At 36.7% G+C, this 110913-nt stretch overlaps 8 protein-coding genes and 1 long non-coding RNA gene across 15 annotated transcripts; 4 read left to right on the top strand and 5 right to left on the bottom strand.

The window, feature by feature from the left end:
* Positions 1-35552: 35552 nt before the first annotated feature.
* Positions 35553-37327, top strand: LOC139770192 (zinc finger protein 830). The gene is made up of 4 exons (XM_071701967.1): positions 35553-35736; positions 36089-36572; positions 36824-36993; positions 37096-37327. Exons 1-4 carry the CDS (start codon positions 35633-35635, stop codon positions 37235-37237), a joined length of 900 nt encoding a protein of 299 aa, XP_071558068.1. The 5' UTR covers positions 35553-35632; the 3' UTR covers positions 37238-37327.
* Positions 37328-37625: 298 nt separating this feature from the next.
* On the bottom strand, positions 37626-70719 carry Jus (julius seizure). 3 transcript variants are annotated; one of them, XM_071701964.1, is made up of 6 exons: positions 69954-70719; positions 50467-50619; positions 49496-49636; positions 48741-48855; positions 47676-47899; positions 37626-44721 (listed from the first exon to the last, which is right to left on the bottom strand). In XM_071701964.1, exons 1-6 carry the CDS (start codon positions 70126-70128, stop codon positions 44561-44563), a joined length of 969 nt encoding a protein of 322 aa, XP_071558065.1. In that variant the 5' UTR covers positions 70129-70719; the 3' UTR covers positions 37626-44560. The 3 variants fall into 3 exon arrangements, with proteins under 3 accessions (XP_071558065.1, XP_071558066.1, XP_071558067.1); XM_071701965.1 differs by having other exon boundaries at positions 47715-47899; positions 69954-70715; XM_071701966.1 differs by having other exon boundaries at positions 44664-44818; positions 47715-47899; positions 69954-70714.
* A 3502-nt stretch (positions 70720-74221) lies between these two features.
* Positions 74222-81844, bottom strand: LOC139770187 (putative defense protein 3). Its single transcript, XM_071701962.1, has 4 exons — positions 80331-81844; positions 79563-79791; positions 76439-76646; positions 74222-74532 (listed from the first exon to the last, which is right to left on the bottom strand). The coding sequence occupies exons 2-4, from the start codon at positions 79777-79779 to the stop codon at positions 74469-74471; spliced, it is 489 nt and encodes a 162-aa protein (XP_071558063.1). The 5' UTR covers positions 79780-79791; positions 80331-81844; the 3' UTR covers positions 74222-74468.
* Positions 81845-81999: 155 nt separating this feature from the next.
* LOC139770185 (palmitoyltransferase ZDHHC6) lies at positions 82000-85632 on the bottom strand. The gene is made up of 7 exons (XM_071701959.1): positions 85340-85632; positions 84404-84585; positions 84069-84153; positions 83508-83782; positions 83229-83441; positions 82890-83077; positions 82000-82799 (listed from the first exon to the last, which is right to left on the bottom strand). The coding sequence occupies exons 1-7, from the start codon at positions 85392-85394 to the stop codon at positions 82676-82678; spliced, it is 1122 nt and encodes a 373-aa protein (XP_071558060.1). The 5' UTR covers positions 85395-85632; the 3' UTR covers positions 82000-82675.
* Positions 85633-85825: 193 nt separating this feature from the next.
* Positions 85826-89332, top strand: Torip (Torsin interacting protein). Its single transcript, XM_071701958.1, has 3 exons — positions 85826-85976; positions 86648-87493; positions 87567-89332. Exons 1-3 carry the CDS (start codon positions 85968-85970, stop codon positions 87843-87845), a joined length of 1134 nt encoding a protein of 377 aa, XP_071558059.1. The 5' UTR covers positions 85826-85967; the 3' UTR covers positions 87846-89332.
* Kap-alpha1 (karyopherin alpha1) lies at positions 88928-95522 on the bottom strand. Of its 4 annotated transcripts, none has more exons than XM_071701955.1 (8): positions 95362-95522; positions 93562-93771; positions 93257-93454; positions 92955-93175; positions 92557-92820; positions 92265-92469; positions 91846-92149; positions 88928-91739 (listed from the first exon to the last, which is right to left on the bottom strand). In XM_071701955.1, the coding sequence occupies exons 2-8, from the start codon at positions 93769-93771 to the stop codon at positions 91543-91545; spliced, it is 1599 nt and encodes a 532-aa protein (XP_071558056.1). In that variant the 5' UTR covers positions 95362-95522; the 3' UTR covers positions 88928-91542. The 4 variants fall into 4 exon arrangements, with proteins under 4 accessions (XP_071558056.1, XP_071558057.1, XP_071558054.1 ...); XM_071701956.1 differs by lacking the exon at positions 95362-95522 and adding an exon at positions 94818-95221; XM_071701953.1 differs by lacking the exon at positions 95362-95522 and adding an exon at positions 94716-94734.
* Positions 95523-98775: 3253 nt separating this feature from the next.
* On the top strand, positions 98776-100512 carry LOC139770189 (uncharacterized). Its single transcript, XR_011717679.1, has 3 exons — positions 98776-99526; positions 99644-100032; positions 100088-100512. It is a non-coding gene; the product is annotated as an uncharacterized lncRNA (long non-coding RNA).
* Positions 100513-101609: 1097 nt separating this feature from the next.
* Positions 101610-103656, bottom strand: Prx5 (Peroxiredoxin 5). Its single transcript, XM_071701963.1, has 4 exons — positions 103449-103656; positions 102694-102831; positions 102209-102340; positions 101610-102079 (listed from the first exon to the last, which is right to left on the bottom strand). Exons 1-4 carry the CDS (start codon positions 103551-103553, stop codon positions 101888-101890), a joined length of 567 nt encoding a protein of 188 aa, XP_071558064.1. The 5' UTR covers positions 103554-103656; the 3' UTR covers positions 101610-101887.
* Positions 103657-105146: 1490 nt separating this feature from the next.
* Positions 105147-109569, top strand: Nurf-38 (Inorganic pyrophosphatase Nurf-38). Of its 2 annotated transcripts, none has more exons than XM_071701960.1 (8): positions 105147-105363; positions 106089-106327; positions 107746-107832; positions 107923-107986; positions 108122-108184; positions 108348-108561; positions 108635-108744; positions 108871-109031. In XM_071701960.1, exons 1-8 carry the CDS (start codon positions 105150-105152, stop codon positions 108903-108905), a joined length of 1026 nt encoding a protein of 341 aa, XP_071558061.1. In that variant the 5' UTR covers positions 105147-105149; the 3' UTR covers positions 108906-109031. The 2 variants fall into 2 exon arrangements, with proteins under 2 accessions (XP_071558061.1, XP_071558062.1); XM_071701961.1 differs by lacking the exon at positions 108871-109031 and adding an exon at positions 109041-109569 and having other exon boundaries at positions 105150-105363.
* Positions 109570-110913: the final 1344 nt, after the last annotated feature.

Raw genomic sequence — 110913 nt, 5'->3', positions numbered from 1 at the left:
ATCAATGATACGTCGCGGCAATTAACTTTGTGGAATAATCAATGCAATTTAACTTTAACTCGCGCTGCATTCGATCCGCTTGACCGTTCAACTGTCCGCGATTCGGTCATTATCAATTCATTGCGCGATAAAAATTTCCACCAGGCGGGGCTAGCATTTCGAGAACCATTGAATCTTCCATGCACTTGCGCTCACTAATATTTAACTGCACATCCTGGTAGAAATTTGACTGGGCGCTTGCATGGCACTGACCAGCGTGCACACTGCCACTTCAGGAGCTGGCATGGCACGCTGGTAAGCGCCATCCTCGAAACGTCACGTTTTGCCCGCTAGCGCCACAGATCTAATGTGATGCTGGCATGGCGCTAACATGGCGGCAGTCAAAAGGTACTATCATAATGCAGACATGGGACTAGCGAGTTTTTAACGTGGCACGTGTATGGCGCTAACATGGCGCAATAAGGTACAATTTCTAAAATCATATAATGCATTTATTTAAAGATTATCATTAATTAGTTATTTTTAACAGACTGTCATTTGAACTAATATTATTACTACTCCTAAATTAACTACTATCTCATAAATTAGGAACATGAAATAAATATGTATACAATGACAAACGTGCTCTATATCAACGAGATAAAGGAGTGGTATTAAGTTCAATAGGGTGATAAAATGACACCATTATAATTAAAAATAAAATACCTTATATTGGCAAATAATCGCAGTCTTATTACTCGACAGTTTTACAATTATTAATTTTCTGTTCCGATAAAAAACAAATACTTTGTACTTCTTTTCACTTAACACTATAACTATAAGGCCTTTATTCGCGAGTACACCTAAATACATTCTAGCTCATCCTATCTTATTGTAAAAGTCATGATAGATTTCAGTGGTATCCCCAGTACAGAAATCGATAAAATTAAAATTTTAATAAAAAATTAAAAATGGAGCAATTTATGAAATTGGAGAAAAACGCAATTGAGCGCATCTCGCGTCTCCCTTTGTCTATCAATTGAAAAAAGGTAGTCGAGTGTATGTGTCCGTCGAACTATTAATTACTGATTGCAGTAAGTACGCAGAAGCAGCGAGAAGACTGTACTTTAAACTAAACGAAAATAGAACGCAGAAATAGTCTCTAAGGTGCGACTCTCCGTAGGTCCTTACCCCGCAGATTTACTACAGTTCGTTTTATAAATATCATTTTGTCGAAGTCAAGTTAAGCTTGCTTGCGATATGTGCTCAGCTCATTAGCTGAGTCATATAATACTCATGAAAATAATATCAAATAATGTTCCCGATACCATTTTTAATAATTTTTAAATATATAGAACAAAATAAAGAACAAAACTCACTATTTGATAGTTCTGATTCTGGTTCTGGTTCAGATGTTTTTGCAGTTTGTACAATAATACTTTTTTCCGTACATTATTCTCCAATAATTTTGACCTTACGCCGTAAACTTCTTCTCCGACAATTTGATGACTTCATAGCAATTTTTATTTTTATCTACAATTAATATATATAATATTAAACCTGATTGTGTTTAGTTGGAGTAAGTTAAATAATATTATTCTACATTTTAAAATGCATCAAACCTGACGACTGCAACATTTTTTTGTGAACAGGAATTTCAACAAAAGATTTTAATTTCATCTACATTTTTTTTGACTATTTGTTGTCGGTAAACTGCACTCTGCTTTTTTTATTTTTCTGTTCGTCGAGCCTCTTCGAATCTTTGCGAAAAAGCAGTCGTATTTCGACCAAGAAGTATCAAACGATCCATAGAAACTGTGAATGTCTCTGAATAATTATTTTCGACGAAATTTATTGCGATTAATTAATAGAAACCTATAAGTTTTAATTTACCATTTTAAATTAAAATAAAATTTTTAACTACATAAGGCATTTACAGATCGACGAATTTAATATATAAGATTTAGAATTCCAGTTTTAATGGCACGTGTGCATCACCATTATGTGGTTAGCTGTGATCTGTTGGATCGAGCTCGCTGTGAACACATTGTCAGTTCGGATATAATGTTCATGAGGTTCTTTTAGACGAAAAAAAAAAGGAATATGCGAAAAACGTACTGGTACATACGGCTTGCCCAACAATGTCAAATATTGTAGAATGGCCATGAGTCTGGTACTTCTCCTTGTGTCTCACCATCCCGTGGAGGTTCATTGATGCGATTTTTTGTATCCGGAGGAGGAGGCCGAACTTTTATCTTTTTGTTTTCTCGTCTCAGTCAATCCAGGCTGAGGGAAATATCAATTTCTTTCGTGAGACCTTTTCTCCCACGTTTGACCGACAAATCTCACGGTCCAGAAATCGATAAATCATTTTTCGCCGTCGTCGCTTTCAGACATCTGTATAAATATTATAAATTATCCCTTACATGACACGATGAATGTTGGTCACACTTAATAGCAACAAGAAAAATTTGGAAAAATTAGATGCAAAGCAAAATCTAAATTATATCGCACCGGTATAAGGCTGCGTTCGGAAACATCACCCGAAGCACACGAGCAATACTCCGCTCTCTTTCTATCTCAGCGAGTTAGAAGGAGAAACAGTATACCCGTGGGTACCCGGGTGACGTTTCCGAAGCTTAACACGCGCGACCTCTGCAATCAAACCTAGTACACGGCAACACTAATTACGACGCAAAATAATACACGAAATGGTACACGCGGTTGCAAGCACGAAAAACGCGAGAAATTAAGAGACTTCGCGTCTCGAAATCAGGTCGCTGCCACGTAGTCGCCTGCGTCCCTTCCACGGTCGCGATCGCTCCAGGAGCCTGCAATCTCAATCCGCGATCCCCGAAGCCAACGAGACTATCCGGGGCCTCTCGCTCTACCATACCGACCACCAACACCAAAGTAAGCCTTCTCGGCAGTTAACGCGATTATGTACGAGTCGGTACGAGCAAGAACGCGACCCGGAGGGCGGTGTCCGTGGCTTTATTCAAAAAAAATGTTCAGCAACCTTCACCGAAAATGTTTCTTCTTTCACAATCGGCTCGTATATATCCGGGCTATATCTCGGGTCTCGGCAGATTAAGGACAGATAACGTTACGATAATGATGAAAATTTTTAATCCAACGCCGAGAACGACCGCGAAAATGCGCTCGATAGAGGAATCGATGACGTGCGACGCGCCCCTCCCAGGCGCGCGGCCCTTCGGCGCGATAGCGCGGGCCAATTAGGGACGGGCTCGCAGGCCCGCGATTATATCCCCGCACAGTGCTGTCAGCAGCGTTACGATAGATTATTTGTAAAAAATCATTCTTCTAAAAACTGATTAGCGCCCCAATTTAATTATTATTATTTATTGCCGAACCAATTATTTATTTACCATTTATTATTATTATTTTATTATTTATTTTTATTACAATTATATTATTATCATTTATATTTATTTTATTATTATCATTTATCTCCATATAAATTAGTAGAGCCCTCCAGCCGAAGAACCCCGGCCGCGGCAGGGTAAGGATAAAAGAATCTGTCTCATTTTTAACATACGTATACATATGTTAATATTTCTAAAACATTAAGAAGTCGATCTAGAAGCAAGAGAATTACTCGACAGCACCTAATGTGGCGCAAGTGTGGATCGCATTAGAAACTCAGTCAAATCCAGACCTGCGCCCGTTCAATTTTATGTAAATGCCATATTAGGCGCGGACATGGCCCTGATATGGCTCTTTCCAGTTTTTTAGGATAAGGCTGTGGCCGTGGCAAACTTGCATGGCGCTGACAAGTGTCGTGGCGCTGGCCAAGGCAATTTCTACCAGGGATACGATCACATTAATACGATTAAAACTTTTGCGTGGTATGATTTTTCACCGTAATTTTAATTATAGATTATAATAATATCATCTCGCCAAAAATTTTAACTGACTAAAATTCAAATACATTGAAGAAAAAGCTCTGAAATAATAAATTGATATTTTGATATGACAGTAAATTGAGAATATTATGATAATATTATTCGGTAATTACCCAGTTCAAAAACTTTATTCAATCCCAGATACAAATGCGGCAAAGATGAAAAAAACGGTAAAAATAAATTATAAATCATTAAGCCGTACACTTGAGAGCTTTCTGAGAACATGCGAGAAATATTTCCGACGCCCGTGCCGAAACAGTTTTCGAGTTTCACCGCACGTGCGGCTACCGGGAGACATTTTTTACCCTCGAGGTACGTCAAAATTGCGAAGTTTCGAGTCGGCGAAGGTACTCAGACCTTTTTCATACGATCCGAGGATCGTTTTTCATCGCTCGGATGAGCCCTGCCACCGAGGTCGAAATGATTATGTTTGGCAAACGTGTTCGGCAGAGAGGTTTCGTCAGTGATCGGGTAATATTCGGGTAATATTCCTTGTTACCTTACGACTCACAAAGAATTATAAAGTTCGAATCAGTTAAAGACAGTGCGTGATTGCACATACCTACTTATTCGCAACCTACATAGAAAACTTATACGAGGATTTATCGATAGACTTTTCCATTTCTTTCGCAAATGCACACACAGTGTGTACACAATCTTCTTATCCTAATAAAATATTTTAAAAATATGTTTCAGAGACTTTTCTCTCGGAAATCTTCTGCAGGAAGTTAAATGTAAGCCAGGATGATAAACCTGGAGCGAGCTGGAAAATTCGGACTAAATTTTTTTAATATGCATTGTCACGTGCGCGGCGACGTGCACTCGCAATCGCAGCTGCAATACGTACGTGCTCAATGTGTGTGTGTGTACATATACAAGATGACGATCGGCAAGTTGCTGAAATAGCTATTCTTTTGCAATAAGAATGAATAAAGAAGAATAAATTAAATATTATATTGTAAAAGAAACTCGTCATTTTATTAACTAATGCAGAAAGAATATACATACATATATAAACTTGTAAAAATAAACGTTGTAAAAAAGAACTAACAATTTAGTTGCGTAATTCAATAATATGTTTTCGAAATTATGATTATTGAACATGTGCAATAATAAAGGCGCTTTTAAAAATTATTAATACACTTTCAATATTAATACTGCAATTGTGTGTCGTAAAATTCGTAAAATTTTAGGTAAATATCCCTTTTATGGAAATGGCTGCTCATATCGAGATTTTCTGAACATATACTCATTAAATCATGCAACTAATTTTTCGGCTTTTTTATAATAAATATTATTACAAGCTTATAAATGTAATTTCTTTTATATTATGTGCAAATAAAAATAATGAGTCTCCTTCGTGTTTCCGTACACACACGTACATTTCATTTTATACATTCATTACAAAATAACAGTTATTTAGTTTCAGCAACTTTCTAATTGTCACACTATGTATTGCATGAACGATGCGACTCGTCGAAAATCATTCGATAATAGAAATCAACGGTTGGAAATTATTCACGTTAAATTGCTCCGTTGAATAATAATTTCCAGATTTATACGCGCTACACAAAATACAGAATTTAACCAGATGGAATTACATGGTAATTGATACATGATACGTGTATCAATACATACAATTGATAGACAAAATCAATGTAAGTCCTACGCTTTGCCGAGCAATCGTACGATGAAAATATGACTCACCATAACGTTACGAACCGACTATCGAGTACTGCTGAGATTGCAGTTACATCGACTCTAAGCGATTGTCACATCGTAAATTGACTTCCGATTTTTCACATCTTTTCTTTTTTTGCGCGACTTTGAGCTTCCAGCACTTCTCCGTGTTTTCGATCTTTCCAAACACCGTTTGTTCTAATTTTTCCTCGAAAACAGGAAACACTCCGAGCAAATATCCGTTTTTTCAATGTACTTCCACCTCATCTTCTGATTAGTTTCCTTATCTTCTACGCTTCTACTTTTCCCGCTTGTTAAGACTTAATCTGACATTTCGCTGCGTAAGCATTCGCTAATCTCTGGTTAACATTCTAACATCCGTACATGGTCTGTACATCTAAGACATTTTCAAGATTCAAACGCGTTAAGAATTCTCGTCAAAGGCACGCGCGACGTACATCTTAACTCGAAAAGATCTCTGGGAAGCAACAAGAAATTCATGCCACCATTGCCGCGGGGTTCCACGCTGCCACCGTGTCATCACATATTTTTTTTGGCGTACCGAGTGCAACGATCCGTCTATCTATCTATATTCTCTCTCTCTCTCTCTTCTCCACAACCCTCCACAATTCCTTCATCCTTCGACATCTCTATAGCGATTCGCCGGTGTACCTTCCAGCCAGATCTTCATTTCCTGCTCCTCCCTTGCCGTTTTCTTCGGGCCACCATCGGCCCAATAAATATCTTTTTCCCTCGGAGAGACACGAGAATTCGCCTTCCTCATTCCTCCCAGGTCGTCGCCCTCGAATCCCACGAGCTGCGCTACCTCTTCGTTACCGCGTCGTCGTCGTCGTCGTCGTCGCGGGCGCGGCGTCTGGCGGCCTAGAACCTTCGCGTCGACTCCTCGGAAATCCTTCAGTGAAATCCTCGAGAGCCGAAGTCCGAAGCCCTCCGCCGCTGTAAAGCCGGGTCCTATCGGATCGATTTCTCGCCCTCGAGACGAACATCCGTGCCGGCAGGAAAAAGAAGGTAAACGCGAGAGAGGAATGAGCGCAGGTGTGAGTGGATACGTCGCTAGGTGAATCGCTCGAAACGAAATAGTCGAAAGCGACCCTGAAGGATCGCGCTGGAGCTAGAGAAGTTGGATTGGGTGGAATAGTCGACTCTTGTAAATCCTTGATAGTGTACCACCGAAATATATCACGTTGGTAAAGGTAACGGATACATGATACGTGCTTCATGCACATTCGTCCTATTTGTCAGAAATCGAATATCGCGTCGTTCCGTTATACTCTCTGAATCGCAATACAAAATATATCATCGGAGACGATATACTTCGAGCGAGATTCGAATAACGTAAACCGACAGTCGTAATGCATTTTTATCGCCAAAGTGAAGGCAGTTCGCAAAATAGTTCAGCAGTGGCGGACGTTTTTCAACGCTTGGCAACGCGCGAACAAAATCAGTCGCTCAGTTGATCACGGATTGTTCGCGGAAAATATTTACGGTTAGTTGGCGATTGCCAAAAGCAGTCGTGAATTACCGAGCGATGAATACTTTTTCGCTATCTTTTCTTTGACGATCTCGGCGCGGAACTCGATTGTTCGACTTTCATTCTTTCGTACTCTAACCGAGTTCAGGATTTAATAAAATTTCGATGGAACACATTGGAGCTCTTTGTTCCCGCGAGTCAGTAGGTCACGAGTATTAAGCACACATGTAACTCTTAACTTGATTGGCATGCCACCAATTTTGGAAAAATGTGCCTTTTCAGTTTCAAGAAGAATCTCGTGGAAAGCTCATATCTATTGAAATTTTTACGGTGTTTTAACAGTCTTAAAATGTAACTAAATAAAAGGGTGATTTTTGTATCATTATCATCATGTCCATAGATTCGCAACCGCGATAATTTTGTATTCGCAAAACTATAAAAGTAAGACAATATTAGCAGCAGGGATACAATCTTCGAAGAACTATATATAAATATGTTCTTCTATTTCTCCTAAAAGTATATATCTTTTTGCGATTATTTCTAAATTAGTATTATAGGATTTTCAAATATTTGTCATTAGCGTTTAATTATCATCGATTTTATAAAGACTAATATCAATTACTCTCAATAAGAAAGTAACCTCTAAATCTTTTATTATTAATACTTTGTAAGTTAGCCTCTCAATTTCTTCATCTACTAATCTACTTTACAACGCGCGGGCATAAAAAAAATAATAAGAAATTCTGTTATCACACCGTCGGATCGTTATAAACCGATCGGAGGCGATAAAAAAGATATTGTCTCCTCCAAATACCTAGATGAATATGCATCAAGAAAGCGTGATCTGTCTCCGCGAGTATTGATTTCCTCGGCGTCTTGGAATAATTGAGCGGGAGCGCGTGAGAACGACGATACGATCGGATGCAGGTGCAAGATGCACGTAGCAGACTAAGGTAATGGTGATGGTGAGAGAGATACAGGCAGAGAGAGCGGAGGGTGCCTTCACTGGACGTGGAGGCCTCCGAGGTATTCAGTAGAAAGGAAGGAGAGAGGTAGGCACGTATATAGGGCCCCCGTATCTGTACGATATACCGACACCCCATTCCTGCCGAATTTATGACCGAAGTATCTGCCAGATAGGCGGGCTAGCCGTACATCTCGACTGCGGCGTCAGAATTTGCGCTACACGGCCTTCTATAGGCCCCACTGCCTTACCTACCTACACCTGCATCGCGACAGTATAATATCACGGCGCAGCATACATTTGAAATAACCTCGCGACCAATTCGGCCGAACACTTTAGAACACCACACTATTCTAGCAAATAGTATGAAATCTTTGCTCGAAGATCAATTTCACGACCATTACTGTTTAACCAATAGATATATATCAGCATTTCATCAAATTTAAATTATTCTAACAATCAGTTATTTTTATTTAAATTATTATACATATAAACGCGTAGCTGTCTAGACTCGAATGAATAACTTCTACGTAATACATATTTTATATAGATTTTATAGATTACAATGAAATTCCACGAATTATTTTCAGATTATGTTTATCTCGCTACGACTCTTGTCGATGCTCACAGAGTAGACACAATGCGAAAGCTGATTTATCTCTTCGATTGTTCCCCTCCGCGAAGTGCCACAGACACGAACATGAAACTGAAGGTCGACCTCAGTGTCGGCTGATTTCCTTTGTAAAAGATACAAAGGCCAGATAAAATGTCTGATACACTTCGCTCGCACGCAATACAAACAAAGCCCAGAAGAGTAACAAAAATTATCGCGTATTTGTCTCGCAAGTAGATAAATCGTTCTCGAATTTTTCCTCGTTTTCCTGAAATTTTATCGAATCTGAAAATCGTTAAATTTGACAGCAAAAAAGAGAAAGATATTCTCTGGAATATTTATTTTCTGATGATTTCCATTTTACTCTCCTAAAAAAAGACTCTATCTAAATATCGATGCAATCAATGTCACATCTTCTCGCGAAAATGATATATATTCCTAACAGATATTCCTTTTTTCCAGATGTATGTTGAACAGACTCAGGGTACTGAACGCGCAAATCAAGTTCCTAAACGGAAGCCTCAAGTCTCTCATTCGAGGAAAGATTCACGGCGACCATTATTCACAAACGATTTAGCGCCGGAATAATAAACGCAACGATCTATATGCGCCGAAGAAGCAGACGATGCGCGAGAGCGTGGAAGATGACGCGAAACTCGAGAGCATCTTTCAAGTCTTTTCTATACGCTACTGAATGCCCTTGCCATAAAATCTTGAAGAAGTGTCGCGAAGTTCTCTCAACCGTCCAACGTGTCGCTGGATTGGGGAACCGTGACATTATTATTGATATTCATTCTACCGCGAATAAACTTGTTGTTCGAAGCGTCTGACAGTCTAGCGCACAACCCGGGCACTCCCTCCCTTGGGTATCTCTGGGGAGGCCTGTGGCACTTTTCTCTCGTTTTTAACCATAAACTTTTCTTAAACAAGATCCATTGTTGCGCTAGCGGACAACGACATCGGTGTCGCTTAGGATATTTAAATGACTGTCGTTTGGAGCACCTGCGAATAAACGAGGCGTCGCGTCAGTAAAAAGCGGCAAACGTTGAAAAAATTCGTCAAGCGAAACATTTTTTATTTAACCGGAAACTACAACTATTTCCAATACGCGTGATCAATATACTCCACCGAATGTACTCGGAGCTCTTGCTCCCGCGACACTGCGTATCATTGATGGACGCCAAAAACATTGCCGATAAATCCGACTCTAGCGAAACACGTGCTGCGAATTAACGACCCGTTAAAGCTCAACGACGAAAAATGATCGACTTCGGTATCCCATCTGACAGCCGCACGCGCAACTCTCGATTTTTTAGTATCTCAATCAAAACGTTCCCGAAAGCCCGGCCATCGAAACGAAGAAACACACGCACTTTAATTAATAGCGACCAATGGTGAGCACGGTGAATTTTTAATTGATAGAAATTTTTAATCGATAAATCATGGAAAACGTTATTCGCATTGCCCTTGAACTTCTTCTTGCCCTTTTCTTGAAACCTTCTCTACATCCGTAACTATATATACCTGATAAAAGTTCTTTTTTTATTGCTAACATAAATCCGCATCGTTCGTGTTATGGGAATGCAACAGGAAAATATGATTTGCGGCTACTTTCGCAAGAAGAAGCCTTATCTCGATGCAACTTTTATACTGTCTCGTTTCGTCTGCTCTCGAAGATTTTCGCCCAAGCGGACCTCCGCGGCCTCCGCCGCACTAACGGAAGCGGAACGAAATGATATTTAAGATTCCCCTGAAGAAATCGATTTCCTGGCTGTTGCGGGTCCAGACGTCTCCTCGAGCGCCTTGCACCTTCATAAATGAATCAACCCGCGCGCCGAGCCGTAAGTCACGAATAAAAAGCATGAGATCGTAAAGCCTGAGGAACGCGCCTCGCGAAATGTCGCACTCGCGAAGATCACGACGTTAAACTCGCCTTTCGGGAGAGAAGATTTATTTTGCGCCGTAACAACGTGCAATCTACGAGGGGTGGAGTCAGAATTTACGTCAGAACGCCGTAAACTTTATAAAAATTATGACTGCCGCTTCGAGATCGATATTCCCTTACGTTTGCATATTCGACTTGACGTTAAAAATAGTTTTCGCTGGAAGATGAAGTCTCGTGAGAATAATTTTCTCGTTGGGACGAGATGAATGATTCTATATATAGCTGATTCGTAATTATGCAAAATTTCATGTACCGTGAATGATGATATTACTCGAGAGTGATTCAATGACTCATCGTCTAGCATTTCGTAAAATACAAAACCGCGTAACATTTCAAATGCCATTAATTAAATTTAGTCGGGTTTCGAAAACGACACGCTGGCATTTCATAATGGAATCCAGTTAATCAATCTGCAATTGATTTAAAATTTGATGTCGTATATATAGAAACCATTATACACAATTTCTAATCAACGTTCGAGAGAGAGAGAGAGCCATATTTATTATTTTCCTCTCCAAATTAATAGTTTAATTTGGTTTATATTATTTTAGTATCATTAATAATTGGTATAATTTTATCGCGCATTTGTTTGCGGTACCACGTTTTTCTTACATCCTGACAAATGTAAAAGAAATTTATATCTACGCGTTACGGACTTGCCGCGAATTTCCATAGCCGCGAGCCGCATTTCTTTGCGGCTTTAGTATTTTTACGGTGTGGATTCTCACAGATACGTGTTTTCGATGCCCGCGCAATTCTTCGTTCTGGCTTTTTCGCAGTTGCTAAATAAGGAACGCGAGCTGCGAAAATAAAAAGGAAAAAACGACACGCCAGGAAAGTGCTGGCGGAAGCAAAGCGGATTTCTCGGTGCTGTAGGTCGGTGTCGGATCGTGCCTTCCTGACGCTGACGTATACGACACCGGCGTGGCATTGCATCTAAGACCTGAACTGTTTCGAAGTAAATGACCCGTCGGAAGCTTAGCTGCGAGCGAATTGCGTCCGTGCGATCTATGGGCGAGCTTAAATTTCCCTTCTCTTTCTCTCATTAATGTCTTCGGCAGCACATAATCATTGCTGCACTTTCCAGATTGCGAGCATTCGCGATGGGATAAATTTTACGCAGGCAAGGAAACGCCGAGATTAATCTAATGAAATTCCCCGGCCAGAAGAGAGCCGGTTGCATCAACGTTAGCTTAGCGCCAACTTTGGTTAAGTAAATTTTCTTTCTTCGTCTGTATCATGGGCTAGACTATAATCTACGAAGGAAACAGTAGCGGGAGAGACTCGCTAATCCCGGCTTACTCGACCCTAACTGTTGGTAGAGCAAAGGACTTAGCCTACCTGATAAATCGTAAGCGGTGTAGTGCGAATATGTTCTCGCGAGGATGATGCTCAAAGATGCATCAATGGCGGATGAGAGAGAAAATAACGCGTATGTCAAACAACATTGATACAACCGGATAGATCGCGAGTGGAAAATAGTATATCCTCATGTGCATTCCACGTGGAAATGCGATCGAGAACGAGACAGTTGTGCCTGCGTGGCGCGCGCGTCACGTTGTAAGGAATGAGGAAAATACGGAGCGACTTCGTTCAACGTTATACAACTCGCGAACGTGTCTCGGAAATGCGAAGAGGGACGCCGCGCCCGTATTTTCAATTCTCGCCCAGTGCATCGTCCGATGCACTTTGTGGAAAAACGGAGCGCACGTTCGAGGGTTCACGACTTCTATGATTTAAGCGCGATAGCGATGACCGGTGCCATTTACACCCCGCTGATGGGTAATCCGGTCCAGGAAACCACGGTGCAGCTGCATCGTCTCGCTGTAATGCAATGGATAACGGCTCTAAAGCTGGACATGCTGCCCGCATATTTCGCCAGCAGTCCCATCATAAAACCGTAAGAAGTGTGCGTTCTTGGAAATGTATATAACCAGGAGTACCGTGACAAAGGAGTACTGCTTTCACGTGAATTCACGTCGCGAACGGCAGATTTATTTTTTGTTTAACTTTTGTTTGCAAACCATCAAGCCCGCCAATCGATGTACTACGACGCTATGCGCCGGGAACGCGTAATAGAAATTTAAAAAATGCAGCTACGGAAAAAGCGCGGTTATAATGGTGAGTCAACATCCCATGAGTGTTATTGCGAACCGAATTGAGATCAATAAATGTAGCAATTTTTCGACGAGAGATGTAGAATAAATTGATTACGAGATGACTGCATTTGGAATAGTATTCTTGACGGCAAACGAGGTCAACGAGCGAGGGCGAGGGAAGCATTATTATCAGACGATTCGGTGCATCACGGAATACCAATCAAGAGACGCGCACTGATACGACGTTTGGAACGACCGAGAGACGCTTGGAATTATTGGATATTAGAAGGGGACACTAACTTCTCTGCTAATTTGCCTTTAACCCATTAATATTTATTGTTAACAAGTTTCGAGTAAAAAAGTTTCGAGTTCACTTCAAAAGTTTCCTTTCCATCTATTCGCATTTAATTAAATAAGTGACGATGGGTAAGTTCGATTTATTGCGTAATTAATAGCAACTAAATTAGATATTTCTTAAGTGTAATAAACTTCGCGAAAAGTGTTCCATCTTGCTGGAGACAGTTGAATTTCGTTAATTAAAGAAACGCGTAACCGCGGAAATAAACGTATAGATTCGCGTTTCGGAGGAGCAAGCTAAGCGTGTTTACGATGCTCATAAGAGGATGCGGAAATGAATATTCATGAAAATCGTTCGTCGGAGAAGCAGCAATTGTGGCTCGCTACGAACGCTTCCCTTCTATTTCACTTAACGATCCTGCCTTCCTGCACGGCTTCTCCATCCAGCAGTTTAACTCCTTAAGAATTAACTACGTCAATCAGGAACGTTCGACCGTGAGTTTAAGTAATAAATAATAAAATCGTGCAATGAAAGGCAACAAAAGGAAACGCGTACGTTCGAGTGGTGCCCAGCACATAGGTACGAAAATTTCGTACCTATAATAGGTATGAAGTTATCAAACAAGAGAAAATTGGAATAAAAAGTAATTAATTTTTTTTGTAAATTTTTTTTAGCTATACAAAATTCTGTGTGACATATGTAAGTAAATATTCATTGCACAAATGCCAAAAAAAAAATATATATAATATAATCAAAATCAAAAAGATTTAAGTATAAACAGACTTCTCACAATACAAATTCTTATTGTCAGATTCATGTTTCAAGGAGATCCGACAAAGAATCAAAACATGAGAAATGCTTCACGTGACAGTCTGCAATTTTCTTTCAGCGACCTTATTTCCTTCAATAACCATTCGAGTTTCCCTTCGTGCCTCTGTCCCATCACGGAAAAGACGTTGCCGTTGTTCTCTGACGAAGCGAAATCTCAACGGATGTCTCGGTTGCAGCTGTCGTACAATATGTATCTACTCCGCGAGAGTACATCGAAAAATAACGAGAGACATGCCAATACTTCTTGTTTCGGCCTAACGTAAAATGGGATCAGCAGGTATTTGAGCAACAGTAATAGTACAAAAATGAACCTAACACTTTGCTAATTACACTTCGTCAGATGAGTAGACACGGTAGAAACAATCTCTACAGATAACTGACAAGTCAATTTGCTTGTAACAACAGATTTACAAAAATAAACACAGTAAGATCTCAGGAAAGACATAAAATTCTAAAGACGTCTTCTTATTAAATTATTTACATCAGGTATGAAGAAACATGCAAGTTTTCTAAAGGAAGCAAACAGTCTAGAGAACTAGTAAAATTTTTCCACACGGATGTATCAAGAATACAGGCCGAAGCGATACGGCAGGAAACGCAAGAGTCGTACGATGTAGCTGTAGTCAAATTTAATGGCGCTATTTCCCGTACGACGGCGCATCCTTTCCGGTTGCACAGGCGAATGGTTGTAGTTTCATTGTAACGAAAAGGAATGTAGCTTGACCGGTTCACGGGCATTACAAATGTGCGTTTCTACAGTCATAAAGCTGAATCGAGGGGCAAAAAATGCGAACACTGTACTTTAGCTTTTACTATCTTGAAGATTCATGATTCGATTCTTATGTAAGCAATTCCGCCGCGATATTTTAAATACGGCGAAACATGTTTGACGAACTTCAACGTGTGTTACGTTAGTCATTTCAACTAAATAGTATGTACGTGGTTCATGAAGATTGTAACCATTAGACTACATGTAACCTATATTAAAATTATACAAGTGTGTGCCTAAATAAAAAAAGCGATTCTTAACATGCACTGCCTTGCTTACTCCTTTACTTAACTTTTAAGAATAACTTTTGTTCATCACGGATATCTTTATTTTTAAAGCAAATATTTTCTCTTTAAAAATGGATAAAAACCATGAAACTAATGGAAGAAATACTACATAGGTTTTTTTACGAGTATATGATTATTACTGACCATTGGGTGAATTTACGCATTTTTAAAGCATAAAATAGGCTAAAAGACTCAGTTACTCAGTTACGCAGATCTTAGCAGCGATAGACATAAATTTTATACAAGATAAAAAATATTTTTTAAGGAAGACATGAAGTCATACCTGCATTCTTTCGGGCTGGACGATGCGTGAAGCCCATAGTTACAGGAACTTCTTGACCGTCGATAAAGTGATTAGACTCACCTGGAACAAAAATCACAAATAAAATGATTTCTTTTTAGAAACGTGTCTCGCAATTAAATATCGTAATTTCAAAAATGTATAAAACATTTTTATACCGTATAACATCGGGACATTACTGAAATAACTATCTTTTTTAATAGAATGAAACAAATTGAATTCTGAATTGTAGAAAAAAACATTTATTTTTATTATTACACAATTTAAAAAGTATGTATAAATCTATAAAATTAAATAATATAAAAAAGAGCCAACAATTCAGTTGGTTGCATGACTCAGTGATAACTCAGTGAAAACCTTTTGTTAAAGTTTTGCTACTATTGCTAAATTATACCTCTCGCTGCAAAAAATGTTAGTTATATAGCTAATCCTTTTTTTCCGTGTTGTAATGCGTGTTTTGCATGTTAATATTCATGACCATTGATTATTTGTTAATAATATAATAATATAATTAAACCGTTTATAATAATATAATAAAATATAATATATTACTGTAATATTATTATAATATTATAGTAATTTGTATTAAATTATTAAAAATTAATAACTGCAATTGTGTGATTTTCGAAAAATTCTAGGTAAACTCTTTTCATATATAGAAATGGCCACTTATGTCGAGATCTTTTGAACATAATTATCCTGAGCTATGCAAGTAGTTAAAGTTTTTAGGCTTTTTACGTTTATTTTTATAAGTTTATAAATATATATATTCCTTTTGCACTAATAAAAATGACGGTTTTTTACAGAGTAGTATTTAATTCATTTTTTTTATTTATTTGTTATAAAATAATATCTATATAGATATCTATATTTAATCTTAGCAGTTTCCCGATTGTGTATAATGATTCTTCTGAAATATCAACTAAACGGCAAATAATATAATTATTGTTAGATGTAAGACTTTATATATTAAGAAAAGAAGTTGAAGAGATACAGAAACTTTCATCTTTCAAGTCTTAAAAGTCGCCATGAAACAAGAACGAAGGAATAAACAATGACGGTGCAATTGCAGACTGCATTGACTTGACACCCCGTGATCTCCCTGACCCACTTTTACACTCTCTCTGAGGTTATGCAGGTTATCCTATTGAACGATGACGTCACAGAGGAACGTTATCCGAGTGGTAGGTAATCGACTTCCCTTTTCTCGACTTCTTTACGATAACGGAGGAAGAAAAGAAAAAAAACGATGATCGATTTTACAGATTTAAAAAGCTGTTTTTAATTTAACTTTCGTATCTTTACTTCTTCGAAAGGCTCTATAATTTTTCCCGACACACGTTGTATGACATAGATATTTTCATAACATAGAAAAGCTTTTATGAAGTAATTATAAAGCCAAAGGCCGAAAGAGATAAAATATGCGAACAATCTGTTACATAATAAACGTAGGTATATATTTTTAAAATGTTGTGAAAATCACGTAGAGCAATCTTTGTGCATACAAAGTGCCTAATAAAAAATTTTATGCATATGCAATATTAAAAGAGATGATTACAATCACTCATAAAGATCATAAAAAAAAAATTAATGCCACATTAGATTTATTTCAGCCTTGACCCATATCCAGCATTAATGTAAAACGCAGATCTATAGTATATCTATATATAGATCGATAGATTATCTGCACATTCCATGACAAACTAATTAGTTTCCAAAACTATATAATTCCATAACTATACATGTAATAAAAGGCTAAATGACTTCATTACTTATCATCATTACTTATTTATTATTGCTACACTTGTGAGGCTTTTTTGTATTGTTCGTATAATCTCTGTATCGTTTTTCTTTAATCGAAATTTGTTGTCAATTTCTCCATTCAAGCAATCCATCAAGTATTCGAAATCCTAACAAATATTCGTCAAGTGACATAAATTGTATCATGAAAGATCAAACATAGAAAGAGGGTTCGAGAAACTTTCCACTAGTTTATTTTTATGGTTTTAAAAGTCTATCTAAACTATCTCTACTAAAATACCTAGACAACACAAGATTCTTCACACAACCATTGAAAGACACTTGAGAAATAAAAAGTCGAAGTGAGAAATGCTTTAAAAAATCTCTAAAACTGTACGCAATTTTTTGATTCCATTTGCAAAATAGATTATATTGAAAACAAAAGGAATACGTGACTGCATATATCTGATTGAAAACTTCGTTTGTATGCCCTATTCTGTATGCCAATAAAAAGAGGAACAAAATAAAAAGCGTCATATTTGAAGCAGAGGGTATGATATTCAAAAATAATAAAAAAATATGTTGTTTGGTCGAAAAAAAAGAAAGAAATTCAACAAATAAAAAATTATGCGTACAATATCGATCATTATTTTCGAGATATAATTCTATATTATGTATAATCAGGCTTGTACTCTGACCAAGAACTTACAAAAACTTTTATAAGAAAGTTTAGTCATTTACATCTTATTAAGAAAGAAGATGATAAATGTGAAAAGTAGAAGAATAAAATGTTGAACAATAAAAAAAAAGATTAATTAAGATATAAGTGATAAAAAAAACTTCATACTTGATTGAATTAGAAAAAGATATAATAAAAAATACACATTTCTTATATGAAATAAGTTCTAAAAATTTATTGCAGCTATTATTCACCACAAGAGATATTTATGTGCAAAACATTCAATCTCAAAGTAAGAGGGATCAAACTGAACGCTCTTTACAAGCTGATTACGACCGCGTAAGCTGCGCAATCCATGATGATGAGATGCCATCAAAAGCGTCCTGCTACCATCAAATAAATCGTTCTAAATCGTTATTATTTCAGCCGTTATTTTACGAACAACTTCTTTTAGAACTGTTCCAGAAAATATGATATTATTTCAACAGAAAATATTGTCCAAAAATTGATCAACAATTTGATTAGTTGATTATAAAGTTCGCATTTTCTTCTTGTTATTTTAAAAGACAAAAAATAACAAACAAATATCTAATTAATCTAATACATTCCACAAAAATACATTCAATAATATTGTATGCAAATTTTCGTTTTACCTGTTATTTTACATCAATAAAAAAATGATAACATTGAAACTCATAATATTTGAATATTCGATCGAATCATTTTTGAGCTAAATATTTTCGATACACGATTTACGCGTAATTCTCCCGCATTATAAAATTGGAAAGAAAATAAGTTTATGTTAAATTCGCTCATGACTACGATTTTCAGTTTCGGAGTGACGGTCATTAATAATGCATATGATTATTGCAAACATATAATATGTGAAAGATTACATTTCATTTTTTCGACGAGAAGTTCGAGTCTATGAAGAATAAGCGCGCGGAGTGCAGGTCGCAAAGTTTAAAGGCACCGTTTGCCGTGCGCGGAAATATATTTATGTCTGGTACCAGAGAGATAAGAGAGAACGTAAAACGCGATAAAGAGAGAGACGGAGAACAGGGACAGGAGAGGGCGGGACCATAGCGAAAGAAAGGCAAAGAGGAGAGAAAAAAGGAGCCGGTTTGATGCAGCCAGCCGCGAAAAAGCGTCCATCGTTCGCCGGAGCGAGATCCGCTTTGAGGGAAAAGGAAAATAAAGCAAAATCGTAGCGTGTACCAACGGCCACCGTTCTTCTACCATTTTCCGGTTCTACCCGTGCCGTTCTTCCAGCGCCCGCAAGTGGCCAGCTGGCCGTCTGCGTTGCTTCATTATCCGAGAGAAGAGAAGAGCACCCCGCGCGGAATAGCAGTGAGCTAATTAAATTTTTCTTATTTGCACCCGCAACCGTAACATCCTTCAGATTCAACACTTTGAATCAAACAGTCGCCCGAAGGAAACTTTTTGCCTCGCGTATCTCTAATACTTTTAGCGACGTTAGAGGTATCGAAAATTACTTTAATCTACTTTTTAATCTAATTTTCCTGCTGTGGATATTGTTGGATCGCATTATTATCTTACGCTAAACAGAATCAAACGATCAAAGATCTACCATCTCAAAGTTACAAAAAAAAAAGAACAAGGAATTTTTATCGTGATAAATAAAACGAAAGGGAGAGTGAGAACGCTCGATTGGATCTCGAACTACTAACCGCGAAACTATGAGAAAAACGACTACGAGAGTATCTGGGAGAAAATAGACGACCAAGATTTATCGCGCTACAGCGAACTTTTTCCCCCTTTTTCTCAATCGGGTAAATCGATCGGTAACGCCCGTCCGCTATTGGGGAGCATAATGCGATTTTACGACAGCGGGAATAAAAGACCTTGAAAACGTCGTGAAGCAAGATCCGGAGAAATCTTTCTAGTGGCGGTCGAAATTATTACAAAATCTACGTTCCCCCACGATCCCCTATTGATCAATCCGAAAGGAATTTTCGCGAGGCGAGTGTGCATCAATGAACCTTGCTGCTCGGAAAAGATGTAATTTTGAAAAAGTAAAGAACTGTAAGCTTTCGATCTAATTTTGATGATTTTCCGTAAGCGCCTTTCGAAACTTTTTACGGTTACATCATTAACGTAAAATCGGAATTTTCCTCAGATTGTCGACGTGCTTGCCCGTCCCACAATAATCACATCTCTCTCTCTCTTTCCCACTTCTCTCTCCTCTCTCATTCGAGATAAGAGAAAAGACAGAAGATAGGTAGCTGAAACACAGAAAGACTGAGAAGTCAGCAGCTCGCCACTCGGGTTTATTTCTGGATGTCCCGAGGACGACGTCACGAGCCGACCAGAATAGCGTGCATCTACGTCATGCCTGGGTAACCCCCACGGCGAATTTCGGAGACAGACGACAAGGTAGCCGACGAGACGGACAGCACACGAAGGCGTCAGCTGTTCGGCCTGTCTTTCGTGGACTTGCAAGCGCACGAAACGTTGAGCGTCGTCTGACCCGGCACATACTGATGCCAAACTTGTAGCGAAATTCTATCGCCTAAAATCGCGTGGCTAACGAACCTCTCATTCTCCCACGATAACTTGCGCTAAGCAAAAATTGATAATAATGCCGCTCAGTTATGCAAATTCGAAGACATATATCTAGGATAATATACGGGACGTGGATAAACACGATTCGCCGCTCTTAATTAACGTTCTGCCATATTTCGCCAGTCCATATTCAAACCGCAAATCGACTTGATGCCGGGATATGAAGATTATACCCTCGACAGTCGAGCTCATTCGTATTCCGTTAACCAGACGTACCGGGTGGCGGTTCGTCGTCTCGTTACGTTACGAACGTAAGACGAAGGAAACGGAAGAGAAGCGCGCAGAACGAGGATGGGAAATGGGAAGGCAATGAAGATGAGCAAGGGGATAAGAGAGAGAACGGTAGAGGTGGCATGTCTAGGGTACTTTTCTAGGTGCGCGAGCGCAGCGTTATTCAATTAACGAAGGTTACGTCGCTCGTAGCTTCCACCTTCATTACCTAAACTTCATCTGCTTCTGGTTTTCCTGATTTCCATTCCGAGGATGGTAAGTCTTTTGAAATATCCGAGCAACTTGTATAAAACTTGAAAAATTATGTAATTTGTTGCAAGTAATTAATACAAGTAATTAATGCAAATTAATGCAAGTCTTAATACCGAGCAATAAGCGATTAAAAAAATATTCTAACGTGACATAATTAATTCATAATTTCTTAAACTAGAAAAATGTCTGCATTGTCGAATTCCATTCTCGCTACGTTAATGTAAAATATATATATCGCAGATAAAAAGTATTTTATCAATGAGATTCTTTTATCGCTGTAAAATTGCTTTGAAAAATTGTATTACAATATAGAAGAAATTAAATAAAATGTTAATAATGTCCAATCGTTTTTATGGAAACTTGAACACAAAACTATTAAAACTTTAAAACTAAGAAACGAGAAATAAATTTAGAAACGAGAATTCCGCTTAGTTCTAAAACTGTTGAATCTATTGTACGGAAATTTCTCGACCTTCGACGAAAACGTGCACCAGGCTAACTGGTCTGAAGTACTGCCAAATGTTAATTTACGTAACACTGACTTAGATTCGTTCCGACCAACGAGTAAAATAACAGAAAATTAAACTCGAAGGGCGGTAACTGCGAAATATTAACAAGTTTCAGACAATAGTTACACACATAATTTCCTTTCCGAAAAATCTGATCATTTGCCTCAATATTTCTGAGTAAAAGAGCCGCTAATAAAAGGGAAATTTCCAACATGCAATACCGTATCGAAGGTACGAAACAATAAACGCATTCCTACGGTCAGCTGTTCTCCAATTAATCCGCTAATTCGACATTCGGAATGGCACGTCCCGTATCGTAACGAATTCCACCAAGCCTAACGTGACCTTGCATCTAAATCACGTAGATTGTATTCAGGCATAGAAATCGAGACAGAAGTCGCGTAACGACGTCCGCATGCTAGCACTGCAGCCGAATTCTGCGTATTGTGGAATCTCGTAAATCTCCGTTGCGAAACGGTCAATGAGTTCCACACAAGACACATGACTATTTCATTATCACCACAGAAGAGGCGTTTCGACTTCGCTGACCAAGCACGTACGATTTTACAATTATTTGCTTGGTCACGATTGATTATCAATCAGACCGTCGTCGGCACACATTAAACAGTATTGCGCAATAATAAGTCAATCCATGAAAATGATAAATTCAGAAATATTAAATTAAATTTATACAAAAAATTTTTTTGCATCATCGAATCAGCTGTGTGATTTTTCCCTTTATTTTATTTCGCATAATATCATTTAATTGCAATTAATGGAATTTTCTTATATCTCTATTTGTGTTATGATCGAGAAGGAAGCGCAAATCGATTGAAGAACCAAATTCAAAACAATAGAACATACAACTTAGAATAATTTACCCTTCAAATTCCTCGATGTCTCCTGGCCTAGATTTTCCGACATTATTTTTCGTTGCATCATATACATGATGGCCCACACGACAGATATCACCGGCGCCCACATATCGCAAATATCACACACTGACTTATATATAATACGCGTTTTTATATCTCGTATAATAGCGAATCAGTTCATAGTTTATTATCAAAAAATTTTACGTTACATCGCCTAAAATCAAGATATAGAGTGCTGTTTTAACTACCTAAACTTTTAAACTGTTAAAAAATTTACAATTGTGCGAAAAAGTTACTCTATAAAGCTCAAGCTTGACAGAAATGATCGAAGTCATCGACCGTGACGAATAAACAGTTGGCTTGACAGATCACTCTGAAAAGAATATCAGCACAAGATACCATTATATGTGTATGTAAAGTTATATACACGTGTGTATAAAAGCGTCATTGTCAATGAGCGTCACGTTGTTAGCTAATAAATAGCACCTTCTTCAATAAATTCAAGAAAAATTCACCAACTACTCTGTGATTGAGACGGAGTCGATTAAAAGATTCTCCTCTTTAAAAAAACCAGCAAAAATATTTAATATTATGTTGTCACAACAATCACTAAATTTGCACAATCAATCGCGTCGCAATTTCCATGATTTTCCGCGCAGCTGTGGCAAATCATCATTTTCCGCCGCCATTTTTAATTCAAAATTCACGCAATATTGCCGCGGCATATATACATGTATGGAGTGTATATATACATTTTCAAAATTAACAATAATCCTGGCGATCCGCCCAGCCGACTCGTATTTATTTGTCGTGCTTATAACACGTGGCGTTTGACGACACGTGACACGCGGAGATTACGTGAATGCAAATCCCGCCGATTCTCCGCGTCGCGGATGTTGACAAAGATGAGTCGCTCCTCTCTTCGCGCTCGTCGAAGCGAATCTCTGCAGGCAGATCAAAGGGTTTTCGCGACTGAGGATGAGGTATATTCGTGAAACGAAAAAAATCGCTTCGACGGTCCCGCTAGCGACAAGCGTGGGCACGCTTCGAGATTCGACTGCTGCATCTTATCCTAAATTTAGCCTTGCCGGCTGCGTCCTACATTAGAAGGATCTGCTTGTGTGTGTGTATAGACTTGTATGTATATGTGCTTGTATGTGACTTTAATGACGTCCCGCGATGTCGGGCCGATGTGTGCGATGGGTGAAACGGAAATCGACGTCTGCACTAGGATTGTATAACTTTACTAACACGTGTAGATGAGAAAGTTTTCATGTACTCCTATCAATATTAGAATTGCAAACGCATCTATTCCATTAAAAAAGTTAAATTAAAGTGCATCTCTTTATTAATAACAATATTTCTAAAATATCAAATATATATTACTTAAATACGTTAATAATCCAAACTTTATTAAAACGTTGCTCCATTTAATCATAATATATTTACAAGAAGATTACTGAGAAAATAATATTTCTCTTACAAGAATATGTAATAAACTAAGAGACGACTTAAGGAAAAAAATGCAAATCTTAATATGTAGGACATATCTTATATGTATATGTGTATATTCTGAATCTTCAAATGCTTTTTATATTGGCATATAAGATTATAAATGAAATTCTATTTTGAATTCTGACGCGAATAGATTGTCGACAGCTTACGAAAGTGAAACGTCGCGGCGTCGCCTCGGTCTTGTGTGAGATTTAGTATAGCAACATTGTGATATGTGTAACGAATGTAACAAATGAGTGGTGCGATCGATACGCGAATGTACACCACGTGGCGTACGTAGCACCGCTCAGTGGACTACGGTCCCGAGACGTGGACTATCGATACTAATTGGCAGCCACGACTAGTGTTCAGTGCCAAATGTATCGAAACCATTATAACCCGGTAGCGGTAGTGGAAGCCAATAACGGAGCGATATGCGACTGACCGAATGAACAGCGCGACGTGGTAGGAAGGTCCACTGTAACAAGTGTAATAGAACCGAACTGGTATTCCTATTGATCAAATTAATAATACACAAATGATGTGTGACGTAAACAAGCATAATTCATGAGGCGAAACAAAATAATTTGCAGCACGTTTAGAATGTCCACGTGCTTTAATTATAAGCGCGTATTGTGGTAATACGTACGAGCAAATAATGAGGCTAATAGCAATATGTACCGATATCGAAGCAAAATGGAGAATTATCCTTCCGTTGCGTGCTATGCCGTTGCTAATCGTTCGCCACGAAAACCGTACGAGTTCGCGCGCACGTACAGGCGTGCATTATTCCCCCCACGTGCATAATTAGATTCGCCATCGGGACATATCACGAGTAATGCTTGTGACACGAATAATTCTATTGATTTTGCCGTACCCTTCGCCTTGATATTAATCGATATGAATCCCCTCCGCAAATGCACCATCCATTAACGATCGAATTCTCGCACAACGCTCCATCCATAATACACATTCGCCATTCAGAATTTGCCTCAAGGAAATGTTCAGAATGCGTTTCCAACAGCGATCTCGATAAGCCTCGAATGCATTACGACCAGCTTAAAATAAAAGACACTTATTCTTGGCGCGTTTTGTGTAAGAGACAATATAAAGCTATTATTTTCCTAAATATGTTCCATATGAGGTTCCATATATATTTAAAAATAAATAAATATAACTTATCCAAAAAATGCAAATCGAATAAGAGAAGATTCCAGGCTTATTTGTGACTCCGCCTAATAACCACTTAACGATCGTTCTCACATTCTAGTGCTGCTGTTAATCCACTTCCGGGATGCACCAGAATACGCAAGAGCATCGACCCACTTGCTCGCAAAACCTCAGAGAGGCCGCATTTTCGATCACCCGACCTTTTTCTTCAGTCATTTTGCAGTTCGATCAAGGGGAGTTTTGCCAAGCTCCATCCGATAATGTCGGGACACGAAAAACCCTTCCGCCCAACACTCAGTGGACTACGACGGTGCCTTTCAACTTCGCATCTAGTTTGTCGACCTTTTCACATGCGTCGACTTTGTAAGCACTTTTCTTTCAGGGTACAGTCTACTGCTTTATCAAATTCCGCACGACAGTATATATAATTCGTCATCGCGTACGCGAGTACACAAGTCATTACTATTCGATTTAACTTTTGTTCACAGAGTAAAATGCCAATCTGATCGATAAATCAAAATTCTATTCGTTAAAAGTTTTCCTTCAGTCTCACTACAAAACAGCAAATCTCGTTTGTAGCGTACAACTGCGTGTTTTACAGCTCATTATAACTATTATAATAATAGATATAGATAATAGAGAAATACCCGATTGCAATCCTATACATATTCATGCTTTCGATATCGCGCTATACTTTTCGATTTTCTCATATATCTATTCTTCAAGTCAGTAAGGTAAATGTACCAATGCAAATGCCTGGACACGTACCTATATCTGGACATTTTTTTCATTTTAGTCCTTAAATAAATTATAACGCGAATTAAAATCAAAGAATCAAAGATAAAAATATTTTTCTTGTATTATATTTTTATCTTTGATTTTAATTCGCGTTATACTTATTTAAAAACTAAAATGATAAAGGTGTCCTGCAGATATAGGTCTTAAATGTCCCAGCATTGGTATATTTACCTTATATCATACTAAATTATCGAGTTAATTGTTACATACTAAACTCGATTTACGGCACAAATCTGAAGTCGGAACAAAATCGCAGCTACGCACACTTAATCGCGTCGCATCCGCCGGAGATTAATACCGCGAGCGAACCAAACGCGCAGAAAGCAAACTGGAAAGGGATAGGAAATTATGAAAGGCGGAACAACGCATACTTGCTGGCTTGAACGAACATTAACGAGGTCGCGGTTAACCCCGATGCACGATGGCCTGACGGTAGAAACCAATGCGATGAAATATCTACGAACTTCGCGCGCAGGAAGCACCGGCGAGAATTGTTTCGGCGAAACTTGCACAAGCAAGCGCCGATATACAAGTGCACCTGCAAATAGGTGTATTCCTAAAGCTGTTCAGAATCGAGGTATCTAGAATGAAATCCGATCCCAATATACTTCTTGCCTGACGTACGTAGCGTTCGCGTTTATTTCAACGCCGCAAATTATCCCGAGGCCCATGAGATCGATGCATCACCCATTACGAAAACTTCTTAATTGGATTTTAATTGAGAACGATCGAAATTCGTTCCAACGCAGCGAACCGCGACAACTTCAGCCTCGATGGATTCGTATCCGAGAATTAGAGCCATCGACTATCGGTCGGTTTGGATTTCAAGAAGATTTGAGTTTAACGTCGTATTATAAATTTGGCAAAAACGAAAAATTACAAAATGATCGCGAACATTCACAAAATTCGTTTCAATCGCAAAATTTCGCGCGACTCCTTTAGTGACAGTGATTTATGGATGGATGAAGTATCAGATGTTAACGAGGGTATAACGAGACACGTGTTTAATTTATCGCCTGCTAGAAATCTTACTGAAATGTCTATTTTCTTTGACGGGTTAAGAATAGAGCCAACATGCCACTCCCGATCGACGATGTCGCTGAGAACAATAGTGACGGGTGTCGTCGGGCTGAATATAACGAGTGTGCCAACCTATAGACGGTATAAGCAGCTGTTGTTTGCGACAACAGGGCTTTGCAGTAGTGCTTTATTATGAAGCTCGCCGAATTATGCTACCGTCGTATGATGAAAATACAGAAACCCGAGCATCATTGTTGGAAGTTGGAAGCATTGCAGGAAAATCCGCAAACTCCTACAAATATTAATGATTCACATACACAGTTAATAAGATCTCTCCCGTTGCCATCCAGCGAGTCTGCGTCTTATTGTTATTCAGTAGCGTCAAGAATAAATTTATTCTACTCTGCCGCTGACAATTTTCTTACTTCCGAAACAATGTTTTCAGAATGTTAATCCTCGGACAGTTAATCTCGCCATGTATGTACCTGATTGCTTTTTCGAAAAATATCTCAAAATATCAAATGCCTGATCCGTGAAATTTAATTCACGTGCAATCGATGACTAACAATTAATCGCAAATATAAATCCTTTTCGGGATAACAGTGACGAAATTTATAATCATCAGAAGTTTTTAGAGTACATACATTTTAAAACAGATTCACCATTAAATGTAAAATGATATGTGTATCATTTTACTGTGCAATAATATTTATTACGCTTCGCGGGAACATTATCGTAGCAAACAGCTGCATCGAAAGCAGCTCGACTAAGCATCGCGCAGTCTGACGAAGACTCCGCACGGAAATGTTCAAGCCGAAAGTAATAAACTTTTTCCCGGACACGAGATCGTGCCGTAAAGTACGACGGGCAATAACTAGACGAACCGGGCCGTCGAAACACCCACACGCCATCCACCTATACGTAGAATGTACATAGGTAAATATCTAAGCTACTGTAAAACACGGCGAACACAATAACACATCTCTGCTTTGGGAAGAGCAACACATACATACGCTCTCGCCCCACTTCCCATTCATTGCTCTCATTATCAGGCACGTCATCTCCTCTTTCGTCCTTCATTGCCGCGTCTTCTATCATAACGCGAGAGTGTGTATCTGCCGTTGCGCATATATATATATACGAAGGTAAAGTAATACATTGTGTAAGAACAAAGGGTCGCGCATATAGAACGCCCACGGTCTCCGCGATATTTCCCGATATTTCAGACATCAATCGAATTCGAATTTGATTCGCTCCAAGTCGCTCTCCGACCTCATTTCGCAAATTTATCGAACGCGATATTTATATTTTATCACGAGAAGAGTATATACACTTTTTATACAGTAATATTATAATTTTCTTCAATATTTAGATTCTAAAAGTTCTATAGACAGTATATATACATCAAGCTTTCAATTTCAAATAATAATCTTGGTTTTTCATTAAATCTCACTGACTCCGTGTCTATCGATTTTATTCCAAAGCAAACGGCGATTTTAACGTAACTAATTAATTAATAACACGATGATTCATGTACAACTGAATTTTACAATTCGATAATATGACTTTTTTATTTTTATATGTAGATATATGTATGGTGAGATGAAATATTGTATAACAGCTGGCTTGAAACAACATACGATATCCAATTAGTCGATAAGGGGGTGAAAGATCACGTGCAGTCATGTACTATACGTGAATGCTTGCACAGTGCGGTATGTACGAGTAAATATATAAAGCCCACAGGTTGTCAGGCTAAGCGAGCTACCGAGTCATAAACCATCCACGACTCCCCGTGCTTCTATCTCTCTACGTCTTCGTCTGCAAAAACGCATACACCGCAGAAATTGAAAACCATCGTCGCTACGACCTTGCTGGTGTGTCTCGTCTTACAAATTAGAAGCGCGCCACGACGCAACGTTTGACCCAGCAAGTAACCGAACGTACAAAATAGAAATTCTCATAAAACGACTCGCCGACCGTGACTAATGAAAGTAAGAACGATATATAATTTCAGACGAGATGCTTTTGCGCGCGAGAACAATACGTATTCTCAAAACAACGGTTTGCGTAGATAAATATTAAAAAAAATTACTTCACGGATTATAAATATTTTACTTGAAAGTCATTAGAGAGAGGCGACGCGACGCCACACGATGACGCTATGAGAGTCCCTCTGCGCTTTCTTTGCTCCGGTAAAAGTCTTTTATAAAAAAAAAAGATGAAAAAAGAAAAAATATCTGCGACTTGAAGTTACATGATCGCTCCGACAATAAATGTGTCTATTTTAGCGTTAACGCTGTTTACGCCCGAATGCCCTTCTGGATACATCCGCCGCCGCCGTTGGCCTACATACAGACTACGTTCATAGCTGAAAAGAGAATCAATACGTTACCTTTACCTCTACCTCGTTTTCTCGCAGCACGTGCTGCCATACAATCGCTATTCCTCTATACACGAGATGTACTCTCGAAATGCGATCGCGTCGCGCGAGCAACGTTTCGCGGAAATTTGTAAACTCGAGTGCGACACGATCCACACACGCTCGTAGAGAGACGCCGTGAAAAACGGCGAGAGACCCACCCCCTCTCTCCCAGTATACCGGAGCCCCATGAAATATCGATTTTTCGCGCGAGACGATTTGACGCGCGCTGCTGCACCACGCTCGCGAAACACGTGGCGTCCAGGGATTAACCTCAGAACCGCACAACTCCACGCGACGTCATAAACCACACGCTATCCAAGGAACCCCGGGCGCTTTAGTTATTTACGCCTTTCTTATCCGTCAACGAAGACAACCTACGCAATACGCTCCCCGCAGCTCGGCGAACGCTCTTCGAAATACGAAATACCGCACATTCGTCTTGCTAATTGGTTTAACGGCGGGAAAATTACCGCAGGATTTGGCAAGGACAAATCTTAAAGTTATTAAAAGCGATCTCTTCATTTTCGGCGCGGCGGGCTTCACGCGAAGTCTCAAGTTTCGCTTCCGACTTCTCCCCGAGAGAGAGATCTATAACTTCTATCTAAAGAAACCCGTCCCATTCTAGTACGATCAATGATCCCTCTTTTCTTCCCACCCCGACGATAATTAAACATTGAATCAACGTTAAATATATTCCGGCGACTTTCATGGCCCCGCGATCGTCGTCGCTCACGCAATTTAAGCGAGAAGTTAAATTTAAACCAAACGACAGATTTAAATTCCACTTAAACTTCACACGCGAAACGCGCTTTTAAGTAAACACCCATACATCGTCGAGTACGCGATTCTAATTAAATGGCCAAAGTGAATTACGTCTGGACATTAAGCTTGAAATTCTGCAAAAATAGGATGGCCTCCTTTCGACTCGAACAAAACAACGCTTTAGTAGCAGCGCTTTAGTAATTTTGCAAGAAACGAAAGGGGGAAATCTAATAAGTATCGCCGCCTTCTCGCCGTAGCTCACAAAGTCCTTCAACTTAATTTCCGCTAAGAATAAGCGAAATAAATACATTTTAAGCGTGTTTATATATCGTTTCGGTGTGTCGGCAACGAATCGTTTCATTAAAATGTCAAGATCGCATAAAATTACACCTAATCGTATATTCTCGTGAATATCGAGCGCACAAAATAAGGATCTGTACGTATAACGAGACGCCGTAATCAGTGTTATCTCACGGCTAGTCGCGCGTAATAAAGCGAGCGCTCTAATGTCGACGAGAACTCTGAAAATCTCTCGCGATTATGGAGCAAGGTTGGCGTTCTAAAGATCGCCCGCTAAAATACGCCGTCGTCGCCGTCGTCGCCGTCGTCGCAAAAGCGAGGAGGCGACCGAGAGAGCGCGATGTAGCGCGATGCAATTTTGAGAACAGAATTGTCGGTACCGCCTGGTGATGACCGAGCCCATGGCCGTGAGAGTTACACGTCGGCATTACCGCGGGCGAGAGAGCCTCGCCTAGAGCCGAAATTATTGCGTTTTCTTGGCCCCCGTTCAAGCAACGAAACGACGCGCGACGGCTTATATCTTATATCCCGCTGACGATGACGGCGCGATTATTGCAACACGCCGCCAGCCAACTGGCCGACATCGATGAGAATCGTGATCTCGTCGAAGAGACGAGTTCGCAATATCGAGGCTTCCCGATATCACCCCTATGATTCATGCACGAGAATCGAACGGCGTGAGAATAATGCGATTAGCTTTCCGTATACAGCTCGCCTAAGAAAATTGAGCTAAGTCCAAGATTGACAGGCTTATATTTAGCGTGAAATGCGATTGTGTGCAACTATTGACAAATTTTCACTTTCTCACAGAATCTCTTCAATAAAGAAAAGACGATAAGACAGAAATAAATTTTTAATCCGAATATTTGCCGCAAAACCACACAATGCAACTAACTTTTATAAAAGTCGCGTAATCTCGAAGATAAAAATTAAGTTGAATCTAAGATCGATTGAAGTGCGATTGCACTTATTAAGAGATTTTTTTCTATTTTGATTGCTTGCCTTTTTTACCATCGCGTAATATTCTCGTAATAAGTAATTAAGATAAATTAAGAATATTGTCAACATAATACATTGAATTATTGCATATCAATATTTATATACTTACATTATTGTAAACGTTAATATCAATAAATATATTGTAATTTTGTATTTTTATTTCCTTACAAAATAAAAGAAGCTACCAAGATTAAATAACATAATAAATCCGAGTATCTTTGCACAATACACTGTTAAATATTAAAGGCTAAAATTTAAACTAATACCTTGAATTAAATAACATTTTGTTATTTTTAACTACCATGTGTGTCGAAATTTATTATTTTAACTCCATTAATTTAATTAAATTAACATTGTTCCAGTTTCAAATTAACGACATATTGAGAGTAGGAGCAGTGGTGACTTATAAGTACGATTAAAAATGACTCAAATTGAGTATGTATAATTTGACGCTACGAATTTAACAGTGCATCGGTATATTTCTATATTATTAAATACGCTATGTAAATTACAACAATATTAATTAGACATGTTTGACAAGAACTTTTCTGCAAGAAACGCTTTCAAAAAAACTACCAACATCCTTTTCACTCGAATCACGCGAGATGCAACAGCAAATTCCGCGCGGTTGCGTGACGCGTAGTTCGCGATTCGATTTCGCACAATTTCCGTAAAAATTTCGCAGACTCGAAAAACGCGTTTATACTTTTCGCGCATGCGATGCGGAAACGGGAAATGTGCGAAACGGCACGTCGTTTCGCAGTAAAATTTTCCACATCGTTGGAATTTATACGCAGCACGCGGGAGGGGATAAACGAGGCAGGATTGCAGGAGATCGCGCGAGCGAGCTATCCTCTTTAAAAGCCCTCGTTCCGCGCCGAAAAAGGGTCGCGAGTTACACGTGGCCAATGCCCCCGTGTAATGCGAGTCTCGCGCGACCATCGGGACCGGTCGAGCGAAGGGCACGCTCGTCAAAACACGTCACTTCCCGAACCGTCGATCGGCGCGATGCGCGAATTCAAGGTCGCGAGGGGTGGCGCGCAGCTCCTGAGCGATGATCGGCGACCTGAACACCTGACCGTTCCCCCCCCCCTTTCCCTTCCGTTAACACACGTTACTCCTTTCTCTCACTCGCAAGGTAAACGCGAATTCGACGTAAAAACACCGTGGTCGCGAGGAGGGAGGAAGCGGCGGAGAAGCGGGGGATGCACGCGATCCGTCAACCCGAATGACAGTTGACCGAGTGACCCGCGCGAGCCGCAGCCGCCCCTCCCACGCCGCGACTCCGGCAATTTCGCTACGAATCGACGAGCTGACAATTGATGTTCGTAAGACATGTACGAGCTTACCACCTTGTTTACGCACTGGCATCCTTCCCAGGTGGTGGTCCTCGCAGGGGGTTGACGAGACGAGACGAGACGAGACGAGCGGCGAGAAACACAGGCGACTCCAGGCGCGGAGCTGTCGGTGCTCCGGAACGGTCCAATACGGAGCGACGGGAGTAAGAGAGAGACGGAGAGACTGAAAAACGCGAGGCGGAAAACGGGCGAGAGAGCGGCACGGACGACAACGACAACACGACTGCCCGCCGCGGTCTGACGGGTCTGTCACTTCCCTTCGCACGGCCGGGGAACGCCGCACGAAAATCCGCGAATTACCGCCGCGTATAGAGGATCCGCGAAACACGACCGGACGCCGCCGCGCACTGTTTTGTTGTCGAATGCGAATTTAACCGGAACGGGCCACTCCGTTTCGCGCACGGCGCGTAACGCGCGGACGCGCGCACCCGGCACACGGTAAACGTCACGCCAGCGACGGGAATCCGCGGCGGGCGTCGACGGACCACGGTGCGAAAACGTGCGGAAACCGCGTAAGCGACGCGATATAAACACACACAGGCGGCCGCCGCCACCACTCGGCCACGGGTAATATGGCGTCCGCCTGGTCTAGCAGCCGGAAAACCGACTGGCTGGCAGGAGTGGAACGCCCGCCCCGGATTGGTCCGCCGGCCGCCTCGTGACGTCACCCGCTCGTAAGCTCTCGCGGCTCTCTCGCTCTCGCACCCGTCTCCCGTCGCCCGCTGCGCCTCGCTACCGCGCAAACAACCCCCTCGTGCACCTGCCGACGCCGACGCCGACGTTCCGACGACGTTCGATTGTTCCCGGCTCTCTACCCGATAATCGCTCTCTTCACCACCTTTATGCGGACACTCTTTCCGTCACTCAGTTATGTTAGCACGCACCCCGTTCGAACGAGCGTTATGATCGAGAAATGATTATTTACGTTCGTCGAATTATTTGTACACTTCAGAAAACGTATCTTGAATTATACGCGCGAAAAGAACGTTTGAATTATACGCACATCCGCGATGCGTTAATTCGATCGTGCGGGAAATGTTACACTGTTAAATATTAAAGGATTAAATTTAAACTAATATCTTGAGTTAAATATAGCGTTCTGTTATTTTTAACCACCATTATTATTTTAACACAAAACAGTATTACTTTAACTCCATTGGTTTAGTTAAATTAATATTATTGTAGCTTAAATTAACGATATACATTTGAGTAGGAGCACTGGCGATAGGAATGGTTAAAAATAACTCAAATTGAATATAATTTGACATTACGAATTTAACAGTGTAATTGGCAATGATAATTCAACTCGAAAATTATTAAGTATCGATGACATTCACGATATGTGAAGAATTAATATAAAAATTTATACCCGCAGGCTGTCGCAATGCGCAAGCCAAGCGGCATAAAGAGATACAAGACAGAGATGTATAAATGTTCGAATGCGCCTAGATTTGAATATCTACAGTACCGAAACTGTTCCCAACAACTTCAGTTCTCGCTTCCTCCGCACGAAATATCGAGTGACGCGTAATATGTATATATAAATGTCGCTAAGCGACGCTTGTTCGATATTCAAGCACGCTTTCTCTCTTCGCGGCCACGACTAAAATACGAAAGATTCGTTTTAAGGCTCTCAGGCTACATAAATTTTAATCACACGGGATCGATGGCCAGATCGAACTATGACAGCGATAATTCACGTAATTCTTCTTACATGCACGCAAGCTTTCGATTGTGGCCGAACTAAACGCGGTCAGTCCTAACTGTCCTAAGGTCCGAAACCTATATCGTGCCAGAATACAGTTTGTTCGTTGTTTCGATTCAAATTTCGAATATACGTGCATTGCGATTCAAATGTTTGCAACTGCAGTGCGTGACAGCTAATTAAATTCCGTAGAATTTCAATTTACAATTAAGGGTGACGTGGACACCACGGAGACCTCTCTGGGAGTAGACGTGAACGATGGATTTGTAATTTTCACCTGAAATCCAGAATCACGTTATGGTAGCTTCTCCCTCTCTATAGTCAATTCTGAATATCCTTCTATTATGAAGATGAAGTAACTGTCTTTCTAAAAACTGGTGATCTCTTCTTATATTACCGTTACAAATTCTACGCACGTGCCACTGCAATATCCCAGTAAGCAAAGTGTTAGTATGTGTATGCTAGCAGTTTGCTATCCGATTCGAGCAGAATGTTGCGGCATAATATTGGCACCAATTGCACGTCTGCATTAATCTCGTATTCTGCCAGCAGGATCTGCTGACATAATCTAACAATGGAATGTATTATTTAAATGTTTATGACATGACAGATTCTGCTCGGTTCCTGCAGTCAATTTGTTTTCTGCTGACAAGATTTGTAGCCAGACACTTTGCAAAACATATTTTCGATAAATTTGACTATCTAGAGTATTCTAGAGAATAAGAGGAGATTCAATAGAGAGAGAGAGAGAGAGAGAGAGAGAGAGAGAGAGAGAGAGAGAGAGAGAGAGAGAGAGGGGTAGCTCTCTCAATCCCAATGATTGTATAATTATAAATATTGATATTTGAGTTAGCTGTACTCAATGCGTTATTAAAACAATTTTTTGAAAAAAGATTAATATACAAATTTTATTAATTGGCAAACAAAGTGAAACTGGTCACATTAAGTTCATATTTTTATTTATTATAATTTTTCAGAAAGATAAAAAAAGTCAAATTGTAAAATTCGACTCTACAACATAATTTCGAAATGCATAAGAAATAAAGAAAATAAATTTCATGAACAAATATTATTTTTCTGCCACGAGAATATAAGCATATATAATCACGGTGCAAGTTCTAAAATAATTCATGTGTTAGCATAGCGCATTATTGTTGCATTGACTATTGATTTATACAATACAAAAATTTACAAATCAACTTCGATGGAAAATTGTTGAAAATTTTGCTACATTCCATTTATTCATGCAATCTTAATTTTATTAATAATTTTGAAAAAATGTTATCCGTTTAGTCACTCTTTGTTTACTTATTGTTGGTTGATGAACATCGATCGTTTAAAGTTAATTTATTAATATTCGCGAATAAAGAAAACTATGTAAGAATAATTGAATATATCAGATTGAATATTTGTAATACTTTTTAGTTAAGGCCAAGGGACTACAGTAGCTTCTATAGTGACGATACTGACACGAAACGGAATCAAAACATAACCTATAAGTTATTCGTTGTGTCTCGTTGTGTGTGGTGATTTAATAGAGTGAAAATGTCCTTAAAAAGGAAACTGACGCAGGACGATCTGCGTAAGGCGATGAGTGAACACAAGAAGAAACTCGGTAATGTTAAGAAGATCGACTCGCCGTTGGCAAAATATCCTTTTTATAATCCTGTAGCGCAATTTGAGGTTAACATACGTTTCTTACACTTCAAACTGATCATATTAACATATTATATTAAAAAATTGACAAAAATGCATTGTTAGAAGTTCCTATTGTACAATGCTCTTGTAAAAGATTTTATTTTAGATTTTATTTACTGAATTTTCGAAACCTGACTGTAGCGCATCATAGCACTTCGACATGTATGAACATATATGATCAATAGAATTAAAGTAATACAATTATAAAGCAAAACGCATTGACATATGTTACTTATTTTATTGTTATAAATTGTATTGTTTATTACTGGTTATTGCTTGAAGGCATCCTTAACTGATAAACACGTATACAGATTCAGGACAGCTTATGTGCATTTTATGCAAGACAGTTGTACGGAATGAAACAGTTTGGCCTGTTCACTTGAATTCCAAGGTGCACAAGGATAATGTCGCGTTAGCAAAAAAGACTAAACTAGAAACAGAAAGCACTGTAAAGACGCCTAATATTCAAACGTTTAAAAGACCTCATTCTCCATCTCAAGATACTTCCGCAAGTAAAAAGATAAAAGGAATATTGAAAAACTCTAGCCAGCCAGTAGTACAGGCCAAGTCAAGTTTACCAGCAGATTTTTTTGATGATAATTCAAAGCAAGTTAACGGTGCACCTGTTCCAACGCAAAAGTTGGAGAGCAAAGATAGAGATTCCGCAGTTAATACTATGGATGTGCAACATACAGAAGAGGAAGAAAAAGATAAAGATAAAGTAAAGGATACGAATCCAGCTACTCTTCCAGAAGGATTTTTTGATGATCCAGTGATGGACGCTAAGGTAAGATTGCCATAGCGTAGCAATAGATGTCGAAATTTACATTAATATGAAAGACAAAAATGTATACGACAAATTTTAAATACAAAATTTAAATATAACACTAACGAAAATAAAAAAGGTACTAAAGTACAATTTAGAAAAATTATCACACCAAGCATTGTACTTATTAAAGTACAGCAACCTTATTTGAATTTATCTCAAAATTAAAATGTTCGTGCTTTATTTCTCCATATTTAATTTTCCTTTTTCAGGTTCGTAACGTTGAATACAAAGATCCCATTGAAGAGGAATGGGAGAAATTTCAAAAAGAAATTAAGGAAGAGACTGCGCAATCTGCACAAATTATAGCTGACGATCAGGAAGAAGCAACAACAGAAAGACAGTTGGACGAAATTGAGGAACAAATTAGACATTGGTCTAGGTAAGTATATTTTCAATATAATTTATATTTGAAAAATATTTTAAATATATGTGTAAAGTATCAGAAAATGTAAATTAATTTGTAAATTAATTTCTATAAAAGGGTAATGGATCTCGCAAAACGTATGGAACAAGTGCAAGGTACTGATAGAAAGCAAGAAAATATCGATGATGATGCATCAAGCGGTGACGAAGCTGAGTTCGACGAGTTTCTCGACTGGCGAGCAAAGAATTCGTATAAATAAAAGGTTTGATGTATCTAACAATTTTGTAAATATTACTCTATCTTTTTTAACAAAATAATTATTTGTATAAAGTGATAAGTTTTTTATTAATCAATTTACATTTAATGCATTCCTTCCCTCGTTCATTGTAAATGAATTCTGCTATAAACTAAAGAGACGTGGGTGCGTTACACAAAGTCGATTCAAAGAATATTGAAACTCGTAATTAAATATATATCTTTTTATTTGAAAAAAGCAAATTAAACCGTTTTATTATTTATTATAATTAGTGTTATCCTTCTGATTAAATTTCACAGCTAGATTTTCTATTTTTTACATCTCATGATTTCTTGTCACTTTTGCTGGGCGACTAATAAAACGGTAAAGAGGAAGATTAAATCAATATGACTTGTATAGTGTATTAAGATTTTATTAAAACGAATTTGAAGAGTCAGAATATAATTGAGTTTTAGATACATTTTTGGTATATTAGATTATACTTATTGATCGTCGTAAGCTATATAATATGAAAAGTATGATATAAAGATTACGAAGTACGCTAAGCCGCTATAATAAAGTTAGTACAGGTAATTACGACGTAGATCACGTAATTTGACGATATCCATCTTCATTTTTGCACATACCGGACTTTATAAAATACTGAAAATTGGAGAAAGAGGGACTCGCGTATATTTCACCCGCACCCAATCTCATAGCGTGTCTTCTAAACATGCTATTGACGCTATCGCGCTTGACGCGCTTTCAAATTATCTCTGGTACCAATTTTTCGAGGATACCTACAATGCGATTTCAACTGAGAGTTCCTTGGAATTTCAGTTGCTGTCTAAAAACCGTCACTACGTAGATATCCTTAGATTATTAATGTAATTAGTTATAGTATAGAACTTATTCATAGACTTACTCGTCACATAAATCAGCATTTACGCTTAGATCAAAGATCTACGCATCTCATCGATGCAATTAAATATATATTAAATATATATAATATATATTTAATTGCATATATGTATGCAAAAACAATATATATGTATATATATTTTTTCTTTTTTTTTTTGTCATTTTAAACGCGTATTATTGAAAATTTATACTCTATGATCAGATCACAATGTGTCGTGAGTACCGTTGACGATCTGCTACTCGAGCAACGGTAAGACAGACAGAAATGGTTCTATCTATCTCGTGGATAATAATAGATGCAAGCATAAAGTTTACGATATATATAATATGATGAACTTTAGCAATCCGCAAAAGCTTAATTAATAATAGAGTATTAATACCACATACCGCATAGTCTCTTGAAAGCAAGCAGTTTTAGCGCTTAGATTAAATCTTATCGCTGGTTACATATAAGAAGAAACAACTTACTTCGTCGTCTTACAAGATATAATATATATCGCGCGACAATTAACGTTTACTGTGTAAAGTAGAAGTACGGTTTTGGGTGACAATATTCGTGCTGAGTTCGAAGATACTAAAAAATCCGTTAGGTAAATTATAATTACAATTACTCGCATTGTACTCGAGGGTTGTCGTTAAAAAATACGATCGCGCTCGCATATTCATATTCATCGTTGAAATAATCGTCATTTGTACCAAATGCATTGATTATCCATCGCCGTTTCCTCGTAGAACGGGAATCATTGACGGTAATCGTCTGTAATTTTGGGACATCGTGATCTCTAACGCATATTCGTGAGATACTAGATCGAAACTAATCAATATCAAATAGGGAGATGTTATTCTGAAATTCTGCAAATTTTGCATGCCCTATATAGTAAGAAGCTAATTCTTTATCTTTTCTATGATAGTCGATAGCCTTTCCCTAATTGCGACTATGTATTGGTCAATTAGCAATAGTAGGTTATTTGCATATAGTTTGAAATTTTTTTCGCATTCGACCCTTTTTGTGAAATATTTTTTTTTTAGGGAACGGGCGATGATCCAAACACTTCCCCATATTTGGATCACGGCATCGTTCCTCTTTGTATTATTCACACCCATCATTTATTCCTCGTTACGATATCAAAAAAATCTCGACCGTTCTAATCTACAGTCATCATTGCGATTAATTTGGTCGTTGAAAAGATCGCGTGACTGCCTCAGCAGTTACGAATCCGTCGATTAATGTTAGCGCAGTGAATCGGTTTGGCACGCGATAATGCGCGATGCAAAAAAACTTTTTAGATGCATGCTACAAACTCGCTAGAGCCTATTCTCCCGTCTACAAATTGTTCAGCGAATAATAATGCTTGGGAGCCGATGACTAAAATCGAAACTACCTGATTATATGTGAGATACACTGTGTATAAAACGAAATTAGTTCTGACAAAAGAACGTCGTAATTACATATTATTCGTTTATCATCGAACAAATCGATCCGTCAAACAATAAGGAAAATCTTAAACTTACGACGTTACAAAGTATCTAACACTAGAAAGTGTTTTACTTTTACCACCGAGCTGGCTTCTATCGAAAAAGGAGTAGAGTAAAGTGTGCAAAAAGTGTTACTTAATCCCTTACTTGTTAGAATTAGAGACTTACAAAAGTGAGCGAGCGTCTTCGAGTGATAAAGAATAGGCACTCTGCTTGTTCCATTTTGCTCCCTCTCTTTTTTCATCCTTTTCTTCGTTTCTTTCTTTTGTTTAAGGGCGGAGAAAAAGATCTGTGCGCGAACTTGCTCGCGAATATACTCTTGATAAGTGATATCGGATAGTATACTTAGAATATCATATAATATATCCGCATCGTCGAAGCGTCTCTCAACTACCCTATATAGATAATTATCCTGAAGCTCGAAAAATCCACCCAGATTTCGTGCAGATCATTTTGCGCGATCGATGGATCGTGTGTATATAAGTGTGCTCATTAACTCTCGCGTTTTAAACTTTACTATATAAATACTGTAGAGTCTAGAAAAAGAATGTCGTGTCCCGAAATCGCGCGATCCTGGAACGGAAACCTTCCCCGAATTTCGTTTCTGGATCGTTCCGATTTCTCGACGGTGACTTCAATGGTTCGATCGGCTAAAATCACCCAATCTTACGCGCTAGATTTCTTATCTGCAAATACGATTATATTCTGGCCATCTCACGTACACATACACCCGCACGCACGCATTATCCCTTATATTGAGTCCCGCGGCGACGGTGCCTCGGCCTCATCGCTGCGTGAAAAGTACTATCGGTAATATCGGTGATAATAATGCTTGTTCTTCGATCCGCGCGCGGATGCGAATCCACCGGATGGTCGTAGGATGCATGCCACGATAGTGACGAATTTAAACCCGGACGATGTCAGGTGCGGGGCGGGTAATATCCTAAGCGAGTCGTTTTGCTCGACGCTCCTCGTACGAGTGACAATTACAGGGACAGCAACTATAATGATGATATAATAATAATAATAACAGTAATAATAATAGTGACAGTAATAGTGACGATAACAATGTAATCACGATAATGCTCGCGAGGATAATCGCAGCTACGCTATTGCACACGGATCACAGAGTGGAGACAATCGCTAGGCGTTACAGAAGTAATCTACAGATAGTGCAGATAGTGCCAAGCTTTCATAAATAATCGTGTATTTACGCATTTATCAATATATTTTATAGAGTCTTTCTCGCACGATACGTATGTATGCATGTAAATGTATATATATATATTTTTTTTTTAAATTTATATATATATATATGTGTTTATGTTTTATATATTCTGTATTCGTAATAAATGGTCGATAAATTTAGATCTATCTTTAGGAACGCGACAGCGCAGGCACTAAATTGTTGAGATACAATCGTACTGGGCTACGATTGCTCGTCTGCCCTCACAATTCTATCGCATACGGACATTGCAAGCTTTCGAGATACCGAGATGTACTCTTGTGCGATTAACAATAAGATATTCGTATAAAGTCGCGTGTTTTGTGTGTCGAAACTTGTATATAATATCGCGCTTTTTTTGGTCACTCTACGCAAAGAGATTCTTTTCCACCTAACATCGGACATAAGAGTTTAACGAATTTCCATTAAACTCTTGACAAGTGCACACGCAACATTCACCAATGATACAATATTGTTATGTTTTTTTTTCCAACGAAGCAAGCTAAAAGCATTTTTCTAGCGATCGAGATATGTCGCGTGAGCAAAATCTGACAAGATTTGAGACGTATATCGCAGAGAAGAGAGGAGTTGTAGGAGGAAAAAAGCGATAATGAACGACAAAGCTTATAATTAGCAACGTTCCCATACGATCCTAAAATACTTACTCTAAATCTTACAACTTCTTGTGGATTATATGCGTACTCTTTGGACCGCTACAAACTAGATTTATTTTTTAATGCTTCTTTCTTTAAAGAATTATATTTTTTAATAGATATATATTCTTTATCACTTCAACCCCTCTTTCTCTTGCTTCTTGTCACCAATGAGGAGAAAGCCGTAAATTTCCGAGCACTAGTCGTTGCCGATGTTGCGTCGAGCTCGATGTACATTTTCATCTGCGTGTTCAATGAATCAAATTTATTATCAATACGAATGTCGGACTTCGAATTCCGGTCGTATTTAATTTCTGTCGAGCTCGGCGTTAGCGATAAATTTTTGGCTGCGAGAAGAGACGATTCTGTCGCGTGAATATTGATTCTAGACGTCAAACGTCATCGCAATACATACATGAAACAAACTAGAAATATATGTGTCTATTGGTCATTCTACGATTTTCCTTCGCCGTTTAACTCGATATAGAAATGCGCGTAGTGCCTTATACGGATTTCTACCGGGCGCCGTAAAACGGCAACCTACAGGTTTTCAAAAGAGGTGGAAAATTTGAATAACGTTCCTCAAATAAAGTTTCTCTAAAAATTCTTTGAGCTTTCTGAATCTTGCAATTTCTTTGATTTTTCTAATAATACATAGTATACGCACGGAGAGAATTTTTTGTTATATTTTACCCTTAAATTCATTACAAACTTGGGACAAGTTGGCAACCAAGGAATTTTTAAAATATACAAAAGATATTTTACAAACAATGTGATAAAAATTACCAAGCAGATTGGTAAATTTTGAAAAATTATTGAAATTTCCTAGATATATTTTAATAAAATTAATCAAACATATTTTATATTTTAATGTAATAGATATTAATATTTTGTATTATGGTGGATATTAATCAGAATAGCTCGCATAAAATTCTTGGTGGTACATGTTGTCCCACAACTACCATGATTTCAGGGTAAATTTTAAGAGAAAATTCTCTCCGTGTATATCTTGCAAAAAATAAAATATACGCTTCTTTAAAAGAAATTCCTTTTTTTTCCTAATGTATCTCAGTTTTATCTGTCATTTAATGTAGATATTACAATAAACTATCTAAAATAGAAAGAGACAGAAAAGTAAGAAAAACTTTTGAATTTTAAGACGTTTCTCTAATTGTAAGGGAAAATTCTTATTCGCAAACATTCTCTTTCTTCTCGGTCTATGAGAAATTTGTGCGCATCTCGAGGAAATGTCTACTCGTGCTCTGATTAATTCTATTTAATTGATACAATTATTATTCAGTGCTACGCTTTTGATTGTATGTGGCTTAATATTCGTCAGATACATTCTTAATCACCGCCGCGTGGCACCGTCTTAGCGAATTCGGCAACGCACCTCGCTCCTCAATTTCGCACCTCCAAAAACGTGCGTCGCGCTCTCCTCTCTGGTCCCTTTCGCGTTGGCTTGTCGCGAGCCAGTCGAGCCGCAGCATCGCTCTCTCGATGTAAAGGGTTAATCATTGATCCCGCGATCGTCGCCCTGCCGCGTCTCGACGCCGCCGCGTCACACACCGAAAAAAAACTTTCAGGGAAAAGGCATGCGCATCTGATCGTACCGATCATCGCATCGACACTGTGAATGACTTGTCCTCGCTTCAATCCCTAATGTGATCTATACTGTGAGAATCCGACCGGTCGACATTAGTCGAAGAAAACTATCATTGCTTCATCTTTTAATAATAATGAGAACTGGCTGCTATATGTGACCCGACAATTTAGTCAATTGCAATCGCTATTCATCATAACTTCCTTAACGGACTGTGTTGTATTACCATATATATGTTTCATCTTGATGTATCCCTCGAGGAATATTTTATGAGAGCGTGTATCGCGTACAATGGTACCAATTGCGTGTTACATACGTTATATGCATTCCCGTTAAACGATCGAATGCGGTGCTAAAACCGCTTGGTCCGAAAGGCGTTCGCGTTACAGGTGTTTCAATAATTGTCCATCGCCGCAATAATTGTGCATTGTCACGTTACGGTATCGGCGCGCTTTGATTCCACAAACGATTGAAACAACTACCACGAAGTGAACGGGCGAGAAACCGCATCGATAGTCAGACGAGCAACAGAATTATGTTGTCACAGTATCAAGAGATATGATAATTTCCATCTCTTTCAGCATCAAGTACTATCGCACCGTTTATTTTTTCTCCTTTTTAGTAACGTTCTTCGAATAGAGTCTCTCCCGAAATATCTTCTACGATATTTCGCAACTTAAGTGTATTGAATCATGTGTACCGAATCGCTTTTTTACTAAACAATTCTCTGTTCTCAAAACGGCTCGTTAACATCTTGTCGAGCTAATACGAAAAATTAATTCACTACTTGATGTAGTCATACGATCACTAGTCGTTCAGTTTTAGTCGCAGCTGCTATTGCTAAAAACAGCATAATAGGCATTCCATTACTGAGAGTTTATACTTGTCTACCTTGTAATAAGCTATGTTTATGTTTCTTTTCTATTTCTGAGATGGCTTTCTGATTTAGCATCCTATCGGCAAAATAAGAGAATTAAACAAAAATCAATATTCTGATGAACATCATTCAATTATATTCTATTAGATACGTAGAGGACTATCGAATTATATCAAAAGAGAGACGCGCTGAAAAGACTCCTCGCAATTAATCTAACCGGGTGTGGTTCTCCTGCTACTGTTAAAGCAGCGGCAATAGGTCCTTAGGCGATCCCAATTACCGATAATTTATACCTCGACCTCGTCGAGATCTCGACGTCAGGCTCGAGTCGTCGGTATTTCGTCGCGATTTATCTATAGGCGAAGTATTTACCAATGATATTTGCATTATCGAACGTGAAATTTTCGTTCCTCAGCCGCTGAACGGAAACTTGGAGACCGAAGCGGGCCAATTTATATACGCGGGTTGAAGATTTATTTACGGACGGCGATCTATGCGATGTAGTGCCGCGCGTTAATCTACGCGGGACTAAGTAAGTGACAAACGGGAATGTGTTGTCGATCGGATCGTTTGTGCTAAGACGGTCCTAGCCTTATGCCTTCGCGTCGAGAATTTCGACGGTGACGTTCTCCAGGACCGGATCGGTGACGTTGTTCGTATGATTCGGAGATTTGTTAGTCGGAGATTTCACCGAGGCGGCCGAACCGTTCCCGCTGCTGTTGTGGCTCCCACGTCGCGATCCTGTGCGTGACCCTGGCGACAGAGATTTTCTTGCTAAAGAATCGCGTGCTTTGGCGCGACAGCGCGGCAGCACGACACGAAAAGCCAGAATAACTTTAAGCATGAAGACCTGCGCGGAAGAAATGCATTAGTCAGAGCAAAGTAGTCAATCGTCACAAACGGTGAATGCATGTATCTGAATGTGCTCGTGTATGTGTTGTGCATTGTGTGTATGTATTGTGTATATGGCATGTATAATGAGCACGCTACATCTTTTTTTTTTCAAGCGAAAGAATTCGAGCCTCGACTATCGAAAAGTACTAAGCAAAAACGTGCTTTATCTTTCTTTGTACACTTTTTCTTCTTCAGGATATACAGATATTTTTATTAATTAGTTTCCCCAAAAATGATTATAAACACATTTATTACACAATTGTGAGCTATAAGTTACTGTCAAAGTTCGGAAATCAATGTTTTGATTTAAGCATTAAGGTAATATTAATAACGAGCAATCAAGAACTAGCAATTTATTCTCAATGTAGTAATTTATGTACACGATTGAAAAGTCGTATAAAAAATTTTACGGAAGTTTAATATCATAAAGCACATTACTTTAATTATCTAACTAGCTAACTCTATCTGAAAAGTAGATAATCTTCAGTATCTTTATGGTAAGAAAGACTCCTTTAATTTCTTCATTTGATTAAATCGATAAGGGTTTCATGAGATTATTATAAGTTTAGTGATTGCCTCAGTGTGTTCATGAATTGCGTGCGAAAATGTAAACACACGAATGTAAGTGCATTTTTGCGCAAATCAAGATTTGAACAATACTAAATTGCACTATGTCACTTTTCTACTTCTCATTAAAGGGAATAAGAGAACCTTTTTCAATAACTGTGCATGAACGAAATCAAAAGGAATAATTCTTTGCAATTTCTCTTACGTTAATTAATGTAATAAAAATTTTAAAATTATTTAATTTCAGAATGTTCCTATTCCCTCATGATGCTACATATTTACGTTCTTTCTAATGAAAATGTTTTCTCTATGTAGTTCATCTATCGATGAGATGTCTCTATGAACGAATTATCGTGCAGATGCAAACAACGATATTTTACTATAGCAAGCAACTATATTCGCAAATTTCAATATAAACTATGTTTACAAGAAACTTTCTCTAGTATAACTCACAAGTTACTAAACTGAAGTTGCGACGTGTCCTCAATAGGGCTGTATAACACTGGATTGTATAACATTATGAACGCTTTAGTCTCGATATATTTGTACTTGTACTTCATTTACTTTTGCAAGACAAGTATGTGGAAATAAAGTTGTCAGAAAAACTAGATTTGCCCTCTTAAGAAACCATGTCGCATCGGAAGAATTTTTACAATAGAACGCCTCGATCAACAGAATAGTCAAGAATGATAGTCACAGTTGAGATCTTTGAGGACAACTACTTTAAATGTTGACTGCAAAGAGAGTTGAGTTAATTAGAAAGTGTATTTTAACGATAAATCAAGGTACATCGCTGTGCCAACTTAAACTTTGAATCAAATTAATAAATTGTGTGAATAAGAAATTATATTTAATATAATTAGATATAATAACGTGATATAATAACGTAATAATATATTATTCATGGTTATTTACTGGTTACGTAACGCAAAATAAATTTAATTTAAAGAATAAATGACAACATATTTATATAACATGAATTCAAATGTCACAATTAAAAAGTAATAATGTTTTAAAAATTAATTTAATTGAAAAAAAAAATGTTAAAAATGTTACTCCGGATAGAAAATTCAACGATTCTAATGTTGGCAAAAGGATAATTCCTTGATTCGATCTAGCTACCCTCTTGGCAGGCGACTGTACATGCGTAAAGTACAAGAAGATTCTGTACCAAGGAGCGTAAAAAGAGCTCTTCTACATAAGAGTAGACAGGTAGATAAATGGTCACTCTTAGATATGGATACTTGTATGTATAATACATACGCAGTCCTGTGAAAATCGATGCACTCCAAGTCCTGTCTTTCAAACGAAATCCTCGTAGATGGAGTATGGCAGAGTACGTGATGCTTATACAATCAAATTACGCGACACGCGAGGCACGCAATCATTATCTATAAAATGTGTTCGGGGAATCCTAATCCCTTCGCCGGTAGAAAATCCCTTGATTAAGTCGAGGGAAAATAATATGCAAATTTGCTCTCGCGTATATTACGAATTTACTATGTAAATTGCTGTAACACGGCTTGCTAATAATCAATCTATGAATACTTACAAAAATAGTGGCAGTAATTAAAAAAAAAATGATTTAAAAAAGGTATGTAAATCGACTCTTAATATCAAATAATTTTTAAGTAACAAAATTAATATAATTATTAATTATAAAATACAGAACTTTGATATAGTGACGAAGTTTTATCACACATTATTGATTGTAATTGTAAATTGTGTAGTGTGTAGACATATCAAAATCATGATCAAAATAAACCAATTGTTAATAGAAAATAAACTTAAAATCTCTTATTAAATGTGACAAACAAGAATAATTTGCGATTTGAGAAACGTTATATTTCATTTTGGTGATGAATCAATCATGTGACACTTTGAGTAAGTGAATAAAACGTTTTTGAGCCAGGAGAGAATATATAAATAACATGGCAATAACACGAATGCAATATGATACAAAAAAATTAAAAATAAAACTATATAGCACAAACATTTTAACCACGTCTTTCATATAATCATTCACATCAATTCTTGTCTTGAATTAGATTAAAAGTTTTACTCGTCAATCACCTCATTGTCAGTCAACTCGCGGATAATGAGAACTATCTTCCGTTGGATTCATCGATTTTCACGAAGCTGCACTGAAAATATCGCGAAACAGACAGAAGAGAGTCGCTTGCTCTATTTCAACAGGGCTTTGAATAACAAGTTGCTTGCTTAGTAAGTGAATGAAAAACCCGTACGGCTCATTCTGTGCTGTGAGTGGTGAGAGTGTTTCGCACCTTGCGAGGCGTTCGGCGAGTGGGCCCTCAAGGACGCCATCGAGGGTTGCCTCGACGGAGCTCGTACGCTCGCCCTCGAACCGCGTCTCTCAGTGTGTAAGAGTTTGTTCTCTCTCAGCAGCGAGACGTTCATCAGTCGCGCGTTGGGTGTATTAAAGATAGTGCGGTTCTCTCGCCAGCGGGCCCTGCAATTTCATATCGTGCTAGATGATTAACAAATCGGATGCCCGCGACGAATTTTTTATTTAATCGCCCCCTTTTCCGTTTGTTATCAACAGTTAGTCAAATTCTTTTTGCATGGCAAAATTTGTACGATATAGTTGGCACGCTTATGCAGCGAATCTTGAAATTTTCCAATTATATTTTAGAGTGTTCTCTATCTTGTGAGATTTATAAATGTTCTGTGAGTTAATATTTTTATTTCAGCTTTGAAAATAGACAATTTTTGTACATATGTAGTTATAATTGTATTTTCTACACGAGAAATGAGAAATTCTGCAAATGTAATATTAGCAGAATATACGAATAATTGAGCAAAAGTTTCGTAAAATCGATTGATTTTGTAAACGCTAAAACATTTTGTGTGCGACCTCATTTCTCCGTGATGAATGGAATCATAAAACAATGCTGCATTATTTCCCGCAAAAACACATACACAATAGCATATAACAATATTTTGAGAAATTTGAATTATTCTAGGTGCTATATGCGATTATTTTATTGAACACATGTCGACACTGCGATTTGTCAAATAAAACAACAGTCATCCGAACTAAATGCATATCAGTATTGAAATTTGAACAACTTCAATTAAAGTTGTCACCGGAATACGATTTTAATTCCATCCTACGATTAAACTCGAATTAACATTTTAATTATTTGTGGCTGACGTGCAAGAGGTTTATCGAAATTGGGTTGCGTTATTATTTAAAGGATATTGCAAATTTAATTGAAGTCTGTCCACGCTTTATTTTGATACGAATTGCACAAAATTATTTGTAACGCTTATCAAACTGATCCGCTTACTTGCTGAAGAGTCTAAGAACGACGCAAATGATGACAAACATCAGTGCCATGGCAACGAGAATGCCGATCATCGCCGGATCGATGTACCGGAGGCTGGTTGACTCTTTGACCTCGGCTGAAAACAAATCGGTCGGTTTGCACCAGGGACCGCGGAACTAGACGCTCGTAAATTAAATCCCACATGCCCTAAAGGAATTAGGAGTTAAACGCGCACCGTACTATCGATATACATATACATAAAAAATGACGAACTTAAAAGAAGAAGAATGCGCATGTATTGAGTACAAAGAATATATGTCTTTATCATTTACGATAGTTAACTGTCATTCACTGATAACTTTGTTATTTCAGCATTCTTCTTTTGTTAGTAATTTTAAACAATAAACTTGAATTCTTAAATCTTATTCGATTTATACCTATTCGATAATACTTATTGTTAAAAAGTAAAAGCGATGAAAATAACATAATTAATATTATAAAACGTAATAGATATTTAGCAAAAAACTTGAGTTAAATAATTGCATATTTCTTTAACCGCAACGTTTTATACTTCTTATTTTTGTTTATCTGCATTTTCATGCAAGGAAGATATTCTTGGCGTGCGAGGGATATCGAAATCGAGCAAGTGGGAGAGCTAAGGCGTCATTAATTCCGGCGCTTTCAATTCTCGCCGAACCGTGTCAAAGTCGTGTTGGCACGACAGGATTTTCATTAAAGCTGTCATGTCCTCATTTCTTGAGAATTCCGTTTCTTACCTACGCAGGTTATTACACCGTCCGCCTGGATCACCGGAATCTTCTCGAAAAGACAGATGCATCGGCCGTCGCGACATTCCGTTTGGATCACCCGCGCCTCGCATTGCTCGCGGAAAAAGCAGGACTCGTTCACATTCGCCGCTAAAATAATTTTCAGAATACATTCGCCGTGAGTTATGGAAGTGTAAATGGGAAATTCTAAATGCGCTGTAAAACAATATTTCAAAAATACTCTAGAATATGAGTTCCGATCGTGTATTCTGAATATCAACACATTTTTTTATATTCTAAGTTATTGTGTTTACACTAGATAACTTTTAAACATTTCTTTCTCTGCTAAACACGTTAAAAATCCTTTCTTTTAATTCTTGGTGAATTCATTAACGTAATTTATTTCTTATGTAAGTAAATACTAATAACATTCTTGAGCTTCGGCATTATAGTTCACTCCCATGCAACGATAATCGGATCGACTTGTTTGATTGCGAGATTCGCACGGTTTACCATGCGATATCATGTACGAAATCGCAATTATTGGATGTGGCAACTTGGCCAAGAAGGAAATAGAATTATTCTCGATCGAGATAGCACCAGCCCATTTACCTAGCAAGTGCATTCGCGTATGGAAATTAATCGCACTGACATATGCGCCGTGCTGGGTCACTCCTCCTGGATGGAATTTCTTTTGTCTGCTGAACTTCATTTTGTGCATATAAGCTAATAAACTACAGCTACATTAATATCTTAACACAATATTTTAGAGTTAGTTCCTTTCGAACTATATGCTGTCACTAATAATGTTGAAACGCGACACTGTTTTATAACATTGCAGCTTAAAAGTTTCATGAAAGAGAAGCCACTTCAATTTTCTCCCTATGAATTGAGATTCCCCTTGGAGGTTCTCATATATTTCATATGTACGTTCGTAAAGCAACACCACGTGCAGAATATCAGAAAGCATACCAACTTACCGTGTCCGCACTTGTCGATATGGTTCGTAGCCTCAAATTCTTCCTTGCAAGCGCACTTTTTCTTTTTCGGTTCACAATAAGAGCCATCGAAGCCGCAATCTATGTCTACCCGACAGTCATCGCCAAATTTGCTCTTGCCCCTACGGGATAGATCTGAAAAAATATGATTGTTAAATAATAAGACATTTCACACAGAACATATTTATATTGCACTTCTATATATGTATAACTATTAATGATCGTATCTCGAATTTTCATTAAAAAGAAATCAATCTTATATTATTCTCAAAAGTAATTATATAGCTTAAGCTCACTTTAAATGATCTATAATAATTTGTATCAGCATTCAGAAGAAAATTCGATTTATATTTTTACACGTGTAGAATACAATAAACATTTGAAGAATTAGAGTATGTATGTACATACATATATAGCCTGCGTTCGTTTATTCACATTGGGAGCTGTTGGGAAGGTAAAATCTATAATATACGTTACGTATATTATATATTTTATTTTTCCAATAGCTTCCAATGGGAATAAAAGAACGCAGGCATAAAATATTAAAACACACACATACATAAAATTACACAGCATATAAAATTATAAGTACTTACAGTCCTATTCTAAAATCTGACAAGATTCGTAGATTCTCTAATTTGGCTTTATAGACAGTCGGTATATGAAAGTTTTTAATTTTCCTCTTGCTTCTTTCAATCCTGATTGTTTTTAAAGCTCAAATTTGTCTAAACTTTTGTCACACAAAAAGTTGAAAGATAGAAACAGGATATCTTGCGCAAAATTCACGCGATAATCATGCAAACATCTTCCCGAGATACGCATATGTTCAAGTGCACGTAAAAAGAGATACATATGCGCATGTAAAGGATGCAATAAAACTGACAATATATAAGGATCGCGAGTTTCGCCAAATTCCTCCATACACTTTTCTCAATTTTTAGTAGTATGTTAAAATGCAAAACAGCTGACTAGTCCCTCTTTCAGAAACGCCTGATTGCTGTATTGTCGATGAATAATGGCTCATCTAACAATAAGTTCCACCCTACGACGTTCAACAGAGAAGGACTCTTCTCTCACATAATATGTGCCGATTCGGAAAAATATCTGCAAGCTTTATAATCCTCGGGAGTCGTTAAAAGGAACGAAATGATTCCAGCTCGCCAGGAGGCAAGCTCTTTCATCTCTGTCATAAATTTCTTAAGAGACGTTAAACCGACGTTAAACACAGTGTTTCTCGCCTTCGCGTATATAAAAATGCAATCACTAAATATCGTGGTAAAACGGTATATAAATAGAAATAAGCGTTATAAATTAGATATTAATTCGAGCTACTAATTATAAAACTCGTTATTTAATCTTTAATCGCTTCAATATATTATATAATACAAACTGCTCGTTCGCTAAAAAATAATTATACACGGAGAGAATTTTTTGTTATATTTTACCCTTAAATTCACTACAAACTTGGGACAACTTGGCAACCAAGGAATTTTTTAAATATACAAAAGACATTTTACAAACAACATGATAAAAGTTACCAAGCAGATTGGTAAATTTTGAAAAATTATTGAAATTTCCCAGATATATTTTAGTAAAATTAATCAAACATATTTTATATTTTAATGTAATAGATATTAATATTTTTTATTATGGTGGATATTAATCAGAATAGCTCGCATAAAATTCTTGGTGGTACATGTTGTCCCGCAACTACCATGATTTTAGTGTAAATTTTAAGAGAAAATTCTTTCCGTGTAGTTTGCAGATATATGTACATAGAAATTTTCAATTTTTATCTCGCTCAATCTGGATTATTTTTGCATTTTGATGGCAGTACAGTAAAGCTTTCGGGATACAATGTTGTGCACGATATTTGTATCCATTTCATTGATCATGGAAATTGCATAGAACTGCAAGCACGGACTGCACCTTCTGGAAAGTTTACACGCGGATTGGCCAACCGCGGAAATTTGATTAGTGCACAGTAACGACTTCAATTACACAGATTTAGATTGATTTTCTTTCGTATTTCTTTTATCTGCAATATACAGATTCGCCCCTTTCTTAATCGAATAAACAAATTAATCTGTTTCTCCCGAGGTAATTTCATCCACTACAATAGTCGCAACTTAACGACTTTATCGTGTCTATATAGCATTGAATCAAATGAGGGCTGCGAATTAATATCTTTTATAATTAAAAACGCGAAGCATATACTGAACTCGAAGAGTGAGAATTTTAGAGAGAACTTTCAAACTGATAATTTGCACAACCTTTTTTTCTCCTTAATTGCACCGTACTGAAAATTATCAGAAAATGCCAGGCCTCTCTTAGGATTAAACAATTCGTTCGCGCGGCGACCTGGAAAGACTGGGGATCAAGGGTGGCGACTATTCGACGGCTCGAAGTTAAAATGGCGCCAGGCGGGTCAATCTACGCGTTAAAAGTGGGTCAGTCCGTTTCTATGGCACGCCGCCAATGCTCTCACGTGCAGAACCTCCCACAGCTACCCTCGTCGCCACCATCGTCGGCTACCCTCTTTTTTTTCTTTCGAATTACTTTCTGGTCTGCATACGTTCACCCACTTGAAGGCGTGTGCATTGTTCGTGCGTGTCTCTTAATCGGCGTATCGAAAATCGAACCGAAAGACGTGCACTTGATTAAATGGGAATATCGAGCAGGGATGTTACTTTTCCCTCCGGGTATCAATATCTTAAAATAGGAATTGTTATTGTGCAGCAGCAGGTGTAATTTAGTGCCACAGCGGAAAGCTTTGTTGCGTCACTTGTGACTTGCTTATTGCGAACATAATGCGCTAACTTTTTCAAACATTAGGTATTCATAAAGTTTCATGCGGTAATTAATTAACTTTCTGAACTGAATGGATTCTGAATAAGCTTCCCTGTTCTGATGCACGCTTTCTCCTGCTTTTGCAATCTCTATCTCGATGCTGTGTAGAACAGATTTTTCTCTTTTTATCGCAAAAAGTTCAACAATTAATCATTTAAAGATTAATTAATTTTGTTAATATCATTTTAACTACAGTACACCAAGATAGACAGTAAATATTATTTTTGCTTTTTCTCTGAAAGTTGTTAATATGTTATTGTTACCAATTGTTACAAATAACAACCATCTTATTTAACGTTCAATTTTTACATATTTTGTTAAAAGTTATCTTAAATTAATGCAGAATTAATATGCTAAGCTGAGACACGAACAGATAGGACAATTATTAATTAAGAATTCTTCTCTTTTTGCAAGAAACTGTCTTCAGGTAACTAGCGACTGAAATGAAGTGAAACACAGGATTTGAGACACAGGGAAACACTCTCTGAGTCGCATGAGAATCTTCCGTGAGAAATAAAAAACAATAGCTTAATATTATGCAAAAAGTCTATCTTTCTATTACATTACAGTCTAAAGATTTCTGCTAAAAATACTAACTTTGAAAATAATACTATTTTTAATTATAGCTTATAGCATTGAGAGAGATAGTTTCTTTTGATGGCGACGCTCAGTTTCAACGGGACGGCGATCTTGCTCGCGATTAGCAATGCCATTACTCTCTCTTTAGACTCCCGTTACACTCTCATTATTGTTCGAGAACTTGAGAAGATTAATCGTTATAAGATGCTCGAGGTGTTCCCATAGACACTTAGTTCCATGACATGGAATGAGTTGGGTCACGACAGGATGATAAACATGCTCAGAATGTGCACGAGTTTACAGCGAGAATTTTTCTAGACTGATAAAGACCGCCGTACTTTACAAGTTACTTTTATGGACGCTTCCTGCGTAGTAAACAAGAAAAACAAGAAATATATACAGAAACCTGCTGTACAATATTTGTTCTTACAATGAAAACCGCATGAAATATTAAGTTGGCGCGAAGGGTCTGTCGTAAATAAAGTCGAAAATAAAAGCAAAATTACCGCTATATGTATCAGTATATTTTGTAATTGTTTTTAAACTTAACACATAACCTGATAAAAATATAAACTTTTCGCATTTTATATTTTGCAACTAAGTCCTGCGAAATCTATTACTGAAGATCGAAAGAAAGATAAGACTCGACAGGCTACATCATAAAAGTCTATGTTGAAAAAAAACAGCATAACTTTATATCTTACATTGTTATAACTGTTTGTAGATAACACGTTATTCGACACAACGTCGATATAGCAACGAGTATACCTGCGCTTCAACCACATGGAGAAAAATATTTTTCCGGTGATTCGAAGATAGCAATACTGTCGAGTTTATCTGAAACTCAACGAAGACCTTTACGACGAATTGGCACGCGAACAGATACGGTGCCCGCTAAAATATCGATTTACCTTGACGACGAATCGGACTCGATTTCCTGCCTCTGCACACCATGCGGGATCTCTTTTTTCCCATTTTAGCTAAGATTGCTTAACCCGTTTAACTTTTCGCGTGTAACATTTCTGTAATAACTTCACTTAACGAAATAAAATAATGTCAGTTTAATCTTTAGAAGTAAAATAAAGAGGTCACTCCTTCGTACCTCGGAGAATTCAAGACGCGACGAACGAGGCGGAAGTTTAAAGGATTCTCGAACGCGTATTTCACCGAGGAGTTTTATTTTGCAAGTTACGATTCTCTGGAGAACAGAATTTCGGGATCGGTACGACCGCCGAACAGGCAGTTCGCGGTCGCTCCTGGATGCATGTTCCGCCTAATGTGCATACTAGATAACTCTATGACTACGACTGTCGGAACCAACCGACCAAAATTTCCCCCCGAAGACAGGCGCTGAGATATCGAGGTACCGCTCTTCTATTTTCCAAGACGTAATCATCACTAATCTATTTTTAAAAATGTAACTACTTCTGAGTAAATAAAGATAAATCATAGTTATCATGAAAAATGTCATTAAGTCTTATTAAAGACTTAAGGAATAAAGCGAATAAATTATAATTGTTTAAATAAGCTCAAGCTTAAGCAATTTATTTTTATTGTTTTTCTAATGGCTATCTATTTTTTATATTCAATTAATTACTTTTTTGCTCATAATAGAAATAATTTGCAAAAAGAATTAAACAATGCATATATACATATTAGAGATCCGAGCATAATACAAGTGGTTATGCTTCTCTAATTTAATCCCCCATTACAGTTAAAAGATAAAATGAACCTTTTTCTAAAAAAATTATATTATCGTGGAAAATGTAAATGTAAACGTAGTGTATTAGGGAAAAGGTACAATTATTCGAGAAACGCGGTCAACATTTAATACGCGAACAATGGTGCAATAGGCGCGCCTGTCGCCGTAAAAAGAAAAGGAGATCGATCCACGAGATGAAAATAACGAGCTTCATTTAACGACGTCAGGTTCTCAATCACGCGAGGCGAGATCACCGAGCGACGACAGGACGTTTATCAGAAGATAAATTCCTATCGCGTTTCATTCGTGTCATCAGGATCGTCGAGACGCCCGTGTTTCTCACAGGTTGGAAAGTCGCATAATAACTTTCGCGATATTAAAAAGTGCATGCGGCTCTATAAACTTGCGTGCGCGTATTAATATTGCGGCATCGTCGTCGTGGCACGACACGCAATTTTCCTCGCGAACTTACATAGATCACGATTTTTCTGCGGGACGAATATTTTACGTGAAAATTCAGAATCTGAACAAAATCGAAACAAACGCACATTTTTACAGGCAAAATTGAAAGAATATTCAATTTCAAATTTATCAAAAGCAGATTGACTATTTGCGCGCAGACAGTTCCACTTACCAATACATAAAAAATTGAAAAAATGAATAACTGCGGCGGTTAACAATGCTGTTGTGCTTACATTTTCTCTACGAAATTTATTCCGGATTCTGCAACTGGACAATTTATATAACCCTTTCCTGAATTTCCAGTTGGCTAGTTTTGGCGTCGACCCAAAAGTGAAACGGAAATGAAAATAAAAATGAAAAGAAAAACCTTCTCATTTTTTTCTGCTGGCACCGCGTTATCGTAGAATTACAGCTCAGGTAACTGTTGGATGTATCACGCTTATTAATCGGACGCTTCGTATTATCCTCATTTCCTTAATTTGTAGTTAGCTTTGGGATCGATCTGAAAGTGCATAAAAATGAAGGTGGAAATGAAGAAAAGCTTTTTTATTTTTCCTGCTGGCATCAAAATTAAAATTTAGCTAAATGTTGGAGGGTATCGTGTTTATTGATTGAACGTGTTACGGGCTACTTCAACTTATGTCCGATGATGGTGTACATCACAATTTCCTTCCAATAATTACAGGCTAAAGATGAGATAAAGCCTATAAGCCTGTAGAGTTTAACGAGTTCGGAATTAGTCTTAGGCGACTATCACCTAGGGATCTCGTAATCCTCTCTAGAGGGTCACGCTTTTAATCGTACAACTGTAAGCTTGTTATCATTGACACGACAAATCGAATTTCTGTTGACTACACAATAATAACGACATTTTCCAATTAAAAAATATTTTAATAAGAGATAATTAAAATAAAACATTATTATTTCTCCATATCGTCATAAAAAGTTTAGTTTAATTATAAATAATTAATTGATCTCTTTTTAAAGCTTATATTTATAATAAAAATATGTCATTGCAATATAGATTTATGCATACATCATCAAGAGACCCGGCAGTGTCTCGCGCCTCAAGTTTTTTACGTTATCTAATTATTACGTAAACAAATATTTGTTTCACATACAAATATCAATTCCATATAAATGCAGTCAGGTAAAATTTATTATCAAATAAAAACGAATTATTAATACAAATGCTATAATCACTACAAAATAAATTTAATTAAGAAATGAAGTCAAACACAATAATCTAAACTTCGTTTCTTCAATCGCGCTTATCTTACAATTAGAACATGCTTTTCACATAGTGAATGCTGCCGGAAAGACGACGAGGTGTTTCTCACAAGGGAAAAAGCGACGACGTATTTTGCGGAAGTACCGCGCAACAGATTGCTGCGGGCGATGCGAAGCACGACAAGCATTCAACTTCCTCCGAAATAGATAGGCGTACATCGAGTCTTGCGTAAAACCCGACCCGTTATCGGATGCAGCTTCGCCGCGAAATTCACTGAGCAACTAAGAGCAGAAAATTAATTTTGTCTGCGTAACATCAAGCAGCTTGGTTATTCTGCTTAATTTTTATACTGTCGCAGACTGATCGATCAGTTTGCGTTCGTTATTGCAAAGTGCAAAGTGTAAACGAAATGCAGCGAAAGCAAAAATGCATAGTGCACTTGTATAACATCTATAGATGCAAAATACTGTACCTTTTACTTTTGCTTGTGTTAAAATTGCAATTCATACGTTAATATACAAGATTACTCTAGAAATATATCATCCATTTCCACGAGTTTTAGTCGTGCCTCTGTATTTATGCTTGCGTGTTGGTCAGTCATAAGATGACTAATCGAGGAAAAAGCGATTGAGGGAAACGGCAAGAAGAAATTCTAATTGTTAAAATCGCTTACTGTATCGGTGTATAACATTACGCATTGTAAAGATATGACGCGCCTTCAGAAAAAAGTTTATACTGTATCAAAATATTTTTTATTAGACATATATCTCGTGAAAATTGTAGCTTAAATTTTGAGTTGTAAGCGACAAAGAATTTGACTTCGTTAAACTTGACAGATAAATTCAATGTTGGCTGGAAATGAGATAAGTTTACAATATTTGTCGAAAATTGGATAACTTTAATAATTTTAGATCGCTTTAAACTTTAAAGCCGTAATTATGCATTCTGTTCCACGTAATTAAGGTGTATTCAAATACGGCGCAATAAAAACTAGTCGATATCAGCAATAAACGTCTCGATCTAATTACCGTATATTGCCTGAAAATGCTGATTAACTAGAATACTACGAGTTAATTAATCGCTCGCATATTCGCCGTAATAATGATTAATGAATAATACGAATAATCAAAATGTCTAGCGCGCAAATAAAGCTGAAATAAATAATAAACAGTCAGAAATAAGATCAAACTTTACAGTCTATAATGAATAATAATTTAAAATATAATTTCAATATTATGCACAAATAAAAATACTAAAATCACTGCTTAATTGACTAGCAAATATTGACGTAACATGCTATCCCTTTGATAAATTGACGATAGATAATGAATTGCGTGATTTATGAACATTAATGATAAAAGCAGTGCAACCATATCAATATTCAGGTTACTAATTAGGGCATCAATATCTACATTATTAATAAATATCGCAACGTGGATAACTCGACCGCAGAAAATTATTAATTTACCGACCTTTCGATAACTTAACTACGGTCGCAAATATATCGTCATACCTTCATGTTAATGTTATAACTTTAATGATCCCATGCAATTCTATTAAATCCAAAATTATTATTGCCTCTTTACGGTGAAAATATGACTCTCGTTGCGCATTTGATACGTTATTACATTTGCATTAGCAATGTTAAACGCGGTATCCAGCGGCCGTCCGATTTCGGAACCTGTACAATTGTGCACGTTATCGAAGGAAGTTGGGTGCACGTGAATCCGCAGTGCAGACTGCAGTAACCTTACGTCTATTGCAATTCCATTCGTTCGTTCACCTCGTTTTTAATGCGGAAAAACGAAAAGGAAGCCTGTACGAGTACATGAATTTACAAACTAGATTTGCAAGTAACACATCTCGGAGAGCCCTTCAAGTTAGTTTCTCAAGTATACGAGCAAAGTTTCGAACACCATCGTAAGTCAAGAAATTTCTAATAACAATACATATGACGTAATACATATGATTCTTTTTTCGAAATAGCGATGCTGTCACGTATCATCAATTTAGCATTCTTAAAACGCATTTGTAAGACAGTTGTTTCTCAGCTAAATGAATACGCGGTGGCCGGAATTAAAAAGTTTCCATTGCAGTCTGCGTCAAGTCGTGCGCATATAAGAAAGCACGACCCCGAGCATTTCCAAGAGGTAGTAGCACGCGCCTCGAGGCGCGTTCTAATTACGTTGTAACCTCGAATAAAAGGAGCTCCGACGCCCTGTAACTCTCTGTATGCGGAGACGTCGGTCGTAATTAAGTGCCACAAAGCGCAGATTGTACACGTGCCTGCATTGTATTATCGCGTATGGAGTTATCTTTCGCACCGACACCTCTCGAGTGGCCGTTGCCACATTGATAGCTCTTTCGAAAAGGGAAATATTTTAGAATGTGTGATCTGTATAATTATATATAGAAAGATCGTTAAATCGCGATCGTTTTTATCTGCTTCTGTATGAGCAGGAACAAAAACTTTATATGATATTTAGAAACGTTCCATTACTGACTCAGCAAAAAAATTGTATGTACTTCGGGGCCAAGCCCGGGTAACCAGCTAGTTTATCATATATTCGTTATCGCATCCATTATCGTAAATATGATTGATTTTCTGGAATCTGAATATGACCGAAGAGTGACCTGTGACTTTATGACGAAATTTTTGGAGTTTTGGCAATTTGATATCTACAATCTCTCTGTTTTTAAAACTATATAATTAAGATCGCTACTTTTAAGATTGAGGTAGAAATGGAGCTTTAAAAAAATTATAAGTTTACATCAAACTTATTGTAAAACAAATACAAAGTTAAACCAAAAACTATTACATAAAATATTGTAGTTATTTCTAAACAATTGTTACTTGAATACTGCTCAACTTTAAACGCGTTTTTTTTTTTTCCAAAAAGATTATTTTCTCGAGAAGATTAACTATAAATTGAGTTTTTTTCGGAAAAAGTCGCATAGGTACATACATTCTTGCAATATATTTTTTCTATTATTAAAAAATACAACGCTCGATATCTTTCGGGTAAATATCAGCGCGTCGACATTCGAGGTATTCAATAATGAACAGGTAAAAATATCGACGTCTCATTAAACGTATAAGCGTAACCTAGTAAAAAAAACACCGCCCGTGCTGCAATAATATATATGCTATCGATGTTAGTCGATGTTAGAAGCAGAAAAGACGCGACAACATTCAGCGATCGATGCTTTGACGGTGATTAAAACTTGCGCGGCGTTGTTTAAACTTTTACGTTCGAGTTAGGCGGGAAGCCACAGAGACTGCCTCGCCCGGCGCATAACTCGATACATAATTCAGCACGACACGACAGCCGTCAATTTATAAAGGAGATGGGTCTTTATTTTTCTAAAGAAGGAAAAACTCCGAGACAATGGGGAGTAAAAAAATATCTCTCTTAAACAAATCCAGACAATGCAGACAATGAAAAGAGAATATGAATATCGATCATTCGCTGTGTTTAAACATACAAAAACTGAAACCGTAATATCATAATACCTAATACAGAATAAAATAACTAGTGAATGTGAAAAAGGGAAGAAAAATGAAACTGCTCTATGTAATGTATGCGCAAGTCGTGTAAAATATTATAAATAAAAATGCAATGTATTTTCGCTACGTCTAATATAGTCGGTCTCGCCTTGTGAGCCGTCACGTAGAACAGATTGTTATTTTAAACTGGCCCTGAATGTCTGACACAGCTAATGTCGAGAATCAACCCATTGTCTTTAAGTCGGACTAAAGTAGTTCGTCAGAAGTGGAGCATATCTTATCTAATTATTAGGCAGAGGTCTAATAGGCCCTACAATTTCATAGTACTAGTGCAATAAGTTTTGCGATTGAGTTATCCAGAAATAAGTATGCTATCTAGTCTACTTTCTTGCGACTGTAGAGACCTACTACGCTAGATACTTTCTGAAAGAAGATACAGTTGACATTTCCATATTGCGGAAATTATATTGTGAATCAGACACAAATCTCGCGAAAAAGTAAGATATATTTCGCCTTCGTGGCTCTATTTCGTAGGTAGCCACAGCTACGAAAAGGTAGTTATTAACAAAACGATCTTTATTAATAAATAATCGAAATCGAGATGGCAGACGAAGTTAGGGAATATGATACGGGTGCATAATTCACCGACATTTTATACATATAAAAAGTGTGACAAGATGTCTATTTTCGTTCATTTTAACCCTTCCAGTCTACACTGTTAAATATTAGAGGATGAAATTTGAACCAATACCTTGAGTTAAATAAAATTTGGTATTTTTAAATGTCCTGTGTCGAAATATAAAATATATTATTTTAACATAAAACAGTGTTATTTTTACTCCATTGGTTTAGCTAAATTAACATTGTTTTAGTTAAATTAACGACATATTAAGGAGCAGTGGCGACCTATAGAAATAGTTAAAAATGGCTCAAATTGAGTATAACTTGACACTATGAATTTAACAGTGTAAATCCTTGAATCTCACATTGAGTTTTATGTTAACGTGTTAGTTCGTCAGCTAAACCACGCAATGCATCTACGTCACAGAAGTTCAATGATGCGATTACTGCAGTGCTCCGAGACATAATATCTCTGATATCGATCATTCCAGTGTAGAGGCAGAATGATGTGATACGTCAAGGTAATCCGCGCACGCACAAGCGTCAGGAAATTACGTGTGGCAGGAAAAACGAACTCAAACGACTACAGACGTCGTACAGAAAAATGAAAGGGAAATTCTAATATCCTGCAGACATTCTTTAGGGCATCCTTTTGACTTCTCTGTTGTTCGAAAAAACACGTGTATCTCGCAAAGAGCAAGGTTACAAGCCTTGTGTATTCACGTAGAATCGTTTCAACCCCAAACCAAATAGCGAATACGTGAAAAGAATATAAACCACAATAAACTTTTAAAAAGACGCAATAAGTCCTATTTCTCAATACTTTTCGAACTACGTGTAACACCGTTAAATATTAAAAGATAAATAATTTAAACCAATACCTCGAGTTAAATATCATTTTGTTATTCTTAACTACCATGTGTGTCAAAATTTATTATTTTAACACAAAACAGTATTATTTTAACTCATTTTATTCCTCCTATAAGAATGGTTAAAAATGACTCAAATTGAGTGAAATTTGACACTACGAATTTAACAGTAAACAACAATTTATGAATAAATTCCCAGGTAACAAAATGACATTTTAGTGAGATATTATTGACTTTAAAGACGTCACTCTGCTACCTGGGTCGTTTGTAGGAAATAATTTATATACATATATATTTGTACATATATAAGTAGGTTGCAAAAAAGCAGGAGAATTTTTCAGGATCATACTTGAATCCCAAGATATAATTATTGAATTTAAAAAAAAAATGTACAAGAATAAGTATAATAATTGTTAAAAATCGCTGCTTAATCTGTGTACCGATTAATCCTCAAGCATTTAAACCAGCAAGATTAAAATTTCACGTTTCTGCTGCAGCGTTTCTGAGCAGACGCTTTATCCTCCACTACGTGACAGCCGATTTTTTTATTCTTCTTATATTAAGAAGGAACACAACGAGCTTCATGAATATATATTAGGAAATTTATATGTCGGACTTGCTCGAAAAAATATGAGCCAAACGCGTTTCGAATATGCAAAATAAGTGTCTCTTTTAGCGGCGCTGGCGCCTGCAAGATTGATTTTCTTGAGAATTATTATAATAGCATAGCAACTAGGATTGCCGAGGTTTTTAAGTTAATCTTTACACAGTGCTGTGACGAACCACAACGGGAAAAAATGCTACGTGCCGCATGCATGACGTAAATAAATAACAGCTATATATACAGGGCTACGTTATTGTCGTTTATTGATCTATTTAGTGTGTTTTATACTTAGCGCCTCGCATGTGTCATGTCGGCTGTTTACATTATAATCCGGACTATCGTAATCACTTTAATGTTCCCGACAAAAAGTAACTTTATCTTGTATTGTTCGAAGAAAGTCAAATATTGTTCAAGTATTTAAACAACGTTAATCGATTTTCGTCAAGAGTTTCTGGTGCAATATTCGCACAGCATTATGTTATCTGAACACTCCGTTCACTATTACTAGAGTTTGCAGTGTTGGGTAACAAGTCGGCCAATATCTTTCACATTTCAACGTAAACGTAACTTTACAATACGGAAAGAAAGTATGAAATGGAACGGGAGATAAAACTCCAACTACGCCCATATGTCTTTTTCCTTGGCAAATATGAATGCGCCGAATGCGCGTGTTGCAGAAGGTATCTCTGAGAAGCCACCGAACAATGCCAAATAAAAGTGTTATGTAAAATACGTCTGTTTCTCCTTCAACTTACTAAACTTATCATATTTTTGATTACGTAGATCCATTCTTGCAATAACTAAAATAATACAAAAATGTCATCGATAATTTTAAGTTAAACATTGTCGAGGAATAGCCTGAAGGTTTTTTTTAAGTAAGTTTTAAAAATTACTTAGGAAAAGGAAAACATTTGCTCGAGGTTATTGGAAAAACATAAAAAAGTAAACGCTACAAGGTTTAAAAGATCTCTCTAATGCTCGTTTTCACCAACGTCGTTTAATTTTAACCTTAGTTTAACTCACTCTTCGTCTCTTTCTAACGGGGACTGTTAGAAAAAGACAAAAAATGAGTTAAACTAAGATTAAAGTTAAACGACGTTGGTGAAAACAGGCATAAGAATTTAATGCGAACCGCAAGGATTCATGTAACCCGGGGAAGTCCGATTTATCGGTATATTTACAGCCAGTCACCCTCTCATGTCAAGTTGCAAGCCAAGCCGAGCGTTCAACAATACGCGCGAGGTATATCATTAATGCTATCTCGATAGCTGATCTATGCATATTCAAGAACCAGCACTGGGTCTCGACTCCGAGAGATCTAGAAGCGGCCTGTCGCTCGCGTTCATCTCTTGCGAGATTATTCCGACCGTGAGCACCCTACCTGATGCTCCTGCCACGATACCGCGGGGAGCACAACTGTCGATACAAGCTCGTTTAAGATTGGCTTGGCACGGTGCCAGTGTCGAGGTCGGTGCGATCAAGCTCGATCGAATTTACAAGATGGATGAACTTGAACGCGTGAAACTTCATCGCGGAATCGTCATATGAAAAGAGCTGGTACTGCGGTGGCCGAAATTACTTTTCTATTATAGATCGTAATTACGCTCATTAACACGATAAGAGGGAGAAATCTTTGGATTTTTCCTACAATGATTGAAATAGGGATATGATCTCGATGAATTTCAAATCTACAAAGTTTCTCTTTGTATGCGACGATAAATGTAAACTTTATGTAACATCGAAATTTCATGCGTTAGCAACAAAAGACACGTGCGCACCAAACGCAATTGTAGTTTTGTGCAAAACATTTGTTATATTTGTCGAATAAAGCCGAAAATGAAATTTCAGCAGAATCGAAGCAGAACTATTTCGCCTCGAGTTACAGTATATTTTCCTTTTCATCTAGAGAGGAATTTTTCAATCTTCTTTTTCAAGAGAATTCAAGTTTTTTAACTTTATTCCGTACAAAACATTATAGATAAACGACGAATTTTTTGTACCCAATCGAATATAGAAACGTAGAAAGTGTTTTGTACGTATGCCACGTACATACGATCATTAATTTTGATTCAGCCTAAACTCACATTTTCAAACTTTAATATTTACGTCGAATATCCTAAGCACCCGTGTTACGATAATATGATTAAAATTAAAATCGATAGTTTCATAAACTTTGATGCGTCGTTATCATCGTTATCGTCGTTATCGTCGATACCGTGTAGTGATCTATACTCAATTTGTAGGTGTACCCTCCAGGTTATGACCCGGCTAACCTATGTACACGAGCACGTTATGTCAGACCTGTGCTCGTAAAACGCGACCTGATCTTTTTGATTGAAAGTCTGGTAACAGAGGCGATGTTAATCCATTGACATCGCGCGCTTACATAACTTCGTGCAGTCGATTCGACCGTTGAGACGAAATTTTTCTGCAAATATTGAGGTAATATTATATTTATCCGTCCAATTCCACATTCGTAAGGTAAATCGGCGTTAATGTGATGAATAATAAACAAGTTCGCAATCATTTATCGCGAACAGAAGACTGAGGAATACGGCACGTCAATAATGGATACAAATTGATGCCACCAACGCGCCAGCGTTTATTCTCTGAGAGCTATTTGTCATCGGTTGCGGCGACATTTCTGCTTTATTACGAGAAAATAATCAGAGCGTGTGGAATAAAGGCGTACTCTGAAGCACACGAGAACTTTTTATTAAAGGAAAAGTAATTTAATATTCATCGCAATTGAGTAATAATTTATCCATATTCTCTCACTTTATACGCTTTAATTTGCACGAGATTTGCTTCAATTTTTTTGCTTAAACATTAATGTTCTTCTTCTTCTTCTTCTTCTTCTTCTGGCATTACAACTCAGGATGAGTTTCAGTGCTTTTTAACAATTTTCTTCCATTTAGCCCTTCGTGTAGGTGTTCGGCTTCTTTTTGTTAAATTCTTCGCAGCAATAGGTTTTTTTATTAGGATTGTTTAAACTTTAATGTATTATTTAATAAACTTCGTTTATTACCCATTATTGTTTATCGCAAATCGTTCATCGTGAGATACTCTAAAAGTCATTTTTACATGTTGCACTCGTGACCCACTTTCTCTCATTAATTTCAACGAGAAAGCTAGATATGACAAATTTCTTTACTTAATTCCCTCGGTCAGGCAAACATAGTTGAACACGATCGTCGCAATCGCTTGAAAGCGATGGAGTTACGGATCAAGGTTAACAAAAAGCTGAATCAATCTTTAACTTAGCAAACTTGGGCAGAGTTGCGGTCACAAACTTCGTGGAGGCAATCAATTTAAATTCGGGCATACGAAATGTCACAACAAATGGATTATAAAAGAAAGTTAAGAATATATACGACGAAAAAGAATGTTATCTTCTAAAGTAAAAAAGTTTTCTTTACAAAAGCGATATATACCAAATAGAAATATATTCAGGACATATAAAAAATAAAATATCTTTTAGGCATCCTTTATACACCTTTAGATGTTTGTTTGTTCAAGTGTAACGTGCGAAAAAGTTATTTTGTAAATTAAGCTTGATTTTGAATTGAAATTAATTTAAAAAATGTTTGTAAGTATTTTATATTATATTTTTTGAAGTACAATAGACGATATGCATCAACTTTTTTTTTATTGTAAGATGATTTGTGTTTTAATTCAGAATTTCTGTGCAAACTCCAAAATTTTTGCAAAACTTAGTATTAGTTTTACAAAAAATACTATGTAATATATCACAAAGTTTTATTTCTCTCTCTCTCTCTCCCTTTTCTTCTTCTTGCTTTCAAATTATATTTGTTAATAAGGAATAAGACACGGCGTAGATTCTGCTTGAACACAAATTAAGCTAAGAGAGACAAATCATTAAACTTAATTCCACCAATTCCATCAGGGACAATTCGATAACGTTTTCGTGGCATGTAATAAGCACAAGTTCATTTGGAGATTAACTTTAATCCGACAAATCAATAGTAAAGCGAATGAAAGGAAGAGGGAACAAGAGAGAAACGAAGAGATAGAAAAAATAGTATGAAGAGAATGAAATTGAATATATTCTCTATTGATTAACGCAACAGCTTAAGTGAAATAACGTTGTTAGCCGAACACACTCCTAAGTAAACTGGAGGTCAATTAGAGTAATTATCAAAACAAAGCAAATATTACCGTTATTCCGTTGATTGACATTATATGCGTATAAGTGGACATAGACGAAGCATACTAAATTCTCGAATGACGTGAGCAAATTTTCAGTCTTCGCAACAGGTTCTGTTATCTCGCAAATGTTTTTACTTGTTGCACCGTGCTCTTTACGACCGCAATTATAATTACCATTTTCTTATGCTTGCGTACGAGATTCAAGTTAATTTAAAATTTTAGTTAATTTAGCGATCTAAATCTAATAAATAATATTCTCTTCCGAAACAGTCAAGAATATAATTATAATTTATAAATGACACTCCTTCAAATTTTTGTGAAAAACTATAAAGCACTACAAAGAACTACAAAGTTGATTAAACTTATAGTTAGATATAACAATTTAATATCGACTTGCACTTTAAAATTTAATCATGAAGAACTAATATTGCTTTCTAATATCAGAGTTAACTTGAAATTTTTTAAGCTAAACAAAAAAGATATTCCAATATTCTATTTCTATGAATATCATCCAAGAATATATATATCGAGAAACGCATTAACGTGCGAACAAATCGAGACGAGGTATGAATGCGAATCGTTAGTAAAGCCCTGAACCAACAAATTTTCAGCACGAAGAAGCATAGAACTCTCGTATTCTTTTCGAAATTATGTTAGCCTACAGAAACCACGCGGATCAAAATGAATAAAAGATGAAGGTTGTCGGAAAGCTAGATAAAATCCCTCCCGAAAAAAATGCGAAAAACTATTTGGGGCAAAACATTCTAACTATGTATAAGTCGTTGTCTTTTACGATGACCGATTTCCATAAACTTTTGGGGTGGCGGAACGAAGAAGATCAACTGATAAAAACAATAGATTTTTATATACGAGTTACGGACTAGAGTTAGTTTCAAAACTTTTCAGAGATTATGCTAATATCTTTACGTAAATCTTGCCTTTCGAAGCAGAAAGTAAGAAAAGTAAGATCTCTTAAACTTGTCTGTTAATACGAAGATCGCTGGATGTCTTACGTTGTAGAGAAAAGATTGTTTTATAAAGCCTGATATTTAGATCCTCATTTTATAATTCACTCCCTGTTTACGTGGAAATCTCTTATTCAGGCACATCTGCGTATTCTATAGCACGGAATTATTATATATAGAAGGCGCGCTCTCCGAAATAATAAAGCAATTCTCGGCCCGAAGAGCTTACGGGAGACGTAAATGTGAAGGGTAAATCGCACAAAAAAGTGTGTATTATGTAGATCGAGGGACAAGTATATTTACCTGCTGCAATCGATATACATTTTTATTTCGAAATGTCGGCAGAGTTTAGCAAACACGTGGCCTGTAACTTTTGAAAGTTTAATCAGATCAATCCGGCGAATTTCGTTTATCCTATCCATGTCGGTCATTCTATCCTATCGACTCGTATTTCGCGCTGTCATTGATATATGCCATTTGATGCAATATTTGTCGCGCTGTCAAAATGTCACGCGTCAACAAACACGACGTTTACCCAGTGACGGTCAACGACCAATATGCGAGGTCTTACCATATTAATACCCCATTGCTCAGTGAATTTACCAGAAAAATTTGCTCAGGCTTTAATCAGACACGCGCTACACGATATCTTCCGCGCGACACGCGCATTATATGTAATTGCACACAAAAGAAATAAAAAATCAGATATCCAACCGAATGCGCATATCGCAAAGAGTAACTTCACTTAATTCGTAAAGTAAGCCTTTTCATAAAGCATTTTATTTTAATTTTAAAGCCGGTTATAGAATTATTGAATTATTACGTCGACTTATCGAATTTTTAACGGGAACAAACAAATAAAATGTTGGAAATTTATTTAGCTTACCACACGTTGTGTAGTACAATAATAATGCTACACGTTTGCTTGATATAGCTACTTATACGACATAGCTTGTGCACTTATCTTTTACATGCAATATCATCATCAACTGCGACCTTAATGAAATCTTACAATTAGTTACATTTTCATTCAAAATGACAGAAAGATGTAAAACATTACCTAAGATCTCTTAATCTTTTAGAGACGTCTTTTAAAATGTCCTTCAGACATTTTTAGATTTTTCCATTGTTTACTAATTACTTGGAATCTCTTTTAGTACTCGATCTTGAATTTTTTTTTCTTTTATTTGACATTAAAATACCTAGTTTATGTTTTGCATATTACGTGAATATAGATAAAGCATCCTTTGCGCGGTATTGGAAAAGAATATATTAAACTGTAAACAAATTTCTGTAAACAACACTTTGCAACACTTTTTGCTTTAAATATTTTAAGCTATTAATATTTACAGTATACATATATGCACATAATAAATTATGTAATTAATCATTTTCGTTTAAATATATTGTTAAGTTATCGTGTACGAAACACGAAACTAGCGAATAAAGATTAAGTCGCGAATATCATGCGAGAAGTAAGTAGGTACACAGAAAAAAAGTGTCAAATCGAAACTTATATACTCAAATTAACTATTCATTGTTTCATATATATGCAACAATCTATAATCTTATGAACTTTTTTTTTTCTTAGTTGAGCTATATCAAATGACTTCATTCAAGCAAGTTTTCTTCGTTTAACGTAACATAATTTCATTTCAAGGTTTCCACGTTGAAACTAAAGATAAGATAATAGAAGATTTCAAATCAAGAATATTCCTTTTCCCTGTTGACATTTTTAGTTGCAGTATATAATCGGATATTAATAGCCGATTTCTCTCAATCAAAAAGTCACGAATATTTCTTGTCCACGCATGTTATTTCCAGAAGGAACAAGAGAAAACGTCAACTCTTTCTCGTGGCAAAGAGCATCATATGCGCTTCGCGAGTAAAGTTATTTAAAAGTCTTACCTCCCGCGGTCGTCAGCTCCGAGGGATCCGGTAGACCCAGAGCCGGCTGATCGAGGATAATCCAGGAGGAGACCAGGACGACGCAGAGCAGTCGCGCGGCGGTGGTACTGCACCAGGGGTTGGTCCCTGACGTCGGGTACGCCGACGACGGGCAGATCGTCGCGGCGACGCTCATCTCTACGACTGCTGGCCCCCCCGCGGGCCCACGCGGCACACCTGCGGCCTATGCACGGCACGCACGCATGTAACCCGTACGTCGCCTGCACGCCCACGCAGGTCAACCCTGCCTGGCCTACTTCCGGTATCACATCTCCAGCCGATCGCGGAGGCGCGCGCGATCGATGACGCGCATAGTCGCCGCCGCGGAACCCGACGCCGTAGCTCTCTTCCTCTTTGTCTCTCTTTCTCTCTATCTCTCTCCCTTCTGCCCGCGTGGATCTCGCCGCGTCTTTCGCGATCTAGCGGCCCTCGTCGTCGTCGTTGTCGTCGTCGTCGTCGTCGTTCGAAGCGACACGCCGCCGGCGTGTGTCCAGACTCCCTCGCTTGATCGCGAAGGGTTGGCGCGCGCGATTTCCGAATCGGACAACGGAGGCGCAATCCGGACGAAGGGTGAGATGGTGGGACCGACGATCACGCGTTCGCGCCGTCGCGTCGTATGTACGTACGCCGTGCGATTGTGCCGCGTACCGTGACGGAAAGGCGCGGGCACCAAGCAACGACCGACCTGACTCACCCTCGACGAGGGTCGGCGTCGCGACGCCAGAGCGCCGGCGTTCTGCGCAATACGACCGAGCCACGTTTCCACCCCCTTGACCGTCGCAGCCGGTGTGGCGCGATGCGGCGCGGCCGGCGCGGCATGGCTCAGCGCGGTGCGATGTGGTATGGTGTGGGGTCGGGGTGGCGTGGTGGCGTGGTAGCGATGTTGCTCCGCGGCATCCACCCCCTTGCGGCCACCCGTCGCCGTCGCGTAGACAGCGGCGGAGCGCAGTGCCTCTGAGTCATTCCTCAGGCAAAACCCGTAGCCGCCGCGCCGGCCGCCGTTACTTGGACGACCAGAACGCAAGGCGACACGTCGTCGTCGTCGTCGTCAATACGCTGCGTCGCGATGTGTTGGCAATGACGCAGCGTGGGACACGATCGTACACTCCGCGTTGCACCCCATTTCTAAGGAATGCACGAGCGAAAGGGTCGCGACGGTATCGGGGGTGGATGCGGCGCGGCGGTTTTGCCATACGTAAAGATGAATATGAATATCTCAATATGATGTCAAGGTAGTCTCGAGACCCATAGATCTTCACTCTTTGATATAACGGAGTCTTCATCAATCACTTTCTTAAGTAAGATGAAGCGGCACGATGACAGCTCGCGAGTCACAAGGATCTAAGAAAATCTTAATACGCTTACTCAAAATTTAAATATTTTACATTTTCAAATTTTCAACTCGAGTTAGCTTAAATTAATTTGCTTAATAAATCAAATATGTTACATATATGTAATTAAAAAGTTGCAACAAATAATAGCCTTCTTTCAATTTAAATCTACTCTATCGTAAGTTATGTCGATTAAATTATGTCAAAGGTTTCGAAACATTGTGTATAAACATAAATATATTTTCTATTAACAATATATCTTATGTATTGTTAATTTTTAATAAATCGATTAAACTTATAACTTTTTTCCGAAAAACTTCTTTTCTTTTTCTTTGGTCGAAAATTGTGTCGGCAAACATTTTTTTGCAAATTAAAATTAATAAGAATAATAAATCATTATTAAAACAAGTATTTTTATTCTTGAATGTTTTCTGATTGTTTCTAGTCGCTGCCCAGATAGAATTATAATGAGTGATTTAATGAAAATTGTTTATTTGAAATGTTATTACATTTCTTAAATTAGCTTTGACATTTTCTCTACAATTAACAATTTATGTGACTTAAGAATATTTTCTCGGTATTTTATTTGTGTTACGAGCACCATTCGTAGGGCTTCATGCATTATAGGTAGATAACGCATACGAGTATTTCTATGAAAACTCTGGATCTAACGGCCGCAATCATAATTTTACTCCTTGATCGATTGCCACATTACGACGTCAGCGAAACTTTGCCGTACACTTGCTTATCCTGCAAACACACACGTGAAATGGCTGTCAATTAAGATTAATATTGTGGATAGCAGGAGAAAATTATGTGATTAATACGAGACATGAATAAAATATACTGCACATTAGCATAAATTTAAAAATATGTAACGTTATTAAAATTAATAATTATTAAACATTACAGATTGCATATGCTGAATTATACTTCATGCAAAAAGACGATCATAAATTATAGAGATGTGCATACATTGTCAAAAGATCTTTGTAGTTCGCGTAGGTGGGATTTGATGGACAGGGGTTCTGGGACCACTCTAACTAGTCCATTAGGAGTCATGCACATGATCAATTTCAGGTGATAATTATCGGCAGACAGACTGATGGTCACATGGGACAGGGACGTGCTATAATTATGTTCCGGCTAATGTAATGTTGCGTCGCTAGGTCGCTTTTGATATTAATTGTACATGCGTTTACAACGTTATTCGAATATATCTATCGCAGTCTTTCCTCGAAACACTCTTGTATCATGCGATCATTATTGCAAACCAAAATTCTTGCTATATATAATTATGCATTTCACATTTCCGTTACGTTATCTGCTTTATTACGTGAATTCTCTTATTGCATGCAATCCGTTGTATATATTGACTTAGCTTATTGTATTTATTAAAGTATTTTAATATTAATTATAGATTTATTTCGTCTGAATTAACTATAATTAATGTTATGTATAAACAAAAATGTAATTTTTCTTTCGGTTTATTATCATTCAATTTTCATTCTTTTCATGGACATATATGTGATTAAAACATCGCTTCCTTTTTATCCGTCCATTTTTAACATCCGTCTACAAGCCTAATAATAACTTCATTGATTATGTCATATACTTAACTCTTTCTTCGCCAAAAAAGCAGCGTATTTCTAGCATAACTAGCATCTTGTGTTCAATCTCCCTCAAAACATTAAGCTGGACTTGACAGATTTGACCGATAATTAGTTACTCGAATTATTACATTATAATTACAATAGCGCATATAATTTATCACCCTGCAATTATTAATCATTAAGAGGTAAGAGGTAAAAAGGGCCGTGTAATGGTTGGACATTCATGTCAACGTCTCGATGTCTATCGAGAGAAATTTAACGACGATGCGAGATCAATTTCCTGAATCCCTTTGAGTAGAGCCAAGTGGCAAGAGCAAGAAAAAAGGAGTCTTAGGCTTGTCAAGTTTGTAATACCAGTGTGGCCCACTTTTACCCGACAAGCCAAGTCTTATGTAACGCGCTCCTCGATCCTTCTGCTCACGTAAAAGTGTGCTGAGCTCCATTAACGGGATGAGGAAATGGCGGGATCCTCGCCGAGACGCTGCGAGATATATAGTAATCTACCGAAGTTTATTTACACGTTCCCCCAGCGTGACGTTCAATCTCTAGAAATAATTTGTGAGGCGGAAAATCGAATTTTACCATAATAACAATAAACACGTATATTCCTAATTTTAGATAAAATTATTTCTTAAATAAATAAATGTTTAAGATAGATGAGAGAATTTTATATGTCATGACAAAGCGCACACACATTTCCAGAAGAAAATTTTATAATTTTTAAATATTTTAGTTAAATATTACGCTTTTGACTAATTTTGCAGCCAACTGTAAAATTGTGTTGTATTGTAAAAGTGAAACGCGAAAGTTGTTAAAGTTTCATTATGAGCATTATGACCTACTCGAATAATCCGACATGCATTTAAACGGGTCTCTCCACAATTTGAATAATGAGTAACAAAAGATTTTTTTATTGCAAAATTTTATATACAAACTACGAAGATATCATTTATCTCCTTTTTTATCGATACCAAATTATATACATGTTTTGCCAATCGACTTGAGCAATCTTCCTTAATGGCATTTCGAGGTAAAACGAGTTCTTCTAGAATGCTGCAGATATGATAATTCACATTCGGTCGACCGATCGATTATTACGCAAACGCTTCAGATAGGTCAAGAATCTCTTCCATTTGCGATTCTTCTCCATTTATTTTATTGGGAAACAAATAAACCGACTACAGGGAAAAAACAGTTGATAAATAAATGTTACGGTAACTGTTCCTTAATGACTTCCTCTCTCTAGAAAAGAATTAATTAAAATCGAGATGCAATTAACATGGAATACATGGAACAAACAACACCAATAATTTTTTATTATTTAAATTATTTAAAACGCCCGGCGTTTCTGTGATGGTACAAAAATACAAGATTTATATAAAATATATATTGCGTAACGGGTCGCAGACATATATTATAAAAATACACAACGGATGAACAAAATAAAATCTTTTTTTATAAAAATGGAATCTATCCTTTGGCGAAAGCACTTCGTCGACGAGTAAAGATGCAGACATGTATATGCTGACGAATTATTGTGCAACCTCCGATACAAGATCGGACCAGAATGTTGCGTAGTCCTTTAGAACAGTTCCCCTGAAACAGCAAGACACATATTATTGTAATAAATTATTAAAATATTTTTAAACATAAGTATACAAATCGTACCTACTAACAATAAGTCACACTAATTTTCTTTCACAATTCATAAACCATTTTTATGTTCGCTTAAACGTAGCGAAATGGAACAGCCAAATCAAATTATTTTTGCATACATTTTAAAAGATGTAATATATTTTGACATGTTTAGTTGCATACATATATCATAAGATACTTAATCTCTTTCAGTTGTATAAATAATAATTTTTTTATAAATTTATTATTAGTTTAAAAGTACTTCACATTGTTGCAATGTTCTATAAAAATAAACCAATTTTGTTTTGTAATTGCATTCTAAAATTCATGAAAAATCTTTTGATTTAATTTCACCTTAAGATCCAAAAATATATATTTTTTCAGTCCTCAATTTCCTGTCTTCCTTGCTAAGAAAAAATCGGGGCTTAAAATTCATTTAAGAATTCCGGAAAAAAAATTCTGGTTTACCTTTCGTTTTGATGATAATGCGAGATTTATATGAAAAATGTTTCATCTGCATATAATGTGACTGTATGTTGAGGTAATTTTAATTTATAATAAACATTTTTTAGAATTTATTCTTGTACAAAGCATTCAAGGTGATGGAGAGACCGACCGCTCGCAGTCCGACTTTCCAATGTAAAACCGTGCTGGGAATTCAACGGATTATTAACACGTCTCACGTATGCGTGCAATTACGAATGACCGAATAGCATAAAAGCAATTATTTCCAGTGGTCAACGTCGTACAATTAGATCCGCTGCGCCATTGCGAATTATTGCGCGTGCATTGGGTATACCTCATTTTATGGCTATTAAATTTGATTTAGCTGCGCCATGAAATATACGTTTGCGCGAATAAACGTACTGAAAAAAAAACTAAATATCCTCATTAACGATCAAAAGACTATTAAGATCGTAGGATATTTCAAGTTTTAAGAAGATACTTAATACTCTTTGTATTCATTCAAGGAACTAAGTATGCTATTCATCCCTCTATATATACAGAATTAATTCTCTAAAAAATTTAATATAAACATTTTTTATTGAAGCTGAACTCACAATTAAACTGTGCTCACTTTATTGTAATTAAATTTGCTTTGTCCAGATGCATTGTAAATGTAAAATACATGTCTATGCGAAAAAAGAATTTTAAAATATGAAACAAATATGAAAACAAATATTTTAATATCCTTATTAATAACTATGAAATTATTATAGGTCATACATATAATAACGTGACATAATTGATTACCATATTTGTGAATTATTTTTATTTAAAAAACTGGTTTTGAACGTGTTGACTTATTTTGATGATATTTTAAACTTATTTGTATATTTATGTAGAGAACTATATGTGCAAGTGTTATTTATCTTTTATAAAAACAATATAAACAATTCTTGATTTTTTAAAATTAATCTCGTGATTAAAAATTCCATTTCTTTCTAAAACAAAAAATTCTTAATAAAAATGAGAATAATGAAGAATAATGATTTAATCGTAATTATTGATTTTGAGCTGTGTTGCATAAAATGCATACTATATGGTCACAATAAACTATATGATTACAATAAATTATATGCTCACAATTGTCGTGAAATATGCAATCAAGGTATGAATTTGCGGGAAATTTTTATTGCGTAATTCTTGCAACCATTTCAGCCATAAATGTATATGTATTTATAGCGTAATATCGTATAGCTCATCGAAATCACATCTTCCAAGGAACCCTTGATAATTATATAGACAATGAAGGTCTCAACGGTCGCAATTTGCGATAACTCTCAGAATCGTCCTTCCTACACTCCATCGTTAATGCATGAATGGATATTTCCCACAGGATTTCCGTTGAGAATGTGGCACTCACGTGAAGTAAACGCTGCCGCGTGCGTTTGCCGGTGCGTTCCAGACGAAGGTAGCCTGCTCCTTATCGCGTGGATCCGCGTGCGTCACGGCACTGCACTCGGAATGTATATTCGTGTTCGGCGTACGAGCCCAGGATCCGATCCATTCGTTTGTACCGGTATCACGTGCCTGCAGGAAGAATCCCTTAAACGAGGCACCCACAATGGTGACTGAAAAATAGACGAGATCCAATAAAGATGGACATTATTCACTCGGATAAAATTCAATCTGCCCCTTATCACCGCGGTGTATACTTATCTGTATCTGAGATGATATAGCGCACATTGCCGTGGCGTGGTCAGGGCAATCGCGCGCGAATCCATCGCAATATCGGCAAAATGATTTCGCATATAAAAGAAATAGTAGATAGTCGAACGTAACAGCAGTATTCGCTATTTATATCCATCAGGGGATTTGAAACGAATGTTATCACGAATAAACTAGATATAAACTACGAAGAAGAGAGACGAGTCCAAAAAAATTGCTGAAAGGATTATATTATTGATATTATTGATACCGTAACTATATATAAAATCCACTGTTTGAAAACATTTGAACTTTTACGCTGTGCAATCCTATATTATCGAATTGGTTATCAGATAGCGCAATAGAACAATAAAAAACGAATTAAGTTACATTAATTTAAGAAGAATAGATGGAAAACAACAAGCGGAAAAAAAGTGCGGGAATAACGAGTGAGAATTTTACATTTGGAATGTATATCGTGTTATCAAATATAGAGTAACGATTATAATGGAATAAAAAATATAATAAAATACATAACATTTAAATGTGAAATATAATCTATATCAAAAAAGATTAAGCGTATCTCAAGTTTATTAAATTTATATATTTGAGTCTTATGACTTTCGTAACGTTCGATGAAACGTCTCGTTAAACTTCGAAAAATTTGAACTTAATCTTAGCAGTTAATTTATCCTGCATATTAGTTTTATTAATATCTGCTGTTATATCTTTTATTTGCAAATAATGAGACATGCACAAAGTAGAGGATTGTTTTATAAAACTTGTTATAATATTGCAATAGATAGACTCATTGCAATTTTCTAGACAAAATTACGTTTTTTAAATATCTATATTTAGGCGTTTTTTAATCATTTTTTTCCATTGTTTTTCTAAAAGCGCGCGTTACATTTATCTTGTTTGAAATTATTTGAAGAAGACGTTAAAAGAAAAGAACAAAATTTAATTTTTGCCTGTGAGATATCCGCATTGTGGTATTGCAGGAATTAGTTGACACGCATTTGATCTGCACGCGTTTTCACAGTCTTATATTGACATGTCGTTTCACAACTACGCAGTTCTTAGACTTTCGTTTCAACCTTCCTTCGCGGATGAATGACATATCTACGTTCAATCACGCGTGACCCACGTATGGAAACTGTTCGCACGCTCGAAAACGATCACAGGCGCGTTTATCCCTCTTGTCGGCCTAATTCGCCATTGTTCCACGAGCGCAGATGTGTTCAACGAAGCCAATAGAATCGTTACGGACATTTAACATGTTTCACAGTTGTGATTTTGATGGGTCCAATTATCTCGTGTCGGGTAAAATGCATGCTGTCGTGATAAAAATGAGGCGGACTAGATTATGTATTATTATTTATATATAATAATAATATTCGCATTGAATTGCACTGATTGTGAGTTCTAAGCGAGAAATGGCAATAGAAAGAGAAAGAGAGAAAAAGAAATCGACTCTGCGTTACAATTGTGTGTGTGTGTGTGTGTGTGTGTGTGTGTGTGTGTGTGTGTGTGTGTGTGTGTTCTCTTTTATAAAACAATTACATATTTTACTTTATTATACAATCTTAGAATTTTGTATTTTTAATTGTCGCAAGATATTCGCAACATTTTTCTTTTTGAGAAGTTGCCAAAATTAAATTGTTGTTATCTTACAATGAGTAGACAGAGTGAAATAAATTGAACATTACACTTAAAAAAAATCTATCATCAAAGGAGCATACATGTATATTAAAAAATAAAAATAGAAAAGAGTTAATAACTTGATTGGTTACTCAGTGTCATACATATTTGAAATAATGACCATCTGAACTTACATAATAATTGAAGAACAATTACTTTTAAAAACTATTCAACACATTTTCTAACTCAATGAAATAAAAGGGGCTCGGAATTACAACTGTTCGTGTCGATGTAAAAATTATTATTCATCTAACGTTTCTGTCTATATTTAGACATCTTCCGTGTAATTTAAACAAAAGAAAACTGTAATTAAAAGTTATATAAACACGCAACAACGTATTATTCGCAGTATATATAATCAAGGCAATCGTATAAAGCGTAAATCAAGTTCCCTTCATACAAACATGTTAAAAAATAAAAGCAATAATAAAAAGAATTTTAATGTTCCTTATGGTAAGACATGTTATAAACTGTCACTTTAAATATTAATAATCGAGACATATATCGATAAGTATCTAAATATGAACCGAAACGTTTGTGAATAATAATAACTTAATAATAACTTAATAATTGTAATTAAAAGAATTTCACGTAAATTCCTTTTATATTATATAAAATTAGCCGCCCGTATTGAGATCTTCCAAATATACATCACCAACACAGCTACACAACTTAACCAATTTTTCAACTTTTACAAGTTTATAAATGTATATTTTTTTGCACATATATGCTAATAAAAATAATGAGTTTTTTCTACAGAATAATGCTTAATTTATCTCGTTTCACTCACTTATTATTATCAAATAATATAGCTATTTAATTTCAACGGCTTCTCGATTCTCGCCGCCAGTATACATATACTGTAGTCTATATATTGTTCTTTCATTATCTTATCGTTAACTTTATCTCAAACGATATGAATCCTTTGTATACCATAAAGACTTGTGTACGCTACAGCTTTATAAAATTACTTTCTAGTCTATTGTATCGCTATCTCTCGCTCGGAAGTGCTCTAGACTTCATGAATGAAAATTTCTCTAATGAAAATTTCATCATTTATTTTGCGTAATAAGAAATTAACCCAGAATACCAGATGGTGCTTAATAATACAAGATAAGCACCAGACGCGCTTGACCCACCTGTGACCTGCGAGCCTGGTCCATACTGCGACGACGAAGCCAGTATCTTGTAAGGGCTCGTGTTTAAGGGCTGTGATCGCGCCTCGCCATGATAGGGTTGATTAGGCCGTGGCTTCACGCACGCGTCCACCGGCCCGCCATCCGGAAACCCGAGGACGGAAATCGACGAGAAGAGGATGAATGCGAATAAAACCGTAATGTGTCCGACGAGATGCATCTTGATCGCTTCCTGTTTCGTTTCGACGACGCGAGAGATACATGCAACAAAATTTCATTAATATTGATCGTTCCTGACGGAAAGGATGAGTGGAATGTATAATGTTCTCTAGCTTCTAAAGCTTCTAAGTAATCCGTTTTAATTATATCACGTCTTTTATTTATGCTGATCATTTATCCGCGCTTATGTCACGCGCGATTTAATATCGCAGGAATAGCTAATATAATATAATATATTAATATTATCAAATAGTTCATGTACAGAAATAGCTATATAAATAATATCAAGTTGATATCGTCCACGAAATTTAAAACGTCGTTGACTAATTAATAAATAATTTGCTACACGTCTGATTTCATAAATGAAGTTCTAATACGCAAACCTAATTTAAAAACACAGAGAAATTCATGAGATACTACTTAGGATAAATTTGAAGAAGATGAATATGTAGCGATCAGAGATTATCGAAAGCAATCACTTCTCGACTTCTTCACACAAGCGGTGAATTGAATCGTTTCGTGCGATAACGGAATGAACTGCCAGAGACTTACTCGAAACAATAAGCTGTTTGCACGAACAATCGCGCAAGGATAAAAGGATATTTCGTGCTCGTGACAGATCCGCACGTAAGAAACTGCGGTACCCGATCAATTGCCGGCGAGCCAAACGTTGGTGGGATCCCACCATAGGATCACAAAGCCGCGTACTCGTTTTTGCTAAATTAATCCTTCACTTTCACTCGATTCCTTCGTCGATCCTGTAACCGGTTCCACTCTTCGTTCGTTTAGGAGAATATCTACAAGTTTTACACGTAGCAAAAAATACTGCCGTAAATGTGTTACTTCCTTTTACGTATCACATAACGATACATGATGTAACGCTGTCATTATTCTCAACAAGTATGAAGCTGATCTCTTGCTGGAAAACGCCGTTATTCATCGCAACTACGTGATTATTTAGAATTATCTCCTTGTCTTCTTGCCATCTTGAAACTTTAAATATACTGTAATATTCAATATAGAAATAAATTTAAAAATGCATTTCAGTCATACATTTATATTGCTGAACTCCTACAATTCGTCGGCTTTTTAATTTTTGAATATTAGATAAGAGTGCATAATATTAAAGCGATTATTAATATTCTCTTTAAAAAGGAAGAATAACTGATCTAGAAAATTATTAAACATTAAATTAGAATAAAATGTTTTTATAAAGCTGTTTGTTCTATATAAAACATGTAAAATCAAAATAAAAAATGCGTTTGTTTAAAGTAGTACACTCTTGGACATTTATGTGCATCACGCTATTTGCATTGCCTTTTATCAAACACGACAACCTTAATCTTCATTAAATTATCACTGTTGTCACGCGGAATAGCTAGGTATTATTTGCTCGCTGTTAAAGCTATTGCAATTTCGTTCTGTATTTATAATACATATCTCGTTCTCTCGCATAGCTTTTAAAGTACATTTCGCAAGAGAATATATGAATATTAAACTCTAAGATCTCAAGTGAATGGATGAAAGGAATTCATATTTATATCGATTAAATAAAACAGATAAAAAATTATGAAAAGGAGTTCAAGAACGGCAACAGATATTTTGACAAAGCAACGGTAGCTCCTGATATCGCAAGATATTCGTTTTGGAATATATAGTGGCATCTCGTTTTCTTTACCGATTTGTCGATTTGTAAGCATTCGCGGCAAATTGAGTTGTTGCATATTGCATTCGATTACGTACTTCATGAGTCGCTAATACGATCCTTTCACTGTCGATTATTAAATGTTACGCATAACGCTGTTACGCACGTAAATTCGCGGCTTACAACACATCAGGATGTAACATTGTAACACAAAGGGAAGTATTGCGTAAGGGTCAATGTTAACATCACAATACTTCCCTTTGTGTATGATATACTCGTCCGCCGATTATTATTTTATATATATATGTATGTATGTATGTAACATTCGCATTCGATAGGGATGAGTAGAATAATAGAAAATGCTCTGCAGCCATGCAGAGCAATTGTATTGCGTGTTAAACTCTTCGAACGAGCGCGCATAATGCAAAAGCGTGCGCGGATTACACATACCTGCACATGCTCTAACACATGCATAGCGAGTTTACTCAGTCAATGTGACTTTTCACACTGTGTGCTATTGATTTTCCACGGCCTTTTCAGGCCGTCGGTAGTATATGCGCTAGAAATACTTTCAGATTACCTCGTAATCGGCATCGCAAGACCAAACAATTTATTTGCATATTGTTTCGCATTACAAATGCTTTTCCTGTTGTCTAACGTCTAACGTATGTATACAAGTTCTTGTGACACGCATCTTTTGTTCTCATAAAAAGTTGATAAAAAAACTTATATTAATAATTCAAAATATTTTTAATTGGAATATTATTTTTCACAAAATAAGATTTGTTGCTATTAGATAGTTCATATTTACACGTTATCATACTTTTTAATAATTACGTTTATATGTAATTATTAAATTATATGTATATGTATACAATTATATTAAATTATATGTATGTATATAGTTATATGTATATGTGTGTATATTGTATAACAAAATTTTTACACTAAGAACTTACTGGAACATCTGACTGAGTAAGCAAAAGTGTATATACATTTTTACTTATTTATACAAAAGTGTTGTAACATAAGAAATGTCTTAATCTATATAGTGTGAGGTAAATACAAGAAAAATATATCGATTTGAAAACGAATAGTCATAAAATATACAATATTTCTCGATTACAAATGACACGCGTTCTTCAGTTTTTATGTACTATAAAAAGTGAGAAATTATTATAAACAGTTTTTCATATCTTCACGAATATTGTCATACAAATGTTCAAAAATTAATAAAACGTTCTTTAATAAATTATCTAAACCATACAGATTTTTCTATTATTTCCACCGCACAGGGCCGCGGCAACCATCCTCTTATACGTTTCGATTTCGTCTCTTCTCCTTCCTTCCGTTCTTTTTCCCCAAATAACCAATATCTGCAAAAAATAAAAAAAATTTCCGTCAAATAGAAAATTATCCAAAGAAATACATTTTTAGAAATTTAATGAGAAATACGGAATGCATACTTTTTCCAACGTGTTACGATCACAATATCATCTATATCTAACTTGATGCGAGGTTCATCGGTACAAAGCGGATGAAAAAATACGCCAAAGCCGTGTCCAATTGGAAACTTGGATCCTGATGCAGCTTTTATAATCCTATATTTGCGTGCTCTTTTCTGTTTCTCTAATTTTTGTGCAAGCTGCTCTCTCTGCAAAATAATAATTAACATAATTATAAATACAGTTTTCAAGAGTTAATAATATTGTATAACAATTATAAAATTCTTATATCAGATATACTCTTTAATTGATAGTTATTATACATTTATTATAAATTTTGTATTATTTGAACAAAATTACCGTTAATGTATATTGATCACAGCCATCAATAACGGGCCATGTAATGCCATCGCCGACGGGAGTGCAGTCCCACGTAAGAACTTGACTAATATTAAAACGCCATCCCTTTGAATATGGATGTACATATTTGGCATCTGTGTCATCTCGCCTATATCGGGATTTCTCCAGAATCCAATCTTCTATTTCCGTTCGATTTCTCACGATGGCTAATATCTATGCAATTTGAAGAATTATGGAATTAACGTATGAATTAAACATAATAGTATTAAGAACATTTACCTGAAAATATAGTAACATTCCTACTGCAAGTACAACGCCGATTGATAAACCAATGCTAAATACTACTAATATTAGTGTATAAACCGTTGGTGGTGGAAACGGCAAAGGCCTCAGTGATAGCACAGTCGCTACCCAGGAAATTAATATAACGCAAGCGACGCAACAACCACCGACTGCGCTTGCCAAAAATGCTGTGAAATGCCCATGATTGTAATGTCCAACGCATGTATTTATCCATGGACAATGATGGTCCATTTTCATCACACAACGATCACCTGAAAAGTAAATAAGAAAAAAATTATACGAGAATTAAAATAGAATTGATGTATTGAGTTTGAAAATGATATAACAATGCTCTTTAGTATTACATATGCTAAATTGCTACGTAAGAGAATATTTTTTTCTGTCAATAATAATAATATAATACATTTATAAGTAAGAGTAGCAAAATCCATCGTTAAATTATATTATTGTTAAAAAATTTACAAGTTAAAAATATATTAAATAATATCTATATTTATTATTGTTACTTTATTGTTTGTATTATATTAAATCTCTTACATTTCCTACAATGATGTGATCTCGGTGCCTTATAACCTTGGCAGATGATACAGTATTGCAGATATTGTATATCTGAAGGTTTCTCCTGAAAGTGAATCATATTAATGCAAACATATTAACAACATATAAATAATATTTAGGTGGTAAAAATTATATTGTTTATTATGAAAAAAATTAAATTAATACAGTCAAATCCCTCTAATTTCAAATCAGGACCATACAAATCTATCGTTTTCAATTTCCTATTATTAATTAAATTAAAATGGTAAGTATGAAATAAATGGAAGAGAAAACGGAAGGAGAAAAGGTTCAGTGGTAAATGTGTAATATATTACCGGCATCCATTTTAATGCAAGATATCCAGGTCCTTCAAAAATTGCGCTGATGAAATGAAATAGAGTCAATCCACTGAGAGTGAAGAACAGCAAGAAACTGGCAGCCGCTGGAACACTGTCTTGTGGCGGCCACCACTGTCTGCTGCAGTGTATGGTCATCAACGTGATTATCTTTATCGTCGCTGCAACACAAATTAATGTGACAAAAGCAGTCAGCAAATAATTTCATTGCCATCAGAATTTTATACCAAGAAATTATATATAAACAATTAATTGACAACACCAAGTAAAAGTACAGTTGACCATTTTGTTAAAAGTGTGCAGAAAATTATACAAAAAATAAATATAAATACAACAAAACGTTACATTAAAGTATACTCTTTAATAAAGCGATCTCTCGCTATTATTGACAGTGAAAACTTATGTCTGCCATATACTACTTTAGGATAACTTGGATCAAACTCCAATTAACTTATCAAATACTATTTCGTTAATATGGGTAGAATTATCTTTCTTTGTCACTTGATAATGGAAAGAAAGATTAAATCAACGAGGATAAAATATATAATTATTCCTGGTTCTTTGAACGTCATACTGTCAAGTAGTTGGATAGTATTCGTTTATACTTCCTCCATCCCCTTCGTCAGTTCTTCACATTTTCTTATACAATTTCATTGATATTTTTCTTCGCATGTCAATGGGCAAAAAATTAATAATTCAATCTACATTACAGAACAATAGTACTCGATACGTTAATCATTTTCGATTATGCTAACGGGAATAAAAGTTAATAGTCATTCTTAGATTACCGAATGCAATCAACGGGTCTATCGCGTTTTCGTCGACGAGATAACCGGAGATAACGATCGAGCGACAGCGAAATGAGAAAGGGGCAAGGGCCGAAGACACCTGACACCTGTCACGGCTGTCACGTACCGAGCGCGGAGAGCGGTCCCCAATGGCATATCTTCTTCAGCGGGCCGACGCACATGTTGTCACCTTATAGCGCTCTCGAGTTCGCGTCTGGACGCCCATTGACGTCCCCAGGACCGACGACGCCGGCGAATCTCGTAGCGGCAGCGGGAGCGACGACGACGGCAACCGGCACCGAAAAACGTGCGCCTCACGTTGTTGTCACGACAGCTGCACGCTGCACATCATCGAGCGGCGATTAGCGACCGTTCTGAAGTTAGCGCTGAATGCCGCCGAACTCGAAACTCGAATCACGATTTCACGAATCGCGCGCAGTCTGGCGGTACCTTGAGATCTGTTCTTTTCAGCTGAACTTTTTGCACCGTTTATCTTTCCTCCTTTTCTTTCCACGGTGAAGAGAAAAGGAGAAAAGATAAAAGGTGCAAGAAGTTCAGCTAAAAGGAGCAGACCTTTAAGTTGGCACTACTCCGACGCGTTTTCTGCCGTTTGCGCCCTGCGGCAAATTTCGTGATGTGCAGTGATGTGGCTATTATGGCCGATTGTTGCGATTTGCGACGAGGTCGAGGTTATGTTGTCCTTTAACGATAAGAACTAATAAGAGATAAGCTCACCGGCTATCACCGGCCGCGGAATGCACGAGGTATATGTCTTTGGGTTCGATTACTGCTCACCGACTTTCGAATTGTTAAAAGTCGTATCGCTTCAGCGAAACGGATATAGAATTGTCTCTCTTACGTTACGTAGATTATGTAGTCCCTGATAGCCGAATCTGTCGAAAATAGATTTTTCAAATTATGCATTATATATATTTTAGCAGCAGATTAATAACAGAATGCTAGCACGTTGATGACAGATTAACTGCAGAAACTGACAAGTAGAATCTGCTATTTTGTAACCATTTAAATGATTATGGAATAGACAGAGCCTTCCTATTGACAATCTGTTGTTAGATTATGTCTCTATTAGTAGAACATGAACTTGAGATGCAGATGCAGTTGATACCAATCTGCCACGATATTTTGTTCAAATTTTCTGACAAACTTTGGATGTCCTCCCATATCTTTATGTATTACATAATGTACAGTTCTCCAAGATGCTACGATGTATTTACTTTTTATTTTTCTTTATTAGTATATTTAAAGTATATTGACTGAAATCTGTCACTTTTATATGCGTTTATCTTTATAACACAGTTTGACAAACATTCTATAATGACATTGCAAGATTAGACTAATTTGATTCCAAATTATCGAAATTGCACGACTGTCTCTGATTTATTCATTATACAGACAATGCATTATTATTTTGCAGACTCACAGTTCACCTGAAGTGGTACCACATATACCTAAGTGTCGAAGGCCTCTGAGAGCAAAAGAGACAAAGGAAAGCTATTCCACGAACAATAATTTTCAAAGTTTACACATGGAGGAAAAAGGACGTAGACGACGAAATAGATCAAATCTATCAGAGACTGAAGTATCACCTGGAGGTCAGAGCGCTAGTTATGACACACAGATGACAGAAAGTTCTAGCGAAGAAGATGAAGAGGAACAACTTATATATCATTCGCTAGATCGTTCTACAACTTTTTCTCCAGAAAGAAATGTTTATTCGGAGAAGCTGGAAAGAAATGTTTATTCAGAAAAACTGGAAAGAAATATTTATTCGGACAAGTCGAGGTCTAAAGACAACACTGATTCATCAGAGAGTAAACAGAATACGAGCACCTTTTTTTATTTCATCATTGTCATAATAGTAATAGCGATAGGTTTTTTGGCATTCCATCTCCATGACATGGCATCTCCAAGTAAGAATGAAGTACGAACACAATCCAGAAGCAATCCTACCTCACTGTTATCCAAATCAATTGAAAACATCAAGGCAACATTTCGTAATCAAGAATCGGATATCTGGAATGATATTTCATCCGCAATAAACGAAGTGATATCGAGAACTCCCAAGATACCTTCGATCATTCTATTATTTGCAAAGGAAAATGCTACGATGGATTGTTTAGCTACTAAACTGGCACGTGCGAGCAGTACTATTTTAGATGCAGACAATTATCTGGTATTTAATCCAGAAGATTTTGGAAATGATGCTGGTGAGATCATTACTATATTAAACAAGCATTCTCCGGAGAAAAAAAAGGTTGTGGTGAGTATGCATACATATTCTAAACGTAAATTTTGCTCTAAGCTTTTGCTCTAACCGAATAAATTTGTTGCAGATGATTCGTGATATATTGAATATTAATGCAGAAGCGATAAAGGCATTACATAATTTATGCGATAGAATAAACCCTTTAGTAGCAGAAGCTATTTATATTCTTACTATGCAAACTAACAATTACCAATCATCACAGAAAAAGCTAAGCTTTGTGGAAAATCAGATTTATAATAAACTGTCAGAGAGCATCGATCAGGATGTTTTAATAGCACTTGTAACGCGCATTACAGACGGGGCAATTATATTGGTACAACCTGAGCCACGATTAAGATACTGTTAATCTAAGTTGCAAGAAAATGAGCGTACACAATTATAATAGCACATTGATGATGGTTATGTAAATAACAAAACTGTTCAATTAAGATTAACGTCTTATGTGCGGTTCGTCATTCGTACAAAACTTGTAAATAATCTAGAAAGACAAGTTTGCACTCGTTTATCATTCAGACATTCCGTTGATTCTCCAGGTTTTTAACGAGAGCAAAGGCGCGAAACGTCATGAATAAAATCAATTTGTGTTGGTTCCAGATATCCGATTCTTGGTAAAATTTTGCCCTAATACTTTCGATAAATTTAAATAGTATTAAAGTACAAATGTGTATGGGTTGTATCTTTATTCGCACTTAAAAAGAATTAGTATTACCATTACGTAAAGAAAAGAAAAAAGCTATTAGCATTCTATATTTAATTTCAGTTGATTGAGTTGTTTGTAAATTTCACTTTCTTCTTAAAACAAATTTGTTTCTTTGAGACACAGTTTTGAGAATGAATAATTTATTTCTTTATTTTGTCTATTAGGATTTTCTGTTATCTATGTATCGTAATAGAACTAGACTACACAAACAACAAATCACAAATCGCGAACATTGTGGAAAGTTCATACGAACGACGAATTTTTGCGGAATTTATTACAAATTACGAATCGCACATAATCTGATGATAGTTTAGTGGCAATATAGTATAAAATATAAAAGAATTTGGGAGATGTACTTAATTAGATAAAGATGCAACATTTTGGAGACTTTTAAAATTGTTGCTGCAGTTGTATCAGATCAAAACTGTCAGAACTGAAAAATTAGAATATATTTGATTAGAAATATTTTCTACAATCTTTTTTGCATTATACATAATAAAGCTTTTTCACCATCTATATTTTTTACTAATTTATATGATAATATAAATTGTGTACAAAAATAAATCTTTTTTTCTTTAGCATTATAATACAAAATGATTATAGTATCAATTTAAAAACCTTCATTTTCTTTTACATCTGCAACAGTATCGTTTATATTAGCAGTTATGACAGTTATGATAAAGTTATTCGTCTCTGGTTGCAAACTAAGGGGATATAAGATCTATAGATCTGTTAATGTAACTTTATTTTGTTATGCCAATGTTACACGAAATAAATTTTATTTTTAGCGAGTTTTTCTAATCACAATTTCATATTTCTATTTTCGAAAAATATAATGACACTGTTGTACATAGCGATTTCACGCACATTTCCGAATGACATATTTATTTAGCTTCAAAATAAAATACAGTAATTAGGATTACTTTGTGTGTATGTGTGTGATATTCAATTTCGGATTGTGTCAGTCGGCAGTCCATACAATGATTGAAGTAATGTCGAGTATCATATCCTGCTCATTGCCAATTTACAAGACATTTCTAATTTTAAGTCTAGTAATGCGCGATATTTATAATAAAATTGTAAAATATTGTTAACACATATTCAATTACAAATATACGAAAATGACAAATTAATTTTTTTAACATTTTGTATGAATTTCGTATGATAAACGATATATAAATATTCATTAAATACGCATTAAACAAATATTCAATTGCTTATTAACTCTCATCATTTTCTTTAAAATAACAAGATATGTATATATCAAATATACATATAAAGTACAAATTTTGTTTCATACAGATTTTATATGATTTCCATCGACTTATATGATTTAGATAGAAGATTATTGGTTTTTTCACATGCATTCAATGCTTTTTAATAGATATTGTTTCAGATATCTAATTCATGAAATATATATGAAAAACTTAGGATAATTGTCTCAAGCTTTAATAAACAATACCTATTTATACTTTATTTCTATTTTAATAAGTTTTCTAACGTCTTATTACAGATTTTTAGGAAAAATATATTTATGATCATTTAGACCAGTGTTTTTAATCTTCTTTGAGCAATAAAATACTATAAGAAAAAGTTTTAAATAAGTTTATACATATACATATATAAAATTTACCTATGTATTAAATAAATAGTAATATTTGCTTTATTAACATTAATATAATATAAATTCAATATATTTATATTATATTATTGTGTTAATAAAATTTTTGTATTATATAATATAAATATAATAAAAAATAAAAATGGTAAAATTAAAATTTCGATTAAAATAATTATGATTATAAAAGATTACTTTTCGATAAAAAATTTTATAAAGTGTCTAAAGATCATTGGTTATATTGATTGAAAAACACTGGTTTAGATCAATTCCTAATGTTTCATGCAATACATATAATGGTTTCACCCATTATACACATTTATCCCAAGTTTTATTTAGAAATAACGTGCACAACATAATGGCAAGTCCTCTTTTCTATGTTTATGTATTACTATTTGGTAAGCATTTTATAAATTGGCAACAAGTATCCATAGCTGCATACTTTGCTAAAGTGACATGTTAGCAAGGTTTCAACTAGTGAGCTGTAGTACAGTCGTTCTCCGTCATAACGATTCAAATCGGTAACTAAAAATAGATAGTATATATATAAGGTTTGTGTATAATATAGTATGGTATCGTCAAACCTAAATAATAAATACATTTCATATATACAGTCATAGACTTTTCATACAGAATGTCCAAAATCTAATTATGTGCTGTACAATTTCATTACTATTCGTTTTCATCACATGCAAATAAAGGGTTGAAAAATATCGCATCTGCGATAGTTAAAAAATTCAATTATAAAACATAAGATAAAAATTATTTATTTAATACATCTGCAAATATATGTTTATAATTAAGAACAACTAATAATTGATCGCGTGATGCTGGATTAACAAAAGTATAGATATAATAACTGGAGTCAGCATTCCGCACAATTACTTAACATAAGAAAACCAAAACATGTTTTGTACGTATCTCAGTACAAATCATGCCTATCACAAATTACACCAAATACTTCAACTAATTCTTGCAAACTGTTGCAATGTTGCGTTGACGGCCAGATATGACTATTGCTTCGCTTCTTAAGGGCACTCTGTATAGAATAGCCTTAAAATTACGAGATACGTATTTACAGTAAAAAAGTTTAATTGGTCATGTTTCTATCTAGTATAGTAAGGAGGTGAGTACCGCGTTGCGTAATGTTGTCCGTGTTGGCTACATAGTCGCGTACTTCAGTCATTCAGTTAGTATCTTGCAGGGTAATGCAAGTTTTTTTTTCGTAATTCTGCGTCAGTCACATGTCGGACGAGGTATGAGTCTGCCTCGACAAATTGTTCTGATGTTGTCTCCACTTCTACTTAAGCACTAAGACGTTTATGTTTTAAAAACTGAACGTCTCATACTAAATATATGCAGATATGAATCTGTGTTCCTACACAAATTGTTTCAAGGCTCTAACACAGACATTGTCACAATTTGACGTAGGTTCGAAAACATAAATCATCTCAGATCATATAGTGAGTTATGGTTCTCTTAAATGAAAAAAAAAATTGAAAGTGCATGAAGATTTTTTTACTGTTTTTAATTCTCGGTGAAGAATAGATTTCGATCACCGTGTAGTGTATTAGTTTTGACATAAATAAACTCAGCTCATATGAATAAATATGTAAAATCATGTTTACTATTGACGTGTACCGATTTTCAAAATATTGTAAATTTCTGCAGAACGAATAACGTTAATATTAAATGAAACAGTTATATCAAGAAAGATAGAGTTGATTAGAATTCAAAGCCTTGCACTGGTAGTTGGGAAGAATCTGGTGCGGTGAACTGGTATTCTTGTCCTTGCGAATCGATTGAAGGTACAAGTCTGGTATCTTCTTCCTCAGACCCAAAGAATCGTTCAATAATATCGAAGGCCTTTTGATAAATATCCATATTTTGATGAGATTGCAAGAATTCTATTTTGTCTAGGCCTAAAACATTACAAGAGATATTGATTACTACCGTGTTAATATTTATCGATTATCATATTAATCGACATATCTTTCATATAAAAATTGTATTTAGTTGATACTTTACCATAACATTCTTCAATAAGAACTGCATAAGGATTGAGACCGTTATGCATGGTTGCATCTTGTTCTCCCAGACGTAAAATATTCTCTATTCCGTTCAAAGCGACCTGAACGATCTTGACATCCATAACAGTAAGCAAGTCACAGAGTGGCGGAATACATCCTTGCATTGCGAGGTATCGAATTTGGTCGGCCGTTCCGCCACTAGTAGCATTTGTAATTGCCCATGCAGCTTCTTTGCGTGTTTTGAATTCAGCTTTACTCAAAATCTCGATTAAAACCGGAAAGATATTAGCATCAATCACCGCCTGCAAAATTATATAAAAAATGTATATAAAAAATATAAAAGACGTTATATATAAGTTATTAATATATGATATATAAATAAAGTTATGCTATTATGCTCGAAAGATTGAGACGTACTTGTATTTGTTGGGGATTTCCGGCAGTGATATTAGAGACTGTCCAGCAAGCCTCTTTACGAACACTTTCCCGTGGCGAACTTAAGAGATGTAATAGACACGGTAATGCCGAGCAATTTAATACAACTTGCGTTTGCACATCATCTCCAGTAACTATGTTACCTACAGCACGAAGAGCCGCGCTTATAACGTTATTTTGTTCATGCCTGAAAACATTTTCATCAATTGTTATAATCCACATTTACATAAAATTAATCTTACATAATAAAAATCTTATATAAATTTTAACATACATGAGAAGTTCTACGAGACGTCTGCAAACGCCAGCATCAATAACAGCTTGTATCTTATCATTTGGACCATCGCTCAAGTAAGAAAGAGCCCAACAAGCATCAGCGAGTACATCAAAGTCAGTATGATTGAGAAGATGTGCTAACACTGGTAAACATGGTGCAACCTTTGGAAAAGCCGGTGCTGGATTTTTTCCTCGACAGAGATTTGATAATGCCCATACCGCATTGCGGGTCATGGAAAGTCGTGTCGCCTTTGATAGCAGTCTGTAAAAAATGGTGCAATATTGCTTGTAATAATAATGTTACGCGACGCGTATCTAAGAGTATTTTATGTTTAACTTTTCTTAATAACATTAGACAATAATTTACATGAAAACTGTAAATGTAAAGAAACGTACTGTAGAAGCGGTGTGAGAATACCGTTGGCTAAGACATGATCTCTGCATTCGGGACTATCTCCCGCAATATTACCCAATGCCCAAACAGCTTGTTCCTGCACATCTTCATACTCAGAAGCAAGTAAAGAAATGAAAGTAGGGACAGCTCCTGCATCTATCACAATGCGCGTTTGTTGAGATGTACCGCTTGCTATGTTTGTCAGGGCCCATGCTGCTTCGAACTAATAATTAATATTATTATTTATGTACGTTCTTGATATACAACAAAAGATAAAATAATGTTTATACTAATTTCCATGTACCTGTAGAGTGCAATTTGTATTATTTTTAAGAAATTCAACAAATTGTGGTACAATCCCTGTTTGTATCACTTCATCTATAGGAGGATTTGGCTCTCTTGATAATAATTTTCTAAATTTCTGTGTTGCTGCCAATTGATCTTGTATGTTAGGACTATACAATGCATCTACCATTTCAGATGTTATAATACCAGGAGACTGCTAAAATATAAATTGTATTATGTAAAATAAGAAAATTATCATAAAACAAATTATACATAAAACCAGTAAACAAATAAATAAACAAATAAATACAATAATCATATTACCGATTGTGCTGTAGGAAGTGAATATTCGTCTGTAGCTGTAACATTATCTTCATCCGCAACAATGTTAGGAACATTGCGACGTTTTGATAATTGCTGCTCGCGTTTCTGCTTTCTTAATTGGACTCCCTCTTCTTCTCTGCGTCTCCGCAGTTCTTGTGAATCTAATCCTACGTTTTTATAACGATGTTTATGTGTAGGTCCAGTTGACATCTAAAAATATAAATTATATTATTACATTTTTACGTTATTACATTATTTTTTATATTATTTGATTATTATTACATTTTAATTTAATACAATTTTTTTTATTAAACATAAACATAGCGCAAGGAAAAGTTACGATATAATTCAGGGATTTTTAATGATGTATTGCAATCAATCAATCTTCAATGCTCTAAGTTTATATTAATCTATTCGTACTACATCAAAATTATCAGTTTTCTTTGTCAGACATACAGAAGATATTTTTATGTACATACTTGTACATCAAAACTGAAAATTTTTTGAAGTTTGGAAGAGATCATATTTACTATAGGAACACTGAAAAAGATTTTTACTTATTATTGTTACATAGATTACGTAGAGTAATTGAATTCGTAAGTTATCATCAAATACTTTATCACTGATATGTCTAAAAAAATATGTAAACTAATCTTTATGTATTTTAAATTTTTATTTAATATTTTATTTTTAATGTGATTAATCAATAACATTCTTGCTTCCAGGAAGAAAATTATTATATAAATGTTTTTGACGTTGCAGTTTTATAGTTATAATAATTCTCAATCAATATATAATATCAAGAAAACCGAGAAAGAAAGATGCATGCTAGACCAAGTATCTTGATAGAAATACATATAAATGTTTGTGGAAATTATCTTACAAAACAATATACGTCATATTAATTCTAATACTTTCAAAAATAAAATCACAACAGTTTTAATCCTTAACATTAGCATTTCTCATTATTTAGAAACAATAAAAATAGAACTAATTTTTTTTGTACGTTACTACCTTATTGCCTTGTTGGTAAAAAAAGAGAAGATTTGCAATTATCTACTCACAACAATTTTGCAATCTAATAATTATTTATATCAAACATATAAGCTATACTTGAGAATTGTTTAAGCAAAAAAGGGAAGCTAATTTCTCACTCTCTCTCTCCCCCTCTCTCTTTCGTTTAAAAATATCTTCAAATATGTACGCGCGCGCGCGCGCATACATAGGTGTGCACATGTATAGATGCACTGACGTACTCGTCATATGAATGCGAACAAGAATACAAAGGCGAGCGGCGAAAATGACGATGCTGCAAGCGGAACCTGTTTCGCGAGGGAAAAGAAGTTTCGCTGCGCGGAAGGAAAGAGAGGAAAAAATAGAAGGCGGGCAGAGAATCGCGATGCCATCATCGTCGTCGGTCGGTCGACTCGGTCGTCGCGACGGTCATCTGACAATGGATTCCGCGTGAGGGTTAGGACTTAATTGACGACGAGATCGTCGGGGCGGGGATGCCGCGCGGAGGGAAGAGCGGAGTAACGTCCGCGCCGATCACGCATCGTCGCCGTGCCGTCCGCGACACGACGTGCGGCGGATTCGGCACCGTCGCCGATCCTCCGCGGCGCGCGATCGCCCGCTTTGGACATCTTGGCACGCGCACGACCAACGCGGACTGACATTGGCCTGGAATCCTCTCGATCCTTCGGCACGTCAACGCGCGCGCGGCAGAGCGTCCATTGGCGGTCTCGGCCCGCGGATCGGGACTCCGACGTCGGCGTGATAACGATCACACACTGTACTTACGGCTGTGAGAGCAGATTCGAATCTCAGGATCAAGAATCAGGCGTAAAAGATCATGCAAGTGCAACGAAAACCCAGGCGCCGCCGCGAGAGCCCTTTCTCTGTTCTCTCTCTCCGCCGTGAACTATGCGCCGACGACGATGACAGATCGGAAAGCGCACGGTTAGCTTTGGTTAGCTTTAGCACAATGCAGCACAATGGCGCGACGCGCAAGGGATCACGGATTGGCCGCGGCCAACTGCCGCGCGCGGCGCGCCGGCCGCCGATTGGTTCGGCGCGGTCCGACGCGTGCGCGCGCGCATTGCGCTCTCGCGCGTTTTTATTCGCAATGACCTCTCGACGATACAATAATTAATTTAAGCATTCCAATTAGAATATATTTCAGTGTTTGCATTCGGAACATTTTGTCACGTGAAAGAGAAACAATAATAATAATAATAATAATCGAACGCCGTTTTATATTAATGGAAATTCCTATAGCTACGCGGACAAAAATTGAAGTGTATGTACCGTTTGAAGCGTATTGACGTTCGTCTCGAGAATGACTAACTTCAGACAGGAATACGAAAGTATATGTATTCATATATTAATAGTGCCGCCAGAAAATGAGACGCGGCCCGGTCGTCATGGAGATGGAGGGGATACTCACACAAAACATGAACCACGTCCGTGTGCGCTCAGTGCTTCGATTGCCTTCGGCTGAGTAAAAGAAGGCAGACATATGATCTTCTGTCCTTCTTCCTCCCGCTCGATCCGTACCATAACTCGGGTGTCCGCATTTCGTTTTACCACGCAGTCCACACACTGGCAATGTTATATGTATATGTACATACAATTTGTAATACTAAAATAAATAAAAATATTAAAATATTAAATATTAAATAAAAATAAATAATGTAACGATACACCATAATAACGTACCTACGATAATTCACTCCGCGTAAACGAGTGAATTATCGTAAGTTACTACCGAAGTAACGCTCGCGTAAAAACGCAGTATATTTCTATTTTTATATTTAATTTAACATTTTTGTTATACAAATAGAAATGGCATAGCAATTTACATTTTTGCAACCAGTATTTTTTACTTTCCTGAAAGCGAGAATTGTGTATAATTGTGCAGACCATTGTGCAGATATGCGACCAATATGTACCAATATATACCAATATATTTATATTCTTCAAAATTATTTATTTAAATAATACACGTTTATTATACATTACCGTTATGTGAGTTATTGTATTATTATGATAAACTCATTTATGCTAGTAAAGACATATTAAAGTAAATGGAACATAATAAATAACACTTAATATCTATTAAAAAATAATAATAAAATTCATGATTTATTCATAGTATAATGAATAAATAAACGAACATGTCCTTCGATATTACATAAAGGTAAAGGTAAAGGTAAAGGTAAAGGTAAAGGTAGGGTGAACAGGGGGGTCCCACAAGGCTCGGTGCTGGGCCCCCTGTTGTGGAACGTGGCGTACGATGCGGTACTAAGGACGCTGCTCTATGAGGATTGTCACGTGGTATGCTACGCGGACGACACGTTGCTCGTGGTGGTTCGCGACAGTTACGACGATGCGTGCGCTGTGGCACTTGAATGTCTCGAGCGCTTATTGATTAATATCCGTGCACTGGGCCTGAAGGTGTCTTGGCAGAAGTCGGAGGCGATATTCTTTGGTCACTGCCCCCGGGATGCCTATCTCGAGGTAGAGGAGGTCCGCATACGGTTCACGAACAGTATGAAATATCTGGGCGTCTATATTGACCGGAGGCTCAATTTTTGTAACCATTTCGCGTATGTCGCATCCAAGGTCACCCGGATCAGCGGAGCTCTCTGCGGGATCTTGCCTAACTTGCGAGGTCCTCTGGAGTGCAAGCGCCGACTGTATTATACCATAATTACCTCGATTATCTTGTACGCCGCCCCAATTTGGAGCGAGGAGCTTGCGTCATCTGGAAATCAGCAGCGTGTCCTCCAGCGCGCGATCCGTCTTATCGCGCTGAGGACAGTTATGGCGTACCGTAGCGTCTCTTACGAGGCCGCAACACTGCTGGCTAGAATCCCGCCGATACAACTGTACGCGGCGTGTCTTCGGCGTACGTACCTGAGGCTCAGGGTCATGAGAGAGTCTGGGACCTTCTACCCTGATGCGCCCGTGAAAGTACGACAGGAGGAGCAGCTTGTGCTTATGGAGCAATGGGAGGAACGCTTGAGGGATGTGCGGCTCCCTGGGAGGAGGACCAGGGACGCCATCTCTCCAAGTTTTGATTTCTGGATTAACAGACTTTCTGGATTCCTGACATTCAGGATCACCCAATTGCTGACGGGGCACGGCTGCTTTGCCACATTCTTGTACAGAATTAATAGAGAGGATTCTCCAATATGCCGCTATTGCAACCTTGCGGTAGATACGGCCGAGCACACCCTTGCGGCCTGCAATGCCTGGGGCTTGGAGCGCGGGGAATTGATATCTGTAATAGGACAAGATCTTTCCCTCGCTGCTGTCGTCGCGGCTATTTGCCGTTCCCGCGAAAAATGGAGGGCCTTTTCGGTCTTCGCAGAGCGCGTCATGCGCACCAAGGAGGACGATGAAAGGAGGAGGCAGCTCGGCTTGGAGGAGCCTGGGATTATTGTGGGACAGGTTCCCGAAGACCCGTAGGGTTTTTGCGTGCGTTGAACTGAGTTGTATGCGTGATGATATTATCGTATGCGTTGCGCCGGACTTTTGTGCGCGGCTATCGCGGCGATTTTGCGGGACCGCCCTCGGTGCTCTCCGGTGTTGTCGGGTGCCGGCCGGTTGTGGGCTGCTATCCTCCTGGGGTCCGGCGCATCGACTGGTGCGATGCTCCCGGATCTCTGGGGGGGTGGTGGCTCGGGGGTGGTCGGCGTCTGTCGATTTCCGGGCGCTTCCCGGGTGCGGTCATGATTTACATTATGTCTTTCTTGTTTATTCCCTGGTCTTTCTCCGCCATGGGTTGCGGTTCCCCGGGGGGGTGGGTCGGCCGTGGCTCGCTGCTCACCGCTGCTTGCGGGGCTCTGGCACCATTGCGGTGCAGTGGTGGCCATGGGCTCCGTTGAGGCTGCGTGTCGCGGTCGGTCGTCCTCCTGGGGTTCCGTGGCTCGGCGGGGGGGGATCGGGGGTTTTTAATGTCTCTGTGCCCTCCTCCCGGGCCCTCCCCACGGGGTGGGCCTGGGAGGGGGGCGCAGCCTTCCTATAGCCTGGTAAAACCTGGCTAATAATTGTGGACTCGTGCGACGAGTCCTTTTGTTGGTGGTGGGTATACGTATCCTTCGTGTTGACGAGCCCGAGAAATCGGACTCGTGTTTGTGTTGCGTGGATCCTCTCTATCGGATAGAGGGGACTCCTGTTCGTTGTCGTTCGTACATGTCCAGTGCGGTTCGTGTGCGTCTTATTGGCGGGGGGCCCCCTCTGGGGGAGATGGTCTCGCAGCCAATGAGGAAGCCCCTCGATGATATGGATGCCCGCATGCTATCATCATGAGGGGCATCCGAGGCGGTCGAAGGGTGACGCACACGCGCACTTCCTTCGACTAGGGAACCTATCTCCCCCGGGGGGATCCTGTCTCCCGCGGTGTGACCTCCCGTGTGTCTTGTGGTCTATGGATTATATGTCTCTGGGCGCTTCGGCGCACGGACCGTCCCGTCACGTGATGTCATACCTCTGGTCGTTCCGCGTGTCGTGACTATGGTCCTTTGTCTGTGTTTTTGGGAGAGGTTTTTTAGTGGGTGCAAGCCCCACATACCCTGACAGCCGGGGTCAGGGATGCGTCGAGGCATTTTTCCTTCTCCCACCGAAAAAAAAAAAAAAAAAAAAAAAAAAAAAAGGTAAAGGTAAAGGTAAAGGGTAAAGGGTAAAGGTAAAGATAAAGGTAAAGGTAAAGGTAAAGGTAAAGGTAAAGGTAAAGGTAAAGGTAAAGGGTAAAGGGTAAAGGGTAAAGGTAAAGGTAAAGGTAAAGGTAAAGGTAAAGGAAAAGGAAAAGGAAAAGGAAAAGGAAAAGGAAAAGGTAAAGGTAAAGGTAAAGGTAAAGGTAAAGGTAAAGGAAAAAGTAAAGGAAAAGGAAAAGGAAAAGGAAAAGCCCGATTTTAGTATCGAGTACACAAGGCTTTAAGCCTTTGGTGCATTACCAAAGGTAAAGGAAAAGGAAAAGGAAAAGGAAAAGGAAAGGAAAAGGTAAAGGTAAAGGTAAGGTAAAGGAAAGGAAAAGGAAAAGGAAAAGGTAAAGGTAAAGGTAAAGGTAAAGGTAAAGGTAAAGGAAAAGGAAAAGGAAAAGGAAAAGGAAAAGGAAAAGGAAAAGGAAAAGGTAAAGGTAAAGGTAAAGGTAAAGGTAAAGGTAAAGGTAAAGGTAAAGGGTAAAGGGTAAAGGTAAAGGTAAAGGTAAAGGTAAAGGTAAAGGTAAAGGTAAAGGTAAAGGTAAAGGTAAAGGTAAAGGTAAAGGAAAAGGAAAAGGAAAAGGAAAAGGAAAAGCCCGATTTCTAGTATCGAGTACACAAGGCTTTAAGCCTTTGGTGCATTACCAAAGGTAAAGGAAAAGGAAAAGGAAAAGGAAAAGGAAAAGGAAAAGGAAAAGGAAAAGGAAAAGGAAAAAGTAAAGGTAAAGGTAAAGGTAAAGGTAAAGGTAAAGGGTAAAGGGTAAAGGTAAAGATAAAGGTAAAGGTAAAGGTAAAGGTAAAGGGTAAAGGTAAAGGTAAAGGGTAAAGGTAAAGGTAAAGGTAAAGGTAAAGGTAAAGGAAAAGGAAAAGGAAAAGGAAAAGGAAAAGGAAAAGGTAAAGGTAAAGGTAAAGGTAAAAGTAAAGGAAAAGGAAAAGGAAAAGGAAAAGGAAAAGGAAAAGGAAAAGGAAAAGCCCGATTTCTAGTATCGTGTACACAACGGCTTAACAGAAAGGCTGCAGTAGAGGTAGAGGTAGAGGTAGAGGTAGAGGTAGAGGTAGAGGTAGAGAGGTAGAGGTAGAGAGGAAAAGGAAAAGGCAAAAAAAAGGAAAAGGAAAAGGAAAAGGAAAAGGAAAAGGAAATATGTCTTTACTAGCATAAATGAGTTTATCATAATACAATAACTCACATAACGGTAATGTATAATAAACGTGTATTATTTAAATAAATAATTTTGAAGAATATAAATATATTGGTATATATTGGTACATATTGGTCGCATATCTGCACAATGGTCTGCACAATTATACACAATTCTCGCTTTCAGGAAAGTAAAAAATACTGGTTGCAAAAATGTAAATTGCTATGCCATTTCTATTTGTATAACAAAAATATTAAATTAAATATAAAAATAGAAATATACTGCGTTTTTACGCGAGCGTTACTTCGGTAGTAACTTACGATAATTCACTCGTTTACGCGGAGTGAATTATCGTAGGTACGTTATTATGGTGTATCGTTACATTATTTATTTTTATTTAATATTTAATATTTTAATATTTTTATTCATTTTAGTATTACAAATTGTATGTACATATACATATAACATTGCCAGTGTGTGGACTGCGTGGTAAAACGAAATGCGGACACCCGAGTTATGGTACGGATCGAGCGGGAGGAAGAAGGACAGAATATCATATGTCTGCCTTCTTTTATTCAGCCGAAGGCAATCGAAGCACTGAGCGCACACGGACGTGGTTCATGTTTTGTGTGAGTATCCCCTCCATCTCCATGACGACCGGGCCGCGTCTCATTTTCTGGCGGCACTGATATTAATGTCTTCAGTTACTAATGACTTATGACGTAAATTTATGTACCTGAAATAGTCACTTCCAGCTAACCTTCGACTAAAGGCAAAAGTTTAATAAAAAGATAATAAAAGATAAAAAGTTAATAAAAAGAAGTCACTTCCAGATCGAATGTAATACAACTTTTTGTTCTTTTGTCTTTCCTCTTTCTTTCATTTAATTATTATATTATATTATTATACTTATTTCGTTTTAAATGCAAAAAATATCAATGTAGAACGAATCTATCTAGTCATTTCACGATAAATAAAAATTTCACATGTATGCTAAATGGTTTACAATGTATGTGTATATTACGCAATATACTCAAAATATAATGCATAATACTACAAGTTCGATCAGAAATGCATTTTCTTTTAGAATTTTTTATTTGAAAAAAAAATCTGAATTTTCTCATTAATGAACCTTTATTATACAATGTAAGCCTCACTAATTTTCTTCATAAGTTATAAAAGATATGTATAATTATGAAATTGATAAATTATTATTTGGATTTATTAAGCATTCAAGTAGCTACTTTTGCAACATTCCTTGATATCTTCATAAGATATATTATATAATAAAAAAAATTATGGAAACATACATAGAAATATTTCTATCGCAACATACAAAAATTTAACTAAAAGCAACGTATCACAACAGTTTTTTCAATTTAAAAACGAAATTGCTAAGTTCAAGGAATAAAAGTACCTTTTAATATTAACAGTACACACATAAAAGATGAAAAAAAAAGGAAATATCAAGATAGCCTTGCTTTAAACTTTGATACGATCCGCTAGGGAGCAGGATAGACCAGTGTTATCTGGTTCAACATTGATCTCCTTTACTTTTCCATCTTCAATAACCATAGAATAACGTTTGCTGCGTTTGCCTCCTAAGGCCGGTAAATCCATACCAAGATCAATGGCATCTGTAAACTCCGCTTTAGGATCAGCTAACATTCGTACCTAAGAATAGAAATAACCCTTTTAGAAAATAACTCAATTACAAAAGACTAAGGAAATTTAAATTGTAATATAATAATTATTTTTTTAGTTTTTTTTTATTTGATAGGTGCAATAATCAAATGAGCATACTTTCCCTGCTGCACCATGTTCTTTTCCCCAGGCTGCCATAACAAATGGATCATTAACACTGATACAGAAAATCTCTGAAATTCCCTTATTCTTCAGTTCACCCGCCTTTTGAACATAACCAGGCAAATGAGTCTGAAAATCAATATTAATAACTGAATTACCTACACACATATTGTCACAAATATTGATGTAATCTATCATTCAAAAAATTTATCCTATTACATTCTATACATCTACATATACAATATAATTGCATAAATTTGCTAAAAAATAAAAATTTTACATAATTTTGTTATAACTGAAAAGTTTAAATAAAGAAAATTTAAATAAAAGATATTGCATTAATAGAAAAATTAAAATTAGATCCAAAGCTATATATCCAAAGTAAAAGAAAGGTTTCTAATTTTATTTTATTAAGATGTATGGAAGTGTTAGATTTATAAAAAATTTAGGCAACTATTAAGAAATTAGTTTTCTTTCTTTACCTTTGAACAACCGGGCGTAAATGCACCTGGCACACCAAACACTATGATGCTCTTGGACCGAGCTGCAGCCTCTGCTAGATTCACCTTGTCTGCCGGCGTGTTCTCAAAAAGATCCACGCTGGGTAATTTGTCACCAACCTTGAAAGTTATTCATAATTGATCTTTTGTCTTTAAATAAGGGACATTATTCCTATAAAGGGAAATCATTCATCATATTTGACAAGACATCTATTCGCGTGAATATGAGAAACTCGACCAGCGATTAGCAATCACTTTGGAAATAAATTAAATATATATGTTACATACATATGTCAAAAACATAAATTACATGTTACATTGTCTGCCTTAGCACAAGTTTGCCTTAATCACAATTAATTCTATCTTTTTCTATTTAAATTATATAATGTTTATCACGATGCAATAGGTAAGCAATACAAGTAACTGTAAAACTACCCAAACATTGTCATTGTAGTGTCTAGAATCTATTGCATTCTGGTCTTATCAGCTTTGGGCTGCGTTCCGATATTCGCTGCAAGTACTGAAAATCTATAGTTTACGTGACGTACATTATAGTTTTTCAGTACTGACAGTGAATATCGGAACGCAGCCTTGATCAGCGATTATAAGTACATATATCTAGACTTATATTGCGCGTCATTCCATGTTCATGATGCATCACAAGGAGAAATCTCTCAAAGGAGGGAAAGATAATCAATGGAATCGCTACCAAGATAACCAGATCAAAGAATACTCACGGCAATAACCATTTTTCGTGATGATACGTGAAAGCTTCGTGGGAAACAACTGAACGTCGACCACCGTCCGTTGGCGAAAACAACACGGCTTAGCAGCTGACTCATGTAGTATGTACGGGTGCAACGAGTGCAAAATGCAAATACCAATTTGTGCGCTACGGGATATACGGGGTCGCGAGCGAAACTAGCGATTCGTTGTGAACGTTCACAGATGAGCGGCCGGCAGGGGCGGCAGGGCCGGCACGTTATTGCACGCTCTATTGCATGATCCTATTATGTAATTCCGTAATAGCGGCTTTATTCATCGTGCGTTTCGCTAACTTCAAAACAAATCGAATCAAATCCCTCTAGAAATGATTAAGCGTAATTAAGCCCACGTAAACTTGTACATGCAGAAGATATAGTCTCGATATCAATCTTTCTGGTGCATTAATGTAATGAGCGCCATTGAAAAACATTCGTTATGTATGGAGTTAATGGAGTATCGCTCCAAGATTGTTATAATTAGAGAAATTGTCTTTAATTATAGTAAAAAAATGTGTTTGAAAAGAGACATATATACATTCACGCGATATATCGCGCATTTTCATGAAATTGTGCTTATCATTCATGTTATCAACAAGATTATAGCGTTAAAAAATTTCAAATATCGATCAGTGTTCTAATAAATTTTTTTTGTAATTTTCGCCGACTATTAAATTGGTCCATGTCTATTTCTACCAATATAGAATAACTTAAATTTAAACCCGGTTTAATTCACTTTTTATCTTTTTCTATTCTTAGAACTAGAAAAAGATAAGAAGTAAAATTAAACCGAGATTAAAATTAATCTGCCTTGATAGAAATGGGCATTAGAAAAAGGTAATTACATGTCTTTTATTTAAAATAACCTAGACAGCACACATGTCCAAAAGCGGGACATAAGACGTCTAAAAGACATCTTTTAGATGTCTTACGAAAAGATGGCTAAAAAGATGTCTTATGTCCCGATTTTGGACATTGTGCTGTCTGAGAAGTGTGAAAGTGAAAGAAGAGAAAAAATGAGAGAGGGAGAGAGGGCTATTAGATATTTAACATATAATAAAAATATATAAAATAAGTTTTAATATTTATCGATACATATGTAAGATATAAATATTCTCGATTGTAATTGGTTGAGAATCAGTTTAATATTTATATCTTATATGTATATCGATAAATATTAACTTATTTTATATTATATGTTAAATATCTAATAGCCCTTTCTTTCTCTCTCACTTTTTTCTTTCCGACACTTGCCGACACTGCAAACTGCAATTTGCAGATGTAGCACGGACGCGCACCAAAATGATGTTTTATCGGCAGTGTCGGAAAATGAACGTGGCTACGTAGTACCAATTTCGAAAATGGATGTGTACTGGCGATAGTGTACAGGAGGTCGATTCTGTATTTTGAGACGAGGTGAAAATTACAAAAGTGAACAGATTTACTAGATTTCGACAAATAAAATTGTAGATTTTCTAGCGAATTTCCTCACTTTTGTAATTTTCACCTCGTCCCAAGATACAGAATCGACCCCCAGAGGCTTTCGATGGTCCGACGAAAAAGGCCGGGATTGGCCGGGATGGCCTCTCTCGGGCTTCTCTCTGCTGTTGATAACGTTGATAACGTTTCTCCCGCAGCGTTGGCGGAGGAGCGCCGCGCGCGCGCGCGGGACGACAGATGGCAGAATGTCTCCAAATGTCTCTGGTAACGTTGCACGTGTTACGTTGCCACGGCTTGGCGAGGCTCGCTCTCGCTATTCCGTCGCGATTCGTAACAACCAGTAGACCGGCGTTGACGAAGCTCGCTGCTTTCGCGAAACCTTGCCGAGACATGTCGTACACAACCGTCGAGAGGGGTGCGCTCAATAGCACGGACTACAGAGTATTTTTAAGTGAGTATATTCGACGTGATATACGTGACGTAGATACGACAATTGAGTAAGCCGCGGAAGTCGGCACTCGAGGCCGAGAGGAGGCCGTGAACTTCGTTAAGGTCGCGAGGTCACGGATGTACATTCGCGCGCGGCATGCCATTAAACGTTTCCGACGTTATCATTAATTGCGTTGACTCGCTCGAATTTTCTCGAACGACACGGCATCGCGGCACCGCGAGCGAGGTCTTCGCGCGCACCGTCTTGACGGTGAATAATTCAGAGGAGCCTCCGATCGATCGCGCGCCGTTTTCTAACGGTCGGATTTCGATCCCGGGCTTCAAGTTCGTTACCGCCGTTACTTGCGACGCATTTCGCGGATGAAATAACGACGTTTCGAATGGCAAACGTCCACGATTGTTTTTTCACACGGTCCCCACATCGATCTGATTCGTTACGACCGTGTGACATTTAGGCTGTTGAGTGAAAGTATAATATTTGTTAGACATCATGGAATGAGGAAGTTAGGAATGAGTTCTGATTATGCTTCAGACATATGTTCTTATGCATACAAATTTTTCTTCAGTCTTATATCGTTTTCTTCATATCAGAGATTTTTCTGAGACAATGTTGCACGTGGAATAACTGTTATTCTGAATTAGCATATGGAATAACTATTCTGAATAATTAATATTTTATATGTATTTCTTTCACAATACTTTAAAATTTTTTTTTCTTACTTGTAGAAAATGAGTCGGGTGTCCCAATCTCGCCTATGCATGACATTCCGCTCTATGCCAACGAAGAAAACAAGACCATGCACATGATTGTCGAAATACCAAGATGGACAAACGCCAAAATGGAGATATGTCTTAAAGAGCCTTTGAATCCCATTAAGCAGGATGTCAAGAAAGACAAATTGAGATTTGTCGCTAATTGTTTCCCTCACCATGGTTACATATGGAATTATGGAGCTTTGCCACAAGTAGGAATTCTAGCAACAATACTCAATTGTTATTTAATTGCATATTTTGATAGCATTTTCGATTCTTGTTTCTATCACAGTGGAATAATATTTATTCACTATAAATTCCTTACATTATATGTGGAATGACAGGAACAGTGGGCCTATTCTGTAATAACTCTTAACGACAGTTTCGTTATCGTTATATTGTCGTTGCGCAGCTTTTTTACCATATATAATATATGCGCAACGCAAATATAACGATAACGAAACTGTCGTTAAAGCCCCTTGCACAATAGACGATAGCGAAAGCGATAGCGACAGCGACAAAGTTGCCGACAAAGGTATAGCTTTGTCGGCAACTTTATCGCTGTCGCTATCGCTATCGCTATCGCCTATTGTGCAAGGGGCTTAAGAGTTACAGAATAGGCCCACAGGAGTCTAAATTTTTTGCTCAAGAAGCAACTGTTCTACTACTGAGCTATTATACATATATATATATATAGAGTCCTTTTTTGTTTTCAGTTTCTTTAAAACTACACAAAATATTACACACACACACAAACACAATTTTTTGTAGCCTTAAAGAAACTGAAAACAAAAAAGGACTTTTTTGAACGAAATGAAGAAAAAAAGCTAGTTTAAAACTTAAATTTAAAAAATATTGCATTTATAACACTTGCCTATGACTACGGTCAACGTGACGCTACAAATGCTTTGGAGCGTTCTCCTTCTTTCTTGAAAGAAAAGAGAAGAGGAATGCTTCGAAGCATTTGTAGCGTCACGTTGACCGTAGCCTATATCAGAGACGCGATAGCATTTTTCGTCAAGTATATTTTTTATAAAATACATTCTTTTAATCATTACTTGATCAAATATCATAGATAAACTATCACTCTTTTCTTAATAATACGTGTGATTCAATGATGATCTCATTGATTTATCATCTTTTCCTAATAATAATACGTGTGATTCAATGACGGTCTTATTGATTTGAGCAATTATACATTGAACTGACACTAAGTGGATATCTATATATAATCCTTATCTCATGTTCATATATCTTGCACATATATAAGCTTGTAATTCAAGGCGCACACTTATATTTGTCACTTATTATTTTCCATTACTCTTGAAATGTTATTTCGTTTCCTGGTTTCTTAACAGAAAAGATATATTTTTTATCTCTTATTAAAAGCTGTTTAATATAGAGGAAAGTGCCCTATTATGAGATAGAATCTTAATATGAGATGGCGGGGTTTTTTCATGGTGAGATCAACAGATGGGGCCTATATAGGGCCTTTTAGCTTGACATATATCTCATATTAGGATCCTGTCTCATAATAGGGCACTTTTCTCTAATACTATATAATTTGTTATTTTTTGTACTTGTTATTATAATAAAGATAACCGTACTAAATAATATATTTAATTAACAGACGTGGGAAAATCCTGATGTTTTGGATGAAGCAACAGGCTGCAAAGGTGACAATGATCCTATTGATGTTCTTGAAATAGGATACAAGGTGAGGAATAATTGCAGTGACATATTTCACAAAAATAGTTTTATTTGTCATGTACTAATTATTGATACAAATATATTTGCATTGATATAGGTTGCCAAACGAGGCGAGGTATTAAAAGTGAAAGTTCTTGGAACTGTAGCACTTATTGATGAAGGTTAGATAATTAAAGTTATTTATTAATTAAAACTATTGCACAGATATATTTCCCAAAATATATATTAGGATAAGTTATATGCACAGAAAAAATACTATAGTATCTAAATTTCATTATGAACAATTTTTATTTTAGGCGAAACTGATTGGAAAATTATTGTAATTGATGTTAATGATCCTTTGGCAGATCAAATGAACGGTAATTAAATTTTAATTCACATTTATTAAGATTATGCTTATGCAGTACTTAATATGCAATACTTAATATAATACATTCTTTTCGACTAAAATTCTTGAACATGCAGAAAGTTCAAATAGGAGGTTTTTTATTCGTATCGCTAACTTGATAAATATTATTGCAGATATAAGCGATATGGAGACACATTTCCCAGGCTTATTGAAAGCTACAATTGAATGGTTTAAGATATATAAAATTCCGGATGGAAAACCAGAAAATCAATTTGCATTTAATGGGGAAGCAAAAACACGAGACTTTGCACTGCACATTATTGATGAAGTGCATCAACATTGGCAAAATTTAATCAAACAGGAAGGTTCATCTGGTGAAATAGACTGGTACGTAAAAATTAGTTTTCAAATTGTCATAGATAAAGCAATTGAGATGGTATTTTATGTATTATTTTTACAGTTCTAATGTAACAGTGGAGGGGAGTCCTTTCAAGATTACCACAGAAGTTGCAGCGGAGATTTTAGAAAAGGCGCCTGAGCCAGTAGAACCTCAAGCCGTCGAACCAATAGGTAAATAAGTATAACAATAAAGATAAATATAAATTTTCTTTTTTATATGAATTGGAATTCTCATTAGTTTTTTAAAAATTCTTTTTCACATGTAATAGTACTTGTAATGTTCTAATTCACTTTCAGTTGACAAATATTACTTCATGCATCCCAAATTGTAATAGTTATGATGGGACCTAAAAATTGTATTTACTTTTCGAATATTTGAATCATGTATATGAAGACTTTATTGATGCTGAATGTATGTGAATTAAAACCCTTGTTCATTAAATTGTTATTATAATGTATGATTTCAGTCGATAAATGGCATTACGTACATCTTAAATGAAGATAAAAAAAGGATATCTTCGTTCAGTCAACTATATCGAAGTCAGCTTCTTCGTTCGCTCATATTCAACATGGAGTTCTTTCTCATTTATCATCCTTTATGTTTTTCACTAATACATTTTTTTCATTGCATTCGAATAATTATAAATAGCATTTAAACAATTCAATATATATGCGGCGCTACTGCTTGTTGTTATTAAAATCTCATTCTTTTTTAATAGGTACACAAATTATGTTAAATTAAGTGACATAGGATAAACTGTTTATACAAATAGCACTTTTTCGAATATGCTCCGCATATATATTATCCAATGATGTTACATCGATAACGGCACGTTTCGATGTACCATGAAAGAGACATAATCTCATTTATGGGTTGTGATATAGCTGTACAGGTTTAAGCAGATGGGTTCCTTAGTAAAAAAAAAAACGCGGTTAAGTTCTCTCTTCAGTATTTTTCCTAATATGGAGATAACAATAAACAAATTGGCCTGGGTACGGATGCATATGTATTATTTCCAAGAGTTATCCTTATTTTTCACATTATTTTGGAATATTTATATTACATCTCATTCATATATTTATACCTTACACATTCTATTTATATTTTCTACATATTATCTTGAATTTGAGAGGGATAGTCAAAGATGCTCTTTCGCGGTATTTTTCAAATAATGTGGAAAAGCCGTGATTGGATGGGCAAATGTGACGTGATTATAAATTGATCTTATTGTATTTCACCGAGCCCACGTCTTTGGACACAATGTTCCACATATAGCGGTCTCCAAAGAGACATTTGTCTTCTTCTGAAAATGTACTTAGCAACATGTGCTAGGAACTACATATATTCTTTCACGTGGCACGCATCCGCTGTGGACCCACAGAGTAGAGGAGCCCTTTGGTGCGATAAATTCTGCAGTTGGGTCTCGAGAGTGTAAAAGCAAATTGCCGTATCTCCTAAAAAGATCGAATAAATGGTAATTTCTCGTTTATTTTTAGGAGTAGAAGAAACCTGAGGAATATAATCCAATGACTTTTTTGTTAGAAAATACGTTATGAAATTTAAGAGAAGTATATTTCTGCATATGTGTGTAGTAAATCTAAAATGTTAAAATGTTAAAATATGAAATATTAGATATTTTTTGTTTGTTAGATACGTTACATATATGTATACATATATTTTTTGAAGATATATTTAATATAAAAATATTTGCGCAATTTTAAGTTATGTTCGCTTTTCATAATAATCAATTTCTAAATCGATTTTGAATCTGAACAACAAATCGATTCACCAAAAGGACCGTATTAAAAAGATCAATTTTCAAAAATCGATTTGAAAATATCGTACATAATTAAAAAAATAAGTATCTATATTAATACAATACTTTTTATATTTAATATATAGAAGACCCATTTTAGATAATGTCATTTTCAAGATTCAAAGATTCTTATTTTCTTAAAAAGATTTTTTTTAAATAAAGACATTTTGTTTTATACATAAATCAATTTTTCTTGTTATTTTGCGTATAAAAGTAAAAAAATTGACAAAGTATTTGATATTTTATCAAAATGTGAAAAAAGGTAAAATAATATGGTGTAAAAATTAAACGTACATGCTACTGATTTTTATTAACGAATTAAAAATCGATTCTCTATTCAAATAATTATTTAAAATCGAATAGAAAAAGATCGATTTTTTTGTTAAGAAGAGATCGATTCTTTAAAAAATCGATTCGGAATCGAACATCCCTCTTAAGTTTAAAGTGGCTGCATTTTACAAGTTAACAGGGATGACTGAATGTTCGCACTCGCAGCTTACTAAAGCTTTCCGCACAAAATATT

The sequence above is a fragment of the Temnothorax nylanderi genome, unplaced genomic scaffold (assembly GCF_030848795.1).
Source record: "Temnothorax nylanderi isolate EJ_2023f unplaced genomic scaffold, tnyl_v1.0 TNYL_tig0027_pilon, whole genome shotgun sequence".
Lineage (NCBI taxonomy): Eukaryota > Metazoa > Arthropoda > Insecta > Hymenoptera > Formicidae > Temnothorax > Temnothorax nylanderi.
Note: the sequence above shows the minus strand (reverse complement) of the source record. Positions and strands in the feature narration are given on the sequence as shown.

Excerpts from the sequence above, each read along its gene's own strand:
- Kap-alpha1 (XM_071701955.1), bottom strand. The coding sequence starts at position 93,771 with ATGTCAACTGGACCTACACATAAACATCGTTATAAAAACGTAGGATTA. Across the intron at positions 93,455-93,561 it reads CACTTCCTACAGCACAATCG|CAGTCTCCTGGTATTATAAC; the intron begins GTAATATGATTA and ends TTTATATTTTAG. Across the intron at positions 91,740-91,845 it reads TCTTATTGAAGAATGTTATG|GCCTAGACAAAATAGAATTC; the intron begins GTAAAGTATCAA and ends GTAATGTTTTAG.
- LOC139770187 (XM_071701962.1), bottom strand. The coding sequence starts at position 79,779 with ATGCATCTCGTCGGACACATTACGGTTTTATTCGCATTCATCCTCTTC. Across the intron at positions 76,647-79,562 it reads ACCAGGCTCGCAGGTCACAG|TCACCATTGTGGGTGCCTCG; the intron begins GTGGGTCAAGCG and ends TCTATTTTTCAG. Across the intron at positions 74,533-76,438 it reads CGCGGCAGCGTTTACTTCAC|GGGAACTGTTCTAAAGGACT; the intron begins GTGAGTGCCACA and ends TTGCTGTTTCAG.
- LOC139770185 (XM_071701959.1), bottom strand. The coding sequence starts at position 85,394 with ATGTGCGTCGGCCCGCTGAAGAAGATATGCCATTGGGGACCGCTCTCC. Across the intron at positions 84,154-84,403 it reads TTGCATTAAAATGGATGCCG|GAGAAACCTTCAGATATACA; the intron begins GTAATATATTAC and ends ATTCACTTTCAG. Across the intron at positions 83,078-83,228 it reads GTGATCAATATACATTAACG|AGAGAGCAGCTTGCACAAAA; the intron begins GTAATTTTGTTC and ends ATTATTTTGCAG.
- LOC139770192 (XM_071701967.1), top strand. The coding sequence starts at position 35,633 with ATGTCCTTAAAAAGGAAACTGACGCAGGACGATCTGCGTAAGGCGATG. Across the intron at positions 36,573-36,823 it reads ATCCAGTGATGGACGCTAAG|GTTCGTAACGTTGAATACAA; the intron begins GTAAGATTGCCA and ends TTCCTTTTTCAG. Across the intron at positions 36,994-37,095 it reads CAAATTAGACATTGGTCTAG|GGTAATGGATCTCGCAAAAC; the intron begins GTAAGTATATTT and ends TTTCTATAAAAG.
- Nurf-38 (XM_071701960.1), top strand. The coding sequence starts at position 105,150 with ATGGCAGAATGTCTCCAAATGTCTCTGGTAACGTTGCACGTGTTACGT. Across the intron at positions 107,987-108,121 it reads TGTAGCACTTATTGATGAAG|GCGAAACTGATTGGAAAATT; the intron begins GTTAGATAATTA and ends TTTTTATTTTAG. Across the intron at positions 108,745-108,870 it reads TCAAGCCGTCGAACCAATAG|TTGACAAATATTACTTCATG; the intron begins GTAAATAAGTAT and ends ATTCACTTTCAG.
- Jus (XM_071701964.1), bottom strand. The coding sequence starts at position 70,128 with ATGAGCGTCGCCGCGACGATCTGCCCGTCGTCGGCGTACCCGACGTCA. Across the intron at positions 50,620-69,953 it reads GGAGCTGACGACCGCGGGAG|ATCTATCCCGTAGGGGCAAG; the intron begins GTAAGACTTTTA and ends ATATTTTTTCAG. Across the intron at positions 47,900-48,740 it reads GTTCTTAGACTCTTCAGCAA|GGCCCGCTGGCGAGAGAACC; the intron begins GTAAGCGGATCA and ends ATGAAATTGCAG.
- Prx5 (XM_071701963.1), bottom strand. The coding sequence starts at position 103,553 with ATGAGTCAGCTGCTAAGCCGTGTTGTTTTCGCCAACGGACGGTGGTCG. Across the intron at positions 102,832-103,448 it reads CACGAAAAATGGTTATTGCC|GTTGGTGACAAATTACCCAG; the intron begins GTGAGTATTCTT and ends ATAACTTTCAAG. Across the intron at positions 102,341-102,693 it reads TTACGCCCGGTTGTTCAAAG|ACTCATTTGCCTGGTTATGT; the intron begins GTAAAGAAAGAA and ends ATTGATTTTCAG.
- Torip (XM_071701958.1), top strand. Across the intron at positions 87,494-87,566 it reads CGGAGAAAAAAAAGGTTGTG|ATGATTCGTGATATATTGAA; the intron begins GTGAGTATGCAT and ends AATTTGTTGCAG.